This window comes from Manacus vitellinus, unplaced genomic scaffold (genome assembly GCF_001715985.3).
Source record: "Manacus vitellinus isolate BGI_N305 unplaced genomic scaffold, ASM171598v3 scaffold_5_pilon, whole genome shotgun sequence".
NCBI lineage: Eukaryota > Metazoa > Chordata > Aves > Passeriformes > Pipridae > Manacus > Manacus vitellinus.
Genome location: NW_021940682.1, coordinates 19,432,885 through 19,557,644, shown reverse-complemented (window position 1 = coordinate 19,557,644; position 124,760 = coordinate 19,432,885). Strand labels below are relative to the sequence as shown.

Sequence of the window (124,760 nt, the reverse complement as noted above, 5' to 3'; positions counted from 1 at the left end):
GGCCATGAAACCTATTTTGGTGAAACAGAAGTGGAAGCATATTCCATGGGTATGGCACCAATGTACTCGTGAGAGCCCAAAACACCTGTAGCACTGTGTCCAAATTCACTGGCTCTGCATGCAGAGCACCTTTTCCACGGGGAGTTTGGACAGTCTTATGAGCATCTGGGAGGAGACTGAAGAACAGCTTACCTTAAAACAGGATTAGTCCCCTCCCTGTGTGTTAGACTTGGCTGGAAAAAGAAGGAGGAGATTAAGGTTAGGAAGTAAGCTGAAAAGGGGGAAGCGTGGAAGAGGTCTTGTTTTCCCCATCCTCTCTAAGGCTTCAGTTGCCTTAGAAGAATGAAAGATTTTTTTCTTTCTTGTGATGCAGCTGCTGGTAATGGGCCACTGTGAGCATCATCTTTTTCAAGTGATCTGTTAAAGCTTTACCACCTACTCCTTTCCCCATTAAAGCTAGCCCCCAAACCAGACTTTCCATAACTCAGTCATGTGAAAAAATTACATAGGAGGTGAAATTGGGATAGATTCCTTTATTGTTATTAGAAATAGAAAAAACAGTGTCCCTAATCCTCTTTCCAGGGAGAGACGGCAGTGGTTCCAACATCCGCTTTGTCTCATCTCAAGGAAGTGCTACTTTGCATCTTTTTAAGGCTTCTTTCCTCGAAATGTGATGCAAATGTTGACAGAAATGAAGTCAGCAGACTAAAACTCCTAGCCTTTGTAGCAAGATTGTTTTGAGTATTGCAGTTTGCATCCTTGAGCACTGAATGGCAGGACATACTGGGGATGCTCATTCTTATTCCTGGCCCCGTGCATGCAGCAGTTCTTGGGGCTGCCAGCACCTCCTCTGACTAACACCATAGTGCCTCCCGAGACACAAACAGCATCTCTGCACACATGATGCCACAATTCTCAACAAGCTCTGTGTGCCCAGAGTGCCTTGGGCATGCTATGGAGGTGTAGGTCTGTCCTGTGGTACAGACAGGCTGAGGTGTTCTGAAGCTGCCTGGCCAGGGTCTGCCTGTGCTGCCTAGAACCTGCCCCTGTACTTCCTCCCAGGAAATCCTGGACAGAAATAAGGAGTCATTGCTTTCTGAATAAAATTGATGGCACTTAGGCTAGTTTTTGGGTTGTTGGTCTTTTTTTTTTTTATTTGGTTACGTTTTCTGTTTGGTTGTTTTTTTCTTAGATTTGCTAGGTTCTTTATATTAAAGATAAATTCATGTTTTCCCCTTGGCTGGCTATCTAAGATTGTCTATAGAAATGGGAGAGTATGGTGAGTTCTGAATACCAACAAAAAAATCCTTTAAATCTCAGCCTATATTCAAGTGCAATGAATTGTAAATGCTTCCAGTTATCTAAAGACATAGATTCTTTGTTCCTGATAACTGGCTGTCTTCACTTTCAGCCTTTAAAAGAGCTCTAAACAGAAAATCAGACTCATGTTCAAAACCTGAAAGTCTGCACATACTCAGCCTATAGGTTAAGCTCAGACTTGGCTTTATGCATCTTGCTAAAATGATCAATTAAGAAGCTTATAACCCTGGAACTCCTGTTTGAAATGTGCACTGCTGGACAGGGGACGGAAATAAAAGGATTATATATAAAAAAGCCTTTTACCGTGAAGTGTCAGATTTTCTCCATTTGAAAACCCAGGTGCAGTAATTGGGTCTCATGAAATTCTTTCCTGAGCTCAAGGAATTGATAGTGTTAAAAGAAGAAAAGGAAGAGAAGTTGAGTGGCAGTTTTTTCAGACTGGGTTCCCAAACTTGCTGAAGACCTTATGTTCCTCGTAGCTTCTGTAGTAGAGGGGGAGCAGGTCCCTGGGGAGGTCGGCATGGCAGGCCATGGCAGGCAGCAGGACGTTGTGGGGCAGCTGGCTGGGCAGGGCGGTGATGGGTGGTGTGCTGGGCTGCAGCACCAGCTGAGGCACAGCCTGCACTTCAGGGCACCAGCTTTCCAAGGGCAGCTTTGGCTGGTTTTCCGGGCTACTGGTAAAGGCAAGAGGGAGAGGAGGTAGTGAGAGGGGGCTGCAGCACTGATGGGAACCCACAGCCCATCTGAGTGATGCTTAGGCAGGGCAAAGAGGAGCCCTGGCCCTCTGCTACATCTCCCCCTTGAAAAAGAGCAGGTGCAAGCATTTCATTGCTGTTAGGGGCTAGGTGGAGAGCATATAAGAGGACGAAGCAGGGGGATTGACTGCCCAAGCAATGTGGGCTTTTCCAGCTGGCTGCTCCTGCCTCCAAGTATTTTGGGAGCAGCTCTTGCCCCTGTGTGAGGAGCTTGGGGGGCAGTGGCAGCAGGGTGGGAGGGGAAGGTGCTGAGCAGTACCTTTGGAAAGCCAGGTTATTGCAGCCTGCAAATGCCCCTGGGAACACAGAGCTGGAGAGGGCTGAGAGGTGGTAATCACGCCGGTGGTAGTGTTTCAGTCTTCCAAAAGCATTCCTGCCCCTCTCGGGGGTGGAGGAGTCATGTTTCCGTCCTCCTCTTACTTTCTTCCTATGCTGCTGCCTGCAAAGTGGTGAGAAATGCCCATGCAGATGCTTTCTTTGCACTTTGTGGGCTGGCTATTTTCATTTACTCACACCCCTGGAAAGACCTGGCATGTTTGTACCCTAAAGCAAAGCTGTCTCCAAGTGGTTTTGACTCTCTCCGTTTCTAGAGGAAAGACCTGAAGTTGTTTCAGCCCTGCAGAAAAGGAGTGCTGACAAAGCAGCAGCCAGCCTGGGGAAGAGCAGGCCAGTGGGAAGAGGTAGGGCTGGTGCCTGCTGAGAGACTGAGATGTTCTCTCTTGCTTGCAGGGTTTTTTTACTCCTTGTCCTTGTGCACCTCTGATAATAAGGAGTTAGGCTCTGAGTTAAAGCTGCACTCCTAGGTAGGAGGTTCCTGTGTGGTCCCTGTTGCTGTAATCCCTTGCCCAGTATACCAAAGAGGTCCTGCTGGACTGTAGGCCAGGAAAACAGGGCAGAGCTGCTGCAGAGGTGATGACTCTGGTCCTGACACCTCTGCCCACCCAGTCCTGCTTCCCACCATGTTTTTTCTCCCTTTCCAGAGGAGAATACTCCTCCTTTTCCCACAATGGGCTGTGTGCAGTCAGTTGCACTGAATTTAGCCTCTGAAAAGAGATATTCCCACGAACCATCCTCCATGTATTGTCTGTTCTCTTCTTCCTCTAATATTGGGAAGCTTTTCGTAAATTACCAGGCTAACAGAATCATAGAATTGTTTGGGTTGGAAGGGACCTTTAAAAGTTATCCATCCCCATTGCAATGAGCAGGGACACCTTCCACTAGGTCAGGTTGCTCAGAGCCCCATCCAATCTGACCTTGACTATTTTCAGGGATGGGGCATCTACAGCCTCACTGAATAACAGGTTCCCATGTTTTACCACCCTCATTATAAAAAATGTCTTCCTTATATTCAATCTAAATCGACCCTCCTTCACTTTAAAACAATTGTCCCTTGTCCTATCACAACGGGCCCTGTTAAAAAGCTTGTACCCATCTTTCTTAGAGGCTGCCTTCAAGTACTGGAAGGCTGCTATAAGATCTCTCTGGAGTCTTCTTTTCTCTGGCCTGAATGCCAGCTCTCACAGCCTTTCCTCACAGAAGTGCTACAGCCCTTTGATTGTATTTGTGGCCCTCCTCTGGGCCCTGCTCCAATAGGTCCACGTCTTTCTTAACGTTGGGGACCCAGAGCTGGATACAGTACTCCAGGTGGGGTCTCACCAGAGTGGAGGAGGGGGGTGGAATCCTCTCCCTCAACCTGCTGCCCGGGCTGCTTCTGGTGCAGCCCAGGATACACTTGGCTTTCAGGGCTGTGAGCTCACCTTGCTGGGCCATGTCCGGAACACGTGGGCCACCGGAGTGTCCCGAGTGAGCGCAGCCCGCGTGTCTCAGCAGATGGCAGCAGCGCCTCTCCTGCAGCTCCCGCGGCTGCTCCTCACTCCTCCAAAACCCACCTCGCCATCCCCCAGCACCTCCACACTCACCCGCCGCGGCTCTTCCTCGCCCAGTCCCGCCAGCAGCAGACGGCGAAGGAGACGGACAGCCCCAGGATGACGGCTCCGCTCAGCAGCGAGGCGGCCACGGCGACGCGGGACCCGCTGCCCCAGGGCTGCGGGGCGGCTGGGGGCGAGCGCGGGGCCGTGAGAGGGGCCGGGGCAAAAGGGACCCCCTGCTCCCCCCGGCCGCTGCCCCTCTTGCAGGTAACCCCCAAGGGATGGTACAGGGCGTATTTATTAATAACTATTATAAAAACTAATGGTGAACGTGGGTGATGCCACGCCGGCACAGTGAACCAGAAAGTTAATGAAACAAACAGAAGAAATCAAATTAAAACTTCATTTTTTTTTTCCAGATAATTAGTCTCATGTGATTATTTTATACTGAAAAGATAAAGCGTTTGATGTGTCTTGCGTGAAGCATAAAGGTAGTTGGGATTAAGCCCCGATCAAAGATAAAATGGTGGTAACTTGGTTTTTCTTTTTTTTTTTTTACTTGGGATGTGCATTTTCGCTTAAATATTTAGTGATGGGGGAAAAACGCTAAAAAGGAAAAAAGTGCAAAAGGAAAAAAAATTAAAAGGATGAAAGTTAAAAAGGAAAAATAGAAAACAAAATGTAAGAAAGTTAAAAAGGGGAAAAGTTTAAAAGGGAGGAAAGTTAGAAAAGAGAAAAGGGAAATAAAGGTTTAAAAGGATAAAAAGTTAAATAGAAAAAAAAGTTGAAAAGTGTAAAAAAATTTGAAAAGGACAAAATAGTTAAAAAGGGGAAAAAAGTTAAAAATGTAATAAAGTTAAAAAGAAAAAAGTAAAAAGCGAGAAAAGGTTTAATAAAGCATGAGTATTTGAAAGAAAAATGGGCCTGTGAAATTAAAAAAAAAAGAAAAATACTTGGGAACACTGATGAACATAATCATATAATGGTTTGGGTTGGATGGGACCTCTAAAGGTCATCTAGTCCAACTCCCCTGCCATGAGCAAGGACACCTTCCATTAGAAGAGCTTCATCCATCCTGACCTTGAATATTTCCTGGGATAGGGCATCTACCACCTCTCTGGGCAACCTGTTCCAGTGCTTTACCACCCTTATCATAAAAAATAGCCACTTTCTTCAGAATTTTCTTGGAGGTGTACAGTTCATCTAAGTGTATGATCCCTACCTGCCATAAGACTGATGTCCAGAAAGAGCAGATTAATTACATCCTTATCAAACCCTAAAGGGAGCCTAAATGATGCTTACATTGTAAATATCTAAAGTTACGGAAGTGGCTCCCATTTCAAGGGCAAAATAATATCAAAGAATTCGCTAACATTGCAAAAAATTGTATGTTTATGTTTTCAAAGTAATAAAAGAGATTCAAAAACCCAACTTTACACCACTTGCAAAATAACCAAACTAAGATTTTTGAAATTACAGAGATTTCCTTTTTGTTTTAAAGAGAACAAGTTGATGGGGATTTTTTTGCCATTAAAACTATATTAAAGCCTCTTTATTTTGGAGAATCCAAGGAGTGATTTAAAGTTTGGAGGTGTTTTTTTTGTTTGTTTCTGCATTAAGCAGTGCATAAATTGCATCCTCCGTTTAGGGCTGAGGAGATAAGATTTGCTATTAAGATTTATTAATGTTTTACAACAGGAATACCTGTAACGTACTGCAACAAAGTCCATTGCTCTTATCTTGCTGGGTTTACTTTTATGAACCAAAGACACTCTGACTGTGTATCAGCAGGTTTTACAGCTCTGGATTGAGATCAATTGCTTTATTTTCATGCTTAAAGGACAAGCTGCCTGGGGTGGTGCTTAACTGAAGCACCTGCAGAGGTATCCTATGATTGAAGCACTTTGGTTCCTAATTTGACTTATGTGAGATGATACCTTTTTGAAATGGATTTGCTTGTCTTGTGTAAGTGAAAGAGAAGCAGCAAAAGTGAATATAGCAGACCCCTTCCATTTCAAACTTCTTTTTGGCTGGCTATTGCAGCATGGGTTTGCCTGTAAACTGTTTCTGAAAAAACCACAGGTCTTAGATTCTCGTTCACGTGTAGGCTATGTAGCATTTGCAACTTCTGTGATTTTGCTTGCAACTCCAAAAATACATAGCTTTCTTGAGGGTAATTTTCCTGAAATTATTTTATGTATGCACACAATACACAGTGTATTGTGAGAAAAAGCTTTTAAAGCAATATATTTTGTTCTTTGACATTATAATAAACACCATTCCTTTGATGAGCTTGTACCACAGAAAATGCAAGGGCCATTTTTAATTGGCACCTGCTCTACATATGTGTTCATAAACAGCCTGTGCTGGGTTATTGCAAAGTTCAGTTTTCCTCCTGTTGTGAAACCTTTTGACAGTGTCCTGGAGCCCCTGTGCCTATCACGTGCAGTGGGGTATCAGCCAGTATCAGGTTTTGACTCGCCCTGATGACTTGTGCACCAGTTACTGAGAGTGAGAGAAGGTCTGGTTACCTGCAGGGCTGATCCCAGGTGAATTCACCCTCTGGCAACCCCCATCTTCTGCAGCCCATGCAATGCTGTTGCAGTGACCTTGCTGAAGCATGGCATTTCACCCATGCTGACCGCAACCCACTGAGTCAAGCTGGACCTTCACTGTCCCCTTTTGGGGTGGCTGGGGCACCCTATCACCTCCTTCTGCCCTTGTCATCTTGGTCAGAGTGAGGGAGCCCCCGTGCGAGGGCCAGATCTGCACCTCCCCTTCTGAGCTAGCAACTGAGTGGTGATGCACCCACACCCCACTGAGACCCTGTACGTGGGCACAAGGGCTGAGTCGCGCCAGCGGGCTCCTTACCCTGGCAGTGGGGCGGGGGGTGGTTCCAGGATGAAGTGCTCTCCTGGTGGAGGCAGGCAAGCCTCTCGCTGCCCACCAGCTGATATCCCTCCTGGCACCAGAATACGAGGACTGAGCCCAAGGAGACACCTGAGCCTCTGTCCACGTAGTAGTATCCATAGCGTGGTGGGGGGACAGCTGTGCACGGCACTGCGGGAGAAGGGGAGATGTTAAGTGCAAGTGGTGACAAAGGCCTCCCTAGTGATGCTTTTAAAAAGGCTTCCTGGCCCATTTGTCACTCCTGTGGGACCTGCAAGTCTCTGAATTTCTGAATTATTTTTTTTTGTTAACATAGTTCTAAAGGGAAGACATAAGGAAGTCTAGCAGCTTTATCTGGAAAATAAATCTTCCATTTAAAAACTGTCCAATGTGAGCAACTACTGAACAGCAGAAGTGGGACTGGAAAGGTACACTGTGCAGAGAGGAATTTTTAGAAGTGCAAAGAAGAGAACAGGCATTTTTTAATAACACAATATTCTGGGACAATATTGTTGGCTGGAACTCAAAACAATAAAAATACTACTCTATGCTAGAGAGAGATGATTTTTTTTGGTCTCAGTCTTGATTTTTTTTCCCAGTTTGTAGCATACAGCTATTCAGAGCTACTTAGTTATCCTGCTTAGATCATCCTTTCTGTGTTGCACTAATACTTGGGAAGAGCCAGAAGTGAGGCAGGCTCCAAAAAGAATGCCAATCTGACTGTGTGCTACCACAAAAAACTACCACAAGGCCAAGAAAATGTGGATGAGTAGATTCTCGTGTAACAGGTACCATGGGTACCAATATCCTGAATTAAAGGAAAATGCTCTGATCAACTCTAGTTTAACTAAGCTTAAAATGTGCAGGCAGAAATGTGCTTTATCTGGCTTAGGGGGAACTTTTGCGGGGAATTCTGAGTGCAGCAGTGGAGCTAAGATGAGGGAGAGGTCTGGTTTGTCTCCGCTTTTGCTGAGATGATGTAGGCTTCTCCTCCAGTGGGGATGATAAGAAACAAATCAGATTGAGTAAGATCAGACTTTCTCCAGGTTCAGTAATGCTGTTAACAGGTAGTGCAGATGTCTATATGACTAAATTCAGCGGTGCCAGGGTGGCTGCTGAATGCCTGGACTGGATCTGTTTTACAGTTAAATTGTCCAGCACTGGTTGCTAGCACCTTCCCCAACAGTTACCGTGATATGGAGATAAGGCAGCCCAGGGACTGTTCCCAACAGGCATTTTGGAAACAACATAGAATTGTTTGGGAAGGTGAAGGCTTCAGTAGTGTGACATGGGCTGCTCTGTGCTGTGGCCAGCCCTGGGAAGGCAGTCACCCCAAAGCAGCCCTGATTCTGTGTCCCACCTGCTGGGGAATATTCCCAAGCATATTCCTTGCTTGGGAAGTGGATTAAAAAAAAAAAAAATCTCCCTCAGCATCTGGAGATTATCTGTGCTTTTAAAACAATCTGCATTTTTTCCCAAAGGTCCCAGCTCAGCCTCTAGGGACAGGGATGTGTTCAGTGCACCCGTACCCCTGGCAGGGAACTGGCCCATCAGGATATGCATAGAGGTTAACACAGAGGAGGACTTTACTCTCAAAGGAAGACAGCCAAGCACTGAATTTCCTCCCTGTGCCTAGTGACTTTGCTTCTGACACGGCACATCTCTCCCAGATTGCAGAAGCCGCTGTGGCCATAAGGACCACACAAAGCCTTGCAGCGCCTACGCATGCCCTGGGGGTGCCTCTGTGCCCAACGAGAGAAGCACCGTCATTCCTTCATCGACAGGTCCCTGTACCCTTCACCCTGCATGCCTGCACAGAGGGGCCCCAAGCAGCCCTGCAGAGGGAGAGGCAGGAGATCACTCATTTAAGTACCTGAGATGTTGCTGTGCACGTCGGTCCCGTTGGCAACGTCTCTGGGCAGCCCCTTTCTGACGTGTCCTACACCGGCTGAGGCGGTCCCAGGCTCAGCAGAATCACTCCAGGCAAAGCTCAGGCAGCTCCAGGGCATCAGGCAAAGGGCGATGCATTTCCCGAACCTTTGTCCTGCCATGGTTTGGGGAAACACAGCACCTTCGGATGCCTGGGCGTCTCGAGTGGCTGCGGTTTCCCTTTGCGTCTGAGCAGGAGTCAGCTGGGCTCTTAGGGCATTAAGCCTTGAGCAGCAGAGCTAGCAGCTGCTCTTTCCCTGAGGCTTGCCTCTCCTCTGCGTCGGCACAAGCCCTGTTTTCCTGCTCCTGTCCCTCCCTGTCCCTGCTCCCTGCTCTGGCTCCTCCACTGAATGACTCCAGAGCCCCACAGAGAAAGAAACCAGGTGTGGGAAAGGGAGTGAGAAAGTAGCAAACCTTTAGGATCCATCCTTTACAGCTCCTTCCCGCAGTGACTGGCTGTTACCATCTTTCCTGGTGCTGGAGCTGCACATCGGGAACCCTCCTCCTCCTCCTCCTCTTCTTCCTGCCAAAATCCGTGCTCAAGCTCACTGCTGAGACTCTTGAGCTGCAGACTGTCCTGTGCTCGTCTCTTCCCTTCTGCCAGAGCCTAGGGCTGATTTTCTGCCATGGAGTGGGATATAAGCCATGGGAATCAGAAGGGTTTCGTAGCAGCAATTCTGCCAGCTTTGCCACTGGGGGAACTGCAGAGAAATCTGTTTTTCCTTTTCCTTGGAGTTCCTTCTGCTTGGCATCTCTGCCTGTCACTTAAGGCTCTGGTGTTTTGTGATGTTTTATAGCTGGAGGGGTTGTAGTAGCAATCTGCTCTTGCCTCCTGGAATGTATGTTGCTCTTACCTACTTGTCTGGTCCCTTGTGTGCACCCATGAAGAGAAGAGGTGCCCCACGTTGCCTGAGCACTTGAGACCAAGCTATTTTGGATCAGGCAATGCCTTTGTGCTAAGGCTTCTCCCGGCAGCCAGTGCACCAGCTGTGTGACCAGCAGGGCTTTGCAGTGACTTCTGGAGCATCCCCTGCTGTGGCTGTCTTCTCCCCTCCTTGCATCCCCTGGAGCTTCCCTGGCCCTGGGGATCTCCTTTGCCCCTCCTGTACTGCATCCTTGCCTGTCCTGGGGCAACCTGGGACTTGCTGCAGGTATAAGGGTTAAAAGCTGTTATTCATTAATAGCACTGACACAAATACTGTGTCCTCACACCCAGCTGGTCTGCAGTGAGGAGGGGAGCTGTGGGGCTGGACCTTGCTTGTCTTTCCTCCCCAGCACTGGGACCTGCTCTTGCTCCCACTTGGGGTAGTTCATGACCCTCCTTGCACTTGCAGAGAGGTTTTTTGTCACCTCCATATGACTTCAGATGTAGCAATGCCTTAATCCTCCTGTTTGTTCATCCATCTCTCAGACAGTCCTTTTTTTTGGCTGTGCTGGTACCCCTGGGCTTCTCTCCAAGGGATTTACTCTATTTCTCAGGAAAACCTGTTTCAACCTCTCTCAACTCATAATGATCTTGCTCAGAAAATACTTTAATTTCTTCACTTTTATGGTTAATCCTTCTTAAACAGTGAGCTTTCCTTGGCTCCACTTGGAGAGTGGGCCGAAGAGGTGTGTTTCTCCCTGGCTCAGTGAATATTGCTGGTTTGTTGGAGTTTTTTGTATTCTTTTGTTTCTTTTCCCCTTCTAACTGCAGAGATTTTACTGTTTGTTTGTGCAATGAAGGTAAAAGCTTTGAGGCAGGCTGGGCTGTGTGACGGTGTAACACTGACAGGCAGAGGAACCTGCCTTGGGGCATGCCCTGGGTGCAAACCCAGCCATCTCCTGGCAGCTGGGAGCTGGCATGTAGCCAACCCCATGGGCTTTGGGAACATACCTGTCCAGTTTGACGGGATGGACCCTGAAGTGGCCCCTCTGCTGACCCTGAGCCCGGCACCCATGTACCTTCCTCCTGCTTATGAGCTGGTCCCTCTGCTGCCGATGGCTGGAGGACAGTGGGAAGAGCCAAAGCAGTCCCCCTCCCCACTGCTGGATATGTCCCAATGCTAAGTAGCTGGGGACTGAGCACATGCTGCAAGCATGGCCTTTGGGGGTCGGCAGCAGTAAGTCTTGTCACGCGTGCCGGGGAATGAACAGGCTCAGCAAAACCCCTGGGACAAAATAACCATGCTTGTGCTCAAAATGCTGAGTAGATGACATGGATTATTCCTTTACTAATGCTCTTAAGAGCTAGTCCTGGGGCTGAGGGAGATAAAGGGGCTTATTATTACAAAATCAATATCCTGCCAGAGTGGGATTTCAATGCCGTTCCCTGCTTCCTGCTTTACGGAGGCAGTCACCTGCACCAAGCTGGGGAGTTGAGCACAGGAATGTTCCTGCAGGGAGTGACTCTGGGCTCAGGAGAGGAAAATGTCCATGCCCTAGCTCAGCAAGCCTTTTCCTTGTGAGGAAGGCAAAAAGGAAGGGGGAACTAACGGGGAAGCTGGTGTGGCCCAGGGACTGCAGCTCTCCCAACTCCAGGGTCTTGTAGGGACCTTCCTCTGGCAGATTCCCTCTGCCAGGGTGATCTCCTTCAAGGGCTGCTTCTCCACCACAGCAGCCTGCAAAGCAAAGCTCAGCTGATGATTTTCAAAGCTGCTTCAAATGTCTCTTGCACTCAGATTTTCCTGCTGACTGATGGGGACCCACTGAGGGATAAAACTTTCCTGGAATACAGTGGCATTTCCCCCTACCTTCTCCTGTGCCGCTTTGAGTCTTTTAAATCTACCCTCTGCAAAAGTGTCCCTCTCACACACTCCCACCTGCATGAATGTCACCCTGCCCTTGAAAATTTTCTCCTCCAGCCTCTGCTCTACAGCTTCAAAGCTGACACCCTGGCTGAGATCAGCTCCTGGAGCTCTCCTGTCTGACCTGTCCCACCCATCCTGGTCCCTAGCACCAGGTCAGGATGTCCCCAGCCCTGGGGATGGTGCACAGCTGCCCTCTACCTTGTCCCAACCCTGTGCCCTGCCTCTCCTCATGTTGGTGCAGCTGGCCAGAGAAAGCAGCATCTCCCTTCCTGTGGCACAGGCAGCCAAGCAGAGGTGTATTGTCATCAGCATGGCACCGTGACTGGGATTTCTACTTTGATCTCCCCTAGGTGTTTTTCCATCCTGTCATGGCCCACACCCTCATACCATTCTTCTGGTTTTGGCACAGCCCCTGTCAGCTTTGCAGTTTGCTATTGCGCTGTTTTAACACCAAAAAGCACCAACCCTGGAGAAGAACAAGCACTTTTCTACCTCATGACATGAGGATGTCTGGAGGAAGGTCCCTGGAGGAGCACAGGTAGATGAACTGCAAGGGGAGCCAGGAAAGGCTGCACGGTGCTCTGCCTTGTGATCTTTCGATAGCTGTGCACCCCATGGTTTGTCCCACATGGTGGGCAGGAGCAGCCCTCCATGGAGAAGAGCTCATCCCCTGTGGACTGACCTGTCCTCTGTCAGCAGTGGGATCCAGGACTCATACTCAGGTGTGAGAGACTGAAATGTTAAAAGCTCAAACAATTTGCGAAAGCGGGAGGTGCTTTGCTGAGGCCAGGTTTGCACTCCCTAACCGAAGGGGAGGAGGAGAGTTTTTCAGTATGTGGTGGTGAAACCTCTGATCTGCATACGAACAGCCCAGTTGCAGAGGGGGTGTGCACCCACCAGCAGAGGATGACCATGACAGATCGACTTTTGTTTAGCAATAAGTTGGGTTATAAGCCAAGTAAGGTAAAAGAGAGATAAGAAGCAGATCCTGCAAGGTGGAATAATGCTTTTTATCATGTCAATATTCTCACTTCTGGTGAGACTCAGGTGTAAAACTCCCACCTCCCTGGGGGAGGTATTGATATATTGACAGATAGGCCTGAAGGTATTCACCCCTTCTGATAAGGCATAACTGGCTCACCTAGGCTGGTGTGAGAAACAGTGGTCAGGTCTTAGAAGGGGTCCTAAGCCATCAAAGACCCCTGAAATGCCTCAAGACTAATTTCTGGGGCCTTCCACCAGAGGACTGCATATGAAACACAATGTGGCACCAGACAGTATAAAACTCCTCCCGCTCAGGGGAGGTATCTGGGCATTCCCACCTGAACCTGAACGTATATTAACCCATTGAACTTTATGTTTTGTGGGCTTCCCCCACCCCTGGCAGATCAAGACCCTGCCCATCACTTCAACCAACAGACATCCAAATTGCAACATCAAGTCTTGTCTCTGGATCCACCATATCTTTCCTCTATCTACTCTTATCCTTTCTTTCTCTTTGTTTCTTTTCTTTCTGTATTTTCTTGAGTGATATCTTTATACTTTTATATTTTTATATTTCTAAAGATAATAACCAAAATGGCTACATATCTTCTCTCCATTGCAACCAAATTGTTCAAAAATAAGCCCTCCCTCTCTCTCTCTCTCTCCCCATATATATATATATATATATATGTATATTACCCCACCTCATGGGTGGTTCAGCTGGATGAATGATGACAGGAGGAAAGAAGGGACTGACTCAGGGGAGACTTGCTGGGAGAGCTGGGCAACTGCAGGGATCTTGACAGAAAAGAGCCAGGGAAGCTTTTGTGTTGCACCCAGCTGGGTGGGTGTTGCTGTCTGACTGAAGCCTGTGCAGTTTTCCTGGAACATTTGCTCTTGTTTACATGGGGAACTGTCAATTGGAATGTAGGTGTGTGCCTCAGTGCCTCCGTTGTCTTTGTATGCCAGGTCATTTTGAGGAGAAAGGGCAACCCGAGAGATATGGGAGGAGGAAGGTGAAGCAGACACATAATTCTTTGTCTAAGGCTCTGCACTCAGTTTCTTGCTGTGCTGTAGAAATCCCACTACGTAAATAGAAAGAAATGAACCCTGATTGTTTAAGGGATTTACTTTGGTCATGTTTATTCCCATATTGTGTTTTAATCAAACATTCCTGCACGGAAACTTGGCTGCACACCCCAAGTACATTGCAGTGTATTACATCAGTTACACTTACTACATGTGATCTCATTTCTCATGGGAAATAGTGGTTGTGCACTTCAGCAGGGCATCACTAAAAGCACTGGGCTCACCTAGGTCCACCTAGTGACTGGTGCAGAACTTTTCTGCAAAAGATGACTAATTCTACTACTGAATTCTGAACTACAGAGAAGTTGTGGATGCCCTTGTGTTCAGGTTGGATGGGGCTTGAGAAACCTGCTCTAGTGAAAGGTGTCCCTGTCCATGGAAGGGAAATTGGAACTAGGTGATCCTTAAGGTTCTTTCCAACTCAAACCATTCTATAATTTTGTGAACACACACGTACTAATTTCAAGCGAGTGACCATGGGTGATCCTCTTTGCTTGCAGAAGGTTTTGCAGATAGAAGGACATAGAGGTGTTTTGTAACTAAATTAGTCATTGCAAGTCACTTGCTTAGCCCTCTTGCTAGTCTATCCTTCATGCAAACCAACCAGAGCTAGCACTGTGAAAGAACAAACTGTTTTCCAGAAAGATGATTCCAGTGTTTGGATATTTTTTTTATGTGCAATGTCCCCATGACATCCATTTTCTATACTGCACTACTTTTATTTCATAACCCTGAGTTCCCTCTAAATCCACCTTTATCCAGCTCTAGTACCTGGGACTCAGTGCCACAGATTTGTGAGAGCACTGTGGATGAACCTGCCCTCTCAGCAAGGGGCTTGGCATGACTGGCTACATCTGCACCTCCCTGGGTTACATGTGCACAGCCCCACATGGAGGGATGCCTCTCATTCAACTGAGCCAGTCACTCGATTGTTTCATAATTTGGGAAAGAATAAGTGCTTACTTTATCTATCCCATTTGGGACTTGGATTTAAAGGTGCACTGGAAATTTCAGAGATGCCCACTGAAGGCAAAGGGAGCTCATGTATCAGTGCCTGCATTGCAGAGTCAAAGGGAGGGCTCTCAGCTACCAAACCTGCCTGTAGCCACTGGTAATGGATAAATCTGCCAGCATGTTCAGAGTTGTCACCACACAGATCTTTTAGGGATTGTGCGAGGCAGGCACTTACCACATCTGTATCAACCAGTAGGGCCTTGGAAGTTGCCATAATGCTGTCACCCCAACTGCAATTAGGCACGGACACGTAACGAGTGAGGGAAGCTCCTTGACTGAGGAGACATAATCAGGGACATTTCAGGTTTGCATCTCAGGGTGACATTATGGGTTGATCCATTATGAAACACGGCCTGGAAAGACTTGGAAAGTGGAATTGTAGCATAAGAGAGAAAATGACCCTGTCACAAGAGTCAGGATACAGATGGTCCAGGCTCTCCTTGTGGATACAGGAGACGTCGGGTCAAGTCTGAATATTTGAACTTGGTCTCCCATGTTCCCAAGCTTTTCCTTCATTAGTTGCTTTCAACAGATAGTTGGCTGCTTCTGCCCCCAGGGGCATAAACCAAGCCAGCCTTTACTGTTGTGAGCAGCTGGCCAGGTAACTTGACTGATAGCAGGAGATATGCCAGACACACAAGTCTAAAGGCAAGCTGTATTATCCTTTTTTTTGGTTTTATTTCCTGAATAACTTGAATGAGTAACTTGAATAAATAACAGGTGGATACCTGTTCATTTATACTAAAAGCTGTTCATATAATGATTAGGCTGCCATCAATAACCAGTAGTTGATGGCATTACTACTTAAGCATTCATCTTTGCTAATTGAAAAACTCCTTGTTCTGAAAAACTTCACAGTTTAGTAATTTATTGCTAATCCTGTTATATATACATAAATATCCACATGTGCATATATACATGATATACACAAATATTTGCATTACACAGAGACTTCCTATTTTTTTTGCTTATTTCCAAAGGCAGAATATTCCACACTGGGGCATTTCACAAAAATCCCATAAATTTCGACTTTGACATGTACATGACATTTTGTAACTTTCATCTAGATTAGAGATTATTAACATTCTGTTGGCCAGAGGCTGGTATTGTTAAACTCTTCATTCCTAACAGGTCTACTCTGACATTCAGGCTTTTGGCTATGTAGGACCTATTTCCTGCATTTTCCATGAAAATCTGCAATCTTTTGGTACTCTAAAAAGCGCGTTTTTTCCACTGCAGGATTTCCTAGAAGGGCAAACTGTTTTTCTGCCCAGCTTTTTTGAGAAAAAGAATTGTTATTGTTACTGATTTATTATTGTTACTCTTATTATTATTTTGTTCTTTTCACTCTGTTTACTTAATACTATTCGTATGGGCAGTTTCACATGCTAGTGTAGATGACACAGGTGTTAGTATGTACTCATGCCTTTGGGATGTTGCACAAGTTTATGCAACTAAAGAAAAGAAGAAACCCTGGTTACTGAATGCCTGGGTCTCATCTGAAAACAAGGTTATGGCAGGACTGCAGAGTCACTGAACAGGTGCTGGGCTGAAATTAAGAGGTGCAGGGCCTTTTTTAATGGAAGATGTCATAAAAGTCTACTGGGAAGAAAGACTAGGTCCAGAGGAATATTGTGTAAAGAAAATTCACAATCAGAGAGACTGTGAGGCACAGAGAGTGACTGATTCTTGCAATAGGGTATGGTAAGGGGAGGATATCAGAATGATCAGATTTAGATGACTGCTTGGAGAACTGCACTGTTACCATCTAGGAATGCAAGCAGGAATGTACCTAAAAAAAGGGATAGGAAAATCTGATACTTCTTTTCTCAGAGCCTTGCAATGGTGCATCCTCTCTGGTATTGCTTAATGGACACGGCTGATATATACAATGAAACAGTAAATATGCAATGAACTGCAACCACATAGTGTGTTAGATGAAAAGAGATGAGTAAGTCTATACAAATGGCAGGTTTTGTGCTGCTCCCTCTGTACTAGGAATTGGTAGAGTTGAGGGTGAAAGTGTCCAGGGTAGTTTGACCAGGAAAAGACTTCTTGTTTAAAGCCTACAGAAGAAAAGTGGCCCTGTGCCAAGATGACTTTCACACAGGTTGGAGGTTGGAAATGCACCCTCTGTGGTTAAAAATATGTGGACATTCCTATATAATGAGGCTTCAGAGAAGAAACCTGGCAAAGCTGTGAACATCTGATCATTGTGTTCAAGGCCAGGCTGGATGGGGCTTTGAACAACCTGGTCGAGTCAAAGGTATCCCTGCTCATGGCAGGGAAATTGGAACTAGATGATCGTTAAGGTCCCCTCCAACCCAAACCATTCTATGATTCAATGATTTTGATGCCTTAGAATTTATTTGTCCAGCAGGTCATAACTTCACTGATAGTGTTTAGGGCAAGGTTGTCCCATCCTGTAATGCAGTCCTGGTCTCAAGAGAAGGGCTGAGAATACCAAAGTTCTCCAGGAGGAATAGGGACCAGGGCTTATTTCAGTTCCACTGTGTCCTGAGTGGAAATCAGATGTTCTCAATGGATTGTGTAGGTATCACTTGCATGTAGGCAATAGCAACTCTGCAGGAGTACTCTGCAACTGGTCTGGGAAGTGCACTGCCTCAGGAAGCCACTAAATTAAGTAATCTAAGTAGGGTTGGGGTGGGTGGCGCATTAACACCATTTGCTACTTATTAAGAAAAGAGTAACTATGCTTTGGGCCATCTGATGGCCACCAGCTGGGAACCTTCGCTGCATGGAGATAATCAGATGACCTGAAGTCGTCTTTTTTCAGTCTTACATTTTCTGTACCTCTCTGACGTCATGTTATGATGACTTGTGTGAAGGAAGCAGCTGCCTGAGCATTCTCACAGCATTCAACGAGTCACACACACACTCCACCCAAGACTATAACTGCTGAGACCAGAGCACCTTTGCAGTGAGCAGCTCCAATGAGCTGACAGGTGCCCCTTTTCACTCTCACACATACACCCACTGTCAGGTGCACTTCCTCCTCCTTCAGTCTCAGCCATAGGTTTCCCACAGCAGAGTCTCAGGCATCAGAATTTATAAAAATAATCAATTTAATAGAGTGGTACAGCAGCAGGTCAGCTTGAGCTGAATGTCTTCAGAGAAGGACCATGAACAAATCCCCGAGCAATTATATGTTATGACTTATACACCTGCCCCTGATGTGCAATTAATGCACTTTTTTAGTCCAATGGTGATTTTTGGTCTGGAGTCTTCTAATATCTTACTGGATTATTTTTCCGTCTCCATGCAGGCAAGCTGTTCCCTTATTTTATCGAGTTGAGCTTCTGCTGATGGTTGTAGCCTTCTTATCTTGTGGTTTGCACTTCTTGTTCATTGGCAGAACATGGTTAACTAAAAAAGTCTTAGACTCAGGATAAATATTACAACTAAAGCATCCATGTATTATCAGTATTCTTCTCATACTAAAGACAAAACACAGCACTGTACTAGTTACTAGGAAAATTAACTGTATTTCAACTAAAAGCATATCTTGGTGAAAATCCACAGCTTATGGGCCAAGGCTTCAGTAACTCTAGCTACTCATGCTAAGCAAGCAAAGCTAAGCAGACAGCATTCTAAATCACACAATACTGTAACTTTGACTCATTCTATTTAAAACTTATATAAGCTAAACAACTAATATATCGAAACACTTGATCATTGGTTGCTGCCTTAAATAAGTTCCCAGTAAAAGCCACATTTTTTTCATGCTATAATATCAGTATCATACAAGATGATGATGTTTGTACCTAAGCCAAAATACACAATAGTTTACATATGAAATAAGTGAAACTATCTAGAAATTGAATTTCCTAAAGATGAGGACAAAGATCTTCAAAGAGGCCCAACCCACACAGAAAATGAAAGTTGCTGTTGAAACACTAATGAAGCAACAAGTTTCAAGGCTGTGCCAGGACACCCGATACCCTTGATTATTTTTATATGGATTATTTTTCTGTCATCAGTTACTGATTCACTCACTCCAGGGAAGGGCTGCTCTCCAGTTTTGTTTGAATGCCGGTCCTCTAATCAGCCGGAGAAAAGGAGTCACTTACATAAGCCAAAGGAAAGGAAATGCTTCTGCAATACAGCTCACATGAATAGCTAGGACTGAGCGCTGCTTGGCTCCTGAAGTCCTGCTTCTGCATGTTCTCACCCCGTTTCTTTAGAGCTGTTTTGACTGGGAGGAGTGGGAATTTGGGAGGCTTTCCTCTTCTGACTGGTCTTTCTTTTTCAAGGTAGTTTGTGAAGGAAAGTGGAAGGCATGACTCCCTCCTCAGACAAAGATCTCAACGGGCTAGATAACCCCAGCTTTGTGGTGAGTCTGCTTTCTGAAGGGTAATTCTTCCATTAACAGGTGCAAGCCCTGTGAAAGGAGGAGAAGGGGAAAACTGGGGGCTTGGGCTGGCTGCAAGGATTCTGATGTGTGATAAAGTCTGTCTTGGCCCTTATCAACAAGAATCTGAGGAATGATTTCCTCGGAACAGCCGCCTGCTGCTGCTGCAGCCTCAGCATACTTTCTACTCTCTGGCACCCTTTTAACTTCTTTTCTCTCTATTATTTCTAAAACAATAATGGAGATAAATGGCAGCGTGAGTGTATCTGTTCTAAAAAGCAAGTGATCTCATGGCTCCTTGTGGCCGTGTTCCTGTGTACAGCATTTTATGTGTTAATTAGTAAAATTACAATAGAAATTTAGCCTAGTAAGGAATGTGTTTCTTTGTCTTCTGAACCTATTTTCAGTAGGATGAATTTTCAGAAAGGTGAGTGAAAAAGGGGTTTAAGAGTCAGTGGGGGAGGGCACCCTGTGGAGATACAGCAGGGAAATAAAAGCTGTAAATGGTATGCCAATCCAGGGGTGTGTGGTGCACTGGGAATGCTGCTGGCTGTAACAGCCACAGGGCAAGAGCCTGGGGCACAGTATCTCACAGCAGGGATCATCTCCATTAGAAACTAAAAAAGATGCTTATTTTTCTGTCAGCAGGTGTGAAGGAGTGGGGTCCTGCAACTGTCTTGCTACCTTGGTACAAACCACTTGTCTGGGGAGGCTTTTAACCTCCCAGTATACAAGTCCCACATTTCTTAGATAGCTCTGGCTGAGCTCGCTGTGAGCAGTGGAGGTGGGGGTGCTGTGCCAGTTGTGGGCAGAGGCTCAGGGAAGTGCTCAGAGCCAGAGGTTTTCTTTCATTATTTTTAACAGGGTCTCTGTTTCTACTTGCTCTGCCATAATGCATATCAGGCTTGTGACTTCTTTTGGTTTGAATCACCCCAAAGAAGGTAGAAGACAAAGGTCTTTTACCTGTAGTTAGTTCAAGCAGTTCAGTTTCTGACTGCCCTCCTGATGCACTTATTTAAGATGTGGTTGAGGACCTTGATGCTGTGCCTGGAGCCTGAGGCACATGGAAGGTATCCTGGTCCCCTGGATTCATGGGAGCAGCTGGGCTGAGAACCTTCAACAGTGGTTTTCTTTCCCTGCTCCACACTGCTCCTGCCTCGTCCTCCTGCCAGCATCTCAGCATCACAGGCTGCCTGAAGCTGGAAGGGACCTCTGGAGGTCATCTTCTCCAAACCCCCTGCTCAAGTCCACAACCTCTCTAGGCAACCTGTGCAGTGCTTGGTCACCCTCACAGCGAAAAGGTGTTTTCTGATGTTAAGATGGGACCTCCTGCATTTCAGTTTGAGTCCATTGCCTCTAGTCCTGTCTCATCCTGTTACCTCCACTCCATCCTTCCCCTGCTGAGCCTTGCTTGCTCACTCCTCTCCAGCTCCTGGGGAGGGTCAGGCCCTCATGTGATGATCATGCAGCTCTGTTGCTGGCACAGGCTCTGCCTAGCTGGAATATGCCTCCTAGTTAACTCAGGAAAAACTGCAATGAAAAGAAAGGAGCTTACTGCTGTCTGCCTAGCTTAGCATTCATCTACCCATGGTGTTATTCAGGAGTAGTTGTCCCCAAATAACTCCATGCATGGGCAGTCTTAAGCACCTTGCTGTACACTTGTTAATCCATGGCTCAGGCTGTCTTGTTCTGAAATGAAATGTCTCCACAGGGAGTTATTAAGAAATGCCTTTTGCTCTTGCAGTTCATGCCTGAGTTCAGTTGGAATTAACTCTGCCTTCACCTACCTCTTTTTAAGTATCTGTAATGTTCCCAGTTTGCCTAGGCTGGATAAATACACCATGTTTGTTAAAGAACCATCTCTGCCCTAGGTATCTCATAACAGTCTCAGGCTTTAAGTCCATTAAGGTGGTTTATCTGAATGGGACTATGGCAGAAACAGCTAGAGCTGGGTGCCTCTGGGGAGGGATCTTGAACAAAGAAATTCCTTGGCAAAATGCATCTTTATAAAAGTTAACTCTGCAAGACATACAGTTCCCTGGGGAGCCCTGGGCTTCTGGCTGCTCTGGGTGGGGAGGGATCTGAGACCTCCTGGGGAGCAACTTCAGTTGGCTCCTTTGGAATGGACACTGGGATTTCCCATCCACTGATGTCCCTGTGTTTTACCCAGTCCCTCTGCAGGAGTGAGGTTTTCTAGTAAGAAAAAAGGCATGTGAGTTTACTGAGGCAGAACACTGGTAAGGATTGGAAAGAGAAGACCAAGGAAATGAAATATAAAACATATTTTTACTCAGTAATTAGTGGCAGCCAGGTGTTTTAGCATATTTTATCAAAAAAGCTGTTTGAGTGAAATTGCCAGGAGGGGCAGAGACCAGAGGACAGTGCAGCTTTTACTGATGAACCCACTGCACACTCTCCCTTGCTTCTAGTTGCAGTTTCTTAATCCTTAGCCAGACTTTAATGATACTAACAAACTTTGTCCAGATTTCCCTTTGAGGCTGAGACACCGTCTAATGTTTCTTCAGGCCAAGACATGCATGTGCATATGAAAATGTTCTATCGGTGTTTTATACCTCATTTTTAATTTCCCCTCCTTATTCTTTTTTTTTAATATCCTAGCACTGTTGAAAGCTACACAGTTCCTGCCAGACATGGAGTGTGGCTGCAAGACAGGTGGCTGCTGGGTGCCTGCAGGGCACAGGGTGCCTGTGGCTAACAAAGGGTCTCTCCTGTTCTCCAGGTTGAAGATGGAAGCCACTACTGCTCCTCACCAGATTGTGCTGCCCAGGGCCCAGAGGAAGGTGGGGGCACAGGCCATGATGGGACCAAGCTTGCCTACACTGTCACAGATGTGCCTCCCTGGTATCTGTGCATCCTGCTGGGCATTCAGGTGTGACGGGGAAGCAGGTGGAGGCTGGGGGTGGGTGGAAGTTTCATGGCTATTCAGCCAGTTAATGGGGGTAAAACCTGAATTTGTGAGTGCTTGACCTTCACTGGGCATGACTGGAGCTCTGGGGCTGGATCTTGTTGAACTCAAGCCCTTCCCACCACATCTTGAGCACTGACTGTTATCCTTGTGCCCACAGCTACATTGCACCCTTTGAAGTGCAAATGGTAAGGCAGAGTCCCGAGGCGGGGGCCAAATATTTAATAAGAACTGGTTGTGTACCTCAGCTGAAGGTAAACTGTGCAAGGGCTTCTGAACTCTGCCTTCCCATGGCAACAAAAACTAAGCAGAAGTGCACACACTGCTCTGGCTGGTGTCCATGCCCAGGGATGTTAAACCACACAATGCCACCAATGCCATGCTGGGTATGGAGCCTTGGGGAAGAGAGACCTCAGAATGATTAGGGTAATGATGGACCATGTTTGGAGCTTGATGGGAGTTTTGTACTTTTTTTCCTTAAATGGTTGTCTCAAATTTAGAGTGTTATCAACCCAAGGTTTTCTGAGCAAGGCAGCATCATAATTTTAATAAAACATGCCACCAATGAAGACAGTGAGTTTCTGAGTGCCACCACTTCCACCACTGTGCTCCAGGGTGAGAGCTCACAACCAGGGTTAATAATTAAAGCAAAATAAGTTTGAAAAATTATTTTCATATTTAGTCATTAGCTAAAGGTCATTGTAGAAATATGTTTATGACTCTTCTGGCAAATACAATGCCCAATTCTTCCATTCTTTGGCATCCGGTTTTTATGGTTATTCATAACTGCACTGTGTGAGAAAAGGTACCGATGGTAAAGAATTTGTAGCTCCAATGTGCCAACTGTTAATGTTATCATTTATGGTGTGAATGAGACAGACTTAAATATTTGCATTTACTTTGCCTGATTGCTCTCTCCCTCTACCTTGAGATGTCCCCATCTTTCTGGAAGAGCAGTCCTGACAGCTTTGTCTGCAGGTGCTGCAGATAAGCTGGTTGTGTTTGACAGTGGTCTGACAGGGGAGTCCAGAGCACTACAAAGGTCTTTGGGCACGAAAAGTAGGAGAAATTTGAGTGGATACACTGCAATTCTTGTAGGTATTTTGGAACAGCCCCTAACAGAGAATTAAGGCTGCTAAAACAAAAGAGAGAATGGGTAGTACTAGTACCACCCAAACACAAATCTGTGAGTTGTTTTCAGATTTCCCTCAACAACACGGTAATAATATAGAGCCAGTTCTGTGTCCTTCTTCACCCAGTCTTTCTCTGTGGCTTCTAGCACTTCCTGACAGCCATGGGAGGTCTTGTAGCTATCCCGCTGATCCTCTCCAAAGAGCTTTGCCTCCAGCACGACCTACTCACCCAGAGCCACTTGATCAGCACCATTTTCTTTGTCTCAGGAATTTGCACCCTGCTGCAAGTCCTCTTTGGAGTCAGGTAGGCCAAATGCAAGAACTGGGACACGTGANCTTCACTGATAGTGTTTAGGGCAAGGTTGTCCCATCCTGTAATGCAGTCCTGGTCTCAAGAGAAGGGCTGAGAATACCAAAGTTCTCCAGGAGGAATAGGGACCAGGGCTTATTTCAGTTCCACTGTGTCCTGAGTGGAAATCAGATGTTCTCAATGGATTGTATAGGTATCACTTGCATGCAGGCAATAGCAACTCTGCAGGAGTACTCTGCAACTGGTCTGGGAAGTGCACTGCCTCAGGAAGCCACTAAATTAAAGTAATCTAAGTAGGGTTGGGGTGGGTGGCGCATTAACACCATTTGCTACTTGTTAAGAAAAGAGTAACTATGCTTTGGGCTATCTGATGGCCACCAGCTGGGAACCTTAGCTGCGTGGAGATAATCAGATGACCTGAAGTCGTCTTTTTTCAGTCTTACATTTTCTGTACCTCTCTGGCGTCACGTTATGATGACTTGTGTGAAAGAAGCAGCTGCCTGAGCATTCTCACAGCATTCAACGAGTCACACACACACTCCACCCAAGACTATAACTGCTGAGACCAGAGCACCTTCGCAGTGAGCAGCTCCAATGAGCTGACAGGTGCCCCTTTTCACCCTCACACATACACCCACTGTCAGGTGCACTTCCTCCTCCTTCAGTCTCAGCCATAGGTTTCCCACAGCAGAGTCTCAGGCATCAGAATTTATAAAAATAATCAATTTAATAGAGTGGTACAGCAGCAGGTCAGCTTGAGCTGAATGTCTTCAGAGAAGGACCAGGAACAAATCCCCGAGCAATTATATGCTTATGACTTATACACCTGCCCCTGATGTGCAATTAATGCACTTTTTTAGTCCAATGGTGATTTTTGGTCTGGAGTCTTCTAATATCTTACTGGATTATTTTTACGTCTCCATGCAGGCAAGCTGTTCCCTTATTTTATCGAGTTGAGCTTCTGCTGATGGTTTGCACTTCTTGTTCATTGGCAGAACATGGTTAACTAAAGAAGTCTTAGACTCAGGATAAATATTACAACTAAAGCATCCATGTATTATCAGTATTCTTCTCATACTAAAGACAAAACACAGCACTGTACTAGTTACTAGGAAAATTAACTGTATTTCAGCTAAAAGCATATCTTGGTGAAAATCCACAGCTTATGGGCCAAGGCTTCAGTAACTCTAGCTACTCATGCTAAGCAAGCAAAGCTAAGCAGACAGCATTCTAAATCACACAATACTGTAACTTTGACTCATTCTATTTAAAACTTATATAAGCTAAACAACTAATATATCGAAACACTTGATCATTGATTGCCGCCTTAAATAAGTTCCCAGTAAAAGCCACATTTTTTTTCATGCTATAATATGAGTATCATACAAGATGATGATGTTTGTACCTAAGCCAAAATACACAATAGTTTACATATGAAATAAGTGAAACTATGTAGAAATTGAATTTCTTAAAGATGAGGACAAAGATCTTCAAAGAGGCCCAACCCACACAGAAAATGAAAGTTGCTGTTGAAACACTAATGAAGCAACAAGTTTCAAGGCTGTGCCAGGACACCCGATACCCTCGAACATCCTTATCTATGGATTATTTTTCTGTCATCAGTTACTGATTCACTCACTCCAGGGAAGGGCTGCTCTCCAGTTTTGTTTGAATGCCGGTCCTCTAATCAGCCGGAGAAAAGGAGTCACTTACATAAGCCAAAGGAAAGGAAATGCTTCTGCAATACAGCTCACATGAATAGCTAGGACTGAGCGCTGCTTGGCTCCTGAAGTCCTGCTTCTGCATGTTCTCACCCCGTTTCTTTAGAGCTGTTTTGACTGGGAGGGGTGGGAATTTGGGAGGCTTTCCTCTTCTGACTGGTCTTTCTTTTTCAAGGCAGTTGGTGAAGGAAAGTGGAAGGCATGACTCCCTCCTCAGACAAAGATCTCAACGGGCTAGATAACCCCAGCTTTGTGGTGAGTCTGCTTTCTGAAGGGTAATTCTTCCATTAACAGGTGCAAGCCCTGTGAAAGGAGGAGAAGGGGAAAACTGGGGGCTTGGGCTGGCTGCAAGGATTCTGATGTGTGATAAAGTCTGTCTTGGCCCTTATCAACAAGAATCTGAGGAATGATTTCCTCGGAACAGCCGCCTGCTGCTGCTGCAGCCTCAGCATACTTTCTACTCTCTGGCACCCTTTTAACTTCTTTTCTCTCTATTATTTCTAAAACAATAATGGAGATAAATGGCAGCGCGAGTGTATCTGTTCTAAAAAGCAAGTGATCTCATGGCTCCTTGTGGCCGTGTTCCTGTGTACAGCATTTTATGTGTTAATTAGTAAAATTACAATAGAAATTTAGCCTAGTAAGGAATGTGTTTCTTTGTCTTCTGAACCTATTTTCAGTAGGATGAATTTTCAGAAAGGTGAGTGAAAAAGGGGTTTAAGAGTCAGTGGGGGAGGGCACCCTGTGGAGATACAGCAGGGAAATAAAAGCTGTAAATGGTATGCCAATCCAGGGGTGTGTGGTGCACTGGGAATGCTGCTGGCTGTAACAGCCACAGGGCAAGAGCCTGGGGCACAGTATCTCACAGCAGGGATCATCTCCATTAGAAACTAAGAAAGATGCTTATTTTTCTGTCAGCAGGTGTGAAGGAGTGGGGTCCTGCAACTGTCTTGCTACCTTGGTACAAACCACTTGTCTGGGGAGGCTTTTAACCTCCCAGTATACAAGTCCCACATTTCTTAGATAGCTCTGGCTGAGCTCACTGTGAGCAGTGGAGGTGGGGGTGCTGTGCCAGTTGTGGGCAGAGGCTCAGGGAAGTGCTCAGAGCCAGAGGTTTTCTTTCATTATTTTTAACAGGGTCTCTGTTTCTACTTGCTCTGCCATAATGCATATCAGGCTTGTGACTTCTTTTGGTTTGAATCACCCCAAAGAAGGTAGAAGACAAAGGTCTTTTACCTGTAGTTAGTTCAAGCAGTTCAGTTTCTGACTGCCCTCCTGATGCACTTATTTAAGATGTGATTGAGGACCTTGATGCTGTGCCTGGAGCCTGAGGCACATGGAAGGTGTCCTGGTCCCCTGGATTCATGGGAGCAGCTGGGCTGAGAACCTTCAACAGTGGTTTTCTTTCCCTGCTCTACACTGCTCCTGCCTCGTCCTCCTGCCAGCATCTCAGCATCACAGGCTGCCTGAAGCTGGAAGGGACCTCTGGAGGTCATCTTCTCCAAACCCCCTGCTCAAGCAGGGTCACCCAGAGCCAGCTGCCCAGGACTGTGTCTAGATAGTTTTTTAATATCTCTAAGGATGGTGAATCCACAACCTCTCTAGGCAACCTGTGCAGTGCTTGGTCACCCTCACAGCGAAAAGGTGTTTTCTGATGTTAAGATGGGACCTCCTGCATTTCAGTTTGAGTCCATTGCCTCTAGTCCTGTCTCATCCTGTTACCTCCACTCCATCCTTCCCCTGCTGAGCCTTGCTTGCTCACTCCTCTCCAGCTCCTGGGGAGGGTCAGGCCCTCATGTGATGATCATGCAGCTCTGTTGCTGGCACAGGCTCTGCCTGGCTGGAATATGCCTCCTAGTTAACTCAGGAAAAACTGCAATGAAAAGAAAGGAGCTTACTGCTGTCTGCCTAGCTTAGCATTCATCTACCCATGGTGTTATTCAGGAGTAGTTGTCCCCAAATAACTCCATGCATGGGCAGTCTTAAGCACCTTGCTGTACACTTGTTAATCCATGGCTCAGGCTGTCTTGTTCTGAAATGAAATGTCTCCAGAGGGAGTTATTAAGAAATGCCTTTTGCTCTTACAGTTCATGCCTGAGTTCAGTTGGAATTAACTCTGCCTTCACCTATCTCTTTTTAAGTATCTCTAATGTTCCCAGTTTGCCTAGGCTGGATAAATACACCATGTTTGTTAAAGAAGTGTCTCTGCCCTAGGTATCTCATAGCAGAGTCTCAGGCTTTAAGTCCATTAAGGTAGTTTATCTGAATGGGACTATGGTAGAAACAGCTAGAGCTGGGTGCCTCTGGGGAGGGATCTTGAACAAAGAAATTCCTTGGCAAAATGCATCTTTATAAAAGTTAACTCCGCAAGACATACAGCTCCCTGGGGAGCCCTGGGCATCTGGCTGCTCTGGGTGGGGAGGGATCTGAGACCTCCTGGGGAGCAACTTCAGTTGGCTCCTTTGGAACAGACACTGGGATTTCCCATCCACTGATGTCCCTGTGTTTTACCCAGTCCCTCTGCAGGAGTGGGGTTTTCTAGTAAGAAAAATGGCAGGTGAGTTTATTGAGGCAGAACACTGGTAAGGATTGGAAAGAGAAGACCAAGGAAATGAAATATAAAACATATTTTTACTCAGTAATTAGTGGCAGCCAGGTGTTTTAGCATATTTTATCAAAAATGCTGTTTGAGTGAAATTGCCAGGAGGGGCAGAGACCAGAGGACAGTGCAGCTTTTACTGATGAACCCACTGCACACTCTCCCTTGCTTCTAGTTGCAGTTTCTTAATCCTTAGCCAGACTTTAATGATACTAACAAACTTTGTCCAGATGTCCCTTTGAGGCTGAGACACCGTCTAATGTTTCTTCAGGCCAAGACATGCATGTGCATATGAAAATGTTCTATTGGTGTTTTATACTTCATTTTTAATTTCCCCTCCTTATTCTTTTTTTTTAATATCCTAGCACTGTTGAAAGCTACACAGTTCCTGCCAGACATGGAGTGTGGCTGCAAGACAGGTGGCTGCTGGGTGCCTGCAGGGCACAGGGTGCCTGTGGCTAACAAAGGGTCTCTCCTGTTCTCCAGGTTGAAGATGGAAGCCACTACTGCTCCTCACCAGATTGTGCTGCCCAGGGCCCAGAGGAAGGTGGGGGCACAGGCCATGGTGGGACCAAGCTTGCCTACACTGTCACAGATGTGCCTCCCTGGTATCTGTGCATCCTGCTGGGCATTCAGGTGTGACGGGGAAGCAGGTGGAGGCTGGGGGTGGGTGGAAGTTTCATGGCTATTCAGCCAGTTAATGGGGGTAAAACCTGAATTTGTGAGTGCTTGACCTTCACTGGGCATGACTGGAGCTCTGGGGCTGGATCTTGTTGAACTCAAGCCCTTCCCGCCACATCTTGAGCACTGACTGTTATCCTTGTGCCCACAGCTACATTGCACCCTTTGAAGTGCAAATGGTAAGGCAGAGTCCCGAGGCGGGGGCCAAATATTTAATAAGAACTGGTTGTGTACCTCAGCTGAAGGTAAACTGTGTAAGGGCTTCTGAACTCTGCCTTCCCACAGCAACAAAAACTAAGCAGAAGTGCACACACTGCTTTGGCTGGTGTCCATGCCCAGGGGTTTCAAACCACACAATGCCACCAATGCCTTGGGGTATGGAGCCTTGGGGAAGAGAGACCTCAGAATGATTAGGGTAATGATGGACCGTGCTTGGAGCTTGATGGGAGTTTTGTACTTCTTTTCCTTAAATGGTTGTCTCAAATTCAGAGTCTTATCAACCCAAGGTTTTCTGAGCAAGGCAGCATCATAATTTTAATAAAACATGCTGCCAATGAACACAGTGAGTTTCTGAGTGCCACCACTTCCACCACTGTGCTCCAAGGTGAGAGCTCACAACCAGGGTTAATAATTAAAGCAAAATAAGTTTGAAAAATTATTTTCATATTTAGTCATTAGCTAAAGGTCGTTGTAGAAATATTTATGACTCTTCTGGCAAATACAATGCCCAATTCTTCCATTCTTTGGCATCCGGTTTTTATGGTTATTCATAACTGCACTGTGTGAGAAAAGGTACTGATGGTAAAGAATTTGTAGCTCCATGTGCCAACTGTTAATGTTATCATTTGTGGTGTGAATGAGACAGACTTAAATATTTGCATTTACTTTGCCTGATTGCTCTCTCCCTCTACCTTGGGATGTCCCCATCTTTCTGGAAGAGCAGCCCTGACAGCTTTGTCTGCAGGTGCTGCAGATGAGCTGGTTGTGTTTGACAGTGGTCTGACAGGGGAGTCCAGAGCACTACAAAGGTCTTTGGGCACGAAAAGTAGGAGAAATTTGAGTGGATACATTGCAATTCTTGTAGGCATTTTGGAACAGCCCCTAACAGAGAATTAAGGCTGCTAAAACAAAAGAGAGAATGGGTAATACTAGTACCACCCAAACACAAATCTGTGAGTTGTTTTCAGATTTCCCTCAACAACACGGTAATAATATAGAGCCAGTTCTGTGTCCTTCTTCACCCAGTCTTTCTCTGTGGCTTCTAGCACTTCCTGACAGCCATGGGAGGTCTTGTAGCTATCCCGCTGATCCTCTCCAAAGAGCTTTGCCTCCAGCACGACCTACTCACCCAGAGCCACTTGATCAGCACCATTTTCTTTGTCTCAGGAATTTGCACCCTGCTGCAAGTCCTCTTTGGAGTCAGGTAGGCCAAATGCAAGAACTGGGACACGTGAACAATTACTGTATGCTGAGCAGTTACTGTGTGCTTGGCCACCACCCTGCTGCTGAGTTTATCTATCAGTGAGAGTCATTTGCTACCCTTGGGCAATCAGGGCACATGCCAAAGCACCCTGAAATTACTGTACATGAGAGCTTTGCAGGGCTACCTCGGTGTTCTGACTTTTGCATCTCCTGATACTTCATTTCATACACCTTTTCCTGGGCTCATAAGGAATCTGTCCTCAAAACAATAAAGCATTGCAACATTCAGTAAAAAGTATCTGCTTGCCCTTTACCCCAAGGATCCTTCTGCTAGAGTTTCCATAGGAAACTCTAGGGGAGGGGATAATTAGGAGAAATTGAATGGCATGTGCTGCTGCTTAGGGACTCAGGGAGGAGCTCTGCAGCATGTCCTGTTACGTAGTGCCACTTGCCATGCTCAAGGATTCGTGGCACAATCTGAATGTAAGCAAGGTAAATCCTCTTTGCAGATGAGCTGTTTAAGAGACAGTAGAGAGATGAGCGTGGAGTTGCCATTCAGTACCCAGAAAATGAAGCGCTTAATGAGAGACATTTCCTTTCCAGAAAGACCCTGTGTCTTTGCTGACCTTGCAAAATTTCTTCTATTCCCCTTGTCATAACTCTGGGCTGCCTCTCTCTTTCCACAGACTGTTTTTAACTCCAGTAGGGTAGGAACCTGTGTTTCTCACTTCAAAGGCAAAAAGTACACCCTCTTTGGCTTCTGAATGTGAGGGACCTGGTTAAAACTTCTGCCTTCAAATCACTGGTTAACCGCCAGCTCCACAAAATATTTTTACTCCTCCTGTTTTTTTCACTACTGAAACTTTTCCATCTCTCTATGTCTAAAGAAGTGGTTGTAGACAAACTCTTCTGGAGGGTGCTCCCCTTCACCTACATTGCTACAGGATTAGTGGAGGAAGGGGGCCACCCTGACCACTAAAAAGAGAGAATCTGGTTCTTCAGCTAAATTCAGGCTGGGGTGCATAACTGTAGCTGTGGCTCTAGTGTAATTCAGGCTGGAGTTCTCCCTCCAAATTCCTCTGTGAATACCTGAGAGCTGTGACGTCCCCTGCTCGCTGTGAGCTGAGGATGAAAGTATCAGGGAGCCTCTCCCATGGCTGAATAGCTAAATGAGGAACAATAGATCAAATGAAGTGGTAGGGAGTTGTTCCTATAGGATAAACTTGAATGGCTTTTGCTGTGCTGAGGGTGCAGTTTTGCCTTATTTCCTACCAGAAAGGTGAGACAGCCTGCTGTGTGTCCAGAGGCAAACCAAACCTGAGCAGACAGTTGGAAGCAGATAATTTTTTCTCCTTTTACTGTTTTCTGAAATTCTGTAATAGCTGATGACCATAATTCACCAACAAGACAGCCAGAAAAGTGGTAAATAATGAGTTCTGAGGGATGCTTTTCCCTGCAAAAGTTCTGTGCCACTCTCCGAGGCCCTGGGGAGCCCTCGGCTAAGTGCTTTGCACACTTCCTGGTGTCCGTATTTAGGATTAATTCAGAGGAGAAGAAGCATGTAGATGATCTATTAATGTGGCATGGAGAAGAGGGACTGGACCATTCCTCTTACAGAAGCTGGCCTGGTTAATGTGGCCAAGTGGCAACTCAAGGGTGGGTGACAACTGCAGCCTGTAACTAGGCTGTGAGAGAAGCTGGGGGGCAGAAACCACTTTGGCTAAAAGACAATGTTGGCACATGAACAAACAGATGGGAACTGGGCATGAAGTTGAGGAGGTTCCCATCAAGAGTGAGTGCAGTTCAGAAGCAGCCCTCCAGAAGCAATAGCCGAGGGGAAAGCTGACCCACTGCAACCTGCAGCTTGGTCATGCTACACAGCATGAAAAAGCAGCAACAAGTCTCAGTCACTGGGGACACCATCCAAGAGGCTCCTGAGAGGAGACACAGGTCATTTGCCATGATGGTGAGCCCTGCTTAGTAAATGATATCACGTAGGCATTATCAGAGTGTAATATTTCCTTTGCTAATCCTGCAGCTTTCCTCTTTCAAACCCCACTGGAAAGTGTTCAGTGTGCCAATAAGCATCACCTTGGCACCCTGTTTTGCTCCAAGCCCACACATACACAGCACTGGCTGTGAAATAGCTCAAGGACCAACACAGCAGAAGCTATAAATCTATTGTTAATTTAAGTCATGGCACTGGGCCTTCTCTGTTTCTTTTTGTTTGGTTGGTTTTGTTTTTTTTTTTGTCTTGCCCAGCAAAATTGTTTGAAGACTGCAACATATTTGGCCAAATACCATAAGTAGGTGACTCCACAGATAACTGATACTCAAATATAACTCACCGTCCAAGCTTCGACAGTGCTTCAGTTGTGCATGGTAATTGCAGTGGTAAAAATATCTGTTTTAGGTGACAGAGACATGATGCTGTTACAGCTATGCCATCTCTTGTTTTCAGGTGCTTTCCAGAGAATGGTGGAAATGCCTCTGTTTCAGGGAAATCTGTGACCTGCAAAAGCACTCACCCAGCTTGATGCCCCATTGTGTTTCTGAGCAGGTGCCATGAGAGATCCTGGGACAAGGAGAGGTTGCTTTGGGGGCTCCTCCCAGGGATACTTCCTAAAGGGAAGGAAGCAGAGGCACCTCAGAGGTTTCTCTTGCTATTTCAGGGCTGCTATGCCAGCCCTCAGGCAGCTTTGGGTTTTTCAAGCACACTAGAGGAATGGCTAAGACAACTTGCACTGCAGTGGGGGCTTAAAGCATTTGGGGTTTAGAGGAGCCAGTCAGGCCTTTTAGGTCTGTGTCTCCATTTCTTCATGTGTGGAAAGAGAAGAGGCTGGTGTAGCTCATAGGAGCATCACTCTGCTTTGTAAAGCTCTGCACAAAACCAGTGCTGAGCTCCTCTGGAGCTACGAGCTCCTTGCTAGCCTGAGGGCTTCCCAGAGAGGCGTTACTGTAAGCCAGAAAACACAAGGCATGATTTTTAAATTTATTTTGCTTTCCTTTCTCTGTCCCCTATGGAGCTGAGTTTCTAGCATCCTCACTTGTTATCTTTTCCCTCTGCTCTCCTTCAAGGTTGCCTATTATTCAAGGAGGGACTTTTGCATTCCTGACCCCCACCTTGGCAATGCTGTCTCTCCCCAGTTGGAAGTGCCCTGCCTGGACACAGAATGCCACCTTAGTGAATGCTTCTTCACCAGAATTCATTGAAGTCTGGCAGACACGGATGCGAGAGGTATATTGCATTTTCAGTGGCACCCGCTCTGTATCAGGACTCTTTGCTTTCAGAAAAGTGCTCGACCATGTCATGGCCATCACTGCTGGAGAAACGTCCAATGCTGGAGAAACTATTCCTAATGGACCTTGGCCTTCTCCCTGTTGCGGCTTCCTAAGCATTTATTCTCTGTCGAAAAAGCAGGTGCTTCACTCCTGCTGAACAGGAGACATACAGACCTCCTCATGTGATTTATGGTCCCTGCAAAGTCTCCACTGGTCCAGCCAGATCCCTTCTCCATGAAGCACGGCTAGCCTTGAGGGAGGGAAAACGTTTCCAAGAAAAGGACCCTGTCTAAGCACAGGAAACCTAGCAAAAAGAAAAACAAGGCAAAACCTACTGTAAATATTAAGGGAAAGGGCATCAGGTAGTCAGAAAGGAGGAGGAAAGGTCAGGGATCTCACTGCCTCATTCTACATCAATTGTCTTATTAGAGCAAGTGGCTAAATTTGCCTCTGTGGATCCATTTGTTGGTGTGCTTTGCAAACCACTTGGGAAGCATTAAGAGCTCACCAAGGATTTGCTGTGCAGCACAGGCTGCTCTCTTTGCTGATACACAAAAATCTATCACAAGGACACTGCTGATTTTTCCTTTCAGGCTGAGTGGTTCACCCAGACCCTGTGTTTCCCTTTGGAGGTGGGGGAGGGAAGGTGCTCAGCACCACAGAGGGCCCAGCCTGGATTTATCACCAAATCTGAGAAGGCAGAGAGCAGCCCCACCCTTGAGTCCCCTGCCTGAAGCTGATGCTAAAGTGAGCAGCATTTCAAAATGTAATTGCTGGCTCCTTAGCAGTGATTGTCAAACACAGGGCAGTTCAGGGTGATAAATATGTTCCCGGAGAGAAACTGATACTCAGAAAAAACAGAGGCTGTAATGACTCACCTGCCCCACCGGCTGCTGAAGTGATTCAAGTTCTTCCCAGAAGGGAGATAGTAGAGATCACAGCCTTGCTCCTGTTTTCAGGGCAAGAGGTTTTCCCCTGCTTTGGGGGGAGCAGGAAGGAGAGTGCAGGGCAGCTGATGCATGCTTGGGTGGACCAAGAGAACAGCGAGGAGGTGATCTTTGGAACAAAATTAGCCCTGGTGAGGACTAAATCTATCAGCCAAAGAGAGAGGTGCTGTGCTGCTACTTTGGTGGTCCATCCCCACATGTAATGTTCAGCCAGGTTTTACTGTGGGAGACAGTCTCAGTGGGAGACCTCTGTGCCAGTCTGTGACTGGAGATTGAGCCTGGCTCTCACACTGGATTTGCACTGACTTATGAAGGAAAGGGTCTTCCAACCTCTGTTTTCTTTCTCCATTTTTCCAGGTGCAAGGAGCTATCATTGTAGCTTCCTGCTTTCAAATCTTCGTTGGATTTTCTGGCCTGATTGGATTTCTGATGAGGTTCATCGGCCCCCTGACAATTGCTCCCACCATCACCTTGGTTGCGCTACCTCTCTTTGAGTCTGCTGGGAATGAGGCTGGGCAGCACTGGGGCATAGCATTCATGTAAGTCTCTCTCTTTTCTAGGGAAACTGAGCATATGCAAATCACTTGCCTCTAGTATGAAACCAAGTGTCACAGTCTGTAGCAGAGTTTCCCTGGGTATGAGGTTTATTTGTCACTGACATGTGACAAGGCAGATGTGTGATATAGTCATTCCCCCACCCCTCAGTAGGTTAAAGCCCTCAGCAACAAAGCAAAACCCAAAAATGAGCTTAAAAACCTGATTTTTGTGAAAATGCAAAGTTCATAGGTCAGTAGAGAAACAAGTCTCTCCAGTGTGTGGGCAGTCTCTGTCACAGTTGGCTATGCACACCCATCATTTAAGTTAAAAAGACATTCCTAGAATGACAAAGTTGAGCACTCAGAGTCAGGTATTCTGCATAAAGCTGGTGCTTTATGTATTGTTTTCACACGAGGAGGAGTTGTTCTCTCTAGAGGGCCTGGGGGGCTTTGGAAATGACTGTCTGCACATGTAGCTTTGCAGCAGTGAGTGCTCTTTCAGGGACATTTGCGTGCATGCCCTTCTGCATGAGTGTACAGAGTGTGCTGGGTGGTGGAATTTCCTTGGTATTTGAGAAATGAATTAAAAAAGTAGAAATGCAACTGCATGGTTGCCCTGCAGACTTGCCACCTTCAGATCCCTAATGTAGACTTCAGCTTGGGATAGGATGCAAGAGGAGTAGGTTGTTAACCTCTCTATGGGCTCCATCATTTACTGGTGTTTTCAGAGCTGACTTGGAGACTCAGGACCTGGGCTTGAGTGTAGCCCTGGGAAGGCAGCATGTTGTTGTAGGACATGCTTCAGTCCATTCTTTCTCTCGATCTCTTCTCCTCCCTGCACCTCCCCTCCCAGACCCCAAAAGCCACCTCTCCTATTTCCTCATCTAGCTAGTCTCTTCCACCAATACCCCATAGGACTCCAAATCCTGCTTGAAACTCAGCTCTCTTGCCACCATTGTTTTTCCTGGCACATCTCTGGCTTGTTGTCCCGTTCTCCAGCTCTGGTGATTTGTCCTAATCCTTTTGCTTAACCAGTTTGAATTTTCCTCTTCAAACTGTATATCCTTGTCTGAACTATCTTCTTTCTCTGTCTCTCTTCTCCAGACACTAGCTTCTAACCTGAGAGTCATACTTGACCTCTTTGCCCAACCATGCCGCTCCATTAATGGGGTCCCAGTCCTCCAGCCTTTGTCCCTGCTCTCAACCCAAGTCACCCGTTCCGTCCAGTTAGTTTCTGTCCCAACTTCTACCCATAATCCCAGTACTTTCTTTCCTGACTCAGATACCTTAGCCCCACCCTGATCATTGTGCTCTGAACTGTCCCAGTTGTGTCCTCTTTTGCTGCCTTCTCCATGCTCCATGGGTGTCATTAGGGAAAGAGGGAAAGTGGCGATGGAGGTGGAAGACATGAGTCATGTAGTCTCAGCCCTGCTGTTCAGCCCCACCACATCCCAGAGCTTCCATGATGGAAGATCCCCACTGTTGCCTCAAAAAAATTCTTTAGACTGTGGTGACTTACTCCCTGGTAATGGTGCACACACAGTTCATCAACAGACAAGGCCTGGACATACTCAGAAGGCTCAGAGTCTTTATGGTCTGCAAATGCTAAAGCCTGAGATGTTTCTGCTGACTGCCTAGGACTTGGAGTGAATGATTGTTGTTGCAGACTGAGAGTACCTGAGCAGATTTTTGTGAGAAACAGTAATATCCTTTGCCCCAAAGAAGTTCTACTAAATCTCAAATTTCTGCTCCAGGTCATAAGTAAATCCTGCTACTGGTCAAGGCAAAATGACCTTTTCAATGCAGGCTATATACTATGTCTATTTACTGAATATCACTCTTAGAAATAGGTTTGATATATATTTTTCAAAAAATATTTGGCCTGAGGCAGACATTTTCCACGGAAATTTTCATCCCAAATAGGTAAAGTTAGCTAGAGTTATAAGCAGCTGAAAATAGCGTTTGTTAATGGAATGTGTCAGGCAACCTGAATAATAAGCAGCGACACCTCCCTGAGACAGACAAGGGTTCTGTAGTGATTCATAAGGCTGCTGAGCACCTTTGTTCATGCAAATGCACAAAGTGTGCACTCACACAGCCTGTCTGGGCTCTGGTCTACTCTCTCTGGTCTGTAGCATTAGAAACTACAAGTGGCTCTGTGGGCACCATATGCAGCCTCACAGTCCCACCATGTTTTTTTTCTTTCTAAACAGGGACTGGCACAGCCAAGCCAAATCCTCTTCTTTTACTCTGTGCCACTTAAGAGCCTTTTGCCACTTGCAGAGCAGCATAGGTAAACCTGAAATCAGGAAACCAATAAATCCTATATCTCTAGTATATCTGAATTACACAGAGGTTCAGGCCCTGCCTGGACCTTGCAAGTCTCTCAGGTCTTTTGTTCACTTTGGTGTCATTTTTAAGCTTTCTGCAACTGTGTCATACTCACTGATGCATTACCTGGGATGTCAGTCTTGAAACAATAGGGTGAAAAGAGATATTTGCAAATGTGCAAGATCTATTAGTAGAGTATGATGGAAAGCTTGTCCCACCACTGGCTTGCTGGAGTGGGGAGCCACCCTCTGGTGCTGAAAGCCTGTTTTTTTGGTTCCTCTGGAGTCCTGGGTCCTTGGGTAGCAGGTCTTCATTTAATGTGGGGACAGGTGGGCAGCTGGGTACCCACTTTGTTCATGGTCTCGTTTTCCCTCCTCCTAGGACTATTTTTTTCATAGTTCTGTTCTCTCAGTACCTGAAAGATGTCCCTGTGCTGCTGCCGTCTTACCAGAAAGGCAAGAAGTGCCACTTCTCTCCAGTCTACCTCTTCCAGATCTTTCCGGTACGTTGGGGTTCCTGGAGACCCCGGATGATTGTGACGGAGTGACTGGCCTCACCTGCTGTGGGCTGCCTCGGCTCTTTCCACAGGTGTCCAGAGGAGTTTAGTGCTTCCCAGCCAAGCCTACGTGGCGAGGGGCAGGGGGAGAAAGGTCCCCATGTCCCTGACCCTGGGGAGGGAGAGAAAGAAGGAGGAAGGGCCACCAGAAGCCCCAGCTGTCTCTTTGCCTCCATTCCCTGTGCAGGGGAAAGAGTCACGCAGGGAGACAGCGACAGCTTGTCCCCCACAACCTTGCTGGAGATGCAGCCATACCCTAACCAGACCCCACTGCTGCATTTGGGGACAGGTGCTGCTGGGGCTCTCCCTGAGCTGGCTGCTCTGCTATGTGCTGACAGTGACCAATGTCCTCCCTGTGGACCCCACTGCCTACGGACACCTGGCTCGCACGGACACTCGTGGGGACGTTTTGTCACAGGCTCCCTGGTTTCGGCTGCCTTACCCAGGTACCACTGCCCCCCCTTCCCCATCCTGCCTGCTCCTGCTTGCACCTCCACTTATGACTAGCAGGGGGAGACGAAATGCCAAAAATCAGGCAAACACCCGCAAACATTCCTGCTGCTCTTCCTCCCTAGATTTCAGGGCAAATGTGCCCCCCACACCTGAACCAAGGTCTTTACTTGCAGGCCAGTGGGGAATGCCAACAGTCAGCCTGGCTGGGATATTTGGCATCTTAGCCGGGGTGATTTCCTCCATGCTGGAGTCCGTGGGAGATTACTATGCCTGTGCCCGCCTGTCCAGGGCCCCGCCGCCGCCGAAGCACGCCATCAGCCGCGGGATTGGGGTGGAAGGCATCGGCTGCCTTCTGGCTGGGGCCTGGGGCACAGGGAATGGCACCACATCCTACAGCGAGAATGTGGGGGCCCTGGGCATCACCAAGGTGAGCCTCACTGCAGCGGGGTGGCTGGGGTGGCTCCTGGAGGGTTCCCCTGCAGGTGTATTGTACAAAAGACTGGTGCACACGGGTATGTGCTGGAGCTGGAATGTGATCTTAGCCCACGTCCTGAAAGGCACACTGGAAAATTGTGCCCTGGCCCATTGGTGACCACCTCAGCACCACCATGAATAATTTAACAGAGGTGGCCAGTCCCTCTCTTTCTCTGCTTATGGTCTGCATGTGGCATTAGTGCACTCACTCATGGCACCTGGCTTAGGTAAGGGTAAAGAGAGCATGTTACATCTAAGCTAAGCTGGAAACTTCCTGAGAACTGACTTTATCAAATACTGTCTGTCTGTCTCTCTCTGGCTTCCTAAATATATTTATAAAGAGGAAAAGGAAAGGGAAAGAAGGGGAGGTGGAAGGGGAAGGGAAATAGTAAGAAAAGAAAGAAGGAGAAAGAAAATATTTAATAGGGCTTCAAATTCCAGAATTTTTATAAACCAAGGATGGCAGTCATGTGAAAGGTAGACTATTTCTTTGGGATTATAAAATGTGATAGCAAAGGTTTGTGTTTTTTACCTCTCTATAAAGTTTTGTGAATCCCTTGAATATATTAATTGCTCTTATAAGGTAAACAAATTTCCAGAGATAAGCTGGACAATCAGATCATAGATTTTCACCAAGCTCTGCAGCCAGAGGACAGGTACATCCAGCAGCCAACTGAACAATATTTTCAAATCATTGTCAGATAATCAATGCCATGCCAAAAGAGCTTTGATTCAGGAAATAAATGCAGAATTTAACTTACAGCTTCCACTCTATAATATTGCTTATTTCACTGGATTTTATAGACCTCACTCACAATAACCATTTTTCACAGACTGAAGTGGTAGTGTTTGACTGAGGTGGCTGCCTCCGACACCAAGGATGTCTGGATGTCTGCATGGAGTCCAGTTTAGCCTGTCAGGACATGTACCTTGTCACTAGGAAGTCTGTGCATATTGATCATATACCTGAGCCAATTCTTTCCTGACAGGTAGTTTGCTGCATATACTGTATGTATGGGATGCTGCCCAGATTCATAGTTACCAGATTATAGGACATGTTCTCACCATGTACGCTAAGTCCTTCAGGTGGACATGCCATCCTTACTGATTCAGGAGAGATATTTCCCTTAGATCCCACCTCTGCTTACTCTGTCCACTCTTAAGAGAGCTGAAAATACAGTGTCATCTCAGTCAACTTTAAATCAGTGTAAACACTCTGGCTGGGACAGATGGGGATGCTGAGAGCACAAGGCGGATTTAATTTCTTTTTTAATGTGGGAAACACATTTTTCCATAACAAATGGAAGCACAAGGGACTTGTTTCCTCTACTTAAACAGAGATGTCCAGGACCACCTGAGAAATCTTTGGACATCTCAGATACCCACAGTGGTATCCAAACCTTCAACTGAATGTGCCATTGAGTTTTTGGGCCAGAGCTGCAACCTCTGCCCAACAGGCTGGTGCTGGAGCCTGCCATCCCTCGCCTCTCTCTGCTGATTGGTGTGTGATTGCCTCCTCTTCCTCTTGCCCCAGGTAGGGAGTCGAATGGTCATCATTGCTGGTGCCTGTGCCATGCTCCTGAGTGGCATCTTCGGGAAAGTCGGGGCGATGCTTGCCAGCATACCCAGCCCAGTGATCGGAGGCATGTTCCTCGTCATGTTCGGAGTTATCACGGCAGTGGGGATTTCCAATTTGCAGGTAACGCTGGGTGAACTCTGTTTCATCCCTAGAGACAGAGACTTTAGTTTCAAGTCAGATTGACTGTGTCAGATATAACCACACTGCAGCGAATGCAGACATTTGTGTTGACAATTCCTTGGGTAAAGACATGGGGATGTACCCAGAAGGGCTAAATCGCAGAGGGCTCCCTGGCTGGGGCAGGGCTGTCTGGCACCAGTGACCACAGGATCACAAACACCCCAGCAGCACCAGGGCTGTCTGACTGCAGTGTTTGCATCCCACCATGTCTCATGAACACAACAATAATCCACAGTTTTGGATAATTCTGAATGTAATGTATACAATTTCTCTGTGCAGTATACAGATATGAACTCCTCAAGAAACATCTTTATCTTTGGATTTTCTGTATTTTCTGGCCTCACGATTCCCAACTGGGCAAGCAAAAATAGTGCACTGCTGGAAACAGGTAAGAAATGGCATCAGAAGCATTCCCTGTAGCATAACATTGAAGCAAAGTTGATCCAGAGAAACCCTTTAAAATGCAACTCTTCCTGATAAAACCCTGAAACATATGCTTTGACTGTGTCCTGTTCCTTTCTGTGAGGGCTGTTTTTGCCTTTTGCTCTGATGCACGCCTCTGGTGTGGAAATCTCTTCTGTTGATCAGTGACTGCACCTCACCATATTCCTCTTGAGCTAAGGATTGCAGAGCACTTCCCTGGGACACAGTCTTGGAGTGGGGCAAGAGAATACTCCAGAGCTGAGTCTTGACCAGGGTCTTGATGAATGAGGCTTTCTTATGTCCTCATACACAATAAAACTTTGTGCTTCCAAAATGCAAGATCAGACTCCTCTACTAAATTCCATCAAGTTCACTTTATTGAAATTTCCAGTTCTCCAACAGTTACCCCTTCACTGTGTCTTATGTGACTAATGTGTTCATCACAAAGGCCGCAGTGTCTTCTCTTAAAATATACATGGCATGATGGGTGGGCTGTTTAAAGAGCTCAGCCCACAACCCACACACTCTATAGGTGGTCTGTCAGATACTCAGTGCCACTGGGCTTTGCTAGTGCCTATTAGCCCTCTAGGGGAAACATCACACCTGATTAGCTTGTGGTGAAATCCCATGCTAAATATATTCATATTTCTTTGGAAACTGTAGCTCGTGCTCCTGTAGGAAACTGCTAGGTGTTACGTCATGGAGGTGCAGAATGTGTTTGGAGCAGAAGGTGGTTTTTTCTGGGACAGGGCTGTGGTCTGCACTGTTAATAGGCTCTTAGTGTATTTATTAGTCATCTCCTGCCCACTGCATATCAGTCAATAATCATGTAGAATAAAACTGTACGTCTGAAACTGGCAGTGAGATCTATCTCCCTTTCATTGCCAAATCTGCTTTGGGATTTGCAAGCCTAGTTCAAGCAAGCATGCAGTTTGCAGCCTCTTGGCACCAGGTATGCTGCTGGTAAAACATATGTCTCACTACACCACTATCTAAAGCTTTGTTTTTCTGCTAGGAATCATCCAGCTTGACCAGGTGATCCAGGTGCTCCTCACCACTGGCATGTTCGTGGGTGGATTCCTGGGGTTTATCCTTGATAACACCATTCCAGGTAGGATTTGCTGAAATGTACTACTGGTTTGTGCCTGTGATAGGGTTTGTTTCCTGGTATTTTTTGTCTTTGTGACTACTGTTCCATGGGCAAGAGTTGCACTAGCAACCATGAGGCACCATGAGACTGTACTCCTCCCAGGGAGGGTTGAGGAAAGGAGATGTCGCTGAAAACAGCAGCATAACAAAAACTAATTGTCAGGAACAATCCAGGCTGAGGAAAAGGTTTATTTGGGAAACATGTCTTTTAGGGAAAATGCCAGCCTAGAGCCATGTTGCTGGTAAAAATGAAAAAGAAAGGCAGTTACAAGAAGTGGAAGGAGCCAACATGTGCCTACTTATGGGAGCTGCTAAAACAGAGCCACAGCAGTGGAAAGCAATAGGAAAATCTGATGACCAAAGAGAGGATATAGCACCTGCAGCTGTCCCTCAGAGGGACAAAGAGCCTCGGATTTTCATCAAGCCTGGGGAGGGATGGCATAAGAATAGGGGATGAAACCCTCTTTTCTGCTACAGGAAAAGAGTAGGAATCTGTTAACCAGATTCTTCTACTGTCTCGGGCTTATTGGAAAGCCTTTGGGTCATTAATTTTCCTGTAGCCCTCAACCTTCAGCTCCTCCAGAATTTACATGTATGCTCACTCCTTTTCCCAAGAGGAAGTCAGCTGCCACAACAGTTATGGGCCCTTAGGAATTCCTTAGCTGGAGTAAACACCTGTGACTGACTAGTAATTGCTAGCTAAATCCACTCTGAAGTATCTGGGCAGTTAACATCCAGCCTTGCTTTCACTTCACTGTATGACTTACTTTGAACAGTATTTGGATCCCCCATGGCAGGTGAAAAATTTGTCTTGGTATACTTGATTCCCGTGGAAAGCAGTGGAGAAGACTGCTTATCTGGAAGCCATTGCAGGAAGACATGTATTGTCTGGAAGCTCATTAGTGAATATTTTTAAAGAGCTTTGGAGCTAGAAGGGTTTAAGTACAAGGGATCTGTATGTTGTGCTGGGCCTGCTGGATTTGAGAAGTGGGTGTGAGGCACACAAAGTAGTCCTGTGCTCAAACACCTGCTGTTTTAAACACAACAATCTCATTTTTGCTGTTGCAGGAACACAGGAGGAGCGGGGGCTCCTGGCGTGGAAGCATAGCCACAAGGGAGGGATGGAGAGCTCTCTGCTCATTTCCAAGGTCTATGATCTTCCATTTGGCATAGGCACCAAATACTGTGCTGTCTCTTGGTTTCGGTATCTCCCTGCTTGCCCCAAAAGACTGTCTGGCAACAAGAGAATGGATGAACTGAAGGCTGCTGGACAAAAAAGCACCTTTAAAGCAAGCTCAGAAAGAGACTCCGAGATCGGTGCAGATACAAGGATATAAGGACCTGGCCTCAGCACAGGTGAACTCATCTCAGAAGCAGAGGTCTGAAAGCCTGTCTGCAGCCCCTGTCATTTGAGCATGAGCTGGCAGCTGTTGAGGGTGGAACAGGAGAATAATGTATTCCACTTCCCAGCTCTGCTCCCTGCACCACTGGTGACCTTGAGGGAGTCATTCTTTTCCTCTCTCCTCCTGCCTGGCCACCTCTAGGAAGAACCTAATCCCTCTTCAGGGAACACCAAAGCCCAAGAAATGCCTGAGCAAGATGTTCTGTTTCCTTCCTTGCACTGAATGTTGGGCACCCCAAGGACCAGCTGTTCAGCTGAAGCAGAGGGCTTCCTGTGCCCTCATCTGGCAGCTCAAGGAGCCAATGGAGAAGGCGTCCCTGATGTGGGCCCTATAACACTCTCAGGCATCCCTTGGGTTGAGACTAATCCCTACCACCTTTAAGATCTGTAATGGCAACACTCACCTTTCAGCTTGTGTTTTATACCTCATCCTGGCCAAGGGGAAGGAGCAGGCACCTCTGGGTCATGATTCATCTCATTCCATGTTCCGATAATTTAGTCAGTCAAATGAATGTTGTTGTAAGAGAGTTATCTAAGGTTAATGGGATACATTGAATTCTGAACCTGCCTCTCCCTCCTTAGACCACAGAGGGACTCCAGAGACCTTACTTAAATTCTTGGCCTAACCCAGCTTCACTGAAATGTATCCCACTTGGGGTGCTGGGAGCAGTCTCAGGTAAGCCAGTTTCCCACAGGGCACCCTGCCCTACAAAGAAGAAGGAATCCTAATCAAATATGAAGGAGAAAATTCTTCTGTTCACAATCTGATATGTCCTGTGTACCCCCACTGTACCTGTCAGTCTGATGTGGTGACTGTGTGGTGACAAGCACTTCTCTGGAAAACATGTTTGCAGATTCTTGCTCCTGCTCCCTATCAGCAGAGACAGCCTTAACCTATATGGTCACATACAATATGACTGCATGTGGTGCTGGTTGCTGGTGATGTGTAATAACATTGTTGCTGTAGCACAACCTTGTGTTTCCTGCATTGAGATTTATACTTCCTTTTTTTTTTAAAATAAATAAAATGTATGCTGTAATGATATTTCTCAGGGTGGTTTCTATAGTGAGGGGAAGGTAGTATTCAAAGAATCACAGAGTAATTCAGGTTGGCAGGGACCTCTGGAGGTCACTTGGGCCAGCTCTTGCTCAGAGATGGTCCTGCTAGACCAGGTTGCAGAGGACTGTGTCCCACTGAGCTATGGATAGAGAGCTATAGTCTCTTTGGGCAGCCTCTTCCAGGTCTGACCACCCTCATGGTGTAAAGTGTTTTCCCTTGTGCCTAACTGGAATTCCTAATGCTTCACCTTGTGTCCTTTCATGGTTCTTCTCTGAGAAGAGTCTGACCTTGTCTTCTCTGTACCCTCAGCTGGACAGCTGAAGGCCACGGTATGATGGCCCCTTCAGTCTCTCTTGTCTCAAGACTGAACAAAACTGTGTGGTTTCAATGAAAAGCCTGTTACAGTCTTGTTCTTTGGTCCCACACTGCAGCTGTAGTGATAGATGGTTTGTTTATTGGTAACAGATATAATGTGGTTTTTTACTTGGAGAGGGAATGAAGCCTGAATAGATCAATTGTGTGAGTATTAGCATCTTAAAGAAAGAAACATTATGGTATAAATAGTTTGCTGTTATGGGCAGATTGGAAAGACTCTGTTGGCAATTGTTTTATTGGAATTGCCGTGTCTTTGTTGCATCTTGGGGTTGTTATATCTTTCAGAGAAAAAATGATTTGTACATTGAAGTATATCTGACTCCCCCTCCACCATTACACATTTTAGATATCACCGGTCCCAGGCATCTCAGCTCTGGTATCTTCTTCATCATCCCCAACCTTGACTATATCTCTAGGCTCATTTAGAGCCAGCCTATACTCCCAGGCTGCTCTCTCTAGCAGGCAAATCCATGGCCTTACTCATCATCTCTCTCAAATTTACCTGTGCTGTAGCACATGTGTGAAAGTGGGTTGAAGGTCTATATCACTGTGTTCCTGTGTCTGTGCTGAAGCTGCCAGGCTGCTGCTGGCCAGACCCACCACGGGCTAGAGGTTTAAATGGGAACAGGACATACAGCTAATGGATGAGGTACAGAAGTCACATCAATAGGGTGTGTTCCCCATAAATGAGGAACCCTCAGTAATTTTGCTGTCTCCATGTTAGGTATATGGCTACAGCCATATCTTTTTGCTTCTCCCCATAAGACATGTTAGGATGCTGGCAAGTGCCAGAGGCTTATATTTGCTTTAGCTTTGCTTAAAAAAAATATTATTGGCACAAGTTGATTATGAAAATCAGTCTAGAATTGGCTTTTTATTCCCCACCCCACAGCTGGAGAACATTGTCTATCTGTTGTGCTGTCACCCTGCACACCCAGCCTGCTGCCACGTCTGTATGTCCCCATCTTGTATTTGGCTTGCAAGCTCCCTAGAGCTGGGCACGACTTTACACATCCCCAGAAGAGGCACGTTACCCAAGCACACCTATGGCTCTGGAGGTGCAGACAGCTGCAGGGCAACAGCCCAGCCCTCTTGAGTTCAGTCTAAAAGCCTGGCTGCTGAAGACCAATCAATACCTGGGCGTGCCAGCTTTAGTTTAGGTTTTAAAATAAAACTTCTATCCTTTCTGTTTGTGATGGCTGTTAGCATGACTTCAACATAATCACTATCAGAACACAATTTGTTCAAGTCTGCAGAATAGCCTTTAATGATAGCTCTGAGATGTGAAGGATTTTATTCATTTTCACAGCACATTAATTCTAAGACACTATTTGAGCAGCACTACTCATCAAAGAATTAGATATGGAAGAAGAGCACAGGGCTGATCACTCAGCTTTACACACTTTTCAAAAGTAAATAATCCAAAGTGTATTATTGTGCCTGCACTTTTCTGGGTGATTTGGGAGTGGGTGCCCACTGCTGCTGTCCTCATAAAGAGACAGAAGAGCCTCATCCCACTCTTTGTGAGGAAATCCATCTTTCCTTGTCAGCCCAGGCTAAAAAACAGCACCAGAAAAGTAATCACTGTCAGGGTGGTGATTTTTACAGGTTGCAGTTTGAGACTTGCATCCTATGGTAGTGTGCAGGCTGCCATTGATGTGGCCTCTCTGCTGCTCTTCCACAGGTTATGCTAGGCAAGGTCACTTAACTGTACATGCCTCAGTTTATTTGTGAGGCGAGATTTAACATTAAATAGTGATGGATAAAAACATTTATTAAGATATAATAAATAGCTAAAACCTTTAAGACTTTTAAAAAGTATAAATTACTCAACTGATATATCAAGAAGTACTAATGAGGGAAGGAGAAGTCAATGGTAACAAACCACTTCAACGCAGTGTCTCCACGCACTGCTCAGAGAGGTGCTTCACTGAAGGAGGTGAAGCCTCTTCACGTGCCTGGTGTACCTGACACTGCTTGGCAAAACATTAGCAAAGAGAGGTCCTGTTTAGAAATCTTCATCATCGAAGGTCTCAGTGCACCTCAGCATCACAGTCTCATAATCGTATGGAAGATCTTCTTCCTGAAAGCCCCCCCCAAGTCAAGCAGGATTAAAAACCAGTGGAGTTGATTGTGTTTCAAATATACAGTGGTTTGGTTAAGAGCTGATGTGTCAGCTACTGTACTGTGAGCCCTCCCTCCTCTCTGAATCAGCAACCAGCACTTGTCAAGTGCCTGAGATGCCTGATGAAGAATGGCTCAGATTTTCAACCAATTTCCTTTTGAAATCACCAGGCTCCACTCTCTGTCATTTAGACAGCTGTTACTGATTGTGATAGCAAGTGTGTCACATAACAGGCTCTGAAGATATGAGAGCTTCTTGAGGCCTTAACTTCTACCTACTTCAGGCTTTGCTCCACTTTTAGCAACAGAAGGAAGTGGTCTTCTCTTTCACCAGCTTACAGAGAATAAGCGGCTCTTGAGAAATCAAAGTCTGGAAGATGAAAGTGTTCATGCTTGCAGTCCCTCTAGTCCATCTTCTGTACTGATGCAGGACTCTTTAGGGAAAGACTGCTTTTAAAAATAGGTGCTGTTTAAAAATGTATAGCTTAAGAAGCACTAAATCCCACTTGCTTGTCAAGTGACTCATCTAAAATCCATAATTTTAAAAGAAAGCGTTCCTTTGAAGACACAAAGGTGCTCAGTACTATTTAGAAAAAACCCCACTGACTTTCATTTAGGCAAAACCTTTGGACCTCAGTCTAAATTAATTCTTTACTGCCTTTGCTGCTAAGCTCCTCTTATGATGTGACCTTAAGACAACAGCTCTTGAAAGATGACAAGATTGCTTAACTAATCTCAAGTTCAGAAATATTTCTCTATCACGTACCATGGAAGCATGCTCCTGTTCTTATTTTTGCATCACCACCCTTTAAAGAGCTCTCCCTTTCCTTGTCCAAATTATTGCCTCCCTTATCTTGTGCAAGTCCTTCTGAAGTTTTTTATACCAGTGGGGTGCATGCCCTTGGCAGCCTTGAGAGCCAGAGCAGCAGCTCAAGAGGAGCTGTGCTCGGTAGCTCTGTGGCTACAAAACAGTGACCATACACAATCCAACAGCAATACTTTGTACCTGTAAAGTTTACTAGAAATGGCATAACATAGCACTGGCATGAATGACCAGCAATAAACCCCATCACCTCATCAGCTCTGCAGATGAAAGGAAAGGAGACCACAGGCTGCCTTTTGTATTTCAGTTGGATGCACATCGCACGCCTTACTTTAGTACTTACTGTACCTGCTACCCACCCCTGTATCTTCTACAAGGTGTGTGACTTTAACCTTGAGATAATGTATCCCAGCACTGTCCAAACTCCTGGGCTAGCATAGCGCCAGCACAGGTACCATTTCAAGGGAAGGGGAGTGGTCTGCAGGGGTTCAGTCATACCCATAAGGTAAGCAGGACGGGTTCCTTTCCCTGTTAAGTCCAGGAGTCTCTGATGCTCTGAGCGGCCCAAATTCTGGGGCAAGGTGAGTAGCCTATACTGATCTCTCTGCTGCTGCCTGAGTTGGTGTGTTTCAAGCTAGCTGGAACATCTTCTATCCCTGCTCTGCAACCACTTTCATAACTGTCTCAATCTGTTTGCTTTGAGATGGATCCAAATTTCTGCTCTCAAAACAAAAAATATCTTGTCAGTCATTTTTTTTTTTGCCTCTTGGCAGCACTGTCTAGATGTGCTGTACTGCAGTCTAAATTAAAACAGATCGTGACCTTCACATTATTTAGCCTTGGTGATTTCCGCTCAAACTCCCTTTTTGTTGTCTTATCACAGACAACTAAAAGTTCCTGCATGAAAGAAGTGTGTGCAGCCTTTTATTTCCTTTTGGACCCACAGAGTACAGTCAACTGCCAATTTGCAGTACTTTGGGTTCTTTTGCTGCCTGTCTTCCCATTGCTCCCATTCTCCTAGTCTTATTTTAAATGTGCCTTGAAAGAGACACTACCTCTTCCCATACCACCTCATCTGGGAGCTGTGAGATGGACTTGGGCTCAATGATGCAGCACCAAGGAGAAGGACAAAAGGAGACCATGCCAGGCATGACACTCACAAAAGAAATTTAAAACTGGAAAATACCATATCTTGCCTAAAGCTTTTCTTTGTTTTCTAGGCCTGCTCAGTTCATGGTCATTTACATAAACACAAGAAGAGCTCTGCCCTTATGCAGAACATAGAAATTCACAGACCAAAGAGCTGCGTAGACCAGTGCCTGGTCTCTGACAATGACCAGGAGTGGAAGTTTAGACAAAAAGTGCAAGGACTGCACACACAGTGTGCTCTGTTTCACAATATAGGCTCCTACATTACAGCAAGCTGCTGTGAGGGCCTCCTGAGCTGGAAGTTGTATTTGGACCTTCAGATTTAGCAATTGCCCATGGATTGATGCCCCTGGAATTAAATCTGGTAACTTGTAAATGTAAGTGTTTTTAACATGTCGCTTGTTCATTTTATTGTGTGCTTTCTAGTTCTTCTGGTGTTAGACACAATGAATAATCATTCTGTGTACCAAATCCACACCATGCAGGAACAAAACGGTCTTGCAGTACCCCTCAGTCTTTTTTTTGTAGAAAAGTCCTACTCTAAAGTTCCTGTTCAATGTCTTTGCTGTGCCTGCTGGCATTCTCTATACCTCATCTAGTGCTACTGTCTCCCTGAGATGGAGGAACCAAATGGCACTCAGCAGTCACTGTAGATTCAGATAGTGGTGCAGCACAAGTTTTTGCTTTGTTTTCTGTTACAACTATCCCTCATCACAAACCCTCTATTTTCATTCAAAGGAGCATCTGTTCAAGTACCAGAGATTGGGTGGGAGCTAGGCAATAGAAACTAGCAAACCAATGGCTACTGTGGAGGCACAGTTGACTCTGAACCAAAACAAGCATGCTCTGGCTGAGGGATATCTTTTGGTTCTTCACCCACGTGCAAGCTCTGAGCCACCTCCTTGGCAGGAAGATAAGAACGGGAGGAAGAATGCTGCAAACACAAGGACTTGTTGGCTCAGCAAACCTGCAACAGTAGGCTGAAGTCAAGAGGCAGCTCAGGAACTGCTTATCAGCTCTCTCAAGAACACAGATATCCTGCTCCTAAGGCCTGCCAGTAGAGGTCTTAGGGTAGGGAACCTGGCACCCAGATGAAGGTGGGTCATACTGAACTCAGAATGAAGCAGCTGGGGGTTAATGGAGAACTGCAAAGTGAGCTTTGCCTGCTCAGAGGAGATCACTCAAGCTTTTCCACAAGGAACTTTCATGCAAAAAATAATAAAAAAAAAATTTAAAATTCCTCATGTCATTTGCCATTTTGAATAATATTCAAAGCAATAATAACCTCTCACACTTTGCTTCTTACAAAGGCAATCCTACTGACACATCTGAAGTGATGAACCCCAAGTTCTTATTTGTAATCATTCTGGACAATATGATCAGAAGCACAGAATACAGAAATCCTTTTCTGATACTGACAGAAATACATTGCTCCTTCTATAAGGAATCCTTTGGCAAGGCTTACCTGGAAAAACTGTGTATTAGCAAAGAAGAGGCGTTTTAGGAAGTCAGTGACCAGCAGATAGAGTCTGTGGTGATCCTCTGGATTATCAGAATTGCAGCTTGCAATTGCTGAACTGAAAATAGAACCAGATAGTGTATTTAATTTCCTGTTCCCTTCTCTTTACTTTCTCTCCTCCACATTTTACTTATAAATTAAAAAAAAAATTCAAATTGTTTTCAAGATGATTCCGATGTTAAAGACAATAGCCAAGCAAGGCAGAGAGGAGTGGTGGTGGATGCATTCATGAGATACTATCTAACAAATGCAAGGACAACATGCAAGAACAGAGAACAGCAATTCAAGAAACCAGTGTCACAACAAATAGATCCACTGATACATGACAGCTTTAGTAACATTGTTTTGGGGGAAAGTATATATCCATTAAAACAGAGAGCAACTATGGTTATTGGGTAGTGTATTTTGTAGGGTTGTTCAGAACTTCTTTTGTAAAATTTTTCAGTGAATGAAGTAACCTGTGGTGATGAAATGACATGTAGGTTTGTACTCAGGTAACTGTGGCAAAAAGCTAAGCTATTCATTCTGGACCTTACCTCTATATTCTTCCTGGGATTTTACAAAGTTCTGCCATCACACCTCTGTCCAGAATTACAAGGGAGGGAACAGGATAAATGTTGACTATTGAAATACTAATATGATTTGGGACCTAAAACAGACTGTAAAGATGATGGCAACACATTGCAGTATTAAGGAATATTTAATCTTATTTAAAATGCAAACGGCAGTTGTGACCTAATAAATGTTATTTAATAGATAAATGTTTGTTAAGCTTTTTTATCCATTCATGTATATTCTGATCAACAGCCCAAACAACCTTATTTTAATTCATTCTCTTCTGAAAGTGCAATCTGGAACGGTGGTGAAAGAAAGAGATTCAGACTAAAGAGCACTCTAAATGTAGAAATATAAGTAGAAAACGGAATTAAACCCCTCACAGATTAAAAACACTATTTGCAAAGAGAAACAATCCTAACAAAGACTAAGTAGCAAGAATACACAAAAGACGAGTCATAAAGTGATTTTCCTCTTGAAGAAAGCAACCATTTTCTTTCTTTGGTCTACTGGGAAAAATCAAAGACAGTGCCAGCTTTGTATTTGACATGTTCTCTTCACGGTAACTCATCTGACCTGAAGAGGAAAGAGATATTATTTAATAGGCCCTGTGTTTCTTTGGTGTTACTGTTCAGGTCAACCACACTTGAACCTAATCGCCTCTTTGTGACTGAATTAGGGTACTTGAAAAAGCTAAGGGAGAAAATGTTAAAAAATTATCATTTTTGTCTCATTAAATAAGAGTACAGTTTATGATTAGCTGATCTATGCAGGGAATGCCTCATGGTCCTCACAGATCTGGTGAGAGAGTGAAAAAGAAAACATTACAAAGTACTGTAACTTGAAAAAATGGAAAGCTATGCAGAGTGGTGAATAAAATCAGAAGGGCCCCAGTTATCCTGAAGTGACAGGCTGCTCTTAATAAGTGATTCATACTGATTCTGCTTTAAATGACCATTAGTCATTTCACTTTTGCACCTTCAAAGGAAGTATTATTGTGAGCACAGTTGCTGGAGGCTGCTATTCTAACCATTTACTAAAAATTAGGCACAAAAAAGAGAGGTAGGCTATTGTCTTACTCCACAGAATACTTGCTGTGAAGTATTGACAGTGGGCTGTTAACTTACTGGTTCTACCAAAAGGGGTAATTTTGTAATTTACCTCTGGCTAGACATTCCCTGAGTCTTGCTTCTGTCAAGGAAACCAGCAGCAACATCAAATGCATCTTCAAACATTACCTAGCAGAGAAATCACTTCAGATGTCAACATATCCAGCCACCTAAAACTTTTACCTAGGGCATAATTTTTAATAGTAAAGTCTTTAAAAACATGATATTCTTTCTTTATATTTAATAGGTATGTTTACAGCTAGAGTAAACCAAGAGGTTTTGTGGAGACAGGAATAATAAGGAATAACTGTATTTCATGACTAAGAACACAAGGTGAAGGTCCATTCCCTTAAGCCTGTGCTTCAACCTCTTGGAATTAGACTTAATATTACATCTCCCAAAAAAATCAGTAAACCCCATGAATTGTATCAGTGCTTTTGAGGCTTGACCATGGACTGCTGCTTATGGCTGGAGATCTCAGCTGTACCAGCCAGTCTCTCCAAATCTGATTCTATTTCACAAAGGAGTTTAGATGCTCCCTGTGACAGACTAATAAGCTCATTAGTTCACTCTGCCATAATGCAGTTCACACATTTTCTGTGCCAGAAAGTGCTGTACATGTAACATCCCCATGACATTTCCTAAGGCGACGAGCAATATGAGTTGTGTCCTGTGACTCAAAAAGAACTTATCAATGCAATTTCCTTATATGCTAAAGGTAGACATCTGTCCCTCTGTTGCAGCTGATAAAATGACACATATCTCTTTGAGCAGCTAGTTGTTTCAGCAATCAGTGCTCCAGGAACCATTTCTAAAGAATTAGCGGTTATTTAATCCATGTCATCAATCTCTTTTTAACAAATGCCATGGTCTACTCAATCACTGACTTCTTGGCTCTGCAGAGGTGCATGGTACAGGCAGTCATTGGCCCTGTACCACTTGAACTGGTCTCTTTGCTACCAAGTGCTTTGATGGAAAAACCCCACCCAACCCAAAACACAGCAGGTTTGGCAAACTGGGTATTCCTTCTGAATTTGGATCTTCTGTGCTTCTCAGAGAGTTTGCAGAGCACAGGAACTCTTGTTCTTGCTCCCTGTCCCTGGAGCAAATTATGAGTAAATTTAACTGTTGCTCAGCACAGGATTACTACCACTGCACTCCTATAGCTTGCTATGTATCTTATCAAGAGAAAAGTTGGTGCAGACATTTACTCAAAGACTGCTTATTGTCTCCACTTATGCATTCAGGTGGTCTTGAGAAAGCTTAGTCACAACTACTGTATGTTTTCAATTAAAAGCTGCAGAGCCAATTAGTATCTGAAGGCTTGGAGTTTCAGAGGCAGACTATGTATGTTACTGAGCACTTACTTCCTCTGGTGTGGAGACTGAGGAACCACTGGCTTCCTCACTGTTACCTCCGCTGTCCCTCACGCTCCCTTCAGTGCATGCAGCCTCTTGGCCAGAAGCCTTGGAATCCACGAGGAAATCTCTCTGACTACAGTACTGCAAGATGCTGTCCCTGCTTTCTTCAGAAAGCTCTTGCCAGAAATGGGAAATAGCTGTGGAGACCTCAGGAAGAGGCACTTCTCCAGTGCAAACAATTCCATGCTCTATCAGCAGGTCCATTGTATGCTTATAAAAATACAGGTATCTGGAATGAAAGGAAAGGGAGCATCTCTTAAGAGCAGGCTATGAGGCAGCCATCTACTGAAAATCAGCAGGAGAGTGGGTAGTAGGAGTAGCTCTGATTCGTAGCTGCTTCACTGACTCCCCCCTCTAAGACTTCATACAATTATTGAAGATTGCCCAACACCATTTGAAGATTTTAGCAACTCTGTTCTGCCAAGATTTCATCTGCAAAAAACAGGCTCCAGCCACAGCTTCAGCAGGACTGCCTCACAACAAAAGCTCCAGGCACTGCAGGTTGTACTCGTTGCACAGGCAGACCTCATTCTGGAGTTTAATCAATTTTCAGCTACTTGCCTTTGTATTCTGAGCCTTTTGCACTGCAAGTCACTTTTTAGACATTTACTGGCGTTGCGCTACACTTTAAAGCCCTGTCTGAGGTGTCAGGTACTTGTACATGCAGACAGAAGGAGACCACCCCAGGTCTGGATGCTCTGACTTAAGCATGGGAGCTAAATTTCCTGCATTTTACATCTGAGGAAATGCATCCCTAAGACTGAATTCTAAGCAGTCTGTAGTGAAACTGGTAGTGGAACGTAAGTGTCATAATTTCAACCCAGTCACTTAATCTCAGAACAAGCCTGCTTGTACTGTTAGCACTGTGTGGCACGGTGAACCAAGGATAATAATGTCTCCTTCAGAAAGCAACACTGAAGGTTATTTTACATTAATTAAATGCTTAGAGCTTCTCAAAGGAAAATAACAAAATCAAAGGAGTACAAACAAGAGTTCTATAAACAGCAGGCATTTTTACTACATTTGGGCTCAAAAGGATTCACAAATGAGCACGTTTCCTGATTAACTGAACAGTATTGCATGATAAAGTAACTCAAAAGAGTTTAGTCTTTTCTTTACTATTTTTAAATATTTGTTCCAGCAATCCAATATTGACAAGATAATTTTGTACACACACATAAGCATGTTTAAACTCGTTTCCATACTCTGGAGTATTGTTCACCATTGTTTGGAGACAAAATACTGGAAGGGGAATAAGCGTTCTCATGTAAGGTATTTCACTCATTAAGGTTTCTGGATATCCAGCTCCAAACAAAGGATCTGGAGTTTCTCAGGCAGAAGAATATGAATCACCATTAGACTGCTCTGCTAAAGAAATTAAGCTTGAAGCAGAACTCAACTATTTCCTTCCCAACTGGAAAGAGTTTTGCACCGGACACATTTTGCACCGGACAGAGTACCGTGCAGTCCTACCAATGTAGCTCCTGCTGGTGGACATGGGGAGAAAACTCAGCCTGTTGAAGCTCAAAGCATTTCTGATGCTGCCCAAATAATGTGATTAAACAATCACCAAAAGACTGCTATTTTCTTTGCTGAAGAGTCCCTGTCGTTTTATGCCTGTTATAAAAGATCGTTTTTTGACAAGAATTAGCTATGAACCAAATGCAACATGCCATAAGACTACAGGGTAAGAGTCAGAGTTCACACAGTACAGGCCCTGGTCTACCTCGTCAGTGAAGAATGGGAAAGTCAGGTGTTTACAGCTCTGTCATGCAGTCTTTGAGGAAGCAGAGCTCTCTAACCCTGAAAATCTTGATTCAGCACATTTCAAGGTCTTGTAAACGATACCTTACTACAGGCACCTCCGATTCTCACAGGAGCGAAAAAAGGAGCCGTAGTGGGAGGCTGGTGCCATCTGCTGGTACAGCTGCAGGCTCCATTTGATGAAAAACACGGTGAGGATCCAAGGGAATTTTAGAAATAAGCAGCAGTTTGAAGCAAAAGAAAAGGAACTGCGGAAGTGTTTGTTTATGGTGGCGATGCTGCAGAAGAGAATGCCAGATGTGGATTCTTCTGCACTGCATGTTCTTAACTCTGGAATGGTTAGGGTGAACTTGACTGCTTGATGGTACAGGATAGATTACACATTCATCTATTTCTCATATCTTTACAATCAAATAATCATCCTGTTGGAAAAGCAAGATAAAACCTCCTAGTGCTGTCTGACTAGGGGAAGGGGAAGAATGTGGTGTATGACAAACTCAGTTTTAAGATATTAATAACTTTGAAAAAACCATTACAATCTCTGGCTAAAATAATGGATCACTGACATGAGAACAGTGGTCTTTGATTTTTAGGTCCTGCATCAGGCACTTAGGGAGCTGATCCTAGAGGGGGTTATGGACTCACACCCACTAGTTATAAGTGTAACACACATGCAAGAGTTTAGGTTCCCCTCCTCCCCAGTTTTGCAGACATTCTGAGGAATGGTTTCTGGTATCTTCCAGACCACCACTATTCTGCACCCTGCAGGCTGAGAACAACTAGATCTTCCTTAGTTGAATGCAGCCTTAGCCTGCTCTGATCCCACTAAAAAAGTATTCCAAGCTGCAAACAGCTAAGGGTCTATTTTGGGAAGGGGCAACAGTGTTCAAGCTTCTCATAACAACGCTATTAGAGGTAGGATGAGCATCACTGTAGGGGAAAGTATGCTCTGCCTCTGGTTCCTGTACCTCCCTAGAACACATACAGCTAGACTCTTGACAATTTCATCTGGTGCAGCAATTCCTACATTCCTAAAATCTAGTCCCATTGCAGGGATACAACTTTATGGGGGTACTGATACCACCAACAAACAGGGACACACACCTGCATAAATCATCCTGGATTAATAACCTCCTATTTCACCTGAGCTTGCCTGTTAAAGCACTACTGTTAGCAAGAATGTTCCATTGTACTCTGAAAGTCATATGGACAGTGGTAAAGTGTGGCCACACAGGGACTGAAACAGTTGAAAGAAATTTTCTTCTTTTTCTTGAGAAGGGGTGAAAAATCCTCAGGGATTTACCAGGGCCTGAAAGCTGGGGACTGCTGTGATGCTGAGAGTTCATTCACATGCAAGTCACAGGTAAAGGACTTGGGAAGTGATCAACTCCATCACCAGCAGGGCCAAAGTTGCTGGCACAAGTCTTCTGCAAGGCAGATTCAGGCTCCAGCAGGGCTGTATGAACAGCAGCGACTCAATGCACAGTGTTAATGCAAACAAGTTGAAAAACTGAAGGCAACGTGGGGTGCACTTACCGTTCAAATTCCACTAGATCTGGGGAAGAAGTGTCTGAAAACTGGATCAGTTCTGGCTTCCCATCTTCTTCCAGTGTTTGTTTTTCACATTCTTGAATCAAATACCAGATGGCAGAGTCACTTTCACTCACGTCTTCTGAGGCTGAGGTAATGCTGGAAAGAACACAAAAGAAAAAAGCCACATGAACAATTTCTTAACTGGACCTCTGTCATGGTCACTCCAGAGTCCAGGGCTATTCTTCCCAAGCCAGCTTTTCCCTCCTTCTTTTGCTTTGCAGGAGAATGAGAAGTCCTTGGTGGAGATCAGCTATACAGAAGGGAAAGAAAATAAAAGCACTGACTGGAAATGAGACCAACAACATGCTTAGAATGTTTGTGTACTACATGGGATTACAGGGGTCCAGGGGAAATCTCTTCATCCTTTTCTCATGATGAAAGACCTCTGCTTGGAAATACAGTAACAATGACAAAGAGGTTCAAAGATGCTGGGATGGAAGCAAGTGCAAAGTATTATCATCTTTTCTTGACTGGTATAAGCCCTTACCTGTGATTGCTGAATTGCCTCTTGACATATTCCTCCCTGACTTCCTCCAAGCTGGATGGGTTCCCATCCTCCAGACTGTAGCTCTCTGTTGTCAGCAGAAAGGTTACTGTTACATCAGTGGCACTTTTGGCTTCTCACTCACCCTCAGCCTCGACCAAACAGAGTATTTTCAATAACTGGTTCTTCATGAGCCAGAGCTTTTCATGAGGGAAAATAATGTGAAAGAAGAAATCTCTGCCTCTCCTACAATGTGACTAGCATCATTGGGAGGTTATGAACACTGAGGAACTTAGAATAAATGCCTTGTTCCTAACACTGATCTGACAGAACTGATGGTGAAAACAACAAGCAAATCAAAGTTCAGGCATGCACTAGTCAATACAGTATTTTGTGATTACCATATAATGAACGAATTGCATGTAAAAAAACCTGACATCCAAGCTGTGATTACCACAAGCAGTATGAATTTTACATATATGCAAGTCAATACAAGGGGAAGCTTGCCTCCAAGCTCCGCTTGGCCAGCCTCACCACTTGTGATCTCTTCAGTTTTGCTCTGTCAAAATACTCTTTCTACCTATGACTGACTTTTACGGGTCATCCAAAGATGTGGTTTCAGATAAGACTGTTCATTGTAAGCACTGAGACTTCCAATTGATGTAAATTATTAGAGGTGCAAGTTGCATAAACAGCAATTTTTTTCTTCTAGCTGACAAGAATTTGGACACTTGAAGGGACAAAAAATTATGTCCAAAGCCTCTACCCTATAAGCCCTTAGTCCTACTTGCTGCCAGTGGAGGCAGTGGCCAGCATCAGTAAACAGAAGGCTCATTGTTGAGGGTGTGAAGCCCCACAGCAGGAGCTGCCTCAGCTGCTGACAGCACATGCTGACCCGCGTGTCACAGGCTGTGACAGAGGAGGGCATGAAGATGACCCATCAAGCGGAAAGAAAACAAAACTGTACCATCTCTCTTAGCCAATTTTATCAGAGTAAACTCTTAATCAGAGGCTTCCATTCCCTACACTAGGAAATCCTACCTCACACCAGAGCCTGCAGTTCAAGCTCTCACGCCGCTGGGTGCTCCTGAGGGCTGCGACTCGCACTGCACCACATTGCTGCGGCCAGGAGGAGCACACATGCTCCCACAGTGAGTGAGGCTCCTTAGTGAGAGCCTAAGGATCCAGCATGGGGACCCACACCAGGCCACACCTGCTGGGGGCAAATCGGCAGCAGCGTGGCAAGGGCACTCAGGCCTGCTGCCATGGCATAGCAGGAAATACGTGTTTCCTTTCTGCACCTAGGCTGGGGAGGGAGTAGGAAACACTGAGTTAGAGGGGGATTTCCGAGATGCAGTGCTTAGTGGGTTGATAGACTTTTCGCTATCCCTTGCTTATTGCTACAACTAAAGCCACAGTTGGCTGTGATGCTCAGCTGTGCACCTATCTGTCTCTGTTTAACAAATACATAAAGACCAAGTGCAGGCACTTTGTCCAAGCAAATACTCGCATAGTTACCTTTCATCTTCAGCAAAGAACACAAGGTTTGCTCCAACTTCTGGATAGATGTCTTAGCCTTACGCAAAACCTGATACTAAACATAAGAAGAAAACAGAACTGATTATTCTCTGCTCTAACTAGATTCATGTTTGAAAATGCCTTGATTTTTTCCTTCACTTTTCCTTCATTTTGACCTTCAGTAATTTCCATGTCTCTGAGAAAAAAATGATGTTGTTTCACCAGCTACCCTTATACATATGAAAAGGGAAAATAATAACATAGTAAACTTCAACATAGAATATAAATATTTGTATATATTATGCAATACATACACATCACACCCAGTCTCAAAGACATTTGCTACTTAACTCTGATCTTTTTTCATCAGCAAATGGTCTTTTTTGGATCATTCTCTTCTTGGAGCATGTCCAGAAATACCATGCTGTGAATCCTTGTTGGATGCCTACCAACTTAAGGCATAAGATTTTAGTAATGATTTCCTGTGAGAATTTTGCTAGGAGAAGCCTTTGCCATGCTCTACTCTCAGCTGATGTAAACTGGAATAACTTCAGTGCTGCACATCACCCCATCATTTATACGAGACATAACTGAAAACATACGACCAGTGCATTTAAACATACACATCTCCAAAATATTTGAAGATTTACGTGTGTGGTGAGACCATCCATGATCACCTTACATGGGATGTCTACCTTGCAGAGCTTTCACGACAGATATTTTAGCAAGACACTAAACACTAAGGATACAAGTGACCTTCTGTATTTAGGCTTTTTCAAGATATTAAACTTCCTCGACCCCCTGATGTCACACAAGCGGCACATGATACTATGAAAAAGCAATTTTAAGAATTGGCATGTGAACATAGTCTCCTTAGACTAGGCAAAGGAAGTAGTAGTTTAGTTTTGGCTTCTGAGATCATGATGACTTCAGCTTAACTTGCATCTTGCTCAGAACATGGGAAACCAAACTCTTACCTCAACCTACATGAGAGCTAAGGGCCTGAGCAGGCACAAGCCTCATATAGAAGTATTTGGCATGTTCATAGCCCTGTACAAGGACAATTCCTGTCCTAAACAATCACTGCCCTCTCCATTTTTCAAACTGGAAAATGTAACCAAACAACAATGTAACCAAATGAATTGGTGGCAGGGTTGAGAAAAGACTCCTGATGTTTATTTCTCTGCCTCCAGCATAGCAATATCAATCTGTTCAGTAGTATTTTGAGTAAATTTCATCTTTATAAACAATTTTGATTAAATAGTTTCTTTGTTTAGAAGAGACAAAGAAACAGTACCAGTGGTTTTTTTTTCCTGATCTTATTTTTCCAGAGTGTCTTGAAGACAGAGCCTCATAAGGCTGAATGAATTTCTCCCTCCCCTCTAACTTCTTCTGTCCCTAAACTCACTATTCTGATTTCAGAGCAAAATGCTGTGAAATCAAGATAACTCCATCACGAGATCCCTTGGTTTGTTTCCAAAACACTATAAAAGAAAACGCAAAGCTAGAAAAATGCAGCAAAAAAGCCTGTAAGAATAGTGCAGACAAGGCACATGATAAACCCATGACCCAGAAACTACAAACTGAACAACTTGCTTATGCTGAGTTGGCAGCTTTAAAGAGATCCAGGAAAGGTGCATATAGTGAAGTTACACACACACCAGCACCCACTAAGATACAGTGGTCATCCTCATAAATTTAACCTAAACCTGGTTAAGTTTGAACATGCTTATGTATTACAGTGATGGATAGGGAAGTAGTTGCTGCTCCGCACCTTTGAGGCACAGTTGTCTGACTGGGAAAAAACTCTTCCCCGCAAGCTGCTGAAGAGTCTTGCCAGAGGAACCCGGTGGTGTGCCTGTGGCAAGTGCTGCTTTGCCATACAGTGTTCTACCTCTTACAGGTGTGTCAGGGGATTGAGACTCACTCTGGCATGTATCTTCCTACAGTCTCCAGCTGTCTCTGCCGAAAGCTGCAATGCAACATTTATTTATACTGAATAAATATCTAAGTGAAGAAAAAGAAATCTTACAGCCTGCATAGTGGTCAGACCAAAACAAACAAAGAAAAATATGTGGCTGATTGACAAGGGCATTCCAGCTCATCTTTGTGTAGAAAATCAAGGAGTTTGAAATATTCTCTTTGCCTGACAGATCCCTGCCTGTTAAGTACTTACTAAAACGCTAATAATAAACTGCAACACAGCTTAAGCTAGCCTCCCACCTCCTGCACACTTCCCCGTTTCCATCAAATATCCAGGGCTCGGCTTCACACTGACTCCTCTCCTTCCACAGATGTTACTAAGTGACAGACTTCTTTACAACATTGGATTTTTTTCCCCAATTAACTGTGACATTTGTGCAGGCAACGATATCAGACATACACTTGCACAGGAGGGCCAGATCCAGGCGCAGCCAGGCCTGCTGCAGCTGCCCCGCCGGCCTACTGACAGAGCTGAGGGCCCGTCTGGAAGCCCTTCCCGCCTGCCAACTGGAAGGCCAATGCCGCTTGCCTCTCCGCTTGACCGATGATTCCACGCAAGTAAGGCTAGGGGTAAGAAGGCCCCGCCCTGCTGTTCCTTCCGGCAGCGGGAGGGGAGAGGCCGGCGGGGGAAGCCCGCGAGGCGCGCCGACTTCTGTCAGGGACGGGGTGTGGTCCCTCGGTGCGCCCCGCCCGGAGCCGCCCTGCCGCCGCGCCTCTGGCCGCGAGCGCCAGGCAAGCATGAGCGCCACAACGTGGCCAACGGCCAATCGCGACGCAGCGCGCCGGACGGCGCGGCCCAAATCAGAAGGCGGAAAAACGCGGGCTCCGAGCCCGGTGGGGGAAGAGGGGCAGGGAAACAGGCGGGAAAAGGAGGGCGGGCAGGCATGCTGGGAGCTGTAGTCCTCACCGCTCAGGGCGGGCCTGCCCGCCCGCCCCGCCGCACGGGCGGAGCGGCCGGCGCCGCGGGTCCCTATGGCGGCGGCGGAAGGAAGCGCACGGACGAGCTGGTGCGGGACTATCTGCTCTTTCCGCGCTTTACGGCACCTGAAGCAGCTGGACGCTGGATCAAAAGGCGGATCGGGAGAAAGGCTTCCGGGTGCGGCGGCGGCGTGTCCCCGTTTCCCGGCGGGGCGCTGGGGCTGGGTGCCCCAGGGGAGGACGCGGTCCCCCGGGCAGGCGCGGGGCGCCTCTCCCGCGCTCCGGGGCTGGGCGAGGGCAGCGGGCGATGACGGCGGCCGGGGCCGGCTCTCGGAGCCCCCGCGCCTTCCCGCCGGAGCGGCCGGCCCCGCCCGGCCGGGCTGGACTGGGCTGGGTGGCGGGGCGGGCCGGCCCGCGCAGAGGACCCCGGTCTCGGAACGCGCCCGGCCGCCGGCCGCCGCCTGTGTGCGCGGCTGGGACGGCGGGGCACTTCAGCAGGGGGAAGGCTCCCCTCCTGCGTGGCTCCGGAGCGGCGTTAGCGCAGGACAGCGGTTTTCATCCCCTCGCCTGGCTTCCCAGTCAGGGAGCACAGTTCCCGGCCAGCCGCCCCCGCCGGTGGTCAGCCTGGCCCGCCCAGAACTGCCGTCTGTCCGACTGGCAACCCACCGGGGGATTTTCGGCTTCGAGTCGAGGGGAACAGAGGAGATCCGCGTACCGCGAGGGCAGCGGCAGGAAGACATCTCTTTGCCTGGATCTTTTCTTGGTCATGAGATTCTTGTCCAGCGGCATTACAGCTCTGCTTCTTAGTTTGTGTGTCTCAAGCACCAGCTACCTAGACAAACGTGTGGAAGTTGGCACAGAATTTGCCAGTGTCAAAAATAGTTTCAGTCTATTATGCGAGCTGCATGTTCGTGTAACAGCAGGTCTGAACACTGACTGTAATGCTTTGAACAGTCAGATTTTTCTTTAACCACCAATCCAGCCACTACTTTTATTATTCATAAAGCATGTTGCTTTTATTTTTAAAACACTAGCACTTTGCTAATGTTTAGAGATTGTCAGACAGTTGACTTAACTGGAATTATTGTCCAAGAAGGAACTGCTGGGGTCACAAACTTCAGTTTCATTTATCTGTAGGAAGCCACAGAGATAGAAGTTGAATGATGTCCTGAAACATTAACTGATGAGGGGAGAGCAAACCACATATTAAACAAATTCAGTTTAATTTTATGCAGGGTACACAGTTGGTTTTTTTTCCTGTTGCCTCTCTTGGCCATCAGAAGTCACTGAACAAAAAATCTATTCCCACACCACCATTCTTCCTTATTCATATTGCAGAAATTATTTTCAGAAGGACATCATAATAAAAAAATCCTTTTGCAAAATTTTACGCCTACCTTGTTAGTAGATGAAATTATTAAAGATAAAGGTACTTCAAAGATTGCAATACAACAAAACTGACTTCCTCTTTCTATTGGCTAAATGTAGGGGTGTTTTTCCTTTTAGTCTAAAAATAATGCTATTTTTTTCATATACTGCACTTGAGTTTTCAACATTTGATCCCGTTATTACTTTTTCATTATCAAGTGACTTTTCAAAGCAGTGGAAAGTTTTGCTTACTTGCAAAGAACCCTCTCAACTGGGCTTAACAAAATGTGATATTTCTGTGAAAATCTGTTTGTCTATGTTCTGTCATGTTTCTTTTTCTTTTATTTGGAAAGTGCTGCAGGGTGGAAGAATGCCAATACAAAATGCAGTGTTTCCAGGATTAGGAAAATGGCTAATGCATAAGTGTTGGATTGTACCATTTATGCAGTTAAAACTTCTCAGCACTGAGTTACAGAAAGTCTCTTGTGCTGCAAGAGCCCTCAATGATTTCAGTCTTCTCCGTTTTGCCCTCTTTAGGTGGATAAGATAGTGGACCAGCTGCAGCAGTTCGTTCAGAGCTACGACCTGGCTGCCCTGCGGGATTACTGGAGTTATCTGGACCGACGCCTTTTCAGCCGTTTGGAAGACGTGTACCGGCCAACGGTGAACAAGCTCAAAACCAGCTTATTCCGATACTACCTTGTCCATGCTATTCAGGTAGTGTTTGATCTTTAGGCTTCTCTTTTATCAAGATCCTGGTCTCTGAAACCAGAGAGTAAACTGCTCTTGTGAGCCTCTGACAGGCCTGGTGGGTAAGGAGCAAGCAATTCATGTGTTGTGGTCAGTAGTGTAGTAACGAGGTTGATGCAGTCTCACATGACAAGCTTGTGTGAAGGACAGGGAAACTCGGGCAAGGGGGAAACACAGTTAGCTGAGAGCAAGATGTTCACAGTCTGACGTGAAGGCAAGTTCCCCTCAGAAGGATGCTAGCTCAGTCTTGCTTAGCCTCTGTTGATAACTTGGATACTGGCAGAGATCACAAGGTTCAAATTGGTACAAGGAAATGTGGGAGAGAAAATTAATATCTTTTTGCTTGCTTTCAATAGAACAGAAAATAATGAGCTTAAAATGGAACAGAGATTAACTTACTGAAACCCTGGGAAAGTCAATGGAATATATTTTCCCCTTGATTCTTCCTCCTTGATTCCAGTCCCTGACTGAAAATCTTGATTGGTGTTGGTGGAGGAATCAAAATCTAATGCACATTTCCAGAAGTGCATTTTTTCATATTTTATTTTGCCGTGTGCTTACTCTGAGGTGTGACAACCCTGTCTGAGTAATGTATCAGACGGAAACCTTTTCAGGTTACATCTGCTGTAGGCTTGAGTTATTTGATGTATACTTTGGTCCTGAGTATGAACGCTCACGTCTTATGTCAGTGCACGATCTGCAGTGGTTTAATTGGAGATCAGCGTGTTTAGTTTGATTTGTCTCAGCCTTTAAACAAGATTGTGGTGACTAGAAAGAAGGTTGGATTAAGTGTATTTGTGAGCTTCTCGTAGCGTATTTGAGATTCTTTTGTTCCCTTATGAATCTCTTAACTCTAGCCACTTGCTGTGTCAGGTGGTGAAAGTAGTTGTTATTGTGTTCATAACAGAACATAACAGAGAGCAAGTATTCCTAGACCTAATCTGACAGCATTAATAGAAGTGTGAGCCCTTTTCTTCTTGCTGTGTTTCAGAACGGCCGCAATGACAAGGCGCAGGAGTTTTTCCTCAAGCAGGCCTCCGAGCTCCAGAACCAGGTGGAGTGGAAGGATTGGTTTGTCCTGCCCTTCCTCCCTGCCCCAGACTCCAACCCCACCTTCGCTACCTATTTCTCCCGCCAGTGGGCAGATACATTTATTGTGTCTCTGCACAACTTCCTGAGTGTCTTATTTCAGTGCATGCATATCCTTTTTTGCAACTAATAGTTAAATCTCCCTTGCCATGGTGTTATACTGTTAACAGTGATGCCGAGAATGTAGTATTACAGAACCTGTATACCAGTGTAGTATTACAGAACCTGCTGCTTTCAGGTGATTGTTTAAAACAGCCAAGACTTAATAGGAAGCTGGTGTTTACCAGAGGATGTTGGAATAGTTATTGCTCAATTATCTGATGATATGTTACATTCCCTGGGCACAAACAACTGTGATTGTTGCTTATGCAGCCCTGTCCTAGTGACTAGAAATCTTGCGCACACCTTGTTCTGAAATGCTTTTACTCTTTGCTTGACATAGTACAAAACAGGCATGCACCCGTGGGTCATAGTCCATAACTATTCTGGCATCTTCTGTTAGACTCTTCTCTGGGTACATTATGTTCACAACATTGTCTAGTGACAGCTCACTACAATAGGGCAGTTAATTGTTGGCAGAAGTTTTTGCCTCACACTACAGAGTTCTGGCCTTATGTGTTTGCTGATGGGCAGGCTTACACTGTGGCTGGAATACAGCTCATCATGAACTGTTTCTTCAGTGTACAGTAAAGCAGTAACATAACCTGTCTTGTCTTCCAGCTCTGACTGTAAAAAGGAATAATCTAAAAATCCTTACAAAGTCCATGTGAAATAGTTTGTGCAACAGCAAAGTACAAAGTTGACTCGGTAACTAAGCTGTTGCTAATCTTCTGGTCGTGATACTTATTGCTAGTTGTATGGACTGGGCAGCTTTGTTTTTACAGGCAAATGGCTGGTATGGAGTGCTGGCTTTTAGAATTAAACCAGGTGCTCACAAGTTCGTGCCTTGATTTTCTTTAACATTCCTTACCGGTTCCAGTCATACTGAACTTTGAAGCTGAATGTCTCAGGAGCAGTCTCATACAAGAAGAAAATGAATCGCTGCGGCATAAGGTCAGAACTGAGGTCACTCTTTAGCTGCTGACTGTGTGATGCTGTGAGTTTTGTAAAATTGGTTCCACCCATTCAAGGACATACTAACTGTTCAGTTCAGTGCAGTTATTCTAAGGCAGATTGTTAAATCCTTTGTTATATTTTGATTTATATTTCAATTGTCTCCAGCAAACTTAGGGTTGTGATCATACTGTGAATTGTCTGTTTAGGGTATTCCTGTCCCTCTGATGGACGTGACAGTCCCCGTCCCTGTGCTGTCTGATAGGTGGCTGGATACTATTCTAACTCCTTTTCTGCTATGCTGCAAAGTCGAGACAATGTGAAACTAGTGGCAGGTTAAGGGTGCATATTGTAGAAATATAGAATGTGTTGGAAGGGATATATCGCTGATTTTGCATGGACACTTGTGAATAGTATTTAGTCATTTCCAGATTTTAGCTGATAGAGCAATAGAAGCAATAGAAATGGGCAGTAAATTCTGGCAAAGAGACAGAAACTGTTACTTCTAAAATGACCACTTCACCATATTTGATGTACACTTAAAGCAATTTAGATCAACTAATGGAAATGTTGTGAATGTCTGTTTCCCAACTCTAGACCTTACAGGAAACCATGAGAAGGGTCCATCAGTTCAGAGAAAATGTTGCTCATCCCCATGTCTTATTTTAGGCAGTATCAGCAGATACTTAGAAGAGAGGGTGTAAGAATATGTAACATGGGTCAGTCATTCCCCAGTATAACTTCCTGTTAGAGAGATTCATGAAATCTGCAGTTTAAGAACTTTCTAAACTACAGATCATATGTGGATGATCACATACAAGTAGGAAGCCTTATTCATGTAAGCAGAACTTCAGTTTCACTTCCTCAAACATACCAAAGTTAAAGCTCTTTCTGTATGAATACTTGAGTAAAGTCAGTTTTGTGCTTTACCTCCCATGTTACAAAACACTGTTGTATGTTGTGCTTCCTGTTTCAGCTGTTTCAGTAGCTGTTCGACACTGTCCTAAAAATGTTGAAGTAAAATAGAATAATTGATTTCAAAAAGGAGGCTTTTTTTTTGTGAAAGAAAAGCGAGGTTTGTCACTGTGTACTGTACAGAGTTAGTGGATCAGTCAGACGGAAGGGTTCTGCAAAGATGCTCAGTGAATAGGGATGGCAGCATAAGGTATGTTTTGAAACAGCTCTTCTATTTCCTCCAATTTTGCATTCTGTACTCTTAGTGAAATTAAAGCTATGGTTTGTGTTTGGCATGTTGATTGATATAATTTACAGTCTGGATAAGGGTCCTCTGACAAATAGGCAGAGTTAAAACAAGGGTTTCCCTTTTGGAGAACTGCTCAGGTCAGAAAAGGAAGCAACTACCTACGGAAGGCAGGTTTAAATTCTGTTTTACACTGTTGAAACAATGCAAATACATGAATAACAAACTCATTTTTCTTCTTGTAGTTTTGTTCCTTAAATACTATGATAAAAGGAAAAAAAAGAATTATATCTGAAAAACAAATGTACAGAAACACAAGAGCCTGAGGAACTCTTCATGTGAATGAGTCACAGGCATAAAGCATGTCTGTCGCAGAAAGCTGCATCCTGAGGTTCCTCTCTGCTAAAGGGGAAACCCAAAAATGTTTCTTTCTCCATAACATGGAGATAAATTTCACTGTCATGCTTGAGAAGGAGATGCACAGGATATGGAGCTGGATTTCAGGGTGACCTGGTGGTGTTGACCTTGGTGAGCCCTGCTAGTTCACCAGTTCTCCAAACCCTTGGTGTGGGACGAAGATTACCTTCTAGGCTCCGTGCCCGTACATCATTACTGCCTGTCACATGCATTGCCCTGGCCTTAAGCTGCCTGCATGGAGAGTGACTAGTCAGCTCTGCCCTGCCTGGCTCTTCCTTTCCCAGCACCATTAATGTTCCCAGAGCAACAGCCCAGGGAGAGGAGTGAAGGGTTTGGTTTCACATGTGTAAAGTACTGATTGTTTTGACTACTCAAACTAATGTAGTGCTCAGCCGGTCAGAGCAATTTTCTTCCTTCCCCACCCTTCCACCCTTCCAAGGCTGTTGAAATAAAAGGAGTAAACAACCTCAGTGGGTAGGAAGAAGGTGAATCTCAGTGACCTTCTGTTTAGTTGGCTCTTCTCTCTTGTTCTAGCTGTTTGCTCTGCAGGCTGAATCCTCCCGCGTGAAAAAAGAAGAACTGGAAGTGGAACAAGCAGTTGTGCACCACAAGCTGCCTGCATATGTGGCCAACATGGATCGACTAGGAGACTCTGAGCTGTGAGTGCCTACAGGGGAAGAGGTGGGGACAGGCTCTGCTGCCTTCGTTATGTCAGGGAGGATCCTGGAGGGTCATTTCCTTGTTCCCTGCCCCGGGAATCAAGGCAGAAATACATCAAGGCAGAAAATCTGGTAACCTAAGTGGATTTAATGGGGGAGTTTTTGTTCTATGAGGCTCAGTTATGTGCAGAATTCCCCATAAACTTGCTGCAGTTAAAAGTGTGTTCTGTGGCTGCACCTGTTGATACCTATCTTGGAAACTAGGCAACATATACAATGATACACCTTGTTTAGTTTTTATTTAAACTCTGTTTTGCCCCCAGTATATTCTCAGGCAAGGCAAATCTGTGCGTTTGGATTCACCGTGTTACTGAGGGGTTTTTTTCTTGCTTTAAAAGGATCTGAAAGAATATGTAGCTCAGCTACAGGTTATTAGTAACACTGGGGCTTTGACTTTCTCATGTGCTTCTTTCACTTGTATTCAGATGGGAAGAGGATTGATCAAATTATCCTGTTGACAGTGACAACTGTCAACAGTTGTAGCAGATACCACACACAAAGTGTTTTAGTCTAAAAGCAGTCTGATTAAATAGACTTAAGTGTCTATTGAACTATCTTGATAATTGCTCTGCACTCCTTACAGAGGACAGGCTACAGAGTTTAGTTTCTGTTATGTTTTTTTAACTGTGTGGAAAGCCCCAATGCTATCTGCACATGTGGGGGAGTGTGACGTGAGGGATGGGATTATTTATTCCCATATTAATTTTTGTTCATTTGTATTAGAAAAACTTGCCTGAGAAGCAGTATTTCTTGTGCATGCAGCTGTCTGGGAGCCAGTTCTGGTTGCTTATTTTCATGTCTCTGCTCAACCCAAAGCCCAGCTTTTGGTAGAACAGTTCCTTCCTTGAAGAGTGGATAGACACAGTGAAGATTATTGTATTCCCCTTCCCCTTGCTGCCACACTGCTCTCAGAGGAAGCTGTAGCAGAGTGAGATCAGATAGTTATGGTCTGGGAAGCAGCTGCTGCTCTTGGCATTGTGGACTGAGAAGGGAGGTGTTTGTAATTATAGAAATGATTACAAACTCTCTCGCTTGCTTTGGGTCCAGATACTGAGATGTTGAAGGCCTGCTGTAAAATTGTTTAACACCACTTGCTGAACACCTGTCTAAGGGTGTTTAATGAAACACTGGATACTGAATGTTTCTCAAAGTAGAAACATTGATTTGGGAATCCCAGCTGAACAGGTTCTTCAGAAATCTGGATTCCCCTGCCTTTCCCTTAGGGTATTTCTAAACTAACCAGATGGTGTGGATGGAGTTTTAGGTGGCTCTACCAGGGATTCAACAACAGTTGATCCCACTATCTCAGTGGCATCTCTAAGAAGTAAGCTTTTGGTTACGGGAATTAAAATGATCTACTCCAGGTACTAACAGGATGTTTTCAAACAGTTTTTTAATGCATAGTGGTCCTCTGGCTTGGAAATGAACATCTGTCTTCAAGTGGTTCAAACAGCTTCACTTGCTGGGTGGTCTTTGATCAGGTTGCCTGGCTACACTTCATGTTCTATTTTTTTTTTCTTTTTTTTTCATTAGTGATATGACCTGCAATCAGAGGAGTACAGCACATTCTCTTCAGTCCCGGGGAGGCTTTTTGTCTACTTTTCTCTCCCAAAGTAAAAAGGGGCCTTCCAGACCAGCCCATCCAAGTGGGGCTTCTCCAACGCAGACTGGCAGTATGCTGCTAGGGAAGAAAGAACCAACAAATCACCAGGTAATTATCAGCTGTGTTCACTGAAAGTTGCTCAGTATCCAAGGAGTTAACTTGCTGCATGGCACTGCTCCAAGCTTTTACTTCCACCTGAAAAAATGAAATGTCCTTTCCTGCCTTGCAATATATGCTGGACCTGAATGCAGCACAAGAACAGCTACTGTTTTCTGTGGGCTTGTGGAGCCTTTGCAGGTGCTTGATTTCTTTGCTGCCTCTTTTGCTCTTTGTTCTGCAGCATAGCACAAGCATAACGTTGCTTAGTTGTTTCTCTGCCTTCCAGAGTGCCAAAGGAAAAGAAGGAACAGTGAGCTCTAAGGATGGGAAGAGTCACTTCAGTGGTTTAGTCTCAGGCGAATCAAGTTCCCTGCAGCAGCGGCAGAAGCGCTTGCAAGAGCATGGGAAGGAAAGGAAGGAGCTGCTGTCAAAAGGAACTTTCCAGGTACTGGTCAACACTGCAAGGCTGGGAAGCAGAAGGCTGGTATTTCTGTAAAACTAAGTGGTAAAGCAAGTGCAAGTGTTTCCCTTAAGCTTCTGAATTGCTACTCGGAACTAACCGTATCAAAGGTTAATATCTGTGGTTAATCAAGTCCAATTTCAAATGGAAGAAGAGTTGTCTTTTGTCATGATCTTTTTCAACAGCTTGATCCTGAGGGCAGTATGTTTCATTCACCTTAATGGCTGTGTTCAAATTCCTTGCTAAAATCCTCATTTTTCAGTAGCAATGGACTTGGCCCATCCATCCTGCCCAAGTGAGTTCTCTTTCTTTGCATTCTTATGCAGATTTGTGCAGGCTCTGTGTGGGATAGATGAAAGCTGATAGAAAGTTTTCCTGGACAGGAGTGGAAACATCTTTCCTAGCAATGTTTTCTTTTTGGAGTTTATTGCACTTCATGTTGCAGTTTTGCCTGGGAGTGTGCCCTGCTTTCAGATCTAATGAAATAATAAAACTGTGTCCTGGAATTTGACTGCTGAAGGTCAGCAGACCCCTTCTGTTCACCTGTGTGTTGTACGGCTTTCAGCAGCCATGTTGTTAAAGAATACAGAGCACAGGAGGAATGATGGCAACATCTCAGCCATGTTTATTTTGGCTATAGGAGACACTGCCTTGGGGGAGAGACAGTGCTTAGGGACTGTGTCCTGTTGGCCAGTATGTGTGGCTGTTCTGTGTGTGGGAGCACTGCTTTAAGTTACTCCATCACTCAGCATTCAAGGCCTTGAGAGAACTTTTTTTTCTTCATTGTTCATCCAAAACGCTCTAAACATTGGTTGGAAAACTGCAAAGCCCAATTTTCCAATAAGTTTCCTTTGACTTTTCTTTTTCTGTGATGTTCCAGGTTAGGGCAGTGTTTTTTGGGCTATGTAAAAATTGGTTCTAGTGCTTTTGGGCAAGCTTGATACTCTTTAGCTTTCTCTTGTTCTCAAAGCATGTGAACAAAAAGGAAAATGAAAGGTGGTGCTGTTTCTTCCTCTTTCACGAGTGTCATTCATTGGTTGTTACCTCCCCACATTAATTGAGAGATCATTCTTGGATTTGTTTCCCAATCTTTTCCAGCTCTGTGATTTCACATTATTTGATTATGCAGTGTTTGATCCATTGGTCCTAATGTGAAGCTACTGTAAATGAGGCAAGCATTTGTTATGGAGCGTGGATTCAAAACCATCCATACCATTTTGGGACACCTAATTTTCAGAGGATGGTTTAAGAAAAGAATGCTTGCAGATGTTTTACTGGCTTATGTGCTGTATCTGCTTCTTGTTCACCTTCTGGTAGCAAGGGAGGGCTAAGCTGCTTCCTAACGTTTCTATGTGCTGCAGTGCAGATCTTGTCTCATCCAAATGCCTTCACCTTCTAAAACTCCATTTGTTCTGTCTTCTCTGTCAGATTGGGTTTTAAGCTTTTGGACTCATGTGCCAACTCTGCTGTTGTCATCAGTCAGTTGGCTACAGTGGTGGCTCCAGTGCACACAGTCTAAATCTCTGGCAGATGAGGAAAATCCATCCACTGTTGCTTAATAACCAACAAGAGATTTTGTGCAGATTTGCTTAATTGCATATTATACGGACTTAACTTATATTGCTGAATGCAAGAATTTCTTGAAATACTTTGATTTACTTGTGAATTTGTGCTCTAATGGCATCTAAATGGGCCTCTGATATTGGCTGAGGTATGAGGTTTCCTTTAATTCTTACAGGAAAGTGTATGGCTGGGCGCATGGAGGGGCATATAAGGGACTCTACAACTAAGTAGGCCATGGTGCAAATCTGCAACACACTATCCTTGTGCTCAGAAAATTCCCTGGAAGAAAGAGTGTTGGGCTGAGAATTCTTCTGTTTCGTTGCAGCTTCTTTTTTTTTTTCTCCCAGCAGGCTGAGGTGGCTGAGGAGCTTGATATGGAGCTGCTGCTTCCTTGTATTTCACACAGGATTTCTTCCTTTAGGGCCAAAGTGCTGAGAAGAAAACAGATACTGGCATAGCTGAGACAGAACCATCCTCAGAGCTGCATGCTGAGCAAACAGAGACTTCAGCCAAAATGCCTACCAGCAGTGCAGAGGCTGTGGGAGTTCGGCAGGAACAGCCTTTCATCGTCCTGAGCCAGGAGGAGTATGGGGAGCACCATTCATCCATCATGTACTGCAGGTAATGGACTGTCAGAAGAGGGCTGTCTTGTACAAGCCTCTGCAGAAGGACCAGCTGTGTTGGCCTCTTTCTCCCAGCCTCTCTTCTGTCCAGCACATTGTGCATGTACTCTCAGCTGTAGGGCAGTCAGGTTGCTGTGACTGAAAATAGCCTGTAGCTTGTGCAGTGAGAATGGACAGAGATTTTTGTGGCTGGGAGATGCTAGCCAGGAAGAAACTCCCTTGGAAAGCAGGATGGTAGTGCATAAGGGCATTTTAATTTACATCTGGAGCTTAATGCGCCTCATTGTGCCAGTTACTGTGAACTGAGTGGGAGGTGGTGCAAGGAGGTTCTGATTCCTGCAGAAGGAACTGGTGCATGGCCAGGGAAGGATGGCTTAATGGGATATCTAATTGCATCTAAGAATTGGAGGGAGAAAAATACCCCATCGGTTTTGTTCTGCACACAGGGTTGATTGTTCTGGACGGAGGGTGGCCAGCTTGGATGTGGATGGGGTCATCAAAGTCTGGTCTTTTAACCCCATAATGCAAACTAAAGCTTCCTCCATTTCCAAATCTCCATTGCTCTCTCTGGAATGGGCGACTAAGCGTGATCGGCTGGGGAGTAGTCTGCGTGTGGAGGTGCAGCAGATGATTTGGGGCTGTTGCATGTTAGTTTCTAGAAAGCAGCATTGTGGATAAGATCAAGGCAACGGTTAGTCTCCACTTTCAGTGGGACACGGGGATCCAAAGGCTCTATGGTTTAAGAAAAGCTAGAGTGAGGAGCGTACTCTGTGTTTTGAGCAAGGAATTCACCACCACTTCAGGTGGCCCTGAAACAGAAGTTCCCAAGCTGCATTGTGGGTAAAGCTACAGGACAGAAGTGCTTGTCTTCAGGCAGAGCACACAACCACTTGTAAAGACAGGCAGAGGCAACCTGTTACAACATTCTGTGGTAACCCTGCAGCAGAGAACTGTGGAGATTTACTCATACCCTGAGCCAGCAGCAGAGAAGGGGGAACAGGTGGGAGGCATTTTACTTTTGCAGATGTGGAAAGGGCTCCGTGGCCAGTTTTATACTGGTGTCTCAAGAGTTGAGGGTCTGTGTGTACATAAGGAGCTTGGAGCTTGTTTAAATAACATGGCAGTTTAGATGTTTCCTGTAGCCCTTTTTCTCTAGTTCTGTTACTAGAGAGGAGCCGTAAATTATATGCATTCTTCCGAGTCCTAGAACTGTTGCTAGTGTTTCTTGCCCTCCCTTGGTAAAGAGACAGGGCTGTGTGAGAAGGCAATATTGTTTACAATCTGGCACGGACTATCTGTTGCTTGCTAACCCCAAAATGCTACCTGTGAAGAGCTGGTGCTACAGCTTGTCTCTTTCTTTTTTTTGCTTTTAGAAAGCAAGTTGTCCATGCAGTTTTTGCACTTTGTTTGTTGTGTTGTGTTGATGTTTCTTCTGCTTTGTGGAATTTTTTTTGTGCTTGCTAATAGAAAGATTCTTCTTTCAGAAAGACATGTGGGATTCACCAGCAAATTAGGCACTGAAGTGACAAGGATCTGGCTTGCTTAGTTTTCTTTTATGATGCATCCCACCATGATTTAAATTCTAATTTAAATTGTAACACCACTGATAAAGCATGTGTGAGCCCTTCTGGATGATTTCGTTCTCCCATGGATGAAAGGAGATGGCCTCTGCTTGATTTTCTCTTTAGCACAGAATTAACAATCCTTAATTTCTCTTTCCTTGTTCCCCTAGATATTGAAATTCCATAGATGTTTTGCATCCTATAGTGTTGAACCATGATCTAGAAAGTGGTGTTTATGTCACCTTGGTCCCTATTAGATCTTTTTCTCATGGGAAGGCAGGGTTTTTACTCTGACTTCTGTGGCTCTGGGGTAGTCCTACTCAGCATGATTGCACAGGAAGACAGCGTGTACCCTAATGGAGTGAAATTTAGTCTGAATGCATAAATAGAAAAAAAATTGAGTAAGTGTTGGTGGTTGTTGGACAGCATCATTGTACTGCTCACTCACACACTTTCCATCTACTCCTTGCTGGTTTCAAGCTATTGCTTGGCAGTGGAGTTGGGACAGTTCGTCTTTATGACACAGAAGCAAAGAAGAATCTCTGTGAAATCAGCATTGATGAAGACATGCCCAGGTAACTCTGGAATACTGATTTTTGTATACAAATATAAATGGTGGTTTTTTTGACAGTGAACGTCTCAATGTTCCTGCTGCTTTTCTGCAACTTCAGAACTATCTTGCCTTCATCCAGAGGACAGTCCATCTCTGAGCAGTGTAAAACTGCACAGTTAAAAGGGAGACACTCAAAATCTGTCTAAGCACATGAATACTGCCCTCTTTTACAGTGCACCCTGTCTTGTGGGGTCTTAAAGGGAGAGGTTGTATTTGAGTGTTGTGCTTGGGGCAGCTGCTGGAGAGAGGCAATTCAGACTATGTGCCTGTGTTTCAGGATCCTCTCGCTTGCCTGCAGCCCAAGTGGTGCCTCTTTTGTTTGTTCTGCGGCTGCCCAGAGCCTTGTCTCCCACATGGACTTCTCAGTAGTCAGCTCTGGGGGCAAAAGCATGAACCAAGTTCCTGGGAAGCTGCTACTGTGGGACACTAAGACGATGAAGCAGCAGGTACTTGCTGGGTTTCTTTTTTTTCTCAGTCTGCTTGCTGAGAACGAGTATCTTCTGTTTCAATGCGTAGGAGCCCTCTTTCTATATTTTGCTGACTTTCTTTTCAATACCCTTCTTTTTCCTCCTTCCTCCTCAATCACATTCAGGGTAAAAATAAATAATGTAAGTAGCTGCTGGCCTTGAGTGAAGTTATGTTGTTTTATTGGTGTGTTGAATTTTTTAAGGGATTCTTCAAAATAGTCCATAGCCTTGTTTCTATCCTGCCTGCACAGTTTGTGACTGGAAATATCCCAAGTGGGGATTGAATGATGCTTTGCTCAGGCTTTTCCTAGTTGAGCTATACTGAAGGGTTTTTGTTGCTGCTGTTTCCCTTGCCCTCCCTGTTTTTAAGTGAAGAGCTGTCTCTGACACGTAGGAGAAAGCAATATACTCAAGCTAATGCCTGCCAGAAGCTGGTTTTGCTGTCTTGAGGCCATGGCCAAGAAAGCTGTGGTTTGGCTGAGGTGAATTGCTGGTTTAGTGTCACAGTAAAATGCCACTGCCAACCTTGAAGTCTGTAATCATTAGAGGTGTAGGGCTCCAAACCGGAGGAGTTCTTGCTACTAAATACCTCTCCCTCCCCTGGAAATCAGCTCTTCAGCACCCCCAGCTCTGTTTCTTGGCATTAATGCAGACTTTCCCTTCCAGCTGCAGTTCTCCCTGGAGCCTGAGCCCATTGCTATTAACTGCACAGCCTTCAACCACAATGGCAACCTGCTGGTCACTGGGGCTGCAGATGGGATTGTTCGTCTCTTTGGTATGGTGGAAAAGAACCTGGGGGTGTTGGTTGATGAGCAGCTGTGAGGCCAGGTGGCCATGGCTTGCATCCTGGCTTTTATCACAAACAGTGTGGCCTGCAGGACTAGGGAAGTGATTGTCCCCCTGTACTTGGCACTGGTGAGGCCGCAGCTCAGTGTGTTCAGTTTTGGGCCTCTCACTACAGGAAAGATATTGTGGGGCTGGAGCATGTCCAAAGAGCAAAAACAAAGCTGGTGGAAGGTCTGGAGCACAAGTCTTGTGAGAAGCAGCTGCAGAAGCTGGGGGTGTTTAGCCTGGAGAGATGGAGACTCAGGGGAGACCTTATCATTTTCTACAATTACCTGAAAAGATGGGGGTTGGTCTGTTCTCCCAAGTAACAAGGTATAGGACAAGAGGGAACAGCTTCAAGCTGCATCAGAGGAAGTTTAGATTGGATATTAGGAAAACTTAAGTCACCAAAATGGTTGTCAAACACTGAAACAGACTGCCTAGGAAAGTGCTGGAGTCACTCCCTGAAAGTATTTAAAAGATGTATAGATGTGGCACTTGGGGACATGGCTTAGTGGTGGGCTTGGCAGTGTTAGGGTTATGAATGGGCTGGATGACCTTGGAGGTCTTTTCTAACTTAAATGATTCTATGATTCTGTGACACTGGGCAGTGAGGTGGCTCCTAGTCCTCAGCTGGCTCCCCTTAGCACCCTTCTGCTGGCCCAGAGGCAGCTGTGAGATATGCCTGAACATCAGGGTGGAAGCTATTTTCTCTCCCTCCACAGTAGCTCTCGGGAGTGAAGTGACAAACTTTTTCTGGAGGATATTGTCTGGAGACCCTGGTAGTGCAGCTGGATTTGTTGTTTCTCTCCTGCTGAGGAGGGGAGTTAACTTGCCCTTGAGCCATGTGTTCTTGGGTCATACCAGATAGCAGTACATCTGTTAGAGGCTGAGTCTTGAGGAAAGCAACTAATGTGTGACCTTCCATTTGAAGGCACAGGCTTCATATCAGTCCTCCTTCCTTAAGCAATTTCTGTTTCTCAGGCTTTGCCCTCTGCAGCCTGACCTTTTAATAAAGGCAGTTTGGGCCTGTCTCATCTGTGAATGAGGAATCTGCTTCTGGCACGGGTGCTAGCTGGAGGCTGCAGCCCCAGGTCTGTGGGAGGACAGAGCTCACAGCAGCTGTGAGGGTGGATGGATAACAAGGGGAGGAGGGGTGCCAATGGGGCTTAGATGCAGAATGCCTGCAGTTGACAGTGAGCAGCCCTGTAAAACTGGAGGAAGAGTTGAGTAGTTACAGGCAATGATTTTTGTGGCCAAAGTAGAAGCCATATGCTGGAGTATAAGCACAGGGTGCTGGAATTGGATTGGGCTCCCCCTGGCTGGTTTAGAGGGCTGGGACAAAGACCTTAGGAACATAAAAGGCCTCTCTCTCTTCACCTCAGCTCTGTGTAAGTACAAGAAGTGTTCAGTACTGGTTCTCCCCTTAGATATGCAGCAGCACGAGTGCGCCATGAGCTGGAAGGCACATGATGGGGAAGTCTACTCCGTTGAGTTCAGCTATGATGAGAACACAGTCTACAGCATAGGCGAGGATGGCAAGGTAGGCTGTGGGTGACCTACTTGTCAGCTTCTACTGGCAGTGAGATCGCTTCTGGAGTCTTCTCCATATGGTGGGGATAGTAGTAAAAATATGCTCAGAACCTCAGATCTGTGGGCTGCTAACTGTAATCTTAGGTACCACCCAATCTGCAGTAGCACCCTGCTTCCATGCAGTCTCTACAGGGAGAGGGGCTGCAAAGTATATTAGGAACTGGAGCTGTCTTGGACCTTGTCTGCAAATCCTACTGTTGGTGACAACCCCTTCCTAGGTAGTCCATGTGAAGATGACATTTCTGTGCCCCTGAGATCACCACATTTGAGATCTGGGATTCATAGGGAAGCAGATCCTTGACCACTTTGCATAAATCTCCTTGTCAGCAGCTCCCTATTGCTTATAATAAACGTTTCAATTTCTGCAATTCTCCAGTCTTCAGCAGTAGAGGTGTAGCTTAGGGAGGGAGCCACCTGCCTGAAGGTGTGGGGCCTTGGATGAGGAGAGTAAAGTGAATTCTCACCAGGATACTGCATGCAATGTGGAAGGACACATAGGCAGCAGTGCTCATGGAAGGTAGGGCATAGGTTTGCCTGGACTCTTACAGCTTTTGCTGCCTGCGTTTTATTAATATAACCACTTAGATATAGATGTCAAAATGCCACCTTCTGTTTGTGAGGAATAGCCACTTGGCTTAAAACCAACAAATGGCCACTCTACTTTGATCCTAGTTAATTTCACTATAGGCTTTTGTCATCTCTTTTTCTCATTCTAGTTTATTCAGTGGAATATTCACAAAAGTGGTTTGAAGGTGTCTGAGTATGACCTTCCCAGTGAAGCTACAGGTCCATTTGTTCTGTCCGGGTACAGTGGTTACAAGCAAGTCCAGTTCCCACGAGGACGGCTTTTTGCTTTTGACTCTGAGGGCAATTATATGTTGACATGTTCTTCTACTGGGGGAGTAATTTTTAAGGTAAGTCTGAGAAGTGATGGGGAGTACTCTTACATATCCATACAAGCTTTTGTTATTTACAAGGGTGCAACAGCAGACACTGGAAGTTCTCAAGCAGAACCTATGCATCCTTGCTCTGTGATAGTTATTGCTCAGTTTCATGCAGTGTGCATTTTAGCAGTGTGTGGTGTTTAGCAAGTGTTTGGGTCCTCTGTATGTAGCTGGAGTATGTGTGCTCCTTTTTCTTAAAGTTTAGCTGTGGCAGTTTTTCTTAGTGTCCAAGTGCCTAGGACAAAGTTTTAATTATTTTTTTAATATATGGATGCATGCCAGTTCAATGCAAAATGTGTGATTGTGACTGATGCTCATCTTTAATCTGCCTCGTGTGCTTGTTGATGCTGTGTTAGACCCAGCTTCATTCTCCCCTTACTGAAATTAAATTAAGCGTAAGGCTGAATGGTTCCAAGTACACAAATTTCTGTGCCTCAGTGACAATGGTTACTGATCACATGCCCCTTGCCTTCTCTTGAGTATAAGCCATCGCAAAGCAGATTAGATGGAATTTTTACTTTGCATCTGGGGCACTCACGGCACCTGAACTAACATGAGCTTTAGCTTAGGCTTATGTGTTTCTCATCAGTGTGTGCTCTTAGCCTGCCTTGTTCAATTACTGCAGGTCAGCTGACATCAGAAGCTGAGCTGCTTGAGAACGTGTGCTTCTGTTGGGAGACTGGAAACTTCCTTTCTCATGTGTGCTACACACATCTCAATAGCTCTCTGGCTTTCTGCTTAATTGTGCATGCTGTCAGATATGGAGTCTGTAGCAGGCTTTGGCTTCTCTTGTTGGATGCATTGTCCCCACTGCAGAAACTTACCTCTTTAAAATCTTACGTTTTCCTTCTTTTAGTTAAATGGTGAAGAAAAGGTTCTGGAAAGCTGCCTTTCCCTGGGAGGACACCGAGCTCCTGTTGTCACAGTGGATTGGAGCACAGCCATGGACTGTGGGACCTGCCTCACTGCCTCTATGGATGGGAAGATTAAATTAACAACTTTACTGGCTCAAAAGTCTTAACCTGGACAGTACTGAAGGGAAAGAACTACAGACTTGAAAAAAACAGTGTTAACTATACAGGAACAAAGTGCATGGGAGAGAAGGCAAAGCAAAGTCCCTCTTCTCATTGTAGCTTTTGTGTCTTGACAAATACATTTGCCAAACCACTGTGCAATAGAATGCCAGTATGGGACTGGATCAGTGGCAGCACTGAAAAATAAGTCTCCACTGACCCATTATGGCAGCTGGGCTTCCTTCTGTCAGGGAGTCTTGAGTAGCACGTGGCTGGAAGGCTGTTGGAGTCATGTCAGGGGTTCTGCAGAAGAAGCTGAGGCTGGAGGAGGCAAGCATGAGGCAGCACAGTGCATGATGATAAGATGACTCAAACTGGAAAGGCTGACACGAAGCCAGAATATTCTTTCTCTATAACATTTGTTGTTATGATTTTGTTAGTTTGGTTTTTGTTTGGTTTTTTTTCCATAAAAAGAAAGTATTCCCTTGCACTCGAGATCTGTGCTTTGTTCAGCTGTTGCTGCAAAACAGGGAGGGTGGCTGGGACAGTGATGTCCAAGAGTCTCCTGCACGGAGAAAAGACCCTTGTGCTTTTTCACTGGGTGCTTCCGGCACTGACTAAAAAAACCCTCCAAACTGCTAGGGAAATAAAATATTAAAGGTATATTTCAGACCAAATATATGTTATGCAAAATGATGCATTAGCACAACATTGATATTGTGCCAGAAGCCTCAAGGACTGAACATCTTGTTTTGCTAGAACAATCCTCAGACATGCTTTATTCCTAAAGGGATTTTTACTCTATATACTTTGACCAGGCTCCTCTCTCCTGCAGGGCCCGCCCGCGGCAGGGGCAGCACTGCGCGCCACAGCCTGCGGAGGGCGCCCCGGCAGCGGCGAGCGAGGGGCCGGGTGGCTGGCAACTGTTCCGAACGTGCCGTTTGCTCCGCAGCTGGCCCACGGCCGGCTTGCCTCCCCTACGTCGCCTCCCGCCCGCCTGCCCAAGCTCGGGGCTCTGTCGTGACTTGGGTTGTGCGGCGGTCTAAGCCGCCCTTGCGGGTGTCCGCGCTCCGGTGGAGCGAGGAAGCGGGTCGGAGCGCCGGGCGGGAAGCTGCCCCCGCAGCTCCCGGCCCCTCCCGGGTGTTCCCTTGCGGGGGAGGCGGCGGGCGCGCGGCGGCGGCAGCTCCCGGCCTGGATGGGGGCGGCGGGGCCGAGCGGGCGCGGCGGCGTCCCCGTCCCCCCGGCCGGGCGCGGCGGGCGGCGGCAGCGCCCAGGTAGCGCCGACGGGGCGGGGGAGCGAGGGCGGGGGGCGAGCCGGGCGCTGCCCGCGCTGAGCGCTCCCTGTGCGCGGGCCCAGGGCGGCGGCGGTGTATTGTATGAACGAGGCGGAGCTGGTGGAGGTGCCTTGGCAGTCCTGGCCGAGGTGAGCCGGGACCTCCGGGACTTGGCCTTGCCGTAAGGGAGCGCGGGAGGGCGGCAGGGCTGCGGGCGGCCCCTCTCCGGCGGCGGGTCGGGGGCCCTTCCGGGTGTAGCACAGTTTTCCCGGTCCCCTCCTCTCGATCCCAGCTGCGCAGCCGTTGCCGGGCGCTGCAGGGCGGAACCAGGCTCCACCGCGGACCTGGGACCTGGCGAGGGCTGTCTCGCGGGATGGTGGGCTGCACCCCCTACTCCTTGGGGTGCTCCCGGGGTGAAGTCACGCACGGCCGGGTTTGTTTGTTTTCGCTTTGGTCAGAATCTACAGTGCGAGGAAAGTGAAGAGAAGGCCCGGTCTGGGAGCAGAGAGGAGCAAGAGCTTCAGCCAACGCTAAACGAGGCTCCTGGGAGCAAGGCCAACGCGGGGGAAGGCAGCGACCACAGTCCGGCGCTTCCATCCCCTCCTGGTGCTAGTGCTGGTGCCGAGACACAGAGCACAGGCGGGGAGAACTCTGAAGACGACGTTCTGAAATATGTCAGGGAGATCTTTTTCAACTAACATCTCTGTGACTCTCCAGGAGTAGGGGGGACAGTGGGGCGAGTGTCCCTTCCCATGGTGCTGAGGACAGTGGGAGGAGGGCCTGGAGCAGGCTGTGTATCTGCTGTGTTGGTGCCCTGTGGAGGTGGTAGGATACCCATGAAAGCCAGGGAGGGGAAAGGAAGGAGGCACTCACTTCACCCAATCCGTGCTGGGTTCAGTGGGATTTGGCTCCAAATTAGGATGTGTTCATTTCTGTTTGGCATCTCAGAGCATGGACAGATTAAAGAGGACATTCTGGTTTCTGTGAGCGTCCCTTTGGTGGGTCAATGTTGGGACTGGAAGGGAGCAGGGAGTTACTGACTTGGAATGCCTTTGCTTGCTCTGCAGAGCTGCAATAGTCATGGTTCAGCCTTGTGGGCTCCCTTGTCCTTGTGGTCCCTCTGTGACATCTGCAGTGGGGGTTGGCAGGCTGTCCACATTGGACCTGATGCTAAATTTGCCTCCAGACTCCATCAGTCCTCCCATGGCTGAGGAAGACATGAGTGAGAACAGATTGGCAGGGCTGGGACTGTCCTGAGGGGGCTGACCCTATGGCAGTGTGCATGGGGCGATGGGAAGGGATGAATACCCCTCAGTATCCTCTTCCCAATCCAAAAGGGGAATGAACAAACCACATGAGGCCAGGTGTGAGAGCCTTTATTGAAATGAAGAATCAGTCAAACTACCATCACCAGCCACATCCCCACCAAGGCTGAAGCAGGAAAGAAAACATACCCTCATGTCCCCAGAGGGAACGGGGGCAAAGCAGATGTTTCTTTGTGCAAGCTTACATACATGGCACGGAGCACTGCTGTGCACTGTCATGGCATGGAGACTCCATTCAGTGCTCTGGCTATGATGGCCTACCTGGGGCACTGCACCCCAGCCTTTTGGCAGCCCTGGCCCTGCTCCCTGAGCACACCCTTGTGTAGTGTGTCCTGAGCTGGTTTTGTGGTGAGCTGCCCTCACACAGAACCACTTCTGGAGTCTCAAAGGTTGCTGGAGTGCTGGGCTCAGCACCATAATATCAGTGGGGACAAACCTGGGACTCTGCACCAAAATCCTCTGCTTCCTCATGGAAACCCTCCTCACTGGAACTCTGTTCATCAAGTTGTTAGGCTGCCTCTCCAGGTGCTCTGCTGCTTCTGGGGTTGGATGTAGGGCACATTGCCCCAGTGAACTAAGGCAGTGACTCCAGATACTATAGCTGGTAAAGTATAGGTGCTCTTGCTGAAGAGAGTATTTTCAGTGCACCTTTGAGGCTGCTACTGCTGTGATGGCAGCGTAAAGCCACAGCTCCTCAAGTCACAATTACCTTGAAGGCATCCCTGGTTAGTCCAGGAGGTGGAGAGGGAGCAGATTCTCTGGGCAACTCCAAGAAAGGAAGCCTGTTTTCTTCTCTGCTTGCCTGTACTTAAGCTAGATATTAGCTTAGGACAGAGGACTGTGTCCACTGTATACTGGTTCTGATCTCTTCACTGCCCTTTGGGTCAGGGCCAGAAGTGCTGTTGCTTTGATGCTGTGCCCCATACTAAGGGGTGTTACACGCTGTTGTTCCTGGGAAGCTTCTGTGGTACACTGTGGCTGTTGGTGTCTGCTGCCATCTTGACACAGGAGTGCTGCACACAGCAATATGCCAGGGCATGGCTGGACATGAGCCTTTGGACTAAGGATCAAGTTCTTGCCAGTGACTAAAGCTGCATTTGCATTACTAATTTAAATCAGGTTAATGTTAGCTCTTGCATCTTCACTGTCAAATCTCAGTGGGCAGGACCTTCTCTGTAAAAGGCCTTTGACACTTATGTGTGTACTTGACCCAGCTGAGGTACACAGTGGCAGTGAGAATCTGAAGCAGTAGCAGAGCCTGAGTCCCAAGCAGTGCCAGGAAGCCCCCAGTGAAATCAGAGGGGTGAATCCACTGTGAGGTTTGTAAAAGAAACATACCCAGGCCTCCAGACAGGATTATCATCTGGATAAAGAGTATGATGAGGATCACCTTCCACCCCTCTCTCTGCTCTGCGTAGTGCACATTTACAACAAAAAGGGGGTAGAAGATGCTGAAGACCAGGCAGGTATACACACAAACCCTGGCTAGCGCCATTTCTGGTAGGCTGATGCCCATCACCTGTAGATGCTTGTAGTCCAGGCACTGCAGCTCCCCAGCTGTCTCATTCCACAGGCAGAAATTGTAGAAGCCAATGCGTTTGTCAGGGATGTCAACCAGGTTTCCAGCTTCACACAGCAGTGCGTAGACCATCAAGCTCAGGGTCCCAGCAGCCTCGAGGAGACTCAGCACACAGAGCAGGTACCCTGTACACCTCTGTTGCAGCAGACCCATCCTGGTGCCTATATGCTTTCTTGGTGCCATGGAAAAGCCTGCTGTGGGGATGCCTGTTGCAAAACACAAAGGGGGGGACCCTTCAGTTGTTGTCTGTTATGGCACCCTTCCCAAGATGTGCTCTGAGCCTGTGTCGCTGGAGTCTAGGACTCCCCTTGCAAATAGAACTGAAGCATCTCAGTCCTGCCTAGGACTGTGCTGCATGTGTTACTGGGTCGAGGGGGTGCATTAGGTGCATTTTTTGTCACAGCAAAGGTGGCTGAATGATGTCCTGTGTGTGGACCAGCACTGGGAGGATGGTATGACTCAGCCCCACACATGCCCCTTGCACCATGATCTCATATTGAATAGAGAGGCACTTGTCAGCAAACTGCAGTGATGAGAGGGGAGCAAAACTGCTGTCTGATAAGAAGGGGGTTTAGAGCTGTTCTGGGAAAATGCTTTTCTTTCAGTTTTGGTCAGACAAAGACAACCCTTGTGATCTTTGGACTACTGAGTAAAATGCAGGTATGACAGGATCTGAACTGCAGGGCTCCCCTTGCCTCCCTGCCCCATCCTATAGCTCTGGGACAGTCAGTGCCATCGATGCCACCCTTTTCCAGCACCTGAGCTCCACTTGCACCTGAGGTCCTTGCATGCCCATAGATTTCGGAGCACACCAGGACTGATTGCCTGCAGCTCTGCTCCCACCACTGAGGCTGGCAGACATGGTGCTCCTCTGTCCTGGTTGCCTAAGGACCAATGCCCTACACAGACAGGCTGTTGTCCAGCTCAGAGAGGCACGGATCAACCTGCAGCCACTCACCCTCCTCTGAGGCCCAGGGACATGGGTGTTACTGAGACAGACCTGTGATTGCCATCCTCTGCGCTCCTCTCTTGGACTGCTTGGCAAACCCAAGATTGCTCCTCTCCCAGAAATGTGAACTGTCCTCAGTGCCCTCTTGCAGGCTTCTGCTTCACACTGAAAAACAGGAAAGTGGCATCAGGAAGAGGTATCACTGGCTGCAGATCCACATGACATCACAGCACAGACCACCCAGATCTGCAAAGAGACACAAGCAAGACAAAGAGCTTGGAGATCTTGGCTTCAAGCTCAGCCTCTGGCTCGAGGCTTTGCAAATAACTTTCCTCCCCTTTGACAAGCACTATCTCCTGAGAATCATTCACCACTTTCCTTCAAAAAGTTCACATTGGTTCCGCTGTCCCCCCTCTGCTGCCTATTGTCTAGTGGTATATCATCCTGATGTCCTGGATGTTCTCTAGGCCATCACCCAAAGCTGCTTTTGGATTTGGTACAACCCAGCCTCTGAGTTTTTAGAGCAGCAGGAGAGACTCCACTAAATTTTTACCCAGTGCCTGGCTGCAGTGCTGGTGACTAGAGACCCTTCAGCATCCCCCTCCCACTCCCTGTCTCTCCCTGGATACTTGGAAGTGGGCACCTCTGTTTAATGAGCACAGAGATAAAGCTTCTCTGTCCCAAACTTCTTCTCCACACAGTCATGGCTAAGAGCAGCACACACACAGCATGGAAGGGGGTCACAGCATCAGACACCAACCTGTCCACTTCCCCTGATCACTTTTCCCTCACTTCTTGTAGCTTCCCTTGGAGGTCTTCTTCACAACAGGCTTCTGGAGAGACTGGAAGGTCACATGGAGGTTGCCCATTGTTCTGAATCTACAATGAAGACACAAGCAACAAGGAAAATATTCATGCTTGGGCACAGTGTGCTGCAGAATGAGACCTCAGGCACATGTAATTTCACCATGGTTTGTCTTGCCCCTGATATTGCCCCTTGATTTGTTTGTCTTACACGCGGTCTCCTGCAGCCAGGCATTGCTGCTTCTCCTCTCCCTGTTCCACAAGGGCTCACACCACCCACTGTTCTCCCTGCTGTCCTGCCTCACAGCCCTCAGAACAAGCTGCACTTGGAAGGGGCTCTTGGTTAGCTGACCAGCTCCCCAGGGATTTCTGTTAGACCTCAGAGCTGGGACCAGTACAGCCCAGCCAGCTCCTGGCCTTGCCCACTCACCAATACTTGCTGTCATATTTCTTTAGACTGACTTCCTTAGGAAGGCAAGCTTGTAGAAATACAGGGTTTTTGTTCAATCATCTCATGTTTACTCCCCCAGCATCCATAAAACATAAAAGCTATTAGAATTGTCCTCCTTGCACATATTTACTAGAGAGGGGACAGAGAGTTAAATTCCTAGCAGGTTTGTGGATATATATGGCACAGGTAGAGGACAGCCACCTCAGAGACCTTGGGCTGCTGTGTGATCTCTGCATCTATGAGGGCCTGGGGAAACCCCATGGTATCTCTGCCCTCTTTTTTGCTTTGAGGCTCATGTCTATAAGGACATATTTTCTTTTCCCAGTGATGCCACTCTGTTCATTGTCAAATTTCAGGCAGCTTTGCCCCTCATCTTCCTGCTGCCTCTCCAACCAGCCCAGCAGGTAAATCCCTGTCCCTAGGTGTGACTGTGACAGGGACAGAAACATGCCTGGAGTGGGTGCCTTGTGCCAGCTGGATAGAAAGCACATGGCTGGCCTGGAGGCGATGTATCATTTGGCAGTGAAGGCTGAGACCTAGCACCCTGCCACCAGCGCAGCCGCAAGCACGGCATTTGTGAGCTCTGCAGCTCATCCTTTGGTGGCAACCTGGCTGAGAAGCAAGGAACAAACAGGAAAGAGCTGTCACCCAGCTGTCACCCAGGGTACAGCTGGGGTTTTTCCCAAACATCTGCAGCCTTGCCACTTCTAAGGAGGTGCTTATGCCTTTGGACAGGAGATTCTGTGGCTCTTCCTCAAAAGTCCAAGAAAGAGGAATCAAAGCATGGCACAGCAAGCCCCAGCCTGGATTCAGCCTCCTTCTTTCTGGACAGGCATCGCGGGAAACACTGGGTTTCACCATAGGAGAGCTCTGTGTCTCAATCTCCCCGGCAGAGAGGCTCCATTGCATGGCTCAGGAGCTCTCTGGGATGTCTTTGTGGGAGATGTGGCACCTTCTGTGCTGTTGAGACTGCGCAGCCCTTTCCTCTGCTGCTGGTAGGGAGGTGAGCAGCCTCCCAGGCTGGGGCTGCGCTTCCTCCAACAAGCTGCTGGCAGAATGCCTGAATGCAAAAGGACGAGGGGGTGGGCATGTTCTCTTTCACCGAAGAGCCCTCCAGAAGACTTGACTTTCCTGCATCCCCTCTCCCTGGCTGCTGCAGGGAGAAATGCCATGTGAGAGCGGTGGGAAAGGAAGGCAGCTTTGGACTTAGCACTTTTTCTTCACGATACTTGCCCCCCCTCCCAGCCCCTCGGCTTCCCGGAATCCTCTCTCCCCTCAGGCAGGATTATCTGCAGAGAAACCATAGGTGAAGACAGGCCACTGACAAGCTAAGGATTGCCAGCAAGCAAAAATCAGCCAGCGGCAAATGCAACAGACTGTAGAGGAATTGCCCTTAAAGAGTCCTACAGCTGGGGAAGGACCTGCTCCCTCCAAGACATTTGCACACCACTTCTTCTCCTGGCAGTTCCCTCCAATGCCAGTAGCGTTAAAAAGGTGGGGGACTCGGTGGAGGATGCTTACCGGCTGCCCATCTGACTGGGTGCGGAGCTGAGGCACACTGGAGAGGGCTGAGGTGCCCTGGGGAGCCGAGCTGGTCTGTGTGCTGCCAGGTTCTGAGCTGACTGGGCTGTGACACAGCCAGCCCCTGTTATATCACGTGCTGTTTGCTTTCTGTTTCGATTTTGATATGACTCGTCCAAATATGAGGAAGAAAACAAGCCAAGCCCAGCCACCACAATGAGAGCCGGGGCCAGGTTTGCATCTCCTTCTCCCGGCTGTGCTAACCGGCAGTAATAACTGACCTGGCTAAGTTCACCATGAGTGTCGTGCTACTGTAGTAGCTTGCGTGTCCACCAGGGGTTAGATGAGTTTGTTTTGTTTGGACACTTCTGTAGAGGTGACTGACTGTCCCAGCAACGACCCCAGTACCACAGCACTGTCAGAATTCACTGACATTGCCCTTGGACTTTGAACTCTCCTTCTGCTTCCCAGACCCAGCACCACCCAATTTCAATCTCCCCCTCGCCTGCAGACACCGTGCCTATGCAAGCACAGTGCAGGGGAAGTGGTAAGGTGCCTTCTGCTACAGGAAAGCTTTGAAACCTCGAGTGACGAAAGGGGCAAAACTCTCTTTCCTTTAGTCCTCCCGGCCAGATCCAGAACCATTTGTCCGTTTAGCAGTCTTTGTGGTAGGTCTGTTAGGAGAGCTGTGTGTTGGGGGTTGATACATGTGGGACACCTAGCCATGAAGCTAGGTTCCACCCGGTAGATTCACAGAGTTCCACCTAGTAATTCAATTTTTTGGCATGGTCTGGAAATCTCCATGTGATACACATGTTGTGAGCCTGTAATACTGGCACTCACATCCAAGAGCACAAAGTAGGTGAAAGGAAATATGGGAGGAAGTCCTAAGAGAAACTCAGTGGATAGAGACAGCATGCAAGTGACAGTGTGGAGGTGCCTTCCTATGTGGCCTGTGTATGTGGAATAACTTTAGCATGCAGAAGGACAAGGATCTGGATCAAGGTGGTTCAGATCATAGATGGCTTAGACAGGGGTTCTTCTGGGAGAAATCAGGGGCTGGGGTGGAAAGCTTGCAGCAAATAAAGCCCAGCAGTCCGTAGCTGCTGAGTTGAAAGTGGTGAGGAGTAGAAAGAAGGAAGCCTTGAGGCTGAACATGGCCTCCCTCTAATGTTTGGGCTGCTGGCTGGGAAACTGAGGAATGAGCAGAGACTTCTGGGGCAAGACATCTGTTCCAGTGAAGTAACATCCCTTGGCAGGAGGCATGTTTGTGCTCCCAAGAGGGGTGGTAATTCAGTTTGTCAACATGCCACTCACTTTTCTGTCATTCAGGAAGGAAAAGGGTGTGTAATTTTGGTCTGGTGATCTACTCCTTAGCTGATCTCAGCACCACAAGGGAGGCTGCTGTTTCACTGCCATGGGTAGAAGGCATAAGCATCTCCTTCACAAACATTCTCAATTCTCATTGGAGTCCTGTTTGCTGGGGTAATCAGGATGACTGCCACGGTGGGACTGCTCCATTGTGCCATGGCATTTCTCCCTGGAGCCACTGTCATCTTAAAGGGGTGGCTGTTCCCCTCCATATCTCCTGCACCTCAGCCTTCATGAGCGTGCCAGATGGCCATACATCCTGGCCTTAGCCTTTTCACAGATCTCCTTGTCTCTGGCCTTCTCTGCACTGCTCAGAGCAGTAAATACTATCATAGAATCATGGAATATGCTGAGTTGAAAGGGACCTACCAGGATCATCAAGTCCAGCTCCTGGCTCTGTGCAGGACACCTCAAGAATCACACCATGTGCCTGAAACCATTATCCAAATGCTTCTTGAACTCAGACAAGCTTGGTGCTGTGACCATTTCCATGGGGAGCCTGTTCGGTGTCCAACCACACTCTGGTTGGGTGAAGAATGATATTTCCTGATATCAAACCTAAACCTCCCCTGACTCAGCTTCAGGCAGTTTCCTCGACTCATGCTGAGTCCTGTCACTGGTCATGAGAGTGAAGAGATCAGTACTTGCCCCTGTGCTTCCCTCATAAGAATGTTGAAGACCACAATGAGGTCTCCCTTCAGTCTCCTCTTCTCCAGGCTGAATAGACCAAGTGACTTCAGCTACTCCTCATACCTTCACTACCTTTGTTGCCCTCCTTTGGAGGCTTTCTAATAGTTTATTGTCTTTCTTGCATTGTGGTACCCAAAACTGCACATGGGACTCCAGGTGAGGCTGCACCAGTGCAGAGCAGAGCAGGACAATCCCCTCCCTCAGCTGGCGATGCTTTGCCTGATGGCCCCCAGGACATGGTTGGCCCTCCTGGCTGCCAGCCTTGTGGCTGGCAAGATTTTCTCTTTCCAAAATTTACATCTTTGCTTGCTGTTCTGGTTTTCTTGGGTCTTGTGTTTCTTGAGGGGAACCTCTCCTTCATTTTTCTTTCTTCCTTTTTTGAATTACTCTTTGTGCTACAATCATGACTTGAGCCAAAAAAGAGGAAAGAACAAATCCATATCAACTATTACAGTGTTACTATACACTAAAAAAAGTATATGGCTTTGGTTTCTTTACTAAAGGGGAACCACAGCAAGATACAAATTCTAGTGCTAAAATGTGGAAATACTTTAGTCATAGGCATAGGACTTGGTTTTATTGCTCTGGTGATGTGACATTCTATTAACCTCACTCTAAAAAGGTTAATTCCAACATTTCACAGAGTCAGACCATACATCCCTTTATGGCATGCTGATACATTTGAGAAGCAATGAACCTATGGCTAGAGCCTTTCCCCCATTAATTGCAGAAGGATAGTGCAGGGTCAGAGATATTCTTTGCCATTAGGTTGAGATTTTCTACGCTCTGTTCCGTGGGCTGTTCACAAAGAGGTCAACAAGCTTCAGGACCTCTAGTGTTTCAGCTCCATGGGAAGCTCCATGAAAACAGTTCTGGTATCTGACACAGCATATCAGCTTCTGCTGAACACACGGGAGTTTTCCAGCACTGCTAATGTACTGCTACCGTGTCTTATGTCTTTCAGTACCATGATGTAACTAGACCAAGAAACCCTCCACACAGAACCAAACCCTAGTCTTTTTTGTATTTTGATTAGAACAATAACTGAGAAACCATTTAGATATTGAAAGTCTTCTCTGCGGTCTTGAAGACATTTTAACCATTTTTTCCTCATCTTCTGGAGAACAGATTAAAGTTGGGTGAATGAAAATTTTCTCTTTTGGACAGGATCATATCATGGTACACAAATTTCCTGCCTCCTGTTGCACAGATGACTTTTCATAAATGCCTTTAGCATTGGGGGTGGGACTCTCAGAGCTAAAAGATGCAGAGGTCAGTCCAGAAAATACTGCATTTCCACAGAAATTCATGACAAGATATACGTAAATATGACCACACGGAATAGAAAATCCTTAGAGGTAAACTTCCTGCTACTGTAGTCTGAAGCATTTCTTAAGAATCATATGAGAAAAAAAAGTAATTTTCTGTATTTCAAGCTACAAAGAACCACAATGCCATAAGTGCCAATACCATATGCTTACTATACCACTACCCCCTCTGAGTCAGTCAGAAGTACTATCACAGATGCAGCAGAGGGTTACTTTACCATTACAGAAGTAAAAACTGTCACCAAAAATATTTCTTTTCTTTTTTATCAGGTGAAACCCTACAATTCTCAAGTTCGTGTAGCAAAGTCTAAGCTGTAAGGTGCAAAGCAGAAGTCCTTGAAATCATGTAGTGCAAATAAATTATTACGTATTATTTCATAAGGTCTTTGGGGCAGGCTCTGCTGCAGTCTAACTGGCTTGCTAAATCTGCTTTGCTCTGTGAACCAACAACAGCCAAGTGCATGCTCAGCAAGACACAGAACATTTGGTGCTATCAGTAGGTGGGTACTTAGGAAAGTAAACATGGACAATAAGCGGGGACCTTGCACCCATAGGAGTGTACAGCCTTCATTGTTCATTGCCAGAGCACCAGAACCTAGAAGGAAATGTGCTAGCAGTGAGCTATGCACTGGCACTGAGACAATATTGTGATTTTAAGATATCCAACCATTCTAAACTAGTAACTGTCTGTTTTGGAGTGTCTGTGCCACCTGACCTGTCTTGACCTTTATTTTCTCACGTTATCCCACATATTATTATGTTGGATAATACTCCAGTCTGGATCTAAAACACAGAAAAAAAAATATTAAGAGCCAGGACATTTGTTTATTTTTTTGTTAAACTTCCTCTAAGCAATGTCAGTTCCAGGAAAGCCTAGAAGAATGTGATCTGTTATGTTTTTCCCCTTGGGTATGATCCACAATAACTAGGAACAAACAGCTGCAGCTGGGGAAGAAAGTGCCAAGACTGCAAAAACATTTAAAAAACATTCTTTATTAATCTCCTTTTTGGCAGGCAAGCTCTTACCCGTCATAACACTGCAACATACTCAACTGTACCAAACTTAAACTGTGCTTAAACTCTACTTAACTGCACCTCCTGCTGCACAGAAGCCAATTACAGCCATAATGATTTGTGCCCAGACTTAGAGGCTGGCAAAGAGGGACTCCCTTTTAATTTCGTCTCTCCCTCTGTACTGTGGGTGGCTCATGTGTCTTTTTTCTCCAGACCTGGTTCTCTCCAGCGCCTTGGGTGGTGTGACAGGCACAGCCCCAGCACTGATGGCAGGTAAAGACCACATCTCCTCAAGTGCCAAAGTGACTGCTGCAGCCCAGGCCCCTGGACTCTCCCTCAGCCTGACCTGACCTGGCAGATGTGCCACCAGCCAGCCATGGACAAGGTTAGCTGCAGCTGGTTTTAGTGCTGCTCTGCAAATTATTACAAATGCTTGTACCCTACTGCCAGTAGGAGCAAATATTTTTTTTCCCTCTCTGGAATTTGCCTTGGGTTTATTTTTTCACTAGTGAGACTGTTGTCAGTTGATACATAATAGTGTAATAATGTGATGGAGACAGTTTAAGTTATAGAAAAATGAACTCTTCCAAATGCTGAGATTGAGTGAAACCCCAGCCAAAGAACTCTGTACTTATCTTTGTGAAACATACTCTTTACTGAGGTTTGAGATTATAGAAAAAATGTCTTATTTGGATTTAAAAAATTAACCAAACATATAATGCTTACCTTTTTTCACTGGGTCAGATACCTGTTGAGTATCAATGCCTTGAGTCTGTGAAGCAGAATAAAAACAGGAATGAATGATTATCAAGTTCCAAAAGACTGATTGACCAGAAGGTATTATCAGTCAGCTCCTTTATGGGTTGTTCAAGTAGTGTTCACCAGGACAGGGGAAGCTTGGTAAGAGTTCAATAACTAGTGGGAAAAAGAGTTAACATGTAAGGGGCTGGTCTTTTTTTTTTCCCCCACACGCAGAGGGCAACCTCGGCATTCAGTATTTAGCATGATTTTCAAAAGCTCAGAAGACTCAGCAACTTGTGTTCATTTTGCAAGCTGCTAGGTTCTCAGTATTATAAAAAATATCTAAATTAAATTATTTTTAATGAATGTAGGAACATAACATTAGACTATATTATTTTTATCTATGATCTTTAAGTGTTTGTCAACTCCAACAAGACTCACATTGTCTAAATAGTTATGTAGGATGATGAATAGCAACAATGGAGAAGTTTTTAAAAAATATTACATCTTATATTCTGACAATGACCCTTTAGTAAATTTCATCCTGGGATGAAAAATACAAGTATTTTTGATTTTATTACTTCTCTCCTTAGCGATGCTAAGGAAATGTGAAAATGTTCTCCTGATATTTTGGGGTTTTTTGTTTTTTTTTTTTTCAGAAATGTAGCCATTTTAATTCATGAGGGCATATCATAGTTACAAATCAAAAAAAAACCCAACATTTGCAAATAAACATGATAATAACAATGCCAGAAGGAGTACATATAAGCAAGCTGCTCAAGATTGAATTCTTTATGCTGTTCTGTTCAGCAAATGAACCTGGATACAAACATCTCATATTGACAAGGGACCTCACTTCCTACTCAATATGGCTTGTTTATTTTTAGTCTGGGAACCTGGACATCCATGCTTTCTCAGTAGCATTAATTGCCACTGCTCTGTTTTTCCAGTGTTGGGGCTTCTAAAAAGAAGGATTGGCAGAAAATGCAAAAAGCTTGAGAAACACTGGTATAGCTGTTGAACCAATAAAAGCATTAATAAAGCAGTCAGCATTATAATGTTTATATACATAAAAAGAATATTACCCATAAAAATATCAATGTGTCTTCTTTCCAAATGACAGTTTTCTCTAGGTCACCATAACAATGCTTCTGTTTTACATCCTTAAGGCCATATAGTTTTCTAGGGCTGAACAGCAGCAAAATGCTGTTGAGGGCTACGTACAGCTCCAGCATGCGTTTCTGTCAAAAATTCTACTGTAGCTGTGATATTCCTCACTATTCACTTTTTTCAAATGTCTCTAAGAACTGTCATCAAGAACAATAACAGAAATTTTGGTAAGTCTTTTTATCTAATAAACTTAATTAGTCACTGAAGTAGATCCACATGGGAAAGTGCCCATAATCATGAGAGGAAGAGAAGTAAGAAGCTTCTTGCACTGATTGTGACTCATAGCTAGTGTTTTACTCCATTCCTTAAACTGGCTCTGATGCTCAAAAAAAAAAAATCTTGTGTGATCTGATTTAACTCATTAACCCAGCAGAAAACCATCTCATTCTTTTTGATGGCTTTGGTTTATTCTGTTAAACCAGGTCACGGCAGGGACTGAACATCAGAGGGATAGAAGTGGAAGGAATATACACCTATAGCTGCCAGATAACATGGGAGATACAGAATCCTGTTGGATAACTGATTTGAGGGGATTTCAAACTCAGGAAAAGAACTGGAAGGGTGTAACACTGCTTAAGGTAAGAGCAGTCCAGACAAACACAGAAGACCACCATAGAAAGTTAGGGTATTGTTTCTCACAGAAAGTTAGGGATTGTTTCTCATCCATTTAGTTTAGTCTTTAAAATGGTAATATACGTAAAAGAAGCATTCAAGAACAAAGAAAGGCAGGGATGCCTTCATAGAACCACATTAAAAGAATCATACATAATCCACACAAGAGCCTTTGTTAAAGCTTAATTACTCTAGGATAGATATTAAGTAATGGACTATCATATCCCTTATACCAACAGACATTTCACATGATGTGATGAGCCATTTTACAACCACTTTCTATCCTCCCTTTTCTCCTCCTGCCACATTCCCTGTTGTATATTCCTATATTCGGCTATAAGATTTGTGTGGAATCTTTTAAGTAGTGTTAAATTAAGAAGAGTTAAATTAAGAAGTGTGAGTAGTAAAAGTCTAATTTTAGTAACATTTATAACTTTTCCTTTGACACTCTTTATGAGATAAGGAGAACATAAAATTAATTGTGGCATATCTAAATAATTCTAAGTTACTTGGCATTCCAGTCTAACACATCAGAATTTAGGACTTTGGAGTTCACCCTGGCTTGCTGTTTCACTACCTTCTTGTGTTCCTTCAGGCACAGCTAATAATAAGAAACACTGCAAATTTATTTAATTGGTTAAAGAAAGTCACTATCAAATTTATTATTGCTATAGACCTATAGACTACTCTGTTATTCACAGCTGGACTAACTGAGGCAGGAGAAAAGGCCTAGGAGGATCTTTACCTGCTTGTTGTTACGCAGTAGTTTAAGAGAGCATTATGGAAATGCTGTCCTATGGACTCCAAGTCTTTCACGTGTGTGTTCTTTCATATGTCTTTTCAAATGTGTGTTTTGTCTGCAGCCTGAAGCATCAATCCCTGTAAGCTAGGGATCTATAGGCCAAACCAGTCATGTGAAGGAACACAAATTTTATTTAAAACAAGCTGTACCTAGATGAAAAACATTAAATGTACTATTTCTGACACTGACTTTCTGCACAAGAGTTTTGTTTGTATTAATTTGTTGTAGAAGTTAAACTAGAGAGATTTAGTTTACTTGCTGAAGGTTTAATTTAATACCTGAAGGTTTAGTTTTATATCCATAGTATCAATGTCTTTGTGATTGGAAGTCTGCATAGGAAGTCAAAACCATTTATATCAAAACAAGTAAATTTGGCAATCTTTGCTGTCAAATGGACATCTGGGATCTATTCTGAATCTAATCTCATTCTGGAAAGTAGTTGTATGCCAGAAAAGAAGCAAATGAAAGAAATAAGGAATTTGATAACTAGATTTTTTGCAGAGGATATGGGGAGAAATATGCTGAAAACATTTTGATGAAAACTCTTTTTGCTTTGAAGATATAATTTATTACCAGAAAGGAGAAAGTATATTAAAGGAAAACCTGCAAATAACCCACTCTGAAATGCAACTAAATCTAAACAAAGCAGTCAGAAACGCTTGGATGCTGTGCAAAGATGTAAACAATATCAAAACAATAAGGGACATAGAGACATCAAACTAAAAAAATTAAGTGGAAAGGAAAATCAACTGTTTCTAAGGGAAAGAAAATGAGGTTATCTTTTTATCATGTTTTGGGTACACCAGATGGAAGGGTAACATTCCTCCTACAATAGATCTATATTTGCAATTCAAGTCATGGCCCATTAAAAGCAGTGGTGATTTCCCACAATCACACCATCTGGATTCAACATTCGTACTACTTTCAAGATAAAATTGTCCCACAGGAGTTGAGCTTTGCTTACCAAGAATGAAATCCATGAAGCCCTTCATTATCCAGGAACTCTGTTTCTCCTGGATGCACCCTTACTGTCAGTATCACAGCCTTCCTTGTCACTTTTGGAGGGGGATGGTGGTGGTAGTGATGATGATGATGGTGTTTCCTGCCAGTGAATGGCATAAGATGTGAATCTTGAAGAATTTGGACTTCACTGGATCTTTAGAGATGGCCCCCAGATACTCCTACAGATTGGAGTAGGGGTAAGGATAATAGTGGGCAAAGTAGCAGGTGTTTTGGTCATGAGGAAACAGGAACATCCAAAGTTAGAAATAGTGATGTCCACTTTGCCTCACATTGTTTTTCTAATGCTTGATTAATTTCCAGTCCTTCACCAGCCATTTCTTATGCTGTGTCTTTGCATTAACTTCTGAGTACAACAATGACCACAAGCCATATTTAGATAGGCTGTTATAGTTGGTAAAGCTGACAGTAGTGAAGCAATCCCTCCCTGTGCATTGCTTACTTGTAAGTAGTACCACTGTGTGTCTGCTTGTGCAGAGGTCAGTGTGTGGGTCGGCTAGTATGCAAACTCAATGTTGGTAGGCAGAGAGCAGACAAACAGTGTCTTGCTGGTTAGCACTGCAGTATGATATAGTGTTAAATAGTGTGTGCTGTCATGTGCACACCACAGTGAATCAGGTGCAAATCTGATTTACACTGCTATAAATCAAAGTCTGTGTAGCTGCCAGAAAAAGATGCCTACTCCCACTGAGCATATCAATAATGCAACTGATATCTTGATTAGGACTTTTAATAACAACTTGAATTTCTAAAAACATTCTCTGCTCTACACTTTAAAAGAAGGTGCTTAAGAAAAGGTGCTGAGTTTGTGTGTGTGATTATCACCTATAGAACACCTTCAGTGCTAAACAAGCACCCATATTCTACTGCAACTTGATATTTTCTATCCCCAGAATTGCTAACTGCCTGTAACTGCCTGCACAACGTCATTCCTCAGGAGAGGAGGGACAACTGGCCATACTTAAGGCAGCAGTTTTCAGCTCCTCACTTGGAAAGTTTCATTAAAGCCTGAAAACCACAACACCACAACACACTGTTGGAGAGTTGGACAGGCTGAATAAGAATCACTTCCAGTTGCCTGCGCATGAAATTCAAGTCACTAATAAAGAACACGGAAAGCTGCACTTTTTAAAGAACAGCAACTAAAAGACTATAACAGAAATCCCTGTCCTTGTTTACAAAAAGGCAGGGAGCTGGGATTCTGAGTGTTCCTCCACATCTTATCCCTTCCAATAAATTAGCATGTCCAGTTGCAAAGAACAGAGGTTCCTTTCTAGACAGACAGCAATTACCAGTTTTCTTGGTTACCAAATGTAGCAACCTACTTATGACAGGTAATATGCCCATACTGCAGAAGTAGCTAATTTCTAGATAAACATGATGTCAATGAGTACCAGTGCTTTTCAGTGTATTACAAGCTTTTACTAACTGTGTTGGCCTCAAAAAGGGTGCCAGCTCCCTTTCAGTTTTGTGTTTCTGAAAATTTAGTGGCCACAACTAGTTATACTAGGATTGCAAAACTGTTACTATGCTTTCTTATCAATGTAGAAGTATTTCAGGACCAAAATCAACAACTGCCAGAAGTTCCAAGTTCATCCAAGGCAACTGGATAAACTTAGCAAACACAGGAAAGAATAAATAACTCTCATACTCAACCAGTGACAGTGGAATAAAGCAACTAAGTTCCTTCAACTCTGTCCAATTAATTCTTGCCAGATGTAGAAGCCTGTAATTAAGCACTGATCCAATCTGGCCAGGTTTTGTGTATAAATTTTGGCAAAAACACTATAGCAAATAGGATAACAAAATATTCTCCCAACAGATTTCAGTGTTGATGTTGCAGTCATACAGCTCTCATCTTTTTCACTTTCTCTTCTGGCTATTATAATTCTCCTCTCATATTTTCACAACAAACTCATTTTAAGCTGGTTCGTATTGTTATTCATTGAGAACAATGGCTTGAGCTGAGCTGGACTTCTGGGATAAGTAACAGTACAGGCAGAACTTATGGATGATGAGACAGATGCATAACTATGTAACTAATTTCCATCCCTATCTAGAGGAAAATAGTTTATTCCCAAATGCTTTAAAATAACATAGGAAAGCATATTGATTTCATTAGGCTTTGAATTAGATTCATAAAGGAAAGCAAAGCAAGTCCTTCATCTACCTACAGCTCACAGCAAGATTTATCAGCCTGTTCCCACCTTCTCCTAGATAAAAACTTCTTTGTCAAGAGTTTGCTATAGCTGTATTATCTCCAAACCTGTTGTAGTGTACAACAACACTACTGGAGTAGTGAGTATCCAATCTGAAAAAAAAGAGTCACACAGGAGGAGTACAAGCAGTAAGATTATACTGTAATCTTTATAATATAAAGGACACACTTAAAAGTGGTTCATCCTATTTACACCAGTTCCACATAGATGAATAGGGAAGCCTCCTTTTGAGCCTCATTTTTTGGATCTGTGAAGAAATCTTCACTAAGCTCTAAATAAAAATACATATTATTTTGTGCATGTACAAACTTTTGCTGTGCAAACTTACCTCTGCTCCCTGTACAGCTTGTTTACCATCAGATGACAATGATGAATATTAGACACCATTGGTACCATTAGGAAAACAGGTGCTCCAACTACAGCGTGAAGTCACTGGTTGCTGACCACACAGATACTGCATATCTGTAATGCAGTGTCCCCCTGTAGCTGACATGACATCTGCCTGGCATGTCAAAGATAATCTGATGACCCACTCATTCTGACAGTAGGCCTTTCCTTACTGTAGTACTCACAGCAGTCCTACCCTATTCCATTCAAGATGCTAGGATTTATTTTCAAAGGTAACAGAATAAGAGCATAGATATCTCAGTCCCACCTCTATGCATTTTCGATTTTTTTTATTTCCAAATTGCAATCTGTTGTATATATAAAGCACAAAAACTGCCCAAGTCTTTACTATCTCAAAATAAGTTTGCAGTATGACTACTGTACAGACTGCATGAAAGCACTTATTAGCTGACATTCATATCTAAATGTATAGCCCTGCAATACAGTACTGACATTGCTAGAACATGAGATTTGTACTGAATCCGTAAGACCTCAACACTGAGGCATGTCAGATTTGCCCTGTCTGAACTTTATCTGCCTGCAGCTTTGTTTCACCTAATTTATCTGTGACAGCAATCTCTCTAATTGACATGTATGGCTAATTTGTTTTATTTTGTTTACCTTTGAGTGATACAAATATAGGCTTATACAGATAGCAGTGACAAGGAATTGTTCTATGTAGAAATGCAGGCCTACAGCTGGACAAACCTCCTTCCAGGGGGTAACAAAGAGAACAGGGAAATATCTAACATATGTAAAGAACACTGGATATGGTAAATTCAAACGTAACATGGACTTGCACATTCATGAAGAAAGAGAAGGGTGCAGCAAACATATGGAAATGACCCCAGAGTTATTTGGATCCTAGAGTGAGGAGGAAGATATCAGTATAACTATTATATTTCTCCCAGCAAAGGACTTCAGAGGCTGATAACGCACAACAAACAACTCTTACCTTCACCAGAACAAATTGTCTACAGTGAAACTGCTAACCTTAGGATCCAGAGTAGCAGTGGAAGGGAAGGTAGAAGAAGGGTGTGAATGAAGCTTACGTATAACAGTTTTAGTCGCATTATTATTTTTCCTTTTCCTGCAGCAATTAGATCTGGAATAATAATGATTTTCCTTTTAAGATTTCACTTACACTAACAATAAATTCTTGGCTTTATTAAATATAAGGCATTCTTCCTTTTTGCCCATATACAAGATTTTAAGCATAACACAATAACTCACCAATGTGCTTAATTCTGTTCAGATGACTTCACATTGGTGTGGCCAGTACACTAGGGAAAACTGACTGGAAGGTCACAGATCATTCAGATTCTGCGGCTCCCAAGGATGGGGCACTACTGTCTCTGAGTTAGAAGATAACAGAATCTCTTTTGCCCTTTAAAAAAACAGAGTGCAAACAGAATCTTTAAGAAAGTCAAAGAACCCTCACATCAGTCTCTCTCTTTCAAGTGGAGACAGGCTGCAGAGATTATCTACATTAAAATACCATAACTTAGCATGTCAGAATAAATTTACATCCCACTGTAAAGGAAATGTAATGTGCCATCATATGTACCACACTGAACTTAAAAATAGTGTTGAATGAACTGTTAATCAATTAAACCACAAAGCACTGGTATTCAACTGCAGCAGGGAATAGCTTACTTGGGTTCCTATAGAAAGTGTTGGCACCTTTACTTATTACTGCTTTTATGACTAGTATGTTATGGTTAAGGCCTACAATCTCAATGCCTGAGTCAAAAATCTGGACTGTGCAATATTGTACAAATAATGAACAAAGCTTATTCCTACAAAACTTATCACACAGTGTGTATGCAAGAACAAGATAGTACTGGCTAACATGACAGGAGAGGCAGATTAGGTGCTATCAAGAATTTTGTAAAGCAACAGAGGCATTTGAAGGCACTGGGGAGTTATTTGCTTGTGAGCAAGGAATTCTTCAAAGTTGGGAGAAGTCACTTGAATGAAAACATGTTAGGCAGAGGAAAGGCTTTGAAAAAATACCTAGTATTTGGATGATTGGGAATCTGGTACTGTGCATTGACCACAACACTGCCCAGAGTTGTTTACTTGTCACAGAATCATAGACATGATCCCCTTTCAAAGCATTCCATATCCTTCCTACTATCTGCTTATATCAGGCCAAAAGATAAAAGTTTGGTTTCATATGAATTTGTTTTTGCTTTGGGCCTTAATCAGATACCAGCGCCATTAAGACTTGTTTTTTACCAGAAAAAAAATGTCTCATTGCTTTAGGTCTGGTTCCTGGATCTAATTCTCTTCACAGCGGACAAAATAACATAATGGACAAAAGAGCTTCACCTGGAGGATCTGGCTTCTGGTGTAGATGACATCATATGTAAAAAGGAAATGAATTAAAACCAAAACTGATGAAACCATTTTTGAAATGTAGTGGATACCTAACTCTAATGGATACATGGCTCAGTAACAGGTGATTCAGGGTGAGCTGCAAGATGGGACTGAGATAACTAGTCACTGAGATCAAGAACCATTAAGTGTGACTAGACCTACTTCCAATTTTGTTTAGAGTTTGACAGTAATGTGAGCACTAATATTTTCCCTCCTCCCCTTTCTTCCACCCTGTGATTTTATAGGATAAATGTAGGGGAATATTTGAAAGGGTCTTAATGTGTAAGAACAGTACACTGCTCACTGTCGTCTCTCACAAGTGTGTTGGGGGGGGTCTTCATCCTAAAAAAACTAAATTAAAATACTAAAATGAAATTGAAAGTCCACAGGAGGACTGCTTGCTTTTGTTTATTTTCAGAGAGAAGAGTTGCTTCTGTTTAGGTTTATTTTATGCCCTGCAGAAGAATTAGTTCAAATCTCCATAGTAATGTACTCCATCGTTGTTCTATGCCTGGATAGTACTCATCCCTGTGTACAGTTGAGACAGGAGGCACAAGCAGGAAAGTCTGGTGGGTTATACAGTGAAGGCCCAACAGAAATTCACACAGGAGTTCAGGAGTAAGTGTGGTGTTGGAGATCACAGTTACCTAAACACACTGTCTGGACTCCCTCAGCTTCCTCTTGTTCTTGAAGGTACTCCTGAAGAACAAACCAGAACACAAAATTTTGGATCTGCTTGGGTTTGCTCTTTGGAAGACCTGCTTTTCCTCCCCTGGTTACAGAGGCACCAGTGGTGAGCTCCTTGGCTAACAGAGCAGTCCAAGTTGGTTGTGTGTGAATATCCATCCCCAGGATTTCTGTGATTTACAGGCAGACACGACTGCTCAGCCCTCTGAACCGTGCCCAAAGCAAAGGGGACATATGGTCACAGAAGGGACTGTGGTTGGTAAGTGTGATCTTTTACTGCGCAGAAGAGGGAGAATTTAAACCTACGTCTTACAGTAGTGACGTTACTATGTACTCTTGATCTGTATAATCACAAAACACCTACCAGCTCCACAGTCTCTAGGACTAAACAGTCATGGGAGTTTTGCTGTTTGCTGCCACAAGATGAATGCCATGACTTCTGTATCGGCTATATATGTTATGGTCGTATCAGTTTGTACATGAAATGAGAGAACACTGGTTCTTAATACACACAGGAAAGTTTCTTCATCCCTCTCATCATCACATTCCATGTATACAACCCCCTCTAGAGTCAGACTCTGCATCTTCAACTTTGGAAAGCAATGTATATGTTTCTCTCTGTAGTGAAGGTAGTCCTGAGATGCACACAGGTGTGGAACATCTGTGCCATGCTATTAAAATATTTGAAATAAATTATGTCTCTGAGAAAAGAAATTTGAACCATATTGTTTCCCTACTTATGATGAGAGAAAATTGTGCATTTAATATAACTATATTACTACAGTGTGCCACAAGAAAACCCTTGTAATATGAGAAAACAGTGGGGAAAAATATCCTTAAACTGTCCTTAAAACTATTCTGTTTTGTAGGATGAAAAGTAATATTAGCTGATTAATATCCTGTTATTTCCAGAATTACTTTTTTCCTTTCCCAAAATGCCAGTTGAATGATCAGATTTGCTTTCCTTGTATAAACAATAATTTCTGTAATTTAATCACAAAACAAAATCAGTCATGTGCTCTTATTTCAATTATCTATTTTTATTTCTATCATTGTAGTAATTAAAAATCATCATCTCAATCATGTTGTGTTAGTGCAATGTTTTGCTAAGAGTCAACCTTCCTTTAGAGGGGTTAACAGGAGAGGCAGGGATAGGAGGCAGGATTGACTTTGCCCAGAGATTGGAGTGAAAAAACTGCCAATGTGTTATAAATCTGTCCTGTCCACTGGGCATCACTGTCGCTTACTGGAGTTTACAGGGGAAACTTCACAGCCTAAACTTTAGTCTGGGATCTCCAGGAATCTTTGGGTACTTCTGGTGAGAAGTTATGTATTGCTAAATTCTTTCTTAGGAAAAAAGTGTTTGTCTTGGTAGCAGCTTGATTTAAGATGTTTTCTTTAAGCTTAATATTGTAAATTGTTTCACTGTCTGTCTTAATTTGTTTCTGAGTGAATCAAGAATGGCAGGAATTCAGGATGAGTGCACTAAAGCTTTGTTTGATATTAGAGAAATCTTTCTTCACAAATTATTAATTTGTTTTTAAAACATCTCTGCTATCTTTCCTTGAAAGTTTTATTTGGTTTTTCAAAATAGGTGCCATTTTGAGATCCACGTGTAGACTTTATGAAGGAAGTTTTTGACACGTTTTCTTTCATGTAATTCTTTCTACAGTGTCACAGTACACCTAAAGTTCTTTGGGTTTGCTACTTCTTTCCCTAAGAACCATTTTTTTTCTAGTGAACAGCTAAGAGAGCAGAGGAAAACAGAACCGACTTTTAAAAATTTCGGTTACTGCTGCCAAGAGGTGGAACAAGAATGTCCACGAGGTGGTAGCAGTCTGTAAGGGAGGGCCGGGAGACGGCTCTGAGCTTCTCTTCTTGATCCAGGGAAGCAAATATGTATGCCCTGAGTGTCTTGTGCATTATAGTGGAACATTTGCAGTGTACAAGCAGAGTTATTTTAGATCTATTTTTTTGAATTATTTCACTTTATCTCTTGTGAGGTAAAGCAGTGAAGGATAACACAGCATCTCTCTTGTTGGCCCCATAGGCTGGCAGGACATGACTTGAACAAGGATGCCAAGTGCAAATCCATTTTAAAATTGCCAGCATAAACTGACATCCGGGATTGTGTGCTGCTGTGAGGCCTTCGAGGACTCGTTCAGTCCATTTGCTTTTTGTAATCTCCTAATGGCATCCAGAACAGCACAGCCCCGTGCAGAGTATTGACCTCCTATATACTCCTTCAGCCCTCTAGGATCTGTTCAGAGTAATGTGAGGGGTTAACTTTATGCTGGCTGGCTTTATGAGAGATCAGATGTCATCCACCCTCCCGGGCTGACATAAAGTTCATGTTAATAGAAAAAGACACTGAAAACTTCATCATGTGCCCTGTCTGATTTGACAGAAGTGCAGTCATATGCCCACACATGATCAAGATTAAATTTGTGCTTGCAGAGTGATTTGGCAGTGTGCAAATCCCTATTAATGTGCATGAAACCACAGTTCTGGGGAAAAAAAATATTTTTACTTCAGTTGCTCCTGCTATAATAGAGAAGAGAAAGGGGAGCTTCTGATGGATTACTGGGGCAGACAACTATAGGGATAATTTTGGTCTGGGTTGTCATTAGCAGAAAAGATATAGGAGATTGTTCTCTAAACCATTTTACTGTGAATTCTGGCAGGATGTCATGCTTTTTTGACACCTGGAATTTGTGGGAAGGTGTGTGAGCACTGGCAGCACTAATCTACTTCTATCCTGTATCTGTTCTAAGTCATACTTGAGTGAGGTTATTGTGTGTCAGCAGGACTTAATGTAAAGGCAACATTCAATTACAACAAAGTTAATTTAAATCTGCAGTGAAGACGAGCCCTGCATTTCTATGTACAAATGCTAGCTGTGCTGTCAATAGCAGCAGTTTCATTTGGGCATGGTGCTCAGATGTGAAAGCTCAAACATTTTGCAGCATGCAGTTTAAATCTTTTAAAGCAAGAGAAACGGTGTCAGTGCTAGTATTGACTCAACTTTCATGGTCGTTTTCATACTGAGAGCCACAACCAACAGTCTGAACTGCCTTTTCCTCCATGAAGTCCATCTTTTCTACAAGTTTTTCTCCTCAGTGCTAATGATTTTAACACCTATTCATCAGTCAGTAGGACTGTCGCTGGAGGCAAAGAAGAAGTCTAAATGTCACTTAATGTTGCAGAAATGAAGAAAAGGTTTGTACTAGATCACTTTCACCTGGTGCAAACATGCACACATGCTTTAAATTTCTCTCTGTTTCTATAGGACTATTCTTAGTGGTACAGTGAAATGTGCTTATGTTAAACACATTACAGAGGAGGTTCAAAATAAATCATGTCTCGAATTGACCTGATTCCCTTCTCAGCTGCTTTCATTTGGCTATAATACAGCTTATGGAGTGATAAAATGCAGCACTGAAAGTAACAGTTTGGTTTGTTTTTCTCTGATAAAATTGTTGATACATTTTCCTATTTCTGGCTTCATTTCCATGTTTTCCTTTGATTCCGCAATTCTCGAAGGTGCATCCTCCATTTTACAGAAAGCAAACTGTTCAAGAACATATATATTCCAGGTACTTTTAGCTAAATAAAAAATAATATACTCCCTGGATAGTTATACAGCCGGCTCACTTAAGGGATTTTGTAAATGTCTATGAATTTTTACAGGTATTTGAGAAGCTCTTAGTCAAACAAGCGCCTTTAAATACAGTTATTTTTGCTTTGTTCTTTTCTGTTCTTTCCAGATATTTTATTCTCTCGGGCCATCTCACAGCATCACATCCCTAGCAACCAATACTGATTCTTGTGACCATGCTTGGGTTTCTTTTTTATATTTTTTCCGTTTCCCAGCTCAAACTTTAATAAGCCTCCTGGGCTTTCTTTGAAGATTTCGTTTGCAACTCCAAAGAAACCCTTGTGTATTTTGAGTCTTCTATGTGAATTAAAAAGACAAGTTGACTGTATTTTAAAGACTGAACATAGAACTCTTGAAGATAGCTGGGTACTTGACGCACACCTGAATCCAAACCTGGTGTATAGAAAAAGTAAAAAATATTTAAAATATTTTTCTACTTTCTTTAACAGATTGCTCTGAGCCTCTTGTTACTGAGTTACAAAGGACGTCTGTAAATATGTTTCTTTCCCATTTTCCTCCAACTGTTCTTGTTCTTGTATATATACAAAAGTTTCCTCAAATACTTGGGGAATATTTCTAATATTTTTCTTTGTAACCTCATTCTGTTTAAAGTCTCGGTTGAAGTTCTTGAGACATATTCAAACAACCTAAGATCACCTAAAAGAAAATCTGAAATGTTATGGTACAAACTTGGCCTTACAATGTCAGAAAGTTTGCAAACAACAGTATATGCCCTGTTCTGAGGCAACCCTGTTTTAACACAAATGCTTCCCAAAGTCATGTTACTGCATTCCAGCACAAGCCCTTGAGAGACATGGATGATGCTGAGACACTCCTGGAAATGGCTGGGGAAAAAAAGAGTCAGAGAAAAGGGGTGGTGACAGCACATGGGTCTTACTCCTCCAGGGATAGGGAGTGTCTTTTTATTATATGGTTGTGCAGTGCTTAGCACATCAAAGCTTTGAACCCTGTTAAAGGTTTTTGGATATTTTGGGAATGCCAGTAAATACTATTCTATTTAATGACTCATGCTGAAGCAAATGCCTGTGTTTGGTTATATGAATACATCCTTCAAATGCAGTGGTTTTACTGCCTAGATCCCCCTTGGCAGTCATGCTATAGACACCTAAAGTCAGGAGAGATGAATCCCATCCTTGGAGGCCTGTACCGTGCTGCCTGTATAACTAAGCATAGAAAGCTGATGTGTAGATGGTGCCTAACCCAAGCCCAGTCAGAGGGCTGGGTGCTGCAGGGACTATGTCCCTGGCATACTGAAGGGATTCCTCTAGATTTTTTCTGTTCTATGAATCTGTCATAACCACACCCACAGAGCCAGACACATCTGGGGCAGAGCATGAGCTCCAGATAATAATCTTTCTCCCTTTTCCCCTCTGCCACATCTTCCCTCCCTGTTCTGTCCTTCCCTTCGGCTAATCCCTGCTGCTGTTCCCAGTGCTGTGCTTGTGCCCACACTGTTTTCTACCCACACTGCTTTCTGCCCACACTGCTGTTTTTTCACTGGTTTCACTGATTTTTCACTGGACATTTTTCACTAATGTTTTTCTAAATACAGGGGCAGCAGAAGTAAGAGAAATTCCTTCCTCAGCTTTTGAAATAGAACATAAGACAAGGGTTCACACACCTATTGCTGTGTTTCTGATAACTGTCAACAGTGAACCCTGGGGAAGGATGCAGGGCAAGCCCACAGTGGTACTTTCAGCCTACAGAGGTCTGACTCAAAAGCTTTCTAAATCAAAGACATTATCTTTGAATGACATTGCACAAACAAGGTAGAGACATGGCAGTGGGTCTAAGGTTGATGTGTCCAATCCTTTCTCCACCCTCATTGCTCTTGACTGGCCATTGCTGGCTGCGTGGCTGTTTTGTAAACTTGGGTTTACTAATAGGAACCAATTCAATTATTTTTCCTGTTTTTTTTTAAATTAAATAATAGTTAATTTTTCCTATTTATAAACTCCATGGAGATTGGCAATAGTCAGTTAATGAAAGCATTGCCATCAGGGGTGATTAGGGCCTGGTGGGAGACCAATGGTAGCAGGGTTGATGCATCTCAGTGTCAGTGAGTTTGTGACTTGCACTAAAGATTGCCTCTGATTTAATACTCAGCCATCCAGGACATGGATGCCCTGGAATAATGAGTCTCTGCAGAGCCTTGTGTCTTAGGAAGACCTCTATAAGGAACAGTGCAGCCAGAAGGCTTCTTTATCTCAAGAGGTTACACCCCAAAACCGTAAAATGCAGGCTTGATTGTGAACAATGTGACACCAGTGCTGGGAGGAACAGTGACCAGCATTCCAAAATGGCACAGAAATAGGGAGAGAGGCAGTAAGAAAAGCTGATGGGGAAGATGCTTTAGGGAGGGAAAAGTTGAGACACCTGTTTTACAAGAGGGAAGGTGAGCAGACAGTATATGCTTAGTGATAGCAAGCTCTGATCCTCCAGCACTGCATCAATAAACAAGAGCATTTAGAGATCAGCTATCCTGATTGAGTCCTGTTAAGTACCATGAACTTGAATTTACATTTCCACAGCACCAGTGATAGCCTAAAGGCATCTCCCCTATGCCTCTGAAGCTAACCCAGTTGTTTGCCGTCTGCTTTCCTACCTGACTCAATCTGGAAATGACACCAGGTAGTGGAATGACAAATAGATTATTTTTCTGTGGCTTCTTGTACCTGCTATGTTTCTAATGTACCACTCTTACCTTGGGTGTTTTTTTGCTGCTGTACCAGAGCATGGAAAATATTTTGTTATTTGCTCATTTATTTATTTATTGTTCCATTTCTTTATGAAAACATGCTGTGTAGAGGTGATGTGGTCTGTGGAAAATACTCAGCATCCCTTCAGTGATTTCTGGACTAGCACGCTGATGGCATGTCTGTATTTCCTAGCTCAAATGTACTGGAGCTACCTCCAGTTCGAGCTGGAGTACCTGAGCAGTGCTGTGCTGAGACAGCAGTCTGGACCTGCAGGACAGCACAGCAATTTTGCTAGTGACTCCTTTGCTCTGCAGGGAAAATTAACTGGCCAGGCTGCTGTACTGAGGTGTTAGGCTGTTTCCCAATGCAGAACTAATTTGGTGGGCATTAACTCAGCAACCTTTGCACCAGGCTCTGTTGTACAATGCAGTTGTGCTCTGTTGCCTGTTTCTGCACCAAAGAGGTCTGTGATATGACAGACAACATGACAAACACTAACACAGCAGAGGTTGTTTTAGTCTCTCTATTGCAAGATAGCTGTATATAGATTAGGACACTGTGGAGTAGATTTGGTGATACTTAATGAGTCAAGAAGATCTAGGGCTGGCTGGGTAAATCAGCAAAGCAGATCTATAACGCAGAAAACAAACAGTTCAATAATGTTCCTACTTTTAAGATAAAAGCAAAGCCTCTTGACTCACTGAAATGACAACAGTTCAAATAAAGTAGCACTAAAAAGGCGATGAAGCCACTGCACTAGCTTTAAGCTATCTGGCATGGATGCTGCTAAGGAAATTGGTGCAGCAGCAAGAATTCTGCATGGACTGCAAAATGCTGCTGAGAAGCTATATAAAATCACCATAGGTTCATGTTTCAGCTAGTTGAAACACTTATTGTCCGGAAAGAGGTATGTATCAAAAAGTTCCTGCTCTATAGGTGACTTCATGGACTTTTCTAGACTGCCTCTGATCTTGGATGATTTCTTCTATCTTTTCCCTAAACATTTAAAAATATTTTTCTAATGGACCGCCCATTAAATCAAAGCATAGTGACAAGCATCTTGCTTGCCTTGGTTGTTTTTTCCTGGGCCCTTTAGAAATAGCTCAAGGAATCCCTGGGGATTGTAGACCACAGACTGAAAATCGCTTATTAATTCTCTTTCCTTGTGCCTTGCAGATTTCTGGGACACGGCATGTCCTTCAGCAGAAAAATCAGGGTGATGCCTCACAAATGCTTTCGTAGCTTATTTGAGACAGGAAGTATGTATTTTAGGTCAAGATAGTGGGGTATAAACAGCAAAAAGAACCTGATAGGGAGCAAAAGGGCTAAGTGACATTTAGAGTATGATAATGAATTATGTTCTTAATTTCTTTTTGCGTTTGAAAATTTTCTTTGAGAGGTGAGATGAGAGGTGAGTTTGTAGAGTAGAAAACACTGACTAGACTTACTCTGCTGTGGCTAAGTTGTTTTTTTTATATTAAATTTGGGTTAGGAACAGTTTGTGGCAGATACTTTCTTCTTCAATTGTATTTTTAACTTTTGGCAAAGTCTCACAGTCTTTAAGTTGTTTATTTTTATAGATTTGAGAAAGCAAAATAAATAAAAACAAGCTATTTGTGCTTGTGTCATTCAAAGTCATGGCTATGACTTTCACTGTCAAAACCACGACCCAACAGCTGTTTTCCTGCAGTTGTGGAGAGCTTGGATAATACTTGATAGTGCTAAAGGTACAATATATTTTCCCAAAAGCCCCTGTCTTTGCTCCCAGTAAGACAAAGTTCTTATTTTTGGAGCAGCTGTCAAAAGATAAAACTCATGTTATAAGACTGCATTTTTCCAAGTAAGTCCATACCAACAACTGACATTTCCTAGAGTAGAGATCACTGCTTTTATGTAGGGGGAATTTATCTTGAGATATAAACACATCATTGTGGATGAGCATCCCGGACCTCTCTGTGCTGCTTCTGGCACCAGACGCTACAGCATTGCTCCCCTCCTGCATGATGGGGTGGGTCGTGGGAGGCAGCAGGACTTCTTAGTGATTCCTCTTCCATCAGCTTTGGAAAAGTCTCTAGATGTTTCTATGGAGGGGGAACTTCCCTGTGTTTCAGTGCCAGTAATGGGAAGCTCGGGAGGGTCTTCACTTGGCACGGCCTCACTCAAAATGATTTTACATCAAGGCCCAAGAAGCATGAGCTGGTAGGGCAGAGGTTTTAAGGCTTAGTTTTCACAGAGGATGCCACTGGCATTAAAGGAGCTTTCTGGTATTTCTGGATCTAAAAAGTCCAATAAAAATTTAAGCAGGAAAAACATACTGAAGTCACTCTTATTTTCTGTGTTTACAGCTCCAGTTCTCACAACACACCACAGATATTACTGTCTAACCATACAAGGCTGCATCCGCAATAAGGATATCTCTACGTCAAGGAATTTCTCCTTGAGTTTGGCATGGCCAGGAGCTGAGTGCCCAGCACTGTGTGCAGAGGGGAAGCTGGGCACAGTGACCCTTGGATGAACAGCAGGCAGGACCAGTACAAGCATGTGGAGAGCCCCAAGAGAGCAGGACGTGTTTGGCAACCACCATCACCATCCTCCAGAGGGAGCTTAAAGGAGACAGTTGAGTACAGTGCATGGGGAGTGAGAACTGGAGAGGGTGCCCACTCACACGCCTGCAGCCTTGCTGCCTCTAGCACTGGAACAAAAGGAATGCCAGGTCAGTCACAGTCTGTGCTCACTGGTACTGACAGCAAGTCCAAGGGGTGGCCTTGCTTCTCCAGCTGGACTTTGCACTGAGAGAATAGGGGTGTCCTGGATACCTACTTGTTAATTAAACCTTATTTGCTACAAATAAATTATTAGCATCTCTCTGTTTTGATTCCCACGGGGATCTGCTGTTTTTCCTCTGCTTCTGCTATGTCAGGAGACCCTGCCTGCTGGAAACATTTACCCCATCTGAGAGTTAATCACTCAGTTTCTGTTCTAGGTGTGTCCTGCCAGCCTTTCTGAGGCAATAGTTCTCCACCATAGCCTTGCTTTGAGTAACCCATGAAATGTAATATCTCCTCAGTTAAGACATTAGTGAGCATGAGGCAGTGTCTCCTGTTTTCACATACCTGGCTAAAATGTTGAACCAACAAACTACCTTATCTTCTCTATAATGTTCCTCCTTGCTAATTACTTCTTGAAGGCTAAGAACTTTACATCTCTTTCCATAGTAAAGCCCTCAGACTCATTGTTTCAATGAGTTTATCTGGCTTTTACTGTGAGGATCAGCTACCAACACTTTGGAGAAGCCACAAGAGCACCTGTGCTTCTCCCGAGAGCCCAGAAAGTTGGTTTTGCAACCAGTTGCCATAAATGTATGGTGACTTATGAGATCAGTTTAATTTTCAACAGCAGAGGCTCTGACCTTGTGTGTAGGGGATGGCTGTGAAGTGTATTTTTTTAATCTTGAAACTACTGGTAGAACACAGTAATTGGAAAGATTATTTTACCCACCCACAGGAAATTTACTTTATCAACTTCCAGTAACCTCTACTAATCTTAGCCATGTCCTATCTGGATTCTTGAAATGCTGCTCTTAAGTAACACTGACTTAAAAGAAAAACTACCCTCTCACTGTGTTTTGTAACTGTATTTAAATACAGATCTCTCTAGGTTAGAAACAATATGGAGTTTTTAGTAGTTTTCAAGTAACAATGTTCTAAACTGGAACACCTAATTTGTAGTTGATTATAACTGGCCAAACAATGAATGACCACAGCATCCTCTGCTTTGGAACACCAAGAGCAGTAGGATAACTTCGCTTTTGTTAGTATAGTACTACTGTCTCTTCCAAGGGAAATATTGAGGAAACTTGCACATGACAGCAAGTAGAATGAGGTGAATTTTTTATGTGTTCTGAGAGGAAAATGCTTCTATTCATTTCTTCGTTAGATATGAACGGGTTTGTTGTGTGAACTTCTTGATTAAGGGCACCATAAATAGTAAAGGTTTCTGTAAGTTCAGAAAGTGTCTCTACTGCATCATGAAGGAAAAATTTACCAAGTACTGTGATATATCAGCTCTGGCTCAGGATGTCCTTGAGAGTAAATCACTGGAAATACTAGATATGTTAGTAATGTGCTATTATATATGTTCACCTTCTTGTATCTTGTCCTTTGCATCCATTATTGGCCGCAGCTGGAGATGAAGTATTGTGTCTGAGGGACTTTTTGTCTGATTTGGTAGAGACTTTTAATTCTTATGCTTTTCTGAACATTTCTCAGTTAAATCAGACACTCAGAAGGTAGCAATAAAGCCCTATTTTGCCTGTCCCATGGCAATAGGCTAGAAATTTTGCGATGCCTGTGTCAAGCACAGTGGCATTATTTTAACATTTTAATGCCAATTCTTTCAAATACTTTGCTATGAATATAAGTTATCATATTTAAACACAGCTCTTGCTCATGGGATCCCAACTGTGCACCAATGGTGTTAGATTGTCAAACCTAGCTGGGATTATCCTAACGACATTCTATACAGTTCTGACTTGAAAACTTCACCACAGATGTTACCATCTACATATCTATCCTCCACCCCCTCACATAGTCTTTGTTTGAAGACCTACAGGACACAGATCATGTGGAAAGTTGTTTTTGAGGTTCACTATTTCCTCTGTCAGAAATTAGCAATGTGGTTCTTATCTGAATTTGTCAAACACTATTTTCCAGACCAGATATGATTTTACTTTTGCTGCTTGAAAGTAAGACTCATCTCCTCTTAGAAATGCTTTCCTGTGAAGACATTGCTGTGTCTGATGAACTAGTCTTTTGGCCATCTCTTTAGTAAACCCAAAAGGGGTTAGGGACCCTTGATAGAAAATAATGAAGTTGTTTTGGGTTACTGGGTACTGCTCAGCAGCTGAGCTGCAGCAATGAGTTGTGCTTGTGCTCTGAGCTTGCTGCAAGCAGAGAGGATATGTGCAAGCATAAGCCACCGTGAACTCCAGTTTATTTTGCACTTGGAGCTGCCAAAGAGGTCACCTTCTCAACCCAGTCACTGAGTAGTCACTTTTAAAGCTGTAGCAATCCCCTTTGGATTTTTTTATGAGCCTTGGGCTAATTTACCCTCATTGTGCACATTCAGTGCCTTGTGACAAAGTTCAAGAGACTGAAGGGGCCATGGACACAGATTTCTCTTCCCATTTTTTAGTAGTGTCAAAGTGAAGACACATGAAGGGCAGAGAATGGTTTTTGCACTGTTGTGTAGCTCCTGGCCACAATTCCAGCTTGAGAGCAAGCCAGAAGATTTGTGCCATTGGGATCACTTTGGACCTTTATTTGGGACTCAGAGAGAAATTCCAGGTGGTCCTCACAGTATGACTTTTCTCAGACCTTCAAAAGAGGTGATTTAAATTTTGCTCTGTAATTAATTTATTATAACTAACAACAACTTCCTCTTGTTTGCAATTTAGTTCAAATTAAATTTCTCTCTATCATTTTTGTCTGCATGAACTTGTGAATCTTGTTTTTAATTGACCAATTTAGGTAGATCAAGAGATAATATTCTTCTAGCAGTAAGCACCCACAGGCTCCAAATTTCCCATGTTAAATCACTGTATTAGCCCTGGGCCAGGGTAGGGTAATATTCCTTCCTGAAGAGTTTATCAAGAGCATCTTGGGATCAGGGTAGCAAATGATTCAGGTTAAACTCTGCTTGAAATTCAAAAGTTCCTGTGAATGCAGATTTTGTATACTCAGAAAAGCTTTTTGCTAAGAGGATATAAAACCATAGTGCTTTTTCAGTCAGGTAGTTCTCTGGTTTGCAGCAGGTTGTTTTGTTTTGGAGCCTGACCTGATCCAAAGCCTATGGAAGTCAGTGCAAAAACTCCAAAGAGAATCTTGGCTTTAATTCAAGGAATTAAGTTGTATGCCTTAATGCCATAGGATATTATTGCACTAAAGAGCTTATTAGGATTAAAAATGGGATTAGGTATTACCATGAGTGAATGCAAAGAGTTTACATGACTGGCATAAAGCTGCAAAGCTTTATTCCACCTTTCAGGGAAATGGAGAAAGGAAAAAAAAAATTACATATCACAGTATTACACACAATGAGGTGCATTTCTTGTCTTTCAAAGTGGAGAAATCTGGCACTAATAGTAGGATGTAGAAATAGATATTACTGTATTTTCCAAGGAAGCAGTTCTCACTGAACAGTGAAACGAAAATGTCTCATGTGTTTCCATGCTCTTTGTTTCGAGTTTTAGATTTTTGATTTTTTTCCACATTTATTTTTCCAAATGAGTTTTTGGTTGTGGTTGCTTCATTTGCCCCTAGAGAATCTGCTAAGGACCCCTGGTGCTGCAGGGAAGCATGGAAAAGAGAGGAGAAGAGAGGACATCTGAAGCAGCTGCTGTCAGTGCGAGCAGATGGAGGAGGCAAAAGGCTTTCCTGAAGTGCATTTTCTGGAGGAAAAGAAAGGCAAAGCACAGGAGGGAAGAGGCAGAGGTGGGAGGAGAGAGGAGCAGGGAGGATGACGGGGAGGGGAGCAGAGCATGTTGTGCCAGGGAGCATGACTGGAGGGACACAGACGATGGGTGGGGATCATGTCCCCTGTGCCTCAGCCTGGGGAGGGGTTGCTGAGGACTGACACTGCAGACATCTCCACACCGCGCTTTCGCAGCACGCGGCGAGTGGGAGGCCCTTGCTGCTGACTTTGCTCTCTGATGGTGGAAAAATCCTGTGACAGCAGGAGGTCACTTGGGCTGCCTGGCTTTTGCTGAGGGTGAAGAGCAGGTACAACCACCTTTCTCAGAGGAATCACAGGGGGATAAAGGGGCTGTGAGTCTGAGCCAATGATTCCTACTTGTCGTCTTCTTTTTTTGAGTTCCTGCAGAGGAATAATAACTCCTGACAGCTCTCAGACAGAAGGGATAAAAGTCAGCTCAAATATTTTTCCTCCATCATATCAATGTGTTTTTATTTTTCACTGGTTTGTTTATGTCTTGTTATTGGAAACTTACAGACAGCTGCTAAACAGAGCTTGCTACCTATGTAGCTTTGATGTTATAATGACTGAGCATGAATTTCATATGAAAAACAAGCTTACTTTCTATATATCACTGTTGTATAGCTTGAGAGACAGCGGCAGTGGAGGTGACCCAGTGTGACTGCCCTGACTCCTGCAGGAACTATGCCTGATCTGTTCCAGATATTCTCTGCAGGGGATTCTTGGATGCCTTCTACAGTGCAGTCACAAATGTACTCAGTATCAGAGCCTTCCCAGTTCCCATGGGACAAGGGGCCAGCTTTCCCAAGGAAGGTGTTTGTTAGGACTTCTTGATAACAGCTACTTGTAATTTTGATGTTATTTGCAGACAGTTTATCCTTGTTTCATCCTAGCTAATATTTGTCCTTTGTTATCTATACCCTACAGCTACCTCCATGTGGGAATCACAATTTCACTTGGCTGTTTCAGGGGGCTGTGCATGCTGGGACAACTTCCCTACTGACTGTGGAGTCCTTACTTCACTTGTATTTTCTCTTCATCCCCTTCCTACAGGAGTTAAAAATGCTGAACAGTTTATCAGCTTCTGTCCTCAAAATGCCTAGAACTGAATGTGGCCTTCTGGTTGGGGATGCAATGGTGTTAAGATCCTCTCAGATTTCTCATAATATAGCTCCTTGTGGTACTATTTAGGTATAGGCAGCTTTAGTCCAAAATTTGCTGACCATATTTCATTCCAATGTAATAGCTGACTTGCTTTCCCTTTACTCTTGTCTGAGACTGGTGCTTACCAGATCTTCCAGTTTAAGACTTTTGAGTGAAAGGACTTTCCCCTCCATCTGCGTGTTCCTCATCCCAGCTGTCTATATACTGACATTTTCAAGACTGACTGTGCTGCATCTGTACTATGCCCCCTTTTTAGTAAAGTTCAGCATCCACAGGCTGGAGTAACATGTTGGCTTGGAGTCCAGGATTCTTACTGATTTATCAGTACATAGTGATGTACTTACAAAGTATCTAGCATGGAAAGACCTTGATCCCAGAGTGTTTTTGGTAAAAAATGCAGTTGCTAAAGCCAGATCTAATACAACTTGCTGTTTTCCCATGTGGTTGGCCTGCTGTTATTTTTCTTCCCTTGCTTTCAGACCTGCAGCCAGTACCCCTGGTGCAGACAGATGCAAGCCTGCTATGCCCATGCCAGCAGCTGCCTGGATGGTAAGGTGGCTGCCTGGTGTACAGATTTGGGCTGCCTTGAATCCAGATAGCTTTTGTGAGATGTGGAGAAGAGTTTGCCTTCTCCTTGTGCCTACAAAAAACAATATGGTGTTTTGACGAAGCAAATGGGAGTTTGTGCCTCAGGTTACTTGTGGGGCAGAAATTGCTGTATGGCTGAGAAATTGGCCTTGTCTCCCATCTGCAGTGCCCCTTTTCACCCCTTGTAAGCCTGCATAGGTCGCACTTCCAAGGGATGGGTTCCAGCAGCCTACATTGGAGGGCATGTTAACAGTCTTGGGATTTCCAGCTCTTGCTCTTGGTGTCCTAACCAGAGGTAAAGGGAAAAAAACCTCCACAGGTTATTGAGTCCTCCTAATAGCACAAGACAGAGATTCTTCCACTAATATTATTCATGCTTACCTATTCTGTCACCCATGATTACATGGTCATTGTGATGGTAGTCTGGAGCTCCCACATTTTGATGTGTTTTTCACCAAGCGCTTTCTTCCTGTATGGTTGTGCAGCCACTGTCTCCCAGATAAAGCAAGGTCTCTTGTAAGCAAGTTCAGCTTGCTCAGTGGATGCCCTTTGTAGACAGTTTGTGCTTTGTGCGGATGCTTTTCTTCAGTATCATATCAGGCTCAGAGCTCCTGCAAGTGGTCCCTGGCCATCTGCTGTACCCTGTCAGGCACAGTCTGCAGTACAGAGCACAGTGTACTGCTTTGGCAGGAAGCTCACAGAGTTGGGGCTTCACCACATTGCTTCTCCATGTTCTTGAAAGAATTTTTCCTTCCTGTGCACTTTTCCTGTGCTGACCACTGTCCTGACCAAGCTCTCAGGCTACCAAAAGCATTCTTCACTCCCATTGTCCCCATGACTAAAGTCCTGCTCTTCATAGGGCAGCATAATTCATTTATTTCTATCATATCCCTGGTCTGCTCTGCCATAGGTACAGTCTGGTTATGTTGTGTATGTGCTGGTGATTGTTATGTTCAGCTATTTCATTTAAAGTCTCAGGAATGTGAGAGGCCCTCAGAAAAATGCCAAAGTGTTTGAAAATTCCTTAAATCAACGAGCCTTCATAGTGAAGGCATTCTTTTCTCCCCGCAGGAGCAGCAAGGATCAAAATTCTCACCACATTTATGCTAAACTTCAAGAAGAGGAACCACATAAAAAGTGAGAGCATTTGTTAAATGTAAGGAAAAAAGCTGCAACTGATAGAATGAAATCCTTATGTACTCCCAGCACAGAGGCTTCAGCCATCCTACTCCCTCTAGGTGGATCACAGTTGGTGTGGGAAAAGCTTAGAGCCATAAGTGCTCCCTGCCTTGGCCTGTCAGGACAAACTTTGGAGGTGCAGGTGCCCAACATTAGGGTACCAAGCTGATCCCAGCCTTAAAAGCACTGACAGCACTATGAGGACTGGGAGTAAGGTTTCAAGTTAAGCAGTCTGATATGAGGAAATTCCAGGGTTGAGCACATTTATAAGCATGTGATAATATCTTTTATTTTCATTGCATGATCTTCTGTTCTTTTGTTTCAAATCTGTCTTGATTTGCATCACAGTGGTGTGGTAATGCTGAAATAGACTGTTGGCTGGCATAACCTCCCCACCCTATGAGGCTTTCCATAAATGTTCTCAAAAATACAGACTTGTTGTTCCTTAGAGCTCCAAGCTGAGACTCTGGATCTTACTGTCTAAGACCTGACTCAGAGAGAATGAGATTCGCTGATGAGCACTCATAGCTGCAACCACAACCAATGACAGCTGTATTTTAAACACCAAGATAAAATGTTCAGTAGTCTGAAAAATCAGGTATTGGAGACCTAAAGGTTGTGGGCACTCTTGACATTAATTTTTCTAACTCTCAAAATCCCATTTATAAAATAGAAAAATGTCCTACAAAACACAGAGTGATATTGTCAGAGTCCATTTGTTAGTCCATGCCATATTGATCAATACCACAGGAAAATGTAACAGTGGCTTGATATTGAGTGAGGTGCTGACTTGAAAACTGTTGTAGGATGGGAATGTTGCACTAAGCATCTTCAGATCTCCTGAAGAATCCAACTTACACTAAAGGTTTAGATTTTTTTTAGTTTATTTATTTTTTAATTTTTTTATTTTTAATTGAGATTCCTGAGGTGATTTAGATACTGGGTGGGGAGGGGGGACTGTGAAAACAAGACAGGTGCTTCTCACTTTTCCAAAGGTTCATTCTTCTTTTCTTGCAGAGATTTGGGTTTAATTAACTTTCTCACTAGAGTCAGAAACTGAGGTCAGTGTGGATGGGACTCTAAAGTTGCAAGAAGATGTTTTTCTGGCTTTCAGTTTTTGGGAAGGGATTTATAAAAAGCTCCCAAAAAGTCTCTCCTGGACAATTCACATTTGTATCTTATAGGACAGAGAACATTCAAAGACAAAAGATTTTCAATTGGACACTCAGTGATGAGTTGCAAGAAAAAAACTCCAAAAATGGCACAGAAGAAAACATTTCTAAGACTGAGACTTGACAGCATAACACCAGGAGGCAGTTGAACTTCACAAACTTGAAACTCCTATGAACACTTAGAAAGTTCAGCAACAGCAAGAAGCAAGAGGAGACAAGTGTTTGCATCCACATTTGTCATTTTTTGCTACAGGGTGGAAACATGCTGATGTTCAGTTGCAAAAAGAGTCCCAGAAGAGGTAACTGGCCAAAAGATTTCAGCCCCAAGGAAACCATATGCACCACTTTTGGGAGAACACACCAGTCATCACTCAGAGAATGATGTTATCAAAGTCAGTCTTTATTGTCTGTTGTTTGGAGATAAATAGCTGGTTTTCTCCAATGAGAAGTGGTGAGTGACTTTCTGAGCTTTTCCCAGGAAAGTATTTCAGAGTGAAAAGCTAAGTCATCTGCCCTTCTCTGGTTATATTTTTTAAGCAAGTCAGACTACATTCCTAGGATTTTTAAAACATTTTTTATTAATTTTTATTCCTTTTGACATGTTTTTTATAGTAAAAGAACAGAGAATAACATATTACAATGTATATAGACTGAAGTCCTTCAATAAGATACTTTTAACACATTTGCTTTCTTGCACCATAGCCATCTCTCACTGAAAAATGGAACTTTCAGGAATTACAGGTCATTAGAAAAAACTCAGGACCTCAGACAAAACAACTGTGAGGGTATTTTAAGACTCCTAAGTCTCAAAATTCCTTACAAGTAAAGGAATGAATGCAATCCCTATTAATGAATAGAAATTATTTTTAAAATAACTAATAAACTGTGTTGACTCAAAGCATCCATCTTCTGATACAGCTCAACAGCCAGGCATGAGAGCTGGGGTGTGTGTGCATTCCTGTTGGACTCCTCTAGGAAAGAGAATGGAGTAGTTCTCTGATGGGAACTAGGGATATGGCAATTAGATGTGGAACTACACCAGGACCCTCCCACTGGCTCGAAAGCTTCAGTTCCTGGATTAAGGAGAATTTTGCTTTTACTCCAGTATTTTCTGACAGCGTATCTCACTATCTTTGGACCGTTTTCCCAAGGCCTGAGATGAAAACGGAGGAAAATTTTCTCCTCTCATTGTTCTCCTGCTTAAAAAACCTTAAAAAAAGGGAAAACTCAATGATAATAGAGGCAATCAGCTTGCAGGATCCAAAACTGGATCCAGTGGGTCTTTTCCCAGAGAGAAGAGGACAGACTGAGAAGGTGCAGTAAGGATCATATGATACAGGATGGCATAATGTGAGGGAAAGCATGAGAGCATTGCCATAGGAACTACATCTAACTACAGAAAGAGAGGGCTAGCACATGAGCTTGAAAAAAATGAAATCAGTTCCCTACAGTAAAAGCTAAATAAAACATAATCTACATAAAGAACACTTAGGGAAAGAAGAAAAGCATTAAAAGGTGAGAAAGGCAGGAGAGATTGGAAGTAAGTGGAAAGGACAGACTGCTTCAGGAAAATAGCTGTGGGCTGCAATTAGCTAAATGGTACATGACTTCTGTGCTGTGAGAGTGTTGTGGTTCTGAACCACTCTGTGGTTTACTAGTGTTTCTAATGGCAGGAGTGCTGAATAATGAAAGCTGCACTCTTGACTGCCAACAGGAATTAATTTCCTTTAGTTTTTGGTGCTGAAGCTATATTTTAACCAAAAGCGGCTAGCTTTTGTTTCTGGAATAACAGTAGCAGATAACTATAGCACTGCCATGGATTTGTAGTGATGCTTTATGTGTGGGGATCAATCATTTAGACAGGATTTGCTCTCCTTTTCACAATCACTGCTTGCTTCCATGAACATGTTCAGCATAGGAAAGATAAGATGGGGGGAGGCAGTTCTTATGCAATGAGGCTTGTCAAGCTAAAGGCAATGATTAAAAATTTTATCTCCTCTTATGCATATTATGCAGCTACAACAAACCTGCTCCTTGCCTACAAACAAAACAAAAGCCTTTCCTGAATGGCAGAGCAGTAGGGAATCTTGGTGCCTTCCCCAAACATTTAAGTGGTTATGGGTGCCTTGCCACTCCTCAGCATTCAGGCTACCAGAGACCAGGAGACACAGATCAATAGTATTAAGTGGATTCACTCCATGCTTGCCTGCATGTACTCATCCTACCCTTCTCTTGCCTCCTCACTTGCTCTGCTGTTACCTCTCACTGGGGGCACCATTTGCCTGCTTGTCCAGACAAGCTCCAGAGCTTGAAGTTGCCAGAGGAAGAAAGAAAAGCCTTCCTGTTTATGGGGGGCAGTGTGAAGGGAGACTTGTACCATGCTAAATACAGGGAAGAGGGAGAAGTTAATGCAATGCCATCTTCTGCTGGCAGTCTGCTGACAGATCATAATGATTCTCTCTCTTCCTAACCAGCAGCAAGCATGTCTTGGGGAGCAAATGTCTCAAGTAAGTATGTGTGGGCATGGGGACAGTGCAAGTGTCATACAGGGCATCCCATCAAAGGAGAGGAAACACAGCGTCATTTGGAGTGCTGCTTCTTCGGAATTGCAAGCACAAAGGAATGAATAAGAGGATTAATTCACTTAGCTATTGATCTCAGACACATATTTTCACTTAACATTATAACAGTCAGACTTTCATGGCTTGTGGGCAGTACAGCACATACAGCATTTGCAAGCCCTTATTCCCATTTGCTGATGAGGTAAATCTTAGCAGCACATTGCTTATGGTGAACCCCTGGAGAAGATTCTCCTATGGAAAGATTGACTAACGTCTGGACTGGCGACCCTAAAGCTGTTCTCTACAGATGTACTCTCAGCAAATGATTGGTGGCCCAAATAACATGGAGACCTACCCATGGAAATTCTATATAGAAAGCTGTCAGGGAGGGAAGGAAGAAAACAGAATAGGCTTGATATAATTAGGTCTGCACACAATGTCTTAGCTAATCAGGGACAAAGTTCAAATACAGCCTCCCTGTATCTCCATAAATATTGAATATCTATGACAGTGAGAGAGGAAATAATATAGTGCAGGGAGACATTAAGACATTTTTCATAGTTTCATCACATGGAACATGAGGTCTGCTCAGGGTCCCAAATAACTTTGCCAAATTAATCTGCAAAGGACGTTCTCATAACTAGCTCTTACAAAACCACTCTGCCCATAAGTGGGTGGATGCAAGGGCCAAAAATAAGTGTCAAAGGTGGTGAAGACCATGTTGAAATCTGTGGAGTCACCAGGTGACACCAGTAGAGATGCTGACACGTTAGATGATCCCAAACTGGGCCAGCTCGTGCAGTTCCAGATGGCTGAAAGCTTCCCATGGGCAAATCACTGTGATATCTGCAAAAGAGAGAAAATTAGAAATGAGTTCTGGTCCCTGCATTCCTTTTATTTATTTTTTATTAATGGAAAGGCTGATTTATTCAGGAAACATTAAGAAGAATGAGACTCCACCTGAGGGTTAAATGAGCAGTTGAGCATTTCAAATCTGATACTACCTGTCAGACCAAACCAGATCAGTGTATTTTTCTCTCTGTGAGAAAAAGCAAGCCAGCATTTCCTACAGTCTCTTCAGTGACTATGTAAACTGGTGTAAAAATTCATTCCAATTATGTGGTCTCTACTATTCTTATAAACTATCTGTAACCAAAATGTGATCTCCTTGAAGATGTGCAGCTTTAAATCTGATGATGAATAATTTGGTCTACGGGTTCTGTAACTCTCTTCTTATCAATACCTACAAAGCTCTGACTGGCTACAGCTCATCCAGTGCATGTTTCTCAATCCCAGATGGGTACATAAAATTCTTAAAATTAGGATTCTGATGACAACACAAATACTTAACCATCTGGGATTTAGTTCCTGTGATTTTTGGTATTAATAGCTTGGCACTTAGCATTTCTTTGGGAACCTCACGCTGCTGAAATTCTTAGCTAGAGTATTAGCAGAAAACAAACAAGCACTTTAACAGCCAAATGTGAGTATTGAGAAATTGAAGCATGTCTAAATGGCCTTTCTGTCTAGTAGTGTATGAGAGCATAAGCATGAACGTGGCAGCTTGCAGAGGTAGTACTAGCCTTCCCAGGTGACTCTGAGAGCTGCAGAGAGACCAGGGAAAAAAAGAGGTCACCCCAGAATCCTCTCTCATCATTAAGTTTGTCTGCACTTGTGTTAAAGCAGGGCACGACAACAGCATCCTGCACAACTTACCTGTGCCCAGTCCCTCCATGCCTGGGATGTCATCTCCAAACCTAGGAGAGAAAAGAGCAGGTAAGGAGTGAGTTCGGGCCAGCAGCAAGGATAGGGGAGCTGCCCTGAACCCCCAGCCAAGGAATGAGAATGGTAGGTGGGCTGCAGAAGAAGGGAAGCAGCTCTAGGTTGAAGAGCTGATGGCACCAAGGGGCAGGAGGCAGCCTTCTGGCTCCTTGCCTGAGAAAGATGGTATTGCAGAGGCCCAGCTTAGAGTGGGGAGCCACCCAACTAGCATGGTTTCTTCTCTTTCCAAAATTCCCTTACCCTCTTACTCCTTTTTTGGGAGGCTTGCTCTTGAACTGCCTTGTCTGTCTCTGCTTGAACTTGGGAGGCCCCTTGCGTGGTGTGGTGGAACCAGCTGGAGCAGCATCTCCAGTGTTGAGGGTGGCAGCTGGAGTCTCACTCATCGCTGGGCTGTGTGCAGCAGGCACGCACCTCTCTCAGATCCCTCTGTCTGCAAGATAACAGCAAGAACTGACACAACACTCTGGTTATCTCTGCTTATCTCTTCTAGGTATCAGTAGTCAGTTGACAGAATTATGGAAAATATAATTGTGACAGGATTAAAGTTAATGATATTAAAGATAAAGAAAGATTGTAATGCATACAAATTAAGCAGGGTAGCACTGCCTTTCATCTGGCATGCTAGAATTAAGATGTCAAACGAAGAACACTTGAGCTAAGGCCAAAAAACACTTAACCCCACGGTGCAATGACTTGCAAAGTCATGGGGACTCACACCTTCTTTTGTCTCAAAAACATCTGGACTCTTGGAGACAGGTTGATGCAGCGGCTTGCCCCACAGTTTTGGTAAAATAGAAAACTTAATGCTGATGTTGTTTGTTTTCTAGTTAGCCTTGGAATAGCAGTGCTGATGTTTTTACTGACTAGGAACGACAAAGACACATGCATGGCTTAGAGAAATATCCTGTCTTTGGGAATGATCATGATATACTTCACCTGTTCTTATACCTGTGCCTATGCACTATCTGATGAACACTGATGGACATGGGATGTTGAGCTAGATGGGCCCTTTATCTGGGTGGAGCTGCTGTTAGGGTTTCATGATTGTCAATACCAAACTTATGGGAAATAGCACAGGATTGTTGAAAGATTATAGAGAAAGCTAAGGCTTGGAGACAGTCTTTTATGCAGAAGTTAATTATGCAGGATTTAGCAGAGTATTTAGAAGAGTAACTTTCCCCAGGATGTGGCCATTTTGATATTTTTGAAAATTATATTACATATGCTGACCTCTCTTCATGACACTGTACATGAGCCAAGCTCCACTTCACAGGGGCTAAACAGTTCTTAAGGAGCAATTTTTGTTTGGGAGACACCTCTCCTGCCTTAGAGGGCTGAACTGCTGCACTTTGAACTTTTTGCTTCCTTCCCTGAGAAGACAACAATAAGTCTCAGAAGTGCCCAAAGGGGAGCTTCCAGCCCTTCATTAAATTTTGTCTAATTAGTATGGTAGAATGGTCTGAGCAAGTGTATTTATGGATAAAAATAAATGCAATTTTTTTCTCCCTTCCTTGAAGTCACGTTCTTCCTCATGACTGCTACATATCTCCTATCTCCAGGTGTTCGTCCCTGTGCATCCAGGCTGATATAATCGCTGATGGAATTAACTTCAGGATTTGGTACTAAAGACTAATCTCATTATATCACC

The 124,760-nt window shown here is 44.5% G+C and overlaps 6 protein-coding genes and 1 long non-coding RNA gene across 14 annotated transcripts in view; 3 read left to right on the top strand and 4 right to left on the bottom strand.

Moving 5' to 3' along the window:
* The first annotated feature begins 25,254 nt into the window (after positions 1–25,254).
* On the top strand, positions 25,255–43,827 carry LOC103754414 (solute carrier family 23 member 1-like). The gene is made up of 12 exons (XM_008920226.4): positions 25,255–25,354; positions 28,185–28,334; positions 29,645–29,802; positions 32,880–33,039; positions 34,388–34,569; positions 37,279–37,399; positions 37,743–37,899; positions 38,080–38,333; positions 39,915–40,079; positions 40,419–40,527; positions 41,578–41,673; positions 42,780–43,827. Exons 1-12 carry the CDS (start codon positions 25,301–25,303, stop codon positions 43,046–43,048), a joined length of 1,875 nt encoding a protein of 624 aa, XP_008918474.3. The 5' UTR covers positions 25,255–25,300; the 3' UTR covers positions 43,049–43,827.
* A 1,989-nt stretch (positions 43,828–45,816) lies between these two features.
* STRA8 (stimulated by retinoic acid 8) lies at positions 45,817–60,955 on the bottom strand. Of its 7 annotated transcripts, XR_001921657.2 has the most exons (10): positions 60,831–60,955; positions 60,382–60,579; positions 58,608–58,683; positions 57,093–57,177; positions 56,549–56,701; positions 53,195–53,477; positions 51,880–51,956; positions 50,110–50,221; positions 46,952–47,122; positions 45,817–46,631 (listed from the first exon to the last, which is right to left on the bottom strand). XR_001921657.2 is itself a non-coding variant. In XM_018080225.2 (9 exons), the coding sequence occupies exons 2-9, from the start codon at positions 60,487–60,489 to the stop codon at positions 46,557–46,559; spliced, it is 969 nt and encodes a 322-aa protein (XP_017935714.1). In that variant the 5' UTR covers positions 60,490–60,579; positions 60,831–60,955; the 3' UTR covers positions 45,817–46,556. The 7 variants fall into 7 exon arrangements, 6 of the variants coding, with proteins under 6 accessions (XP_017935714.1, XP_017935718.1, XP_008918506.1 ...); XM_018080225.2 differs by lacking the exon at positions 46,952–47,122; XM_018080229.2 differs by lacking the exon at positions 46,952–47,122 and having other exon boundaries at positions 60,535–60,579; positions 60,831–60,954.
* A 577-nt stretch (positions 60,956–61,532) lies between these two features.
* Positions 61,533–79,965, top strand: WDR91 (WD repeat domain 91). The gene is made up of 15 exons (XM_029963584.1): positions 61,533–61,686; positions 63,414–63,593; positions 64,618–64,825; positions 65,686–65,768; positions 67,921–68,045; positions 69,639–69,816; positions 70,094–70,252; positions 72,252–72,451; positions 72,900–73,050; positions 74,496–74,590; positions 74,906–75,074; positions 75,762–75,870; positions 77,351–77,463; positions 78,230–78,427; positions 79,314–79,965. The coding sequence occupies exons 3-15, from the start codon at positions 64,822–64,824 to the stop codon at positions 79,476–79,478; spliced, it is 1,749 nt and encodes a 582-aa protein (XP_029819444.1). The 5' UTR covers positions 61,533–61,686; positions 63,414–63,593; positions 64,618–64,821; the 3' UTR covers positions 79,479–79,965.
* Positions 79,966–80,731: 766 nt separating this feature from the next.
* On the top strand, positions 80,732–81,724 carry LOC115307841. Of its 2 annotated transcripts, XR_003916211.1 has the most exons (3): positions 80,732–80,744; positions 80,828–80,893; positions 81,203–81,724. It is a non-coding gene; the product is annotated as an uncharacterized LOC115307841 (long non-coding RNA). The 2 variants fall into 2 exon arrangements; XR_003916210.1 differs by lacking the exon at positions 80,732–80,744 and having other exon boundaries at positions 80,779–80,893.
* Positions 81,725–82,104: 380 nt separating this feature from the next.
* TMEM140 (transmembrane protein 140) lies at positions 82,105–87,484 on the bottom strand. The gene is made up of 4 exons (XM_018080907.1): positions 87,374–87,484; positions 85,358–85,476; positions 84,649–84,762; positions 82,105–83,854 (listed from the first exon to the last, which is right to left on the bottom strand). Exons 3-4 carry the CDS (start codon positions 84,659–84,661, stop codon positions 83,217–83,219), a joined length of 651 nt encoding a protein of 216 aa, XP_017936396.1. The 5' UTR covers positions 84,662–84,762; positions 85,358–85,476; positions 87,374–87,484; the 3' UTR covers positions 82,105–83,216.
* Positions 87,485–90,490: 3,006 nt separating this feature from the next.
* Positions 90,491–98,727, bottom strand: AGBL3 (ATP/GTP binding protein like 3). Its single transcript, XM_029963430.1, is given in 15 exon segments — positions 90,491–90,621; positions 90,624–90,691; positions 94,809–94,900; positions 95,059–95,124; positions 95,886–95,927; positions 95,929–95,972; positions 95,975–96,063; positions 96,065–96,106; positions 96,108–96,172; positions 96,175–96,539; positions 96,542–96,582; positions 96,584–96,617; positions 97,156–97,220; positions 98,388–98,432; positions 98,669–98,727. Coding segments are annotated over 15 exon segments (1,248 nt in total).
* A 22,645-nt stretch (positions 98,728–121,372) lies between these two features.
* The window catches only part of PDE6H (phosphodiesterase 6H), a 6,786-nt gene continuing 3,398 nt past the window's right edge, over positions 121,373–124,760 (bottom strand). The window contains exons 2-4 of the mRNA XM_008920224.3: positions 123,353–123,542; positions 123,047–123,087; positions 121,373–122,176 (exon numbers count right to left, since the gene is read on the bottom strand). Of these exons, the coding sequence (XP_008918472.1) occupies positions 122,100–122,176; positions 123,047–123,087; positions 123,353–123,495 (261 nt within the window). The 5' untranslated portion in view covers positions 123,496–123,542 and the 3' untranslated portion in view covers positions 121,373–122,099. The remainder of the gene's footprint in view (positions 122,177–123,046; positions 123,088–123,352; positions 123,543–124,760) is intronic.

Coding starts and splice junctions, on each gene's coding strand:
- LOC103754414 (XM_008920226.4), top strand. CDS start 25,301: ATGACTCCCTCCTCAGACAAAGATCTCAACGGGCTAGATAACCCCAGC. Junction 33,040..34,387: donor GGCAGACACGGATGCGAGAG/GTATATTGCATT, acceptor CCATTTTTCCAG/GTGCAAGGAGCTATCATTGT. Junction 37,900..38,079: donor GTTTCGGCTGCCTTACCCAG/GTACCACTGCCC, acceptor CTTTACTTGCAG/GCCAGTGGGGAATGCCAACA.
- STRA8 (XM_018080225.2), bottom strand. CDS start 60,489: ATGGCAAAGCAGCACTTGCCACAGGCACACCACCGGGTTCCTCTGGCA. Junction 53,478..56,548: donor GATCTAGTGGAATTTGAACG/GTAAGTGCACCC, acceptor CTTTCATTCCAG/ATACCTGTATTTTTATAAGC. Junction 46,632..50,109: donor CTAATACACAGTTTTTCCAG/GTAAGCCTTGCC, acceptor GGGGGCTTTCAG/GAAGAAGATCTTCCATACGA.
- WDR91 (XM_029963584.1), top strand. Junction 68,046..69,638: donor CGACTAGGAGACTCTGAGCT/GTGAGTGCCTAC, acceptor TTTTTTCATTAG/TGATATGACCTGCAATCAGA. Junction 73,051..74,495: donor CGACTAAGCGTGATCGGCTG/GGGAGTAGTCTG, acceptor GCTGGTTTCAAG/CTATTGCTTGGCAGTGGAGT.